The sequence below is a fragment of the Zootoca vivipara genome, chromosome 6 (genome assembly GCF_965207765.1).
Source record: "Zootoca vivipara chromosome 6, rZooViv2.hap1.1, whole genome shotgun sequence".
Taxonomy (NCBI): domain Eukaryota; kingdom Metazoa; phylum Chordata; class Lepidosauria; order Squamata; family Lacertidae; genus Zootoca; species Zootoca vivipara.
Window position 1 is genome coordinate 89,680,760 of NC_142589.1, and position 112,089 is coordinate 89,792,848.

At 46.9% G+C, this 112,089-nt stretch overlaps 2 protein-coding genes and 1 long non-coding RNA gene across 4 annotated transcripts; 2 read left to right on the plus strand and 1 right to left on the minus strand.

Moving 5' to 3' along the window:
* Positions 1-3,257: 3,257 nt before the first annotated feature.
* ATCAY (ATCAY kinesin light chain interacting caytaxin) lies at positions 3,258-45,898 on the minus strand. Of its 2 annotated transcripts, none has more exons than XM_088672984.1 (13): positions 45,653-45,898; positions 36,351-36,485; positions 29,968-30,026; positions 28,257-28,481; positions 25,905-26,090; positions 23,594-23,696; positions 21,316-21,447; positions 19,097-19,183; positions 15,753-15,851; positions 11,848-11,883; positions 11,665-11,700; positions 8,700-8,732; positions 3,258-6,670 (listed from the first exon to the last, which is right to left on the minus strand). In XM_088672984.1, the coding sequence occupies exons 2-13, from the start codon at positions 36,425-36,427 to the stop codon at positions 6,661-6,663; spliced, it is 1,083 nt and encodes a 360-aa protein (XP_088529110.1). In that variant the 5' UTR covers positions 36,428-36,485; positions 45,653-45,898; the 3' UTR covers positions 3,258-6,660. The 2 variants fall into 2 exon arrangements, with proteins under 2 accessions (XP_088529110.1, XP_060131347.1); XM_060275364.2 differs by lacking the exon at positions 45,653-45,898 and adding an exon at positions 40,713-41,263.
* A 37-nt stretch (positions 45,899-45,935) lies between these two features.
* On the plus strand, positions 45,936-65,205 carry LOC118087995 (radial spoke head protein 3 homolog B-like). Its single transcript, XM_035121138.3, has 9 exons — positions 45,936-46,128; positions 47,708-47,795; positions 50,282-50,423; positions 53,295-53,440; positions 53,940-54,143; positions 55,461-55,623; positions 56,313-56,399; positions 57,374-57,766; positions 62,734-65,205. The coding sequence occupies exons 1-8, from the start codon at positions 45,998-46,000 to the stop codon at positions 57,748-57,750; spliced, it is 1,338 nt and encodes a 445-aa protein (XP_034977029.1). The 5' UTR covers positions 45,936-45,997; the 3' UTR covers positions 57,751-57,766; positions 62,734-65,205.
* A 5,127-nt stretch (positions 65,206-70,332) lies between these two features.
* LOC148685528 (uncharacterized) lies at positions 70,333-76,373 on the plus strand. The gene is made up of 2 exons (XR_015950758.1): positions 70,333-73,962; positions 74,001-76,373. It is a non-coding gene; the product is annotated as an uncharacterized LOC148685528 (long non-coding RNA).
* Positions 76,374-112,089: the final 35,716 nt, after the last annotated feature.

Consider the following 112,089-nt stretch of genomic DNA (forward strand, 5'->3'; position numbering starts at 1 on the left):
ATTCCTATGATGTACTTCATCTTCTTCCTGTTTTTTCTTCTTCTTTAGGCTGGAATGCAGAAGTGTAGAAAACAACGGAGAAACAGCACTGGAGATCTCCTGCCCTAAATCTTGCGCTTTGCTCTGCTCAGCTATTTCATTCAGGGAAAAAAGGCGTGTGTGCCTGTTATTTATACAGCACTGCAGCAATGGCCTCTCCCCTTTCCTTTCCTCTCCCCTTCCCCTCCCCAGCCCACGTGGCTGGTGGAAAAGCACAAATATCTATCCAGAGCACAAGGGGTTCACAGTCCAGCCAATGCGCAGAAGTCATGCGCACTTGCCTTGCACCTGTTAGGCACTTTTCACATCTCCCCACTCACTTCTCACTTGCCCCTGTTGCTTTGTTATAAATAGCTTCTGGTGGCTGCCTTTCCTTTGCCTAAACTTAGTAACGGGGACACAGAAATGTCACCTACCGGTACTTCCCCTCCTTTCTACGCTTATCCTTTCAGGGTTCTATGGCAGAATTCCCCCCCTTGTGTTTCCTAGAAGTATAGCAGTGTTTTCCCTCCCTAATTTTGGTTCCTCTTGTTTCATTTTTTTGTCGGTTTTGGTGTTGGTTAAACGTTCAGCTGGGATTGGCGGTTACTTTGATTTGGATATGAATGTGAATGGTTTATTGTTGCTGTTGTTACTGGTTTTCACTGATTTATTGGTTTATATGTTGCTTGTTTACTAGGATACTGTATCTTTTTTTAAAAAAATGTTTGGTGCTTTGTTGTGTTTTATATGTTGCAAGCCGCCTAGAGTGGCTAGGGAAACCCAGCCAGATGGGCAGAATAGAAACTAAAAATTATTATTATTATTCCTCCTAAATACTTGGAACAGGCTTGCTAATTAATTAATTAATTAATTATCTAATCCATGTAGGCCTTTAATCATATGCAAACCAAGGTACCACTGTATATGTGTGCGTGTGTGCGTATGTATACATATACATATATATATATATATATATATATATATATATATATATATATACACACACACACACACACACACACACACACACAGTGGTACCTCATGTTGCGAATGGGATCCGTTTTGGCGGCCCGTTTCCAACATGAAAAGGCCGCATCCTGAAGCGCCGCATCTACGCATGTGCGTGACACAATGTGGAGCTTCTGCGCATGTACAAAGCACAATTTAGCACTTCTCCACATGTGCGCAGGTTACGGATGCGCCAAACCCAGAAGTAAACTGTTTTGGGACTTCCGGGTTCAGCGCATCTGTAACCTAAAAAGGCGCAACATGAAACAGGTGTATCATGAGGTATGACTGTGTGTGTGTTTGTATGTACAGTATGTATATATGCTCAAAACAGATATAGACATTCTTAAAACAGTTGCTCCAAGTGTCAGGAGCAGCTATCAAACGCCTGAGTAAAAAAGGAATATTTTAAAATTTCTCATTAGAGCCAGTAATGAAGGAGCCAGATGCATCTCACAGGGGAGGGCATTCCTCAAATGAAAATCTGCTACTGAAACAGCTGAAGGCCCAAGCATCTGCTGCTTCCGCCGCCGCTCGTTCACTGCAGCCGCCACTGAGGAGCTCACAGCGTCCTCCCACCTATGGAGGGCATACTGTGAGTGCCTCAGCGGCGGCTGCAGTAAGTGAGCGGCGGCGGCAGCAGCAGCGCCCATAGCTGAGGGCTTCAGCTACGGGTGCTGCCACTGCCACCGCTCATTCGTTGCAGCCACTGAGGAGCTCACAGCGTCCCCTCCATAGGCGGGTGGGCGCTGAGCTCTTCTTTTGGCTCGTGCTCCTCCCACCTATGGAGGGCCTTCGAGCCGGGCGGTGATGGCGTCTTCGGAGGCGCCTCCGGGGCCGCCCGGGGAAGAAGCGCTGCTTGCCACTCTGGCCGTGCAGCTGACTGGGGGGGGGCGCCAAGGAGGAGCAGGCAGATCGCGGCCCTCTTTCGTGACCGGGTGGGGGCTGGCCGGGCTCCGTCACATGTGGGCGAGTTGCCGGGTGTGTCTTCCTGCTGCGTCTCAGAGAAGGGGCGGCGCCCAGAGGCGCCTGCCGCTTCTGATTGGCTGCAGGAATCAGCCTCCAGGAAGATGCGGGCATTGGGCGGCGGGCAGGCAGCGCCCCTCAATTCTGGCGCTCTAGGCAGCTGCCTAGTCTGCCTTTATGGATGCACCAGCCCTGAAAGTCACAAAAACAAAAACGCAAAATAAATAGCAAAAACAGACAGACCTCAGCGTAACACTCAAAGTGGAAGTGTGGCACTCAAATCGGAAGTGTAACACTCAAAACGGAGCACGTTCGGCTTCCAAAAAATGTTCGCAAATCGGAACACTTACTTCCGGGTTTGCAGTGTTTGGGTTCCAAGTTGTTTGAGTACCAAGGTGTTTGAGAACCAAGGAACCACTGTATATGCAGCTGTCCCTTATGGGGAATGAACCTGCAACCCTGGCATCATCAGCACCATGCTCTAACCTACTGAGCCACCATGCACTATTACGGTGTCAAGATTATATTGCAGCAGCCAGCTATGATAAAACAGCGGTCTGGAGCGGCCACAACACTTTTTCTTCCCTAGCTTGGAAAGAAATATTGGCACATTTTAAATCAGTGCTTGTGGAAAGCACAGCAATGGACGCCCAGAACCTGTGCATCTCACCAAAGATGTCTTGTCTCTTTCCACCTGCACATTTGGTGTTTCTCATAAAAGCAGCCGCTAATCCTCTTTCAGTTGCACTGACCGTATACTTATAAGTCATAGTTTAGTTACAATGGTATGCGGCAAAGTTTATCCGGCACACTCGCCCGTCACGTTCCTCGGAGTCAGGTGGTTCTCGTATGAGTGAGGAAGTCACTGCCAAGAACAAATGACGTTCCCTCTTGTAGTGCTCACCCACATTTCTGGGCTCACCATCTATGGCAGAAACTAAATGTGATAGGAGGTCAGCTAAAACACTTCAAATAAATTTTTTTTAAAAAACAAACAAACAAGGCATTGTAAAAAGCCTCCCGTTAGAAAAACCAGGTTCATTTTCCTGTTCAACTCTCTACATCCTAATGGTTTAAATTCTGACATGGACTATAGTTGTTTTTTGTAATTACTTTCATTTGTTTTTGCAATGCTGTATTAATCTATTTTTTATCCATGCATTGTGTTGGCTAATTAAGCCTTGTTTTTTCCATGGTTTGTCTCTTTAAGAAAAAAAAACACCAAACAAACAATTTTTATGACTTTAAATACAACAGACATATTTCTTGTTGAAGACTTGGCGTTTTTAATGAAATATCCACAGGTTTTCTTGGTTTCATAGCAAGAAAAATGACCGTCGCCACACGCCGTTAACAGCAAACTGTATTTCCTAGAGTTAAATCACCTAAATACGAAACACATTAGGACAGGGGTGGAGGACTTAATACGTCCTCGCAGTTTTACAAGAATGTTTTCGGATGGCGGAGCTCCACTTTTAAACACAGGGAAATTGTAGGTGTGTGCTGTTTTGTGCCCGGTCTTGATGACGGGAAACTTCACTTCGATAGTGGCATGCTCTGTTACAAGGAATATACAAAAAAACCCCACATGTATTTACATTTGTAAATGTCGAACATTGATTTTTCTCTCTCCTCTGACATATACATCACACCTGTAAGTGTTTGAGGCAAGAGGAAGGAATGAGAGGTTAGGAATTGTACTGAGGTATGCTCTAAAATAGTACATCATTTTCCATTTTATGGTAGAGCAGCAGAAACCTACCTCTCAGGGTTGTTGTGAGGAATAAATTGAGAGGAGGAGGAGAGGGGAGTTACACAAGAACGAGATTTAACCATTACAGACTATGATAGTAGATGTGATTAAGGCCATTTCCCCAAACCTCTCTCGTTTCACATGTCCTCCTCTTTAAGAGTAACCCATGGATAGGGGAACACTTGACCCTCCAGATGATGTTGGGCTGGAAGTCCCAACAGCTTTAGCCAACTTGGGCAATGGTCAAGGATGATGGGATATGTAGTCCCAACACCTGCAGCGCCACAGATTACCTATCCCAGCTTTAAAACCAAGCAGTCCCGTATTCTTCCCTCTGGTGCCCAAGATTGCAAGGCAAACACATCCTTTTAAAACCAAGCATAGAGAAACCGGCAAAGATATCACAAAGAATTGTCACCAGGGGCGTCATACCCATAGAGGCTAGTGGTGCGGGGCGCCAGGGTGCCAAGTTCTGGAGGGCGCCAGGGAAAAAGCAGAGGCTGGGCATGGCACCTCCCGGCATCAGCTCGCCACCATCGACCGCCTTCGCCATGCTACGCTGAAGCAGCACCGTGCCCGGAGCCTCCGTCTGCCGTGGCCACCATGGCATGAAGCGGCCAGCTGAGCCGGGAGGCGCTGCGTCCAGCCTCTGCCTCTTCCACACTGGAGGAGCCACCTTCCAGCTGCTGCCTGCCTCCTCCAGCCCCGCCGGCAGCGCTGTCCTCCCTAAAAAACTCGGGGGGGGGAGGAGTGCCAGAGGGAGCTTTGCACCATGGCACCAGATATGCTTAAGACGGCTTTGATTGTTACCCCATTTGTTTCCGGAGAAGGATGCGCAAATCTGTGGTCCTGGAGGCGTCTCTTTGGAGACTGCCAATACTTTCCACATTTCTCTTTGTAGAATGGTGGAAGAGCATGTAAACACTCCTCAATGCAGCACGCGTGTCAGCTAACAGAACTCATGTTCTCTCCCCCTCCCTCCCCGCAGAAAGCAGCTTAAAATGTACTTTCAAAAAATCCAGTTGAAACTATTTCATATCCAAACTGATAGATGTCTTTGCAGCTCTTTTTGCTTTTATAAATACTCCGTGCACGAGAGAGAAGTTTTTAGACATGATTGTGAACCATACATTTCCCAGATGTTTGATCATCGCAGTTGTGAACACATCTGCTCGTAAGGTGACCCCCATAGGGCACTATGGGGTGTAGATTCTACTTCCATTGTCAGTAGAGAGGTATGATTGAAGTGTTCAGGATGTCACGCATTCTGCTATGCAAAGAAGACATTCCCAAAGCTTCTTCAGATAGGGCTAGATTCCTTTCTTTCGCAAACGAAGCAGACCGGTCTTTTAAAGCAATTGATCCCCATTATGTCGCAAGCTCTTCTGGCTACTTGTTCAGGGTTAGGTGTCATGTATCAAATGAGAAGAAAAAAACGAGCAAGCCAGCTGTTCCACGCTCCTCTGCAGACACACAAAAGCAGAGGAAGCCTTTTGTTGTGCTGGCATTTGGAAGATTCCCGGGGGAACCAAGCTTGTACATGTAATTCTGCCACTGCTGCCCTCTAGTGTGGAACAACCAAAACAGCAACTATCTGAATGTGGACTTCAGGGTTTTCTGTTCTTCTCGGATCGAAATGACTGGGTCACATTTAAGTGCATAGATTAAATCTAAGTGTGTGCATGGGCGCTCATGCGGTACCTTTCCTCCTGATCCCAGGATTTTGTGTGTTTGAACAAATTGCCTTCCTGCCCTGCAAAGTCCAGTGAGGGAAGTGGATCACGTGATTCTAAGCACAGAGACCTGGGTTCAAATTTCTACTCGGCTGTGATCTTTCAACCTAACCTAAATGTCTTGCTGGGTTGGGTTTGTTTGTTTTTCTAGGATAAAGTGGGAGCCACTCCCATGTTCATTAGGACGGAAGATGGGTATATGTATGTGGCGCATTCATTTTCCTGTTCTAAATGTGCTCACTTTCTAATCTGACCATCTGACTCAATTTATCCCTTCTTGTTTGAGATGTAGACTGTGTTTTCATGTGCCTCCATCTTGCCTCAGAGGTTTGGAGGCAGAATTTGGGGGGGAGGAGATTGTCCAGTGTTCTGAAAGTGACTAACACCGTCACCTTTCCACTGACTAGTGTATGAATGGGCATGGTATCTTGAATAGTGTATATGAATGGGCATGGTATCTTGAATAGTGTATATGAATGGGCACGGTACTTGCGATATCTGGTGCCCAAGATTCGGGGACAGAACCATTCAGGAGAGAGAGGATGCGACAAATAAAAGCGATCTGTACATCATTTCCCGCGTGAGACTTCACCATGAGCTCAAGTGGTAAAAGAAATAGTGCCAGGGCTGCATTTGGGAAACAGATGACGCAAAAAGCAGGTAGGTGCTCTGTATCTATACTGGAACAGGCATGCACAAACTTCAGAAGGGGACGAAAGTTTGCTTCCGCAGTTCTTCCTGACCCAATGAATGCACAGAGCAACAGTTTCCTTTCAAACGCGTCCGGCAAGAAATTTAAGAATGGATGTGTGCTTTCCCATCCTGATGTCGCTATGCTGACCTGCAGCAACCAAACGGAGGAGCCTTGCGATGTATAAACCAGAGTTCTACATTTTAGGCTGGATTTTGTAATATCCCAACGTTGTTGCTTTTTAAAGATGGAAGCTGCTCGCATCTCTCGGCAATGGGGTTTGCCATTCGGAGCCTTTGCTGGAAAGTGCTGTTCGTTCAGTGAATCTCTTGCGTGCAATGGAATCCCTTTTGGGCAAAGACGGAAAGGCTGGTTCCTTGGTTGGATGGAACGGAGGATGAGGTGGTCTTAACACCAGGAAGGTCATTTTACAGTGGGTAATGCATCGTTCTGGGTCGTTCTTTAGGTCTGTGTGTTCTTGCCTTGATTCAGGACATGCTAAATGGTGGGAGGAGGGAGGAAGGAGAGAGAAAAAAACAGGCCCAGTGAATACTTAAGAGACTGCTTGTTGCCAATTATTAAGGGCCCCTCCAGACTGGTGTTTTATTGTGGATGCATAGGTAAAGGTAAAGGACCCCTGGACGGTTAAGTCCAGTCAAAGGCGACTATGGGGTTGCGGCGCTCATCTCGCTTTCAGGCTAAGAGAGCCAGCGTTTGTCCGCAGACAGCTTTCCGGGTCATGTGGCCAGCAGGACTAAACTGCTTCTGGCGCAACGGGACACCGTGACGGAAACCAGAGCGCGTGGAAACTCCATTTACCTTCCCGTCACAGTGGTACCTATTTATCTACTTGCACTGGCGTGCTTTTGAAATGCTAGGTTGGCAGGAGCTGGGACAGAGCAACGGGAGCTCACCCCATTGGGAGGATTTGAACTGCCGACCTTCTGATCGGCAAGCCCAAGAGGCTCAGTGGTTAGGTAAACAGCGTTTCCGTGCACTCTGGTTTCTGTCACGGTGTCCCGTTGCATCAGAAGCAGTTTAGTCATGTGGGCCAAATGACCCAGAAAGCTGTCTGTGGACAAATGCTGGCTCCCTCGGCCTGAAAGCGAGATGAGCGCCGCAACCCCATAGTTGCCTTTGACTGGAGTTAACCGTCCAGGGGTCCTTTACCTTTACCTTTTTACCTGTGTGGGGGTATCCTGCAACATATTCCTGAAACAACAGTTGTGCATTACTGGTATGTTGCTTTAGTTTGTTTTGCAACACTGGCTTATGAGGAACGATGCCTAATGAGGAACGGCTTAGGGAGCTGGGTATGTTTAGCCTGGAGAAGAGAAGGTTAAGGGGTGATATGATAGCCATGTTCAAATATATGAAAGGATGTCATATGGAGGAGGGAGAAAGATTGTTTTCTGCTGCTCCAGAGAAGCGGACACGGAGCAATGGATTCAAGCTACAAGAAAGAAGATTCCACCTCAACATTAGGAAGAACTTCCTGACAGTAAGAGCTGTTCGGCAGTGGAATTTGCTGCCAAGGAGTGTGGTGGAGTCTCCTTCTTTGGAGGTCTTTAAGCAGAGGCTTGACAGGCATATGTCAAGAATGCTTTGATGGTGTTTCCTGCTTGGCAGGGGGTTGGACTGGATGACCCTTGTGGTCTCTTCCAACTCTATGATTTTATGATTCTATGCCCCATTGCAACCACTGCACAATTGCTGTTGGCAGGGGTAGTGATGGCGGCTAAACCTCAAGAAACACAAGGCAAAAATAAACCCAGGACATTTGTGGTATAAAAGGTTGCACAATTCAGCAGGAAGTTACGGTATATGACTGGAAATGAAACACTGGGACCACCTCACACCGAAAGCAGGATTGTGTCTGATCGCTCCAACAGCATCATGAGCACAAAGGATGTCTGAAGGGGCCCTGAGATTAACATACAAATTGCACACATAGATTGATAAGCTATTGAAATCACTGGGACTGCACACACCCCAGTCTGATTTGGTGCTTCGGATGGGGCCCAATCTGACCTGTCGAGGACCCACACCTGACCTGGGTCTCATACCAAATGTGGAGCTTTGCACCAGCCCTAATTGAAATGAATTAGTTAACTCTAGTTAAAGATGCGATCAGCAACGAGGAAAGACAGGGGAGAGACGCCTGAATCTCCTTATACCCCCACAACTGCGGATTTAATCAGGAGTCTATGTGGCGCTGAGCCTGAACATGGTCTCGCTTAGCATTTCCTCATACGAACGATGCTCCAACCTTTGGTTCATATTTTCATTTTCTTTTCATGCTTCCCCGGGTATTGATATTCTGCCAGTCTGTAGAGCAGGGATCGGTAAAACCTGGCGCACTCCAGAGATGTTCCAGAATCCCCAGCAACCATCACGGCCAACTATCAGGGATGATGCTCATTGTGGTGAAACAACAATGCCAAAAGGGATTCAGGATCCCCAGGGCTGCTGCAGGTAACTAAATTCTGAATGTAATTTTAAAAATAAAAATAAAACAAACCCACACCTTGTTTCCTGATCCTCTGCTGGCAATGTAGGCCTGTTTGGGAAGACAGACAAAATAGTAAATAAATTTAGAAAAACTGTGTATGCTGTTAAACCTCATAGTTCCAGGGGCAGAGGGTGGGGCTCGCCCCGGGTGTCACCACTGAGGGGGGTGACAAAATGCCGGGTGGCACTCACCGCGGGGCCTGCAGCACGCCTGAGCCACACGTCTCTCCTGCGAGAGAGAACAATGGCTTGGGTGTGTGCTGGCTTTGCGCTGCCCAAACGATCCGCCCGCTGCCCCCCCAGCTGTAGGGGGGCTGAGTGGGAGGGGGCAGGCAGACCCGGAGGCCCCGCAGTGCGGCCAGCCCCTATGGGTGGCTCGCCCTGCCCCTGGGCGTGCTGGCCCATGCACCCGAGCGGCTTCCTCCGCCACTGCATAGTTCTGCATCTGAAGAGGCAGAATCTTACAAGTGGATTAGCAAACCTGTTCTAGGGGACTCTTAATGGGTTGAGTTGATTTAAAATAAGGAATGTCTGCAGTATCTCTAAAAGGATACTTTTTTAAAAAAATTGCACTAGGGATGTACGAAGGCATCAATTTCTCTTCTGCCCAATCTTTGTTGCCTGCAGCTCTGGCTCCATTCTTCTGGCAAAAACTCTATCCAACGTTCATCCTACTCAGAGTAGACCCATTGAAATTAAAGGTTGTTACTAATTAAGATCCATTCATTTCAGTGGTCTGCTCCAGTGCCGGATTTACGTATAAGCTAAACAAGCTATAGCTTAGGGCCCCACTCTCTTGGGCCCCCCCAAAAAAATGTAAATGAAAAAAACGGGATATCCATTTCCAAAATAGAAGATAAAAAACAAATAGAATAAAACCTACATACAGCAACCGTGTTTTGTGTTGTGTAGGCTCCTATGATGTAAGTCATGGCCCCCTCCTGCTAGCCTGCTCCCTAAAATATCACTGGTTTGCTCCTTTCTATATATAGGGTGCCTACATTCTGCATGGACTGGTTGCATGGCAACATGCACAAATGGCTTATGATACCTATGAGGTCCATCAATTACCATATAGCATATATTCAACACAAAAAACAGTGACAATTTGCTGTTGACAAAGGACAGCTGGACACAGAAAGGGCCCCATTACCTTCAGTAGCTTAGGGCCTCATCAAACCTAAATCTGGCCCTGGGTATCCCATTAAAGGGATCCGGCGGTCGTGGATCCCGTCCGATGCCCTGCTGGTGGCTAGGGCCATGGCACGACCCCCGGTGACATCAGGGGAAGCTTCCAGTTGTATTTCGATCAACAGGCTCCTCCCACTGGGTGTTAACCTTATATGACTCCCCGCTGAGCGGGGTGGAGTCATGCTTGCTTGTGTGTCCAATGCCTAAGCCAATACCTCTCACTTGCTCTAACCAATAAAGTTGTGGCCTTATTTTACCCATTAACCCAAATTCATGTGTCACTGTGTCTTTTATTTCTCGCGGGGGGCGGGTCCTCGAATTGCAAATGGGACAAATAAGCAGACTTCAGCAATTTCCTCCTGTTTCTGTTTCCATCAGACTGCTCCAACATCCCTCCTGGCAGCCCCACATCCCCCAGGCAGAATTTTTTGAAGATCCTTAGAGCTGGACCAAATTGGCAAAGGCCATATCTCAGCCATTTCATTCACTTGGAAATCAGCTGTTTTGTTTCGGCAACATTTTGGGGTGGAGTGGAATTCTTTTTGGGAGGCGTGGTTTATTTCCCCCCCAGAAAGCCCTATTCTGAGATCCCTTTAAAAATTTTGATTTTAGGAAAGTTTGCTGCCATAGAAGACAAATGAGAACACCCATTACAGTGAACGGCAACTGAATACATGCAGGTCCTGCTATCCAAACGCTCAGTATATGAAAATTCACTTATCTAAACAACAGAAAATTGGTACCCAAATCTAGCTACACACACCACAGTTTCAGATATCTAAACAGATATTCAGATAACCAGATCTGCAGATAGCACTGCAAACAAATAAACAGCCTTAAACAAGTCTTAATATTTTTGTGTTTTGCTTGTATGTGGCAGCCATTTCGCCAGAAATCATGGAGCGGGGAGATTGGACAAATAGGCATTCCCCCCCCCCCTTCCTTGTTTGCCTTTTGCAAGGTTTCAGAGGAACACTACAGTCAATCGTGGGCAGGATTTGAGATAGGAACAGTGGAAGAAAAATGATAAAGTAATTGCTAGGGTTTCCAGACTCAATAGAGGACAGGACTTCTGTGCCTTTAATTGCCCTGCTCTCTTTTGAGTCTGGAAACCTTAAAGAGAAACCAGCTTGGAAATTAAACAAAGGGTCTGCTGGTTTCTCTTTAAGGTTTCCAGACTCAAAAGAGAGCAGGGCAATTAAAGGCACAGAAGTCCTGTCCTCTATTGAATCTGGCAACCCTAGTAATTGCATTAGACAGATTTCTGTAATAGATAAGAGTCTGATATATAACGTGGTTGGAAAGGGTGTGAACACTGTGGAGGGAAGTCAATACATGAAACAATGTAAGCATTCAATTTGAAGTTAATTTATAAAAATTTGGAAGTTCAATAAAAAGTATATTATTTAAAAAAGATGCCTCCCCCATAAGAATCAATGCAAATCGTCGACTTGCTATGCGAATGCTCACCTAACGGATATTTCGGATAGCGGAAATACTTTCCTCCCTGTTGCGTGCCTGAAATGATGGTTTCTCTGTGTCCCTAGTCCTCACTAGAAATGGGTGAATCTATCAATTTTGGTTTCTCTCAGTTTTTCATGTTTCCAATCTAAAGTTCATCTCGCTACATCTCCACATTACAAATCCTCCTGAAAATTCACCAGCATTTTAGGGGTGGAGGGTGGGAATCCTAAAAAGACATGTCTGTCTGCAATTTTGCCTAATATAGATTTTTGCAAACCATTTCCTCCCGATATAATGCATCCACAGTAGCATGGAAAGAGACTTACCTCTCTCTCACCGTTGTGTCTTGTTTCTCTTCCACCCTGTCAGGGATAAATTGCATTTTGAAATAGCCAGTTTTGCCTAAAGGAGCAATGTAAAATGACAATATACCCTGGGCAACTGTGTGATAGCGGGCCCCCTGCATTCCTCTTTCCTAGCATAAACCAAAAAGGGGAAAACCTACTTACGTTTCTTTTCTTGCTCTGTTCCGCTCTTCTTCAAACCTGAAACAAAGTGTTTAGAACTGTGAAAAAAACCATGGTTCGCAACTGGCTTAAAACCAACCATAGGAACAAATTCCCAATAAGCGACAAATTGCAAATGAACATATTGCCAACGAAACAAACCTGTTGGGGTCGTAGGAAAGCTGCGACCTGAGTTTGTCGCAATCGACGCTTTCCCTGTTCTGCTGCAATTCGGTTTGTGTGAATCACTACGTTATCTGTCTCGCTGTCCACTGTTTAATGTGACTTACATAACTTAAATTACGAAACACAGATATAAAATTTTACAGCATGTAATGGTTTAAGAGAAAATAATATGAAAATGATATATCGTTGGTATCTAACACCAAGTAAACTGGCGAAAATGTATGAATCTAAATCAAACAAGTGTTGGAAATGTATCCTATGTGGTGGTCTTGTAGTAAGGTTAAAGCTTACTGGGAAACGATATATAATGAATGGAAAAACATGTTCAAAATAACCTTTGTAAAAAAAAAACCTTTGTAAAAAAAACAACAACAACAGAAACTTTTCTTCTTGGAATTATAGGGACAGAACTATGTACATAAGTTGCATAGAATTTTTTTTATGTATGCTACTATAGTAGCAAGAATGCTACTCGCCCCAAAGTGGAAAGAAGCAGAAGTCCCACAAAAGGAAGAATGGATACAAAAGCTTATGGAATATGGCGAAATGGCGAAACTTACCAGAAGAATAAGAAATCAAGATAACAAACTTTTTTTAAATAAAAGAATGGAAATGGCTTATTGAATACTTACAGATAAATTGCAAACAGATTATTAACAGGATTATTGTAACAATAGCCTGCAGTTTTATAAGAGTTTATATTTGAAGTAGATAATTAAACGAGCAAATTAAATGAATTTGGATATGCGGAAGATATTAAAAAAAAATTAAGGAACCGCAGAAAGAGGGGGAAGGAAGTCAAACTTTGAAATGTTAAAATGATTGTAAAATTAATGATGGTCAGGACGAAACAAGATGTGTTGACTGGTTTCTGTTCCTAACCACGGATGAGTGTGGAAACTGCTTCTGCTATCTTTTCCATTTTTTGCTGGAATTCTCTGACCTTGCACACTGGAGGTGATGTTTAGGATGCCCTCCGTGGCATCCTAACTCTTTATTCAACACTCTTCCCAACGCTCTTTAAGTCTCCTCCTCCCCCAGTTTCTTCCCCAGCAAACTGAGGCTCTTTTGCCTTGTGTGTCTCTGTGCTCTTTGTGTTCTGGGAGACCAGGGGAGAGGGGAGCTGGTTGCAGCAGGAGAGGGAGACTCCCTGGCTCCATCACGGACCAGACTCATCTCTGCCTCTTGGTCTCCCACCTCTCCAGCCTCCGCTGCTGCCTCTGATTCTGGACTGCCATCTGCCACAGACTCCCCCTGCTCACGAAACCTTGTTGCGTCTTCTCCCCTCCCCCTTTTAATCTTATTTTGACCAAAGTAATAATAATACATAAATAAGAATAAAATTGTGCACCCCACTACCGAGACCATTCCATTGTAGCTATCCAACCTCCCAAAATTTCAACACCTCTTCTGACGGTTTGACCCCTTTCCGTTTTAACAGTACAAATTCTACAAACACCCTCCATATCTCCTCGAAACCATTCCTCCTGCATATTCCCCGTCTTAATGGCACATGTTAATTTATCATTAATAGAAGAAGAAGAAGAGGAGAAGGAGTTTGGATTTGATATCCCGCTTTATCTCTACCCGAAGGAGTCTCAAAGCGGCTAACATTCTCCTTTCCCTTCCTCCCCCACAACAAACACTCTGTGAGGCGAGTGGGGCTGAGAGACTTCAAAGAAGTGTGACTAGCCCAAGGTCACCCAGCAGCTGCATGTGGAGGAGCAGGGAAGCGAACCCGGTTCACCAGATTAGGAGTACACCGCTCTTAACCACTACACCACACTGGCTATATCCCACACCCATACCATCCCTCCACTTTATATTCTGCTTGCTCCTTCTACTTCCTAGCTATCATAATTCGTGCAGCTGTCGATAAATTTGTGAGCAAGTCCTTCCTTGCCTGCGAACCTTCCACCCCCCCTATTGCTTCTTCTCCTTCCAACACCTCTTAGGTGCTCCCATCCACCCAGTCCATGACAGCAGACGACATGGTGAAGGTGCATAGTGTGCTCCTTGGGCCCCAATCCGCCTCACCTTGCCTCATGGGCAGGCCAGCCCTTGCTGGAACAGAGGTGGGCCAGAAATGAATTTCCTGAATGCAGAGCTGGCTCCTACTGTCCGTTTGAATTTCTTAGTACAGGAACTATTGATCTGATGTGTAGAGGTCTTTCCTATTCTACTTAATTCAAGATGGTTCTGGAAGCTTCTGTGTGAAAGAAGCAAGCAGAAGGTTCGTGATGTTTGGGTTATTCCTTCAGAGAAGATGAGTACAGCTGGTTTAAACTGTCAAGGTCACGCTGACTATAAAAAAAAAAGGTCAGAAGGAGCCTGAGTTTCACTTCGTCTTTCTGTCTCTCTTTCCTTCTGTCGTAGTGTTCTGTATACAGCCGTACCTCGGAAGTCGAACAGAATCCGTTCCGGAAGTTTGTTCGACTTCTAAAACATTCGGAAAACAAAACGTCAGACATTCGGCTTCCAAAAATAGTTCGCAAACCGGAACAGTCACTTCTGAGTTTGTGGCGTACGGGAGCCAAAACGTTCGAGAACTAAGCTGTTAAAAAACCAAGGTACGACTCTATAGTGTTAAGGTTTGGTCTTATAAGTTATTGTAAGTTTAAGTCTGCTGCAACTGGATTTCTTATGGACACTGCTTAATCTTGAATGCATTTGATTTGTGACCGTTTTGCCCATTTGCCTTCAGTAGCAGCAAAGCTCTGCTGGATGAAATACAATTGCCTCTGGTCTATTTTTTGTGAATCCTGCAACGTGTTTAAGTTTTTACTCTGCTAACTCTACATTGGAGTTCTGCTTTGGATCAATATTGAGTAGAATAACATGTCACATACCCCAGTCCAGGCCGCTCTAGGCCCCTCCAACCACCTTTCATTGTACAGTGGTACCTCGACTTACGAACGACTAGACAGCCGAATTTTCCGACTTACGAATGGGGGTAATGGCCGCGCGCTTACGAATGTCTCGACATCCGGGGGGGGGGGGAAAACGCGGCGGTTTTAGATAGGGATTTTTCGACTTACAAATTTTTAGATAGGGTTGCTTCGACTTATGCATTTTTCCGTTTCCAATGCATTCCTATGGGAAATCGCGTTTCCAATGGCATTTTTCGACTTATGAATTTTTCATCTTACGAATTTAATCCGTTCCGAAGGCACCTTCGCAACCAACTTACGAAGGTGCCTTCGGAACGGATTAAATTCGTAAGTTGAAACACCACTGTACAGTGGAACCTCGGTTTATGAACACCTCGGTTTACGAATTTTTGATTTATGAACGCCACGGACCCATCTGGAACGGATTAATTCACTTTCCATTACTTTCAATGGGAAAGTTCGCTTCAGTTTATGAACGCTTGAGTTTATGAACAGACTTCCGGAACCAATTACACCCATGCTTCGGGTTAAGTACGCTTCAGGTCGAGTACTCTGCGGACCCGTCTGGAACGGATTAATCCACTTTCCATTACTTTCAATGGGAAAGTTCGCTTCAGTTTAAGCACTCCGTGGACCGTCCGGAACAGATTAATCCACTTTCCATTACTTTCAGTGGGAAAGGTCGCTTTAGTTTATGAACACTTCAGTTTATGAACAGACTTCCGGAACCAATTGTGTTCATAAACCGAGGTACTACTGTATATGAATCAGAATTAAAGGAAAGGCAGTGTAGGAAGACAACCCTGTTTCAAGGTATCGCCCAATACTTACTGTAGGATACAGTCCGGAATCTGGACATGCTCCATGGGGATGGCCTGCGATAGCTCCTCCAAGGTGTGAACGTACTGGATTTTGTTGATGAATTTCACACTAGGAAAGAGTATTTCCAAACGTTAGGCACAACTTCTCCCACGGCCACACACATTTTTCTTTTGCTAAAATCTAGCTTAGGGTGTATTAGGGACCGTGCTGAGGGGGGCTGCACTGAGGAGGAATGGTGGGAGTCACCCTCTCCCCCTGATCCTGAATCTTCCCAGGAGCAGGAGGGCAGCATAGATTTGGAACACTGGTTTGCAGAGGGGCATAGTTCAGAAGCAGAAGCTGGGGAATACTGGATGGGGAACAGCTAGCAGAAGAGACACTGGGAGATGGGGAGTTAACAGATTCACAGACTCTGGACAGTATCCACACCCCTTCCCCAAAGAGAGCTCAGAAAGTGTTAGAACAGAAAGCGCAGCGGGTACAAACTCAGATTACAAGACGTAGGAGTGATGTAGGTTAATAGAGATGAGGGGAATGACCCTTAACTCAGAGCACCACCAGTTTCTAGGAAATGTGTTCTTTGTTCTTGCACTGTGATTATACTGTGTCCAGTTCTGGGCACCACAGTTCAAGAAGGATACTGACAAGCTGGAACGTGTCCAGAGGAGGGCAACCAAAATGGTCAAAGGCCTGGAAACGATGCCTTATGAGGAACGGCTTAGGGACCTGGGTATGTTTAGCCTGGAGAATAGAAGGTTAAGGGGTGATATGATAGCCATGTTCAAATATATAAAAGGATGTCATATAGAGGAAGGTGAAAGGTTGCTGTTTTCTGCTGCTCCAGAGAAGCGGACACGGAGCAATGGATTCAAACTACAAGAAAGAAGATTCCACCTAAACATTAGGAAGAACTTCCTGACAGTAAGAGCTGTTCGGCAGTAGAATTTGCTGCCAAGGAGTGTGGTGGAGTCTTCTTCTTTGGAGGTCTTTAAGCGGAGGCTTAACAGCCATCTGTCAGGAATGCTTTGGTGGTGTTTCCTGCTTGGCAGGGGGTTGGACTGGATGGCCCTTGTGGTCTCTTCCAACTCTATGATTCTATGATTCTATTACAGATTCTAACTGGTAAGACATTCTTTTCGTTTGATCTTTAGTTTACTGCCATGGGGGTGGAAGCCGATTCCCTGAAGCCTAACAGGGTGTTGCAATTAACTCTGGACCCCCTTGAAAGTCAACCACTTTGGGTGTGTGTGTGTTAAACTGCTTTAATGGAGAGTGAAATTCAGAACGGGGGTAATTTGCAGGGAGAAGAAAAAGGGCTGTTCTAGAATATCTGGAATACAAATGTTATATTTCACATTCAACGATACGGAACCATCCCCACCTGGTGGTAGCCAATGAAGCCCTACTCAGAGTAGACCCACTGAAATTAACGCCCCTTAGTATTGTCCATCAATTTCAGTGGGTCTCATTCTAGGGCTAACACTGAATCCAACCTATTATGATGATCATTGGGCTGAATCTAATGTTAATCCTACTCAGAGCACAGCCATTGATGGACATTACCAACTATGGTCCATTAATTTCAATGGGTCTACTCTTGAGTAAAAATAGTTGGCTGCAACCCATTATTATGTTATTCCTCTTAGTATTCTATCCTGATGGCTTCCCCCATTTATCTTCACAAAACAGGTTAGTCTGAGAAATTGTGACTACGCAGAGTTTGAATCCGGGGTTGTCTGGGTCCGTGTCTGATTCACTAAGCTACCATGCTACCTTGGTTTGAAAGGTTGTATATGCCGATCGTGGGTTCGAGCCCCACGTTGGGCAAAATATTCCTGCTTAGCATTGGGTTGGACTAGATGACCCTCACGGTCCCTTCCAACTCTGCAATTCTGCGAAAGAGGTCATCGTACGAAAATTCACTTATCCAAACGTGAGGAATTAGTACCCAAACCTCACTATACACACTGCAGATTCCGATATCCAAACGGCCAGACTCGCATGTAATGCTTTAAATAAGCAGACTTAAACAAGTCTTTTTGTGTTTTGCTGGTCTGCCGAAACCGTTTTGCCATAAACTGTGGGTGGGAGGAACAGGGAGAAACTGGGGAAATGTTTGCCCTATGCAAGGTTTCGGAGGGTCTCCCCGGGTTTTCCATAATTTGGGGGTCAAAATTCCACGGTCGGGAACGCGTTAGAAATTTCTCCATAAGAATCAATGGGAATCATTGACTTGTTATGTGAACGCTCGCCTGACGAACCATTTGCCTTATGTTTGGATTAGCAGGACCTCCGTCCATCACGCTGTGTCTTTTTTGTTTTGTTCAGAAGCACTTGTTGACTCGAGCTTTTCATGCTGGGGCTTCTCTCAGCGGTCTTTGGAGTGTGAGGGGTGGGGTAAATTTAGAGAAAGATATTTTGGACTTTGAATTGCCGGAAGAAATATCAACAACCTCAGATATGCAGATGACACAACCTTGATGGCAGAAAGTGAGGAGGAATTAAAGAACCTTTTAATGAGGGTGAAAGAGGAGAGTGCAAAATATGGTCTGAAGCTCAACATCAAAAAACCCAAGATCATGGCCACTGGTCCCATCACCTCCTGGCAAATAGAAGGGGAAGAAATGGAGGCAGTGAGAGATTTTACTTTCTTGGGCTCCTTGATCACTGCAGATGGTGACAGCAGTCACGAAATTAAAAGACGCCTGCTTCTTGGGAGAAAAGCAATGACAAACCTAGACAGCATCTTAAAAAGCAGAGACATCACCTTGCCGACAAAGGTCCGTATAGTTAAAGCTATGGTTTTCCCAGTAGTGATGTATGGAAGTGAGAGCTGGACCATAAACAAGGCTCATCACCGAAGAATTGATGCTTTTGAATTCTTGTGCTGGAGGAGACTCTTGAGAGTCCCATGGACTGCAAGAAGATCAAACCTATCCATTCTGAAGGAAACCAGCCCTGAGTGCTCACTGGAAGGACAGATCCGGAAGCTGAGGCTCCAATACTTTGGCCACCTCATGAGAAGAGAAGACTCCCTGGAAAAGCCCCTGATGTTGGGAAAGATGGAGGGCACTAGGAGAAGGGGACGATAGAGGACGAGATGGTTGGGCAGTGTTCTCGAAGCTACGAACATGAGTTTGACCAAACTGCGGGAGGCAGTGAAAGACACGAGTGCCTGGCGTGCTATGGTCCATGGGGTCACGAAGAGTCGGACACGACTAAACAACAAATTTTGGACTACAAGTCCCATCATGTTGGCTGGGGCCTGATGGGAGTTGTAGTCCAAAACACCTGGAGAGGTTTCCGACATGTTTAACTGGCTTCGAGGCAGCTATCCTCTCGGCTGCTCATACCTGATGAACGGCCTCGATATAGCCAGGACCGTTCGAATGAACCACGACGGGTGAACGATTATCAGTGCTTTCAGGTTTTTCCGCAACCTGTGATAAAAATAAAGAAGGCAGGGAGGTATAAGAACACATCCGAGCAGCAGTTGCCTTTGGCCGTGCATTAGTTCTGCGCCAGATCCAAACCTTCATACATAAACACAATACAATTTAATTTCTCATCTCCTCTATATGCGATTACTCTTGCAAGTAATATTTGAACCCTTTCGATAAGTTTTAAATCAGGGTTTCCCACACTTGGTCTCCAGCTGGTTTTGGACTACAAATCCCATCACCCCTGACTACTGGTCTAGCTAGCTAGGGATGATGTAGTCCCCAAACAGCTGGAAACCCAAGTTTGGAAAACCTTGTTTTAAAGCAGGGGCCAGCAAACTTTTTCAGCAGGGGGCCGGTCCACTGTCCCTCAGACCTTGTGGGGGGCCGGAATATATTTTGGGGAAAAAATTATGAACGAATTCCAATGCCCCACAAATAACCCAGAGATGCATTTTAAATAAAAGGACACATTCTACTCATGTAAAAACACCAGGCAGGCCCCACAAATAACCCAGAGATGCATTTTTAAATAAAAGGACACAGTCTACAAATGTAAAAACACGCTGATTCCTGGACCGTCTGCGGGCCGGATTTATAAGACGATTGGGCCGCATCCGGCCCCCTGGCCTTAGTTTGGGAACCTCTGTTTTAAAGAATGGTTGTGATTTCCCCTCCCCGTAATTTTACTATTTTATCTTTCTTTCTTTTAACTCTCAGATTTATTTATTAGACTTCAGCAAGGAGGGCATACATTGCAAAACACAGAAAAAACACATTAAAAGCTTGGAGATGAAATGAAAAATAAAATATTAATGAAACTTAAGCAAAAACATAAACCAGCTGGAAGGTGGTGGAGAGGCAGTTTGTTTAAACCAAACTCCATAAATGAATATCTGGCGGTGTTTAAATGAGAAAACCTGAAACCACTTTCCTTATGAGAAATCCTACTGCCTTCAGCAGGAATGGTTTCAAAGTTCTAGGGCAAGAAGTAAAATTGGGCCTATGCACCCTAGGTCACTAATAATACTAAAATAACAACAACAACAACAACAACAACAACAACAACAACATGTTGTTGTTGTTACGGTATTTATACCCCGCCCATCTGGCTGGGTTTCCCCAGCCACTCTGGGCGGCTTCCAACAGAAATATTAAAATACACTAATTTCTTAAAGATTAAAAGCTTCCCTAAACAGGGCTGCCTTCAGGTGTCCTCTAAAACAGTGTTTCCCAACCTTGTGCCTCCAGATGTTTTGAGACTACAATTCCCATCATTCCTGACCATTGGTCTTGCTAGCTAGGGATGATGGGAGTTGTAGTCCAAAAACAGCTGGAGGCACAAGGTTGGGAAACACTGCTCTAAAAGTCTGGTAGTTATTTTTCTTTTTGACATCTGTTGGGAGGGCGTTCCACAGGGCGGGTGCCACTACCGAGGAGGCCCTCTGCTTGGTTTCCTGTAACTTGGCTTCTCGCAGCGAGGGAACCGCCAGAAGGCCCTCGGTACTGGACCTCAGTGTCCGGGCAGAACGATGGGGGTGGAGACGCTCCTTCAGGTATACTGGACCGAGGCCATTTAGGGCTTTAAAAGGTCTGCACCAACACTTTGAATTGTGCTCGGAAACATTATTTCACTATTAAACATTAAAAGCTTCCCTGTTTAGGGAAATCTTTAATGTCTGATGTTTTATTGTATTTTTAATATTTTGTTGGAAGCTGCCCAGAGTGGTTGGGGAAACCCAGCCAGATGGGTGGGATATAAATAAATAAATAAGTAGATAAATGAATTATTATTATTATTATTATTATTATTATTATTATTATTATTATTACCACGCCCATCTGGCTGGGTTTCCACTCAGGACAGTGGAAGACTCCGGTAAAGAGTTTACATCTGCATGAGGGGTTGAGAATCTTGAATCTCCATATATTATTAGACTTCAGTTCTCACAATATATGTTTGTTTGTTTTTGTAAACTGCTTTGAAGGTTTGTTTGGTTGTTGTTGTTTTACAGACAAGTGGTGTACAAATCTTATGAACTAAATTGGCACACACACAAACACACATATGTGAATCCTCATCCCCTGCAAAACGTGGCCCATTGTCATGGACTCAATCCACAAAACCTCACCTTCTGTCTATCATTTGGTAGCATTTTTTCAGCCAGCCGATCCCGGGCATTCTTCGGCGTGGCGTGGCACCGTTCATGTATACAATCATATAATCCTCTGCCACTAGCAACTCCAAGCTGCTTATCACATACCTGTTAGAAAACCAGAAGCAGATAATGAAGAAGAAGAAGAAGGAGGAGGAGGAGGAGGAGGAGGAGGAGGAGGAGGAGGAGGAGGAGGAGGAGGAGGAGGAGGAGGAGGAGGAGGAATTATTTATACCCCGCCCATCTGGGCAGCTTCCAGCAAAATATTGAAATACAATGATTAATTAAACATTAAAAGCTTCCCTAAACAGGGCTGCCTTCAGATGTCTTCAAAAAGTCAGATAGTTATTTATTTCTTTGACATCTAACGGGAGGGCATTCCACAGGGCAGGTGCCACCACTAAGAAGGCCCTCTGCCTGGTTCCCTATAACCTCACTTCTCGCAGGGAGGGAACTGCCAGAAGGTCCTCAGAGCTGGACCTCAGTGTCTGGGCTGAACGATGGGGGTGGAGACGCTTCTTCAGGTATACTGGGCCAAGGCCATTTAGGGCTTTAAAGGTCATCAGCAACACTTTGAATTGTGCTCGGAAACGTCCTGGGAGTCAAGGTAGGTCTTTCAGGACCGGTGTCATGTGGTCCCGGTGGCTGCTCCCAGATGTCAAAGAGGAAAACAGCTACCAGATTTTTAGAAGGCATCTGAAGGCAGCCCTGTTTAGGGAGGCTTTTAATGTTTAATAGATTTTTTTATTTCATTTTTCTGTTGGGAGCTGCTCAGAGTGGCTGGGGAAACCCAGCCAGAGGGGCGGGGTATAAATAATAAATTATTATTATTATTATTATTATTATTATTATTATTATTATTATTATTATTGCAGAAAGGATGAAAACACAGTTGCTCTAAATGGACTTGCTGTTTCTCTCTGAGTGTCTGGGGGCAGCATATGAACAATAAAATTATTAAGATTATTATCATTATCTAACTTAGTGGTTAGGGGAGAGGGGAGAGCAGAGGCAGAAAAATAAATAAAGGATGTTGAAAAGGATGTTTAAAATAACATTTGTAAAACCAAACAAAACCCAGAAGCTTTTCTTTTGGGAATTATAGGGACAGAACTACTGCATAGAAACTTCTTAATGTACTGTATGTGGCAATAATGTTACTCGCCCTAAAATGGAAAGAAGCAGAAGTCCCAGCAAAGGAGGAATGGATACAAAAACTTATGGAATATGCAGAAATGGCGAAACTTAACTAGGGAAAATAAGAAATTGAGATAGCAAACTTTTTATAAAAGAATGGAAACGGCTTACTGAATATTTTCAGATATATTGTAAACAGATGGAAACATTGGCAGGATTATTGTAATAACAACCTGCAGTTTTATAAGGGTATATATTTAAAGTAGATGAATAAATGAGTAAATTAAGTTAATTTGGAGATGCAGAAGTTATTAAAAATTGATGTAAGGAACCGCAGAAAGAGGGGGAAGGAAGTCGAGTTTTGAAATGTTAAAATGATGTTAAAAAGGTAAAGGTAAAGAGACCCCTGTCCAGTCGTGACCGACTCTGGGGTTGCGCGCTCATCTCACATTATTGGCCAAGGGAGCTGGCATACAGCTTCCAGGTCATGTGGCCAGCATGACAAAGCCGCTTCTGGCAAATCAGAGCAGCACATGGAAACGCCGTTTACCTTCCCACTGTAGCGGTTCCTATTTATCTACTTGCATTTTGACGTGCTTTCACACTGCTAGGTTGGCAGGAGCTGGGACCGAGCAACGGGAGCTCACCCCGTCACAGGGATTCGAACCGCCGACCTTCTGATCAGCAAGCCCTAGGCTCAGTGGTTTAACCCACAGAGCCACCTGGGTCCCTTAAAATGATGTTAAAATTAGTGAAATGTATAGATTCGAAAAGGATAAATACAATATAATAATAATAATAATAATAATAATAATAATAATAATAATAATAATAATAATAATAAATGTTGGGGTGCGGATTGGTGAAATCGCCGGCTGTAGCCAGGTGATGACTTTTGCAGAGCTTGGCTGGGGGTGGGGTGGGGGAGTGTTTTGAATGCAATAAGGGCTATTTCCAAAATGCCCCCCAGCACCGCCACCCTTCCTGATTTTAACACATCCATCTTCACCCTGACGTGGCCAAGCAAAGGAGGTGCTAGGGAGATGAATGCGAATGGAGCTCAAAAGTAAGTTTTCCCTCCTCCGTTCCAAGCAGAAGGCAAGTTAAAGTCACTCACAAGAATAGGTTCTCCATGATGTAATGATAATCGGGCAGGCTGCTGTCCGGCAGGTAGCAGGCAGCAAAGACGATGATGGCGTTGAGTCCTTCCCCGTAATAACCTGAGAGAGAAACAGATAGGAAACGAATAATAATAATAATTTATTTGTGTCCCGCCCTCCCAGGCCTAACATAAAAACAACACAATATGCATAAAAACAGACCTCAATTAATTAAAGTGGGTTGGGGGAGGGTTGTTTAGCTATAACACCTAACAGCCACAGACGATAACTTGTCCGTGAATCTCTCTTTCAGAAAGAGTCCATCTAGCCTAGCACCTGTTTCCAGCCATCAGTAGATAGATGCTTCCAGGAAACTTGAAACCTCTAAACTGTTTCTTAGCTCTCGAGTCTGAGACTCACTTGTGGCCAGCAGATTGGCTTCCTGTCAGCTGTCGCCACATATTGTGGCAGGCAGTTCCATAAGTCGACATTATTATTATTATTATTATTATTATTATTATTATTATTATTATGCCACCCATCTGACTGGGTTGGCTCAGTTACTCTGGGCGGCTCCCCCCAAAATACTAAAGACGCAATATAACATCAACCATTAAAAACTGCCCTGAACAGGGCTGCCTTCAGATGTCTTTTAAAAGTCAGGTAGTTGTTTATTGCCTTGACACATGGGCGTAGGCAGGGGGGCAGGAGGGGGCAATTGCCCCCCCATAGAAGCAAAGGCTGAGGGGCGCAGTGTGGCAGCCCCAGGCTCCCGCTCCCAGCGCGAAGCTTCAGAGTTGCGCCGGGAGCGGGAGCCTGGGGCCGCCTCCTCCGAAGACCTAGGAGGCGCAGGCCACGTGGCCCCACCCACATTTCCGCTGTGGCCCCTCCCCTCCCGCCCCTTGCCCCCGCCCCTTGCCCCCCTAATTTTGATCCTGGCTACGCCCCTGCCTTGACATCTGATGGGAGGGCGTTCCACAGGGAGGGTGCCACCACCGAGAAGGCCCTCTGCCTGGTTCCCTGTAACCTCACTTCTCACAATGAGGGAACTGCCATAAGGCCCTCGGAGCTGGACCTCAGTGTCTGGGCTGAACGATGCTCCTTCATGTTATACAGGACCAAAGCCGTTTAGGGCTTTTAAAGGTCAGCACCAACACTTTGAATTGCGCTCAGAAACGTAATTTCAGGCCCTGTGTTATATGGTCCTGGCGGCCACTCTACAAGCGGGAGATAACCAGAGCATGCACCACTCTGGCGAGACAATCCGCGGGTAGGGAGAGTCTCATCCTGTGTACCAGATGCAGCTGGTAGACAGCTGCCCGGAACATAGAATTGACCTGTGCCTCCATGTCCAGCTGTGGATCCAAAATGACCCCCAGGCTGTGCACCTGGTCCTTCAGGGGCACAGTTGCCCCATTCAGGACCAGGGAGTCCCCCACACCTGCCCACCCCTTGTTCTCCGAAAACAGTACTTCCCTTGAAGGGAGAGATTTGCCAATTGTGTTATTGAGCTAAATCTGATCATACAGTTTGCATTGTATAATTCTAATTGTATGGCTTAGCCCCCCATATCCCTAAAATGCTTCTTAAAATGCTTTCCTTTTTGCCTCTGCGTCTGTGCACCAAAGTGGGCCAAAGTGTAAGCATTCAATAGCAAGACAGAATGCCCTGCTAAGCTATCAAGGCCGGATGACTGTCTTGTCTGATGCTAGCAGTCTGACGCAAAGAGCAGGCAAGATAGAGAAATTCAAGCCCCCACTCAAGGCTGAGTGAGGATGCTACCGGGGTAGCATGAGTCAGCATGTGTTTATGCACAGGACCGGACACGGATCTTCCTTATATGTACTTGTGACCCCCTTTTGTGTTTATGAGAAGGACAGGATACGGATTTTCCTAATATGGATTTGTAACCCGTGACCCCCTTGCGTGCGCACATTTACAGAGGAGGGGGAAAGGACCCCAAGAAGTGTATAAGAAGCTTTGCAAATTTGTGTTTCTTTACTCTTGTCATGAAGCTTGATCACCAAGAGTCTCTTAAATTTAAGAATTAAATTTTTTCTCTGGATTCAACCCTCGGTGTCATTGTTGACTGTCTCTGTCCCTGCCTGGGCGCAACTTAAGGACCCTTTATTAGCAAACAAGGCTACACCCTGTCAGGGTTCAACCTCAATCTGTTAACCACCATCCACCCATCAAATCAATATCCGGGCTTAGTTGGCTGCTGGTGCTGCTTGCTTGGATATTGCACAACTTAACCGATGCATTTGCACACCCAGCGACACAAATCCTCCCCCCACAATGCAAGCCCCCCCCCCCAATGCTCCTCACCTCCGTGTGTCACCACTTTCATGTACGGTTTGATCATCTGCAGGTCAATTCGGTGTTCCTGTTCCCCAATGATGACCGTTCTCCACAGGCGGCCGTTTGTGGCGCTGGCCCCTTCCCCGGCTCCATCTCCAAATAAGTCCGCGCTGTCTCCCGGCATGTTTTTGGCTGTGGCCACAGGAGTATCGTCTGAGGGTGGGAATTCACAAAGACCATCCCTAGCAAGACTCGATTGTACAGAAAGTGTTTGGGAGATGAGGGCATCCTGAGCAAGTTTGCAGATGACACCAAATTGGGAGGGGTGGCTAATACCCCAGAGGACAGGATCACACTTCAAAATGACCTTAACAGATTGGACAACTGGGCCAAAGCAAACAAGATGAATTTTAACAAGGAGAAATGTAAAGTACTACACTTGGGCAAAAAAAATGAAAGGCACAAATACAGGATGGGTGACACCTGGCTTGAGAGCAGTACAGGTGAAAAGGATCTAGGAGTCTTGGTAGACCACAAACTTGACATGAGTCAGCAGTGTGATGCAGCAGCTAAAAAAGCCAATGCAATTCTGGGCTGCATCAATAGGAGTATAGCATCTAGATCAAGGGAAGTAATAGTACCACTGTATTCTGCTCTGGTCAGACCTCACCTGGAATACTGTGTCCAGTTCTGGGCACCACAGTTCAAGAAGGATACTGACAAGCTGGAATGTGTCCAGAGGAGGGCAACCAAAATGGTCAAAGGCCTGGAAACGATGCCTTATGAGGAATGGCTTAGGGAGCTGGGTATGTTTAGCCTGGAGAAGAGAAGGTTAAGGGGTGATATGAAAGCCATGTTCAAATATATAAAAGGATGTCATATAGAGGAGGGAGAAAGGTTGTTTTCTGCTGCTCCAGAGAAGCGGATACAGAGCAATTGATTCAAACTACAAGAAAGAAGATTCCACCTGAAGATTAGGAAGAACTTCCTGACAGTCTGAAAGTCTGAAAGCTCTGACAGTCTGACAGTCTGAAAGCTCTGAAAGTCTACAGCAGGGGTAGGCAACCTCAGGCCCATGGGCCGGATGCGGCCCAATCACCTTCTCAATCCGGCCCGCGGACAGTCTGGAAATCAGCGTGTTTTACATGAGTAGAATGCGTCCTTTTATTTAAAATGCATCTCTGGGTTATTTGTGGGGCCTGCCTGGTGTTTTTACATGAGTAGAATGCCTGCTTTTATTTTAAATGCATATCTGGGTTATTTGTGGGGCCTGCCTGGTGTTTTTACATGAGTAGAATGCCTGCTTTTATTTAAAATGCATCTCTGGGTTATTTGTGGGGCCTGCCTGGTGTTTTCACATGAGTAGAATGTGTGCTTTATTTAAAATGCATCTCTGGGTTATTTGTGGGGCCTGCCTGGTGTTTTTACATGAGTAGAATGCCTGCTTTTATTTAAAATGCATCTCTGGGTTATTTGTGGGGCCTGCCTGGTGTTTTCACATGAGTAGAATGTGTGCTTTATTTAAAATGCATCTCTGGGTTATTTGTGGGGCCTGCCTGGTGTTTTCACATGAGTAGAATGTGTGCTTTATTTAAAATGCATCTCTGGGTTATTTGTGGGGCCTGCCTGGTGTTTTCACATGAGTAGAATGTGTGCTTTATTTAAAATGCATCTCTGGGTTATTTGTGGGGCCTGCCTGGTGTTTTTACATGAGTAGAATGTGTGCTATATTTAAAATGCATCTGTGGCTTATTTGTGGGGCATAGGAATTCGTTCATTCCCCCCCCCAAAAAAATATAGCCCGGCCCCCCACATGGTCTGAGGGACAGTGGACCGGCCCACGGCTGAAAAAGGTTGCTGAACCCTGGTCTACAGGGACGATTGCCTTTTCAATAGAGAAATAACCAAATTTCATCCCCATCACTACAGTATTTAGGACTATGTTGTTGTTGTTTAGTCGTTTAGTCGTGTCCGACTCTTCGTGACCCCATGGACCATAGCACGCCAGGCACTCCTGTCTTGCACTGCCTCCCGCAGTTTGGTCAAACTCATATTCGTAGCTTTGAGAACACTGTCCAACCATCTCGTCCTCTGTCGTCCCCTTCTCCTAGTGCCCTCAATCTTTCCCAACATCAGGGTCTTTTCCAAGGATTCTTCTCATGAGGTGGCCAAAGTATTGGAGCCTCAGCTTCACGATCTGTCCATTTAGGACTATAGGGGATATTAATGGGGGGGGTGTGTCTGTAGGTGATATTCCACCTATCTGCATGAGGGGGGCCCAACGTTTTCAGCTCCTTCTTGTCCTCAGCTATCATCTCGAAGCCATATGAAAATGCATAAAATATCATGGAGGGTTTTTTAAAATTCCCCTTTACTTACCCTCCCATTCCAGTTCATTCCCGTTCCCGAGGAACTCAAGGGAATCGGTCTCGTCTGGGGTTTCAATGTCATCGACATTGATGTCTAGGTCGTCCGGAGTGTCCAGGAAATCGTCTGAAAGGAGAGAGCCTTCACTCTGGTCCAAGGAAATGTTGATTTCCGGGGCGACGAGCGTCTTCCGCTTGTGATGTGCCCCGTTACTAAAATTTAACGTGTTCGGAGGAGCTGCAGATTTTTATATTTGGAAAGAGAGGGAACGAGTCAGTTCAAAAGTAACTTGTACTGTACTACTACTACTACTACTAATAAAGGGTAAAGGTAAAGGGGCCCCTGACCATCAGGTCCAGTCGTGTCCGACTCTGGGGTTGCGGCGCTCATCTCGCTCTATAGGCCGAGGGAGCTGGCGTTTGTCCGCAGACAGCTTCCGGGTCATGTGGCCAGCATGACAAAGCTGCTTCTGGCGAACCAGAGCAGCGCACAGAAACACCGTTTACCTTCCCGCCGGAGCGGTCCCTATTTATCTACTTGCACTTTGATGTGCTTTCGAATTGCTAGGTGGGCAGGAGCTGGGACCGAGCAATGGGAGCTCACCCCGTCGCAGGGATTTGAACCGCCGACCTTCTGAACAGCAAGCCCTAGACTCTGTGGTTTAACCCACAGCGCCACCTGGGTCCCTTACACTACCACTACTACTACTACTACTACTCTACTACTACTAATATATTTATACCCCACCCATCTGGCTGGGTTTCCCCAGCCACTCTAGTTGGCTTCCCTCTGCCTGGTTCCCTGTAACCTCACTTCTCACAGGGAGGGAACTGCCAGAAGGCCCTTGGAGCTGGACTTAAGTGTCCGGGCTGAACGATAGGGGTGGTGATGCTCCTTCAGGTATACTGAGCTGAGGCCGTTTAATGCTTTCAAGGTCAGCACCAACACTTTGAATTGTGCTTGGAAATGTACTGGGAGCCAATGTAGGTCTTTCAGAACCGATGTTATGTGGTCTCGGCGGCCGCTCCCAGTCACCAGTCTAGCTGCCTCATTCTGGATTGGTTGCAGTTTCCAGGTCACCTTCAAAGGTAGCCCCACATAGAGCGCATTGCAGTAGCCCAAGCAGGAGATAACTAGAGCATGCACCACTCTGGCGAGACAGTCTGCTGGCAGGTAGGGTCTCAGCCTGCGTACCAGATGGAGCTGGTAGACAGCTGCCCTGGACACAGAATTGACCTGCGCCTCCATGGAGAGCTGTGAGTTCAAAATGACTCTCAGGCTGCGCACCTGGTCCTTCAGGGGCACAGTTACCCCATTCAGGACCAGGGAGTCCTCCACACCTGCCCGCCTCCTGTCCCCCCCCCCGAAACAGTACTTCTGTCTTGTCAGGATTCAACCTCAATCTGTTAGCCGCCACCCATCCTCCAACCGCCTCCAGACACAATCTAGCAGACCATCCGTCTCTCCAAGCGCCTTTGGCATTTGTGTGTTGGCTCGTGGTCCTCTGGCCTCTCTGAATCGCTATCCCATGGTCTTGCGCTCAAAATTCCAGCACTGCAAGGGGTTGGGCTGGATGACCCTTGGGGTCCCTTCCAACTCTGCAGTTCTCTGCCACCCCACCCCCCATTTAAATTTCTGCCCATTTTATCATCTACATCTCATTTGTTCCAACCTGTTGTGTTGGGAGGGAGAGCAGCAGGGCCCCACCTGAACCCATACTTACCGAGGGCATCTTCAGCTGGGCTTCCCAATGACTCCATTCCTGCCTCTTCGGGGAGAGGTCTATAGGTTGGGTGATGGGCGAAGGAGAGAGAGAGAGAAGTTTAAAAAGTATTCCCAGGTCAGTCTTATGCTTTCTTTTCTTTTTCAATTAACAAACGGTTGTGAACACCCGATAACACACATATAGAATCATAGAGTTGGAAGAGACCACAAGGGCCATCCAGTCCAACCCCCTGCCAAGCAGGAAACACCATCAAAGCATTCCTGGCAGATGACTGTCAAGCCTCTGCTTAAAGACCTCCAAAGAAGGAGACTCCACCACACTCCTTGGCAGCAAATTCCACTGCCGAACAGCTCTTACTGTCAGGAAGTTCTTCCTAATGTTTAAGTGGAATCTTCTTTCTTGTAGTTTGAATCCATTGCTCCGTGTCCACTTCTCTGGAGCAGCAGAAAACCTTTCACCCTCCTCTATATGACATCCTTTTATATATTTGAACATGGCTATCATATCACCCCTTAACCTTCTCTTCTCCAGGCTAAACATACCCAGCTCCCTAAGCCGTTCCTCATAAGGCATCGTTTCCAGGCCTTTGACCGTTTTGGTTGCCCTCTTCTGGACACGTTCCAGTTTGTCAGTATCCTTCTTGAACTGTGGTGCCCAGAACTGGACACAGTACTCCAGGTGAGGAGTACTGTGTCCAGTTCTGGGCACCACAGTTCAAGAAGGATATATATTACTTTCAGGTGGTGTCGGGCTCCAACTCCCTTTTCTGAAATTATTATTTTTATCTGCAAATTTTACGATGAAAAAGAAGGGGGGTTGTGGAGAGAATCAAAGACAATAAACATTATATACTGTAATTATTAATAGTAACAACCCCCCCCCCAAATCATTGGTGTACCTTACAGCCATATTTCAAAAAGTAAAAATCTGGACACAAAGTTGTTGAACTTTTTTTTTAATGCAAAATCTCAAAAAAGAGAGAAGAAGTTTGTGAGCTTTTTAAAATGAATTTTGCCAAAATCGACACTTCTGACATGGGCTGCCATACATCCAGATTTTCCCGGACAGTTCAGCGATTTTTGCCCAGACACTGTTTACAACAAGGGCAGAATGCCGGCTATGTCTTGGAAATTCCAGACGTATCTTACAGATACTGGAAAAACACAAAACTGATGAGCTCCTATCATCCCTAACCATTGGTCATGCTGGTTTCAGGGGCTCATGAGAGTTGAGAATCCAACAACATTTGGAGCCTAATGGGTAAAAACAATCAAACCCATACACACACATGGAAGAAAATGAACTTGAACTCGAAATTGTTCAAAAGTGAACTTAATTCACGTTTCGTCCGCTCGGCAATTCGGGGGGGGGGGGGGCTAATTCAGTGAACTTTGTTAACCAAACTACAGTAGTTCACATTCCGAGCACTCGAGATATTTAAAAGATGAAGCCAAAACGATTCCAAATCTCTGGCAGTTGGGAGGGTGGAGAAGTCGCCACCCACACAGCCCTCAAAGAGTTAAAGCCATAAAGGGCAGCACCTATCCTGCCCTTTTTTTTTGCCAGGCCTCAGCATAAGGCTGGCGGAAGCAAAGTAAATGATGCAATTACGTGGATTACAGCATAATCCCACCCTCCTCTTCCTGAAGCAGTGGTTGTGTGTTACGAAATATGCTTGTTTCAAAGGTACATTCATTTTAAAACGAAACAGCAATTTTTCCTTTACCCCATCTCTGCAATAACGCAGAAGGGGAAGAAGCGCAGATGACAACTCATAAGCACACAAGCAGGTTATTTAGAGGGGCAAATTTAGCAGGTTTGACCTCTATGCTTTTAGCATCCAAGCATCATCATCAATAAATGCATCTGTCTGTCTTGGCTGTGCGCAGTATATGTAAGGGGAGATTAAGAGGCAGCAAAGGCTATTAAATGGATGCAGAGAGGATGAAAAGAAAAGCTTCCTCCTTTACCTTACCTCCTAGACAAGTGCAGCTCTTGACTGCGATAACTCCCAGTTTCCAGGCTCAAAAGCTTCGTCGCTTCTTTCGGCCTGCGCTTATGCCAATTCTCCCTCCCCTCCCCTCCCCTCTCTTCTCCTCTGGACTTTCTTGAATCGACCCAGCTGGTCATGTGTCACCATTTCGGGCTGCGCTGATCATATGATGCTTCCCTCTCTGCCTCTGTTATGGTGCCTGCCTCCTCTAATCTTGCCGGGAGCAACTCACTGAGCATGCTCCCTGCATCCCAGCCTGCGTGAGCATCACTTGGGCTTGCTAACAGGGGGGGCGGCATCTCTCAAGCAGCCAAGACAGACACTTAACCCTCTTTTTGGGTTTGGGGGGGGGAGAGAGGGGGATCTTTCCACATCTGTATGCCTCAGCTCATTCTCGCGCTCGAGAGCCGGGACATGTCATTCTGCACATCTCCTTTGCATCCGGTGGGGGTCGGGGGCTGGAAATGTCCTCTCCCCAACCCACCCCGTTGTTAGAGACGTATTAATTTATCCCTGCTTTTGGCAAATGGCTCGGTTTGCCTCGCCCGGATTCCCTCTCGCCATACTGGCCACTTGGGACCTGTGCGGCCAGATGGATTAATATCTGCTAAGCGCATGAGCACATACTTTCGGGAGGTGCTGACGTAATTACACAAGCTCCTTTCTGCTTTGCTTTATTTTGGTTTTCCAAAGGGGAAGCCTCCCTTTCCCCGGCATCACTTTCCCATCTCAAATGCATCCTGCCGATCAGGCCGTTAAAAATGTCTGACCACGTGGCTTATAGAATCATAGGATTTTGGAGGTGGAAGGGACCCCAAGGGGTCATCCAGTCCAGCCCCCTGCAATTGCATAACTTTAAGAAGGACCACATCTCCATGGTAAGTCATCAGCTTTGCAGGCAGGATATTCCCGCCTGAAATAATGGAGAGCTGCTGCCAGTCAGTGCAGATACCCATGCAACTCAGGGGGACTTGCTTTTGAGCTAGAGTGGCTGCCGCATTAGTTTTGCGGCTTCCGGAAACCAGCGCACCCCAAAAGTTTGTTTCCTTAGCTATCTCAGTTAGTGCCAGATGCTGAAGCACAATTCCTGGCTGTCTGCTCTGTGGAAACTGGGCTCAAAAGGAGCTTTGTGAGTTCCCCATTTTGTGCTCCTTTTGAGTTCAAGGTTGAAGTCGTGTGAGTCAATGGCCTATATACGATGTGACTGTGTTGTTATTTGTTTGTTTGCTTAATCATGGATTAAGCAAATCATTTGTTTGTTTGCTTAATCGGTGGTGCTGTGGTGTAAACCCCTGAGCCTCTTGGGTTTGCTGATCAGAAGGATGGCGGTTCGAATCCCCGCGAGTCGCCTTTGAGCTCCCCTTGCTCTGTCCCAGCTCCTGCCAACCTAGCAATTCGAAAGCACACTGGGGTGAGTAGATAAATAGGCACCGCTCGGGGGGGGGGGGGAGGTAAACGGCATTTCCGTGCACTCTGGTTTCCGTCACGGTGCCCCGTTGTGCCAGAAGCGGTTTAGTCATGCTGGCCATATGCAGTGCTCTTTTTTTTTTGTTACTAAAAAAAAAGTTTAGGGGTACTTTCATTTTCCTACTCATATTCCTGCCCCTCAAGGAGGCCAAACGTAGATTCACAAAATGTTTAGTGGTGTGCGTACCCCTGCATCCCCCCCACAAAAAAGCACTGACCACGTGACCTGGAAGACTGTCCGCGGACAAACGCCGGCTCCCTTGTCCTGAAAGCGAGATGAGCACCGCAACCCCATAGTCGCCTTGGACTGGACTTAACCGTCCAGGGGTCCTTTACCCCCTTAAAAAAAACCAACACTTTCGCTTAATCATGGGCATGTTTTGCCCCTAGGGGAAGAATGGCAGGATATGAATCAAGAAGGATACTGACAAGCTGGAACGTGTCCAGAAGAGGGCAACCAAAATGGTCAAAGGCCTGGAAACGATGCCTTATGAGGAATGGCTTAGGGAGCTGGGTATGTTCAGCCTCGAGAAGAGAAAGTTAAGGGGTGATATGATAGTCATGTTCAAATATATAAAAGGATGTCATATAGAGGAGGGAGAAAGGTTGTTTTCTGCTGCTCCAGAGAAGCGAACACGGAGCAATGGATTCAAGCTACAAGAAAGAAGATTCCACCTAAACATTAGGAAGAACTTAGAATCATAGAATCATAGAGTTGGAAGAGACCACAAGGGCCATCCAGTCCAACCCCCTGCCAAGCAGGAAACACCATCAAAGCATTCTTGACATATGCCTGTCAAGCCTCTGCTTAAAGACCTCCAAAGAAGGAGACTCCACCACACTCCTTGGTAGCAAATTCCACTACCGAACAGCTCTTACTGTCAGGAAGTTCTTCCTAATGTTTAGGTGGAGTCTTCTTTCTTCCGGACAGTAAGAGCTGTTCGGCAGTGGAATTTGCTACCAAGGAGTGTGGTGGAGTCTCCTTCTTTGGAGGTCTTTAAGCAGAGGCTTGACAGGCATATGTCAAGAATGCTTTGATGGTGTTTCCTGCTTGGCAGGGGGTTGGACTGGATGGCCCTTGTGGTCTCTTCCAACTCTGTGATTCTATGATTCTATATAGGAGAATCTGATAAGTTAATAAATAGCTGGAGGTTCCCAGGATTGAACCCAAGATATTCTGCATTGCAAAGCCTGTGCCTTCCCACTGAATCGCAGGCCCTTCCCTGCCTTACCAGTGACTAGAAAAGGCATTTCTTAGCCCCTTGTGCAGCTGTGCCTTTCATAGACAGAGCACTAAGCTAATGATGGTGTGTAAAGGAAGACAGGAGATGGCATGTCTTGTTGGTTCCATCTGCTGCAGCGACTTTTGCCTTGGCAGCTGGCACTAGACAGGGAGACTACTGTCTTAGGAAGAACAGGATCACTGTGGCCATCAATAGGATCTCAGTAAGAAGCATGCTCCATGCAAAAGTGATGCCTTCACTCCCCTGAGCCATGTTAGATTACAGCTGCCGATGCCCGTGCGCCCTCGTCATGTGCCCATTTCATTTTAGGACATTACATGAACTTCCTGTAGCTTCCCTGCATTTGTGTGCACATGCATGCTTTGGTGAGGGACATTGGAGAATCCCTCTGGAAACGGGGCTGGAAAATTCCGCGATTTCCATGTCCGCCTGAGATCAGGGATGGAAATCACGCGAAACATCGGCCAACGATGCTACATAAACGAGGGTGCTATTTTCTGTTTCGTTTTCGACATATGTAATAACATAATTTCCGTTAAACAGCAGACAGAGAGATGCATAGTACAGTGGGACCTTGGTTCTCAAACGCCTTGGTTCTCAAACGCCTTGGTTCCCAAACACTGAAAACCCGGAAATAAGTGTTCCGGTCTTCAAATGTTTTTCGGAAGCCGAACGTCCGATGCGGCTGTCGGCTATTGTTTCTGGGGCGCCTGCACCAATCAGAAGGTGTGCCTTGGTTTTCGAACATTTCGGAAGTCAAACGGATTAAGTTTGGTGCTTTTGTTTTTGCGTTTTTGTTTTTGAGGCTTTTTCGGTTCATTTGTTTTTGTGACTGTGTGGAACCCAGTTCAGTTACTGATTGATTGATTGATTGATTGATTGTGTGACTGCGGAAATGGATAAAAGCCCCCCATCCAAACAATGATTATCATCAGTGCCTAATCTGGCCAAGGTAGGGCGATCAGCAAACATTATCAGGTATCCTGACAGACAAGCCACACTCTCAAATTTCTGTTGTAGACCCGCCTCGCTCTGTGACCCTTGTGTGATAATTTTGGATGCTCTTTGGCTAAGGCAGGGGTCAGTAACCTTTTTCAGCTGTGGGCCGGTCCACCATCTCTCAGACCATGTGGTGGGCTGGACTATATTTGGGGGGGGGGGAAATGAAGGAATTCCTATGCCCCACAAATAACCCATATGCATTTCAAATAATGCATATGCATTTCAAATAAAAGGACACATTCTACTCATGTAAAAACACGTTGATTCCCAGACCGTCCACAGGCCGGACTGAGAAGGCGATTGGGCTGCATCCGGCCCCCGGGCCTTGGGTTACCTACCCCTGGGCTAAGGGCTTGGGCAATTGCTAAAGCCTTTAAAAGTTCTTACACGCTTTTGTTCTGGGTTCTGACCTCCTTGCAAAGCGCAGAGGAACTATGTCGCAACAGAAAAACAAAGATCTGCTTTGTTTTCACTGGATCCTGTCCCCATCCATTCTTCTCTCACCGATCACGGACTCAGGGGGACATCCATCGATGGGGGGTTTGCGCTGCAAAAGCCAACCCCAATTTTTTCTTATAACAACGGCTACTTGCATATTTTTGCATAGGGAGGGCTTGAGCTGCTTCAAGCATCTTAAATAAATTAAAAAACAACAAACAGCTGCAGGAACCAACCTGGGGAAGTCTTCATCTTGCCATTCCTCTTTCACATCCACGTTTTCCATACGCAGGGTGGCCTCAGTAGTCCCCATGCTGCTTCGGATAAAGGATTCGGAAGCACGGCAAAGTTAACTTGCTGTTGAGCTCAGTCTGCAAAAGAAGATGCAAATGTTCTATTTTATTTTATTTTATTTTTGGAGCATTTTTGGAGGTGCATTCCTTCACAGGCAAAGTTTGGAATAATAAATTTATTACTTATTAGGTTTGTATACCGTTTTTCCTTTCATATATGTCAAGGCAACACACAACAGGGCCACAAAGAATGCAAGTCAATACATATTTTAAAAAATCTAATATTGGTAAATCAAATCAATAAAGGATGGGGTGGAGAACTTTGCTCAGTATCCTGCATTGCAGCCACACAAAACTCAGAAGTTTCCTGGAGAGATGCTGTCAGTAGGTGCAGACAGTACGGTACTGAACTAGATACACCTACGGTTGGATTCGGTATAAGGCAGGCAAAAGTGTGGGGGAACTCCCTGGTCCTGAATAGGGTAACTGTGCCCCTGAAGGACCAGGTGCGCAGCCTGGCAGTCATTTTGGACTCACAGATGTCCATGGAAGCGCAGGTCAATTCTGTGTCCAGGGCAGCTGTCTATCAGATCCATCTGGTTCGCAGGCTGAGACCCTCCCTGCCTGCAGACTGTCTCGCCAGAGTGGTGCATGCTCTAGTTATCTCTCGCTTGGACTACTGCAATGCGCTCTACGTGGGGCTACCTTTGAAGGTGACCCAGAAACTACAACTAATCCACAATGCAGCAGCTAGACTGGTGACTGGGAGCGGCCGCCGAGACCATGTAACACTGGTCCTGAAAGACCTACATTGGCTCCTAGGACGTTTTGGAGCACAGTTCAAAGTGTTGGTGCTGACCTTTAAAGCGCTATATGGGCCTGTATCCCTGAAGGAGCGTCTCCACCTCCATCATTCAGCCCAGACACAGAGCTCCAGCTCCGAGGGTCTTCTGGCGGTCCCCTCCCCGCGAGAAGTGAGGTTACAGGGAACCAGGCAGAGGGCCTTCTCGGTGGTGGCACCCACCCTGTGTGGAACGCCCTCCCCTCAGATGTCAAGGAAATAAGCAACTATCTGGCTTTTAGAAGACATCTGAAGGCAGCCCTGTTTAGGGATGTTTTTAATGTTTGATTTTTTTTTTACTGTGTTTTTAATGTTCTGTTGGGAGCTGCCCAGAGTGGCTGGGGAAACCCAGCCAGATGGGTGAGGTATAAATAAATTAATAACAACAATAACAACAATAATAATAGCACTCAAGGAGGGTCATGGTGTGGGGCTGAAATACACAGACTCGAGAGATGGTGGGAAACTTGAAGAGAGTCATTGGTGCCGGATAGAGAAGCCTGTAATATCACACTCTGCCCCAAGTTTCCTCATTCCAGTTCAAGAGGAAGGAACTGCTACTATGAGAGATGCTTCGAAGAAGCACCCAGCGCTCCTTCCCGAGAGATTTTTCACCCCCTCCAAATTTCTTCCTGTGTTTTGGGATTCCAAAGTCTCCTCGAACTGGTTTCCAGAGGGGTACTAATGCCTTAGCAAGCCGCCGTTCTCATGCTTCTTGTTCCTGGTTTGTTTGATGTCGCATCAGCTTACAGTTTTAATTCCACATTTTACCCACCTCCTGTGCTGGTCGCACAACCTTTAGGGCAGAGTTTTGTTTTATGTTTCTACCCTGGGACCTACTTGAGAGAGTTGAACATCAATAAAGTCCACCATACTTTCAGAGCTGGAACAGAGCAACGGCAGCTCACCCCCCGTCACGGGGATTCGAACCCCCAACCTTCAAATTGGCAAGCCCAAGAGGCTTGGTTTAGACCACAGTGCCACCCGTGTCCCCTGGCTGCTGTGAGAACAGGATGCTGGACTAGACAAGCCATTGGCCTGATCCATCAGACCCCATTGGCCTGATCCATCATTTTATTTCACAGAAATTATATATCACTTGATTGTGAGGAAACCCTCTAAGCAGTTTGCAACGATGTACCAAAGTAGCTCAGGGCAGTTCCGTGTCCCCAAGGAGCTTACAACGTAAAACTGATTTGGCGGAGGGTTGGAAGGAGTGAAAAAGGCAAGATGAACATGACTTGAATGTGAGCAATGCAGTTACATTGTTAGGCTTTGCTGGGAATCGAAAGCAATGCTGCACAAACCACTGGTCACAGCTGGTAAAGACTCATCTGTCTGCTGCCAGCTAGTGTAGACGGGTGGCACTGTGGTCTAAACCACTGAGCCTCTTGGGCTTGCTGATCAGAAGGTCAGCAGTTCAAATCCCTGAAACGGGTGAGCTCCCGTTGCTCGGTCCCAGCTCCTGCCAACCTAGCAGTTCGAAAGCATGCCAGTGCAAGCAGATAAATAGGTACTGCTGCGGCAGGAACGTAAACGGCATTTCCATGCGCTCTGGCTTCCATCACGGTGTCCCGTTGTGCCAGACTGGGAGCGGCCACCGAGACCACATAACACCAGTCTTGAAAGATCTACATTGGCTCCCAGTACGTTTCCGAGCACAGTTCAAAGTGTTGGTGCTGACCTTTAAAGCCCTAAATGGCCTCGGTCCAGTATACCTGAAGGAGCGTCTCCACCTCCATCGTTCTGCCCGGACACTGAGGTCCAGTACCGAGGGCCTTCTGACGGTTCCCTCGTTGCGAGAAGCCAAGTTGCAGGGAACCAGGCAGAGGGCCTTCTCGGTGGTGGCGCCTGTCCTGTGGAACGCCCTCCCATCAGATGTCAAAGAGAAAAACAGCTACCAGATTTTTAGATGACATCTGAAGGCAACCCTGTTTAGGGAGGCTTTTAATGTTTAATTGTTTTATTTCATTTTTCTGTTGTAAGCCGCCCAGGGTGGCTGGGGAAACCCAGCCAGATGGGTGGGGTATAAATAATAAATTATTATTATTATTATTTAGTAATGTGGCCACATGACCCAGAAAGCTGTCTGCGGACAAACGCCGGCTCCCTCGACCTGAAAGCAAGATGAGTGCCACAAGCCCATAGCTGCCTTTGACTGGACTTAACCATCCAGGGGTCCTTTACTTTTACCTTTTTTTAAGTATAGCAAGAAGACAGGAGTGCTTGGCGTCCTATGGTCCATGGGGTCACGAAGAGTCGGACACGACTAAATGACTAAACAACACAACAACAAGTGTAGCAATACTTAGCTAGATCAGGCATCCCCAAACTGTGGCCCTCCAGATGTTTTGGCCTACAACTCCCATGATCCCTAGCTAACAGGACCAGTGGTCAGGGAAGATGGGAACTGTAGTCCAAAACATCTGGAGGGCCGAAGTTTGGGGATGCCTGAGCTAGATGGACCAAGGGTCTATCAGCTTTTTGTGTTCCTATTTAACAAAGGGCCTTTGTTAAAGATCATGAGGACTAGAATTTTCAGGGGTCCTCCAGACATTATTTTGCACACGGGTGATGATTAGCACTTCTGATGCTATTGGAACAACCTATGCCCAAACCCATTTTCAATACCGTTTGCTCTTGCAAAGGTTTTAGGGCAGCCACACTCCTCCGTTTGCAGCCAGCGAGTGCCCTGCAACTTTCTGCTGAAACCCTGCACCCTTTTCACAGCACATATGCTTGGGTTTATTTATGTGCTGCCTTGGATGCGCTACTACAGCAAGCAGTGGTTTTTGGTAGCATTGGGGAAACATCCCAGAACAAACCAAAACGGAGCCAGCCCACCGCTAACACATTATGATTCTCGTGCCAAAGACTATGTTGCAGACCACAGCAACCTGGAAGGGCTCTGTCTCTAGAGGAAGCTGCTGTGCTTGAGCAGCAGATCACTGGCATTGCTGAGAGATGGCAGAGACTGAAGCAACAAGGCTGAGCTTGAAGGCTGCCTGCCTTCGAATGCCCCAAAATGGGCCAACGTAAACGCTCAGCATGGTTGCGGTGTGCTTAGTTAGCACAATAAGGCCCTGATTCTTCTGAGCCTTCTTTCCCTTTTCTTCCGGGCTAACAGAAAGCTGAGCCGATTTATAACCATTCTTTACCGGAGCTGACAGCTCACTTAACGCTGTAAAAGCAGGTGCCATTTTACCTTTCTTTCTGCTTCTCTCTAGAACGCATCTTCCGCCAACCCTTCCCCACCCCCCTCCCAGCGACATCTCAGGGTCTCCGTTCCGTTCGAAGATATTCGGCTGCGCAATTGCCTACGCCACAGCATCATGTAATCTCACAGCTTTCCTGCCATCAACATTGTGCTGGGTAAAGTGGGGCGGGGGGGGGAGGAGAGAGAGCATTTTGCACAGCCACCGCCATGCCGTTATTCCAATAGAAGCAAATTATTCTCTACTTACTGCATCCGCATTTGATACTCAGACCGTTCTGTCCAAATCCCAGCAGCGCATCCTGCTTTATGCACAAAGCCTCTCCTTCGGGTGCCAAATGCCTTAGCCCCGAAAAGCAGCGCTTCGGTAGACGAGCTGGCTGCATGTGCGGTTACCCGATGAATCCGACCTGGCCTTCACCAGCCTTGCTTCTTCTTTCCCCCCATCTCCGCCACCCTCCCCCTCTCTCTCCCCGGATAAATCGGTGTCTCGCTGGCTATGCGCCTCCGCCTAGCCGTGCATGGCTTTGCTTCCGCGCGCGACGTTGCTCTCCAAGGTATTTTTTTGCTTTAATTTCCAACGCCGCACCCCGGTGGCAATCTGCGGAAAGCTTAAACCCACTTAAAGCCGGCTTAATTGCTGTTGCTTTTGTGTGCCGGGGATGGGGGAGCAACGAGATACGTGGGTGGGGAGGAGGTGTTCAGCACCATCCGTTTTGATTAGAGAGATATTGAGCATCCGGTACAGGAAAACGCTGGAGGAAGGATGGCGCGTGCTGGTTCCTCCCCCCTCGTGTGTGTGTGTGTGTGTTAACCAAGTGGCATCATTTGCTAAAAACAAAGGTTGCTTCACCAACCCTTTCTATCCTCCTTGCAGATATCTCGCAGGGAAATGGAAGCGAATGGAGTCAAGGTGGGGGACAAGAAGCTTCGAGAAAAACCGCTGCCAAATAGGATAAGAAGCTGGACCGTTTTGTGAGTGTTTGGATACGGCCGAGGACTCTGGTTTTCAAGAGGGGAAGGCAGATCTGTTTTTGCATACAGTCAAGTCTTCACGGAGCAAAAGGCTGAAAAGTTGAGGCCACCTGTGACGATGGTAGTGTTTTGTTTTTTTGTAAAATTGAAAACACAGAACCCAACTTACGATCTGTGAATGGCATGTGTGGGGGAGAGGTTTTTCACCTTATCCCATTGTTGTTGTTGTTGTTTAGTCGTGTCCGACTCTTCGTGACCCCATGGACCATAGCACCCCAGGCACTCCTGTCTTCCACTGCCTCCCGCAGTTTGGTCAAACTCATGTTCGTAGCTTCGAGAACACTGTCCAACCATCTCGTCCTCTGTCGTCCCCTTCTCCTAGTGCCCTCCATCTTTCCCAACAGGAAAGGGTCTTTTCCAGGGAGTCTTCTCTTCTCATGAGGTGGCCAAAGTATTGGAGGCTCAGCTTCACGATCTGTCCTTCCAGTGAGCACTCGGGGCTGATTTCCTTCAGAATGGAGAGGTTTGATCTTCTTTGATCTTCAAGAGTCTCCTCCAGCACCATAATTCAAAAGCATCCATTCTTCGGCGATCAGCCTTCTTTATGGTCCAGCTCTCACTTCCATACATCACTACTGGGAAAACCATAGCTTTAACTATACGGACCTTTGTCGGCAAGGTGATGTCTCTGCTTTTTAAGATGCTGTCTAGGTTTGTCATTGCTTTTCTCCCAAGAAGCAGGCGTCTTTTAATTTTGTGACTGCTGTCACCATCTGCAGTGGTCAAGGAGCCCAAGAAAGTAAAATCTCTCACTGCCTCCACTTCACTGCCTCTCACCTTATCCCATAAGAACCTGAATTTGGAATTCCCCCCCCCCCCCGAGGTAATGGATGGGACTTTAGATGTAGGAAGGCAGCAAAGGAAAGCACTTCTTGAGGAATTCCACCACAAGATCTGGTGATGGCCACAGGTTGTTTTTTATAAAAAAAAAAACCTTTATTCTTACAATATTTATATATACCGCTGGATTGCAGAAGAACATCAAAGTACTTGGCAAAAAGAAAAAAGTTGAAGCAATGAAATGATCATTTTTTAAAAAAATCTAAAATCTGCAGAAAGTTGAAACTGCAGTAAAATAGACTGAAGCAAATCAAGCCTGCAAGATTTCTAAACAGGTACGGAAAGGAATAGAGTGAAGTAACCCAACTGGAATCAATAGGCAGGGAGTTCCAAAGTTTCAGCTAAACAACTGAGGGCCTACAAGATGCAGAAGGGACATTAGGTTGTACTTGGGAAAGTGTCAATTCCACCGATCGAAGTGGTCAAGCGGGCACATGTGGGGCAGGGCAATCTTGTAGAATTATAGAACAGTAGAGTTGGAAGGGAACACCAAGATTCATCTAGTCCAACCCCCTGCAACGCAGGAATCTCAGCAGAAGCATCCACGACAGAGGGCCACCCAACCTCTGCTTAAAAACCTCCAAGGAAGGAGAGCCCACCACCTCCCGAGGGAGACCGTTCCACTGTCAAACAGCTCTTACTGTCAGTAAGTTCTTCCTGATGTTGAGTCGGAATCTTCTTTCTTGTTACTGGAAACTGTTGGTTTGAGTCGAACTCTCCAGAGCAGGAGATATCATAGATAAACTGATCCCAAATCAGGGCCATCTTTACCCCGGGGTGCAAGGGGTGCGGAGCACCTGGGTGCTGGTTTCTGGGGGGCGCCTGCCACCCACCGCTGAAGCCGCCTAAGCTCTTAACTATCTATCTGTTATGAAATAATAATTTTGATCAAGCCAGAAAAACAAAATACATATATACCTAGGTAACAGTCATACCTCTTGTTATGAATTCCACCTCAACATTAGGAAGAACTTCCTGACAGTAAGAGCTGTTCGGCAGTGGAATTTGCTACCAAGGAGTGGGGTGGAGTCTCCTTCTTTGGAGGCCCTTAAGCAGAGGCTTGACAGGCATATGTCAAGAATGCTTTGATGGTGTTTCCTGCTTGGCAGGGGGTTGGACTGGATGGCCCTTGTGGTCTCTTTCAACTCTATGATTATATGAATGCTGCTGGTTGTGTACGACACAGGATACGTACGTGCCGAACCCGGAAGCACCGGAATGGGCTGGCGTGATGAATGACATAATGCACAGAAGGCGCTTCATGTTGCGTTCCAGAGCCCCATATGCAACATGAGGTACCACTGTATCACTGAAATATATACCTACTATTTTCACTAAAGGACTTTTGACTTTGTGCGCTCATTTACCAAAGTAAATGGCGCTTGCCATTCACAACGGCAGTGTTTGTCAGACTCAATAAGTATAGGTGTATTGTAAATAAATGAGCAAATAAAAAAGTTTGTTTCTTTTTCCTCCCTTCTTTCGTAAACAAGAGATAAGGCGTAAGCATGGTGTCTGACATAAGCATAATAAAAGTTACCGGTAATTTGGGGACTAAACAAAAAAGGGGGGGGCACTGGGCGGATCTTTGCTAAAGACAGCTCAGTCCCAAGTTGTCAAGGACTTCATATACTGATATCTTGAACTCGGCCCAGTAAAAACACATGTTAATGGATGACAAGCGCAGGTTTTTTTTTTTTTTAAAAAAGCAGATTTCCCAGCAACACAAATTTCTTGTCAGGCACACAACACTATATCAATCTATCAATTTATCAATCTATGGATCTATACCCAGCATCAGTGGTGATTTCTCCATCAGCACCAGTATTTTTTATTTACATAAACTTAACATGAGTCAACAGTGTGATGCAGCAGCAAAAAAGGCTAATGCTATTCTAGGCTGCATCAACAGAAGTCTAGTGTCCAGATCAAGGGAAGTCATGGTCCCACACTGTTCTGCCTTGGTCAGGCAACACCTGGAGTCCTGTGTCCAGTTCTGGGAACTACAATTTAAGAAGGATGTTGACCAACTGGAAGGTGTGCAGAGGAGGGCAGCCCAGATGATCAAGGGTCTGGAAACCAAAACTGATGAGGAATGGTTGAAGGAGCTGGGTATGTTTAGCCTGGAAAAGAGGAGACCGAGAGGAGATACAAGAGCCATCTTCAAATATCTCAAGGGCTGCCACATGGAAAAGGGAACAAGCTTGTTTTTTTCCTGCTCTGGAAGGCAGGACTCGAACACATGGCTTCAAGTTGCAAGAAAGAAGATTCTGACTAAACATCAAGAAGTAGTTTCTGACGGCAAGAGCTGTTCGACAGTTGAACAGACTCCCTCGGAAAGTGGTGGACTCTCCTTCCTTGGAGGTTTTAAAGCAGAGATTCGATAGCCATCTGGTACTTTAGTTGAGATTCCTGCATGGCAGGAGGTTGGACTAGATGACCCTTGGGGGTACCTTCCAACTGTCCAGTTCTATGATCCCTAGTGAGAAATGACTAAACTTGTTACTTTTGATCATTTCCTGAGTCCTGTGTCAGTGTAGAACCCCGTTCTTTTTACAGGAAGCTAATGAATTAAGAGCCGTTTTAATAGGTTTAGGGGAGAAGCGTTAAACACCAGTCATAATATGGAACGTAATAAAAGAAGCGGAAATGTAATCACAGGTGCCGAAAAACAAAAGCTTAGAAGATAATGTTGTTTTCCAGATATAAATGGGAATATTTTCCATCAAACTATTTTCGTCACACATTACAGTGGTACCTCGGTTTAGGACGACAATTCGTTCCGGGGAGCTGGTCGCTCCCCGAGTTCGCCGCTCGCTGAAGACATGCCTCTGCACATGCGTGAAGCGCTGATAGAGCGCTTCTGCGCATCCGTGTACACGGAACCCAGATGTAAATACTTCCGGGTCCGCGGCGGTCGCTCTCCGAGTTTGTTGTAAACGGAGGCGGTCGCAAACCGAGGTTCCACTGTATTAAATTCGTATCTGTATAGCTGTGGCATATGAAGGAAAAAAGAGTGAACGAATAGCTATTCCAATGAAAGGCATAATCTTTATAGATTTTTTTATAAAATCTCAAAGGTCAGAGGTTCTTTTAAATTCTGTTGGAAGCTGCCCAGAGTGGCTGGGGCAACCCAGTCAAACGGGCGGGGTACGGATAATAATAATAGTAATTATCATTATTTATTAAATTTACACACTGCCCTCCACCCAACAAACACAGGGCAGTCTGCAGCATAAAAACCACAAACATGTGTTGTACCCTATTAAGAAACAACAACAAAAGTAACAGAAACACCCCAGAAAATGCAAGCACCTCCATTCTGTTGCCGTCGCCAGTTGGTGTGTAGACAATGCGCCGACAGCCTGTCTCCAACTGTGGCCGTTTAGTTGCCCATTTGTCTTCCTTTGAGCCCCATAGCCCCAGATCCTCTCGTTCCCCCCACCCCTCCCCTTTCGTGAACTCCAAGCTCCTTGATGTTATGTTCCCTTGGAGGGATGCCAGAGGAGGCGGCTCCCGGCTGGGTCAGGTGGCAGCGATCAGTTTACCTTGGCGACGGTTGCCAGGGAACGGAGTCCGTGTCGCCTGGCGACGGTTGCCAAGGAGCTGCTGCTCCCAGCCCAGGCCTCTTGGAGCCAGAGGCTTCTGCGAGGAGCCAGCATGGCCTCCACATCGGTGATCCTCACCCGGGAAGGCACGGCGGGACCCTCTGCCACCTATTCGTATTGCAACCGTCCCAGGGCGTTGCCGGGCAGGCAGAAGTACCGCTCCTCCATCGATGCCAACGAGACGTGAGTACCTTTAGGCTCCCAGGCTGGACCGGGAAGGAAGGGCCCGACCCGAAAGAGTCAAACCGACATTTGTGATAGACGACTGCAGTGCGCTCCCTGTGGGGCATCCCTCGGCCCAGAAGCTGTGGCTGGGGCACAATGCCAGCGCACAATGCTCAGGTGTCTGCCAAATTCAAGGCGCGCCTGTTAGCATTTAAAGCCTTTAACAACCTGGGACCGGCTTACCTACGAGATCACCAGGCGGAAGGCCTTCTCAGTGGTGGCGCCCGCCCTGTGGAACGCCCTCCCATCAGATGTCAAGGAAATAAACAACTACATGACTTTTAAAAGATACCTGAAGGTAGTCCAGTTTAGGGAAGCTGTTAATGTTTGATGTTTTATCATGTTTTTAATATTCTGTTGGGAGCCGCCCAGAGTGGCTGGGGAAACCCAGTCAGATGGGCGGAGTATAAATAAAAAATTACTATTATTATTATTATTGCACATGAACTGAAGAATAGCCAGAGGAAGTAAACAACACAGACACATGTTTGCACGAGGCTGGTGTAGCACCACTGCTTATGTAAATACTTCAGACAACCCAAACACTCCCAGTATATGGGTTTGTTACATTTTTGCTTTTTGTCGGTTTTAAATGCTGCACCTCCACTTTTGTTAGAAAATGGAAGTGTTTTTGTTTGTTTCTGATGCTTTTCAGTTTGGATTTGTCTTGATACAGTATTGTAATGTTGTTGTTTTTCTCTCTCTCTGGATAATTTTTATATACAGTATGCTGTGAAATTTAAGAAAGCGCTGGAAAGAAAGAGATGCAAAAAACAAGCTTGCTGCTGTTGTTATTTTGGTTGTTGTTTTTAAATGTGTACGGCTGCCCTGTTGGTTTGCAAAGGAATCATAGAATGGTAGAGTTGAAAGGGGACCCCCAAAGGTCCTCTAGTCCAACCCCCTGCAATGCAGGGATCTCAGCTAAAGTATCCACGGCAGATGGCCAGCCAGCCTCAGCTTAAAAGCAGAGTGTTTTTAAAAATTAAAAAATTAAAACTGCTACTCCTTCTACAAAATAATTAGAAATCCAATGTGTGATTCTTATCTTCTTGCAGTGTTAGAACCAAACAATTCCCAGTTCATTTTAAAACCACACAAAAAGAGTAATAAGAACATTCTCTGTGTTAGCTCTTGAACGTTGCCTTTCCCATTTTCACTGGGAGTGGGGTACAAAAGCACATTTCATGTCATTTTTAGCTCACATTTTTAAAGAACACATTTGTTTCAGTAAAGATATATCATGGCACCTCTATTATTATTATTATTATTATTATTATTATTATTATTATTATTATTATTGCTATAAAAAGGCCCGGAACTCTGTAAGAATGTTTTATCACAAAATCCCACTGGGCACAAATGCTTCTGACAGGCTTGTAAACTTGCAAATTAAGGAGAGCTTATTTATTCGCACATATCTCTGGCGGCCTGCAGATTTAGCAGCAGAAATGGGGACAGTGACACCCTGTTCACTTACACTTTGTTGCTAATTTATGCTGATTTTGAATCCTGTCCCTCTTCATGTTCTCTCTTTCAGAGAAGAGGAGGCCTATCACTATGCCAACCTCATGTACGAGAGGCGAGTTGTTCGGGGCAATACCTATGCTCTTCACATCCTACCATGGGTGAGTTTTCCTTCTCCCGTAACCTTTGACATATCTATTTATCTACATCTATTTCAATTGCACGTTCCAGGAACAATGTGTAATTAACCAGTGGAACTAGCTGCAACAAGATGCAGGGCTTGGGCATGAACTTTGTCGAGGAGGAGAGGTCTAGTGGTGGATATTGCTGTCGCCTTCAGACTCCGCTTGCAGTTCGAATCCCCACGACGGGGTGAGCTCCCGTTGCTCTGTCCCAGCTCCTGCTAACCTAGCAGTTCAAAAGCACGCCAGTGCAAGTAGATAAATAGGTACCGCTGCGGCAGGAAGGTAAACGGCGTTTCCGTGAACTCTGGTTTCCATTGCACCAGAAGCAGTTTAGTCTTGCTGGCCACATGACCCGGCAAGCTGTCTGTGGACAAACGCCGGCTCCCTCGACCTGAAAGCGAGATGAGCACTGCACCCCATAGTCACCTGTGACTGGACGTAACCATCCGGGGGTCCTTTACCTTTTACCTTGAGGTCTGGAAGGGTACTTCTTATGTAAGGTTAGCTCTATCAGTGGCTATTAACCACAAAATCTCAATGGGCTCCGCTGGGCGTGTTGAATTTTTCAGCTTTCTATTCCCCAAAACCAGGGGAGCTAAAAAGTTATCGCATGACTTGGGAATTCGAAATATGTTTTGGTTAAATGAATATGTTTGATCTTTGCTTGGTAAGTGAAATGTGTGTAAAATTGCATAGAAATGATTGAAAATGATTGCCAGGTACTTGCAGTTATATGTTGTTGTTGTCATTATATCTATGTATCTACACAGCGGCGTCTCTAGCCTTCTGGCTGCCCATGGCGGCAAACCCGGAGGCACCCCGCAAAGCATGCACGCACAGGAGGCAATCTCACTCGCATCGGGGCTTAAGTCATACCTGCCAAGTTGCTGTCAGAGAAATAAGGGACCGGGCCGGAAATAGCAGACCGGAAGTAGCGCTGCCGCCATTTTGGAACTGGGCGGAGCATGCTCAGAAGCGACTTTTGATGCTGCTTTGCCCAGTTCAAAAATGGCCGCCACACCAGAAGGCGCACTGCAGCCATTTGGGAACTGGGCAGAGCAGCATCAAAAGTCGCTTCTGAGCATGCTCCGCCCAGTTCCAAAATGGCCGCTGCGCCAGAATAAACCGGGGAAAAACAAAAAAATCCATTTTTTTCCAGCTAGGAACAGCTGGGAAAACGGGGATTTCCCGGGGAAAACGGGAGACTTGGCAGCTATGGCTTAAGTCCTCGATGGCGGTCGCGTCGCGCGGCAGCGGCCGTCGGAGGTGGTCAGCCCCTGTCCAGCCTGCTGCCCTCTGCCCTGCCTGCCGCCCGGGGTGGCACGCCCCCACCGCCCCCATCTTAATACGCCACTGTATCTACATCTCTTTCAATCACACAGTTTATATCTAATTTAACTGCACAATTTTTTAAAAAAATTAAGAACTCCATATTCCAGGCAAAAGGAACAGTGTATAATTAACCAGTGGAACTAGCTGCTACAAGATGCAGGGCTGGGCATGAGTTTCTGGGCCCAATTCAAAGTGCTGGTTTTGACCTATAAAGCCTCGAATGGCTCAGGACTCCAATACCGAGGAGCTTTTTTTCAGCCGGAACTCACCAAAACTCAGTTCCGGCACCTCTCAGGTGGACAAGGAAAGCGTTTGTGGTGAGTTCTGGCACCTCTTTTTCTAGAAAAATAGCACTGGCAATAATACCTCAAGGACAGCCTCTCTCCATATGAACTGACCTGGACACTGACATCACCTTCTGAGGCCTTTCTCCGTGTGTCTCCTCCGCCAGAGGTCTGAGGGTGGCAATCGGAGAACGGGGCCTTTTCTGCAGTGGCTCCCCATTTGTGGAATGCTCTCCTCAGGGAGGTTTGCCTGGGGCCTTCATTATACAGTGGACCCTCTAGTTACGTACCACTCTGGATATGTAACTTTCGGGTTATGAACGCGGCAAACCTGGAAGTGTATACCTCCAGGTTTCGCCGCACGTGTGTGCGCAGAAGCGTTCTGTTTGCTGTGTGCATGCGCAGAAGTGCTCAATTGCGTCGCACATGTGCGCAGAAGCAGCGCCTCTGCCTACGGACTTTTTGGGTTGCGGATGGACCCCCGGAATGAATTTACAGTAATTCGTATCCGGAGGGTCCACTGTACACCTTTAGGCACCAGGCAAAAATGTTCCTTTTGCTGATGGGCATCCAATGCCCTTTTAAAAGAAGCATTGGGCGTTCTCTGTCTCTCTTTTCTCTCTCTCTAGTTCTCTCTCTCTTTTAATTCCACATCCGATGCCCTTTTAAATGTGTTGCGGGGAGAATTATTGAGTTGTTCCTGTTTTTGTTTCCATGATGCATTTCATGATTTCGTGTTGTCAACCGCCCCGAGTAGCTGTGCGTTATAGGGCAGTATGCAAATCTAATAAATAAGATTAAGGGCACTGCATGAACTGCTTTCTCTCTGTCCGTCCCCTCCGCCAGAGCAGCGAACCCGATCCTCTGGAGCTTCAAAGGCAGCGGGAAGCCCAAAGGAAAGCATTGGCCAGGAGGAGAGCTAGGGATCAGCTTCGGACGAGAACCCCAGAGCCTTTAGAAGGCAGGAGGCATGTCGATGTTCAGACAGGTAATGCGCCAGGTGGAGAGGGAGGGGAATGGGGGGGGGGATATGCTGGTTTCGGTTTCTCATTTCCCAACCTTAAATTCTTCTTTTTTAAAAAAATCTTTTAAAAATTCAGTTTTACACTACATACAGTGGTAACTTGGTTTGCAACCGTTTTGGATTACAACCACGTCAAACCTGGAAGTGTGTGTCCCTTTTTATTGGATTACAATCCATTTCTTTTTAGATTACAACCCCCCCTTTTTTTTGGAGGCCCCATAGGCGAAAGCGCACCTTGGGTTACAACCTGTTTTGGTTTGCAACCGGACCTCCAGAACGGATTATGGTTGTAAACGAAGGTACCACTGTATTTAAATTCAAACGCTAAACATAATCATTAACATTTAGGATTCCATGCATCCCTGGGCTTTCCTCCGCCCTACCATGGTTTCCATTTTCGACCTTTTTCAACTGCATCATATATTTTCTCTATTTTTCTTTAAACAATCCACTTTTATCTTCGTTTATAGTACATTACTAGCGTTACTCAAATCCTGCAAAAGTTTTTAGTTGTTCCCTTAAATACGTTATAAGTTTTCCCCATTCCTTCTTAAAATTATTCTCTCCCTGGTTTCTGATTTCCCCGGTCATTTTCGCCATTTCGCCGTAGTCCATCATCCGCATCAGCCATTCGTCTCTGGTCGGGACTTTATCTTCTTTCCATCTATTGGCCAGTAGTACCCACGCTGCTGTCATCGCCTACGTGTCATTTCTGCTCCTTTGGTATCTCTGCACCTAAAATTCCTAGTAAAAATGCAAATGGGTGGGTGGGGGGCTTGCTCACCTGGCTGGTAGTGTGTTTGAGAGTTTGGAAGTCAGAGCCAGGATCGATTTCTGCTGGAATCTTAAGACTGTGACGATGGGAGAAGCAACACCTTTTGGTGCGTTCATGCTGTGAATCCCTCTGGCTTTGGGTTCTTGGATAGATAGATCGATAGATAGATAGACTCGTAGAATTGTAGACTTGGAAGGTGCCCCCAAGCGGTCATCTAGCCCAACCCCCTGCAATGCATGCGGTTCCCCATCCAATTTGAAACCAGACCAGACCCTGCTTAGCTCTGCAAATGCGGTGGCAATTTTACTGCTGCACTGCTAGGAGACATTGTACTAATGAAAGCAAATAGCCTAAATACAAGACAGTCTCTGCAGCCCCTCATTCCAAGAAAGCTGGGACCCATGGGCATACCCAGGATCAAAGCTAGGGGGGGCACACCAGCCACACCCCCAGCCACACCCCCAGCCACCCGATTGGCTAGCTGGCAATGATGTGGCCAGGATCCCCCCAGGAGGCATGGTCAACATCCACGCCCCCCGGAGGAAAGGGGGGCGTTTGCAAGGCAGCACACGGAGCCACCCGCGCTTGCACTCCTGCCTCGCCCGCTCCTTTAACAGCAGCGGTGACTAAAACCAGCTGCCTCCATTGAAGGAAACCTGGACCTGGACCTGGGCTAACTTCAGCCCACACTCTTTCAAGTCACAGCGAGCACAGCACAGAAAGTGCTGCCCCACAATGCTCCATGGCACTTCATTTGCATGTATTGCAGGCTGAGGCGGAGCACAGCAGGCAGCGTCCCTGCCTGTCCTCTCCAGCTGCCCTGCTTCTAGGGGGGCAGCTGCCCCCCTTGCCCCATGCTGGGTACGCCCATGCTGGGACCCCAGGAATCTCGCCCTGCTTGGAGACTGGGGTGGTGTGCAACCATATCTTCAGGCTCAGAGGTCATGAAACACAAGCTGCAAGAGTGGGAGAGCAGGAGGCAGTGTGGTGTAGTAGTCAGAGGGTCAGACAAGGACCTGGGAGACCAGGAATCCTCTTCCTATGGAGGTTTACCTTCACCATAGAGCAGTGCTCGCAATGAGATCATCCGATTTGAAGTAAAGCACGCAAAAATTAGTTTAAAGATATCTGAAAGTAGTTCCCAGAATTGCCAAGTGGACTGAGGATGAATTAAAGTCACCTGAGAGTAGGACTTTGAACATTTTTTTTGCCCATCTCCTAGTTCATCGTCTTAAACATCTTTCTAAAAATGTATACTTTTCAGATATATACATTTCACTTATTTTACAATCATTTTGACTTTTCAAAACTTTACTTCCTTCCCCCTCTTTCTGCGGTTCTTTAAATTTATTTTTGAAATCTTCTGCATATCCAAAATAACTTAACTTACTCATTTATTTTTATCTTCTTTAAAAATGTTCTCTTATGTAACTGCAGGTTATTACAATAATCCTGCCAGTGTTTTTATCTGTTTACAACAGATCCGTAAATATTCAAGAAACCATTTCCATTCTTTTATTTAAAAAGTTTGTTATCTTGATTTCTTATCCTTCCAGCGAGTTTCGCCATTTCTGCATATTCCGTAAGTTTTTGTATCCGTTCTTCCTTTGCTGGGACTTCTGCTTCTTTCCATTTTGGGGGAAGGAACATTCTTGCCGCTGTAGTCGCATACATAAATAAGTTTCTATACAATTTAGGTAGTTCTTAAACGTCTTTTTTGACCCACCAGACTCCTCGAGCTTCTAAGGACCGCGATCGCTTGGGGGAAATAAATTAAACTGTGTTTCAGTATTTCCTTAGCCTTCTTAATTTAATTTATGCTTCGGCACAGAGGCTTGCGAGATTCCAAATGGGGAATGGCCAGGGATCATTTGAACTGGGGACTGAACGGGAACTGAGCTGAACGGGAAGTGGAATTAGTTCCCCTTTGGAGATGTTGAACAAAAAGCAGTTCCTTTTTCAGAACGAGCTCGAGAGTCCCATTTCCAGCCCGGTTGTCTTCCGTGCAACGGGGTTGGGGGAGCTGCCCCTATATAAGAGCACCCCAAATGCCGTTTCAGAACTGTACCTGGAAGAGCTTGCCGATCGTATCATCGAAGTGGACATGGAATGCCAAACAGACGCCTTCCTGGACAGGCCGGCAACGCCTCTGTTCATCCCCGCGAAGACCGGCAGAGATGTGGCCACCCAGATCTGGGAAGGAGATGTACGTTAGAACCATAGAACCGTAGAGTCGGCAGGGACCCCCAGGAGTCACTTAGTCCAACCCCCTCCGAGGCAAGCCTGGCAAGAGAGTTTCAGGCTGCCAGAACTCTGGTCCAGGCGGGACTTTGGACAGAAGCACTTTCCTCTGCCATGCCAAATTTCCTGGGGGGTTGGATCCATACTGTGTCCAATGCTGCTAGGGAGGTGGGTGGCGCTGTGGTCTAAACCACTGAGCCTCTTGGGCTTGCCAGTTGGAAAGTCGGTGGTTTGAATCCTCGCGATGGGATGAGCTTCCGTTGCTCTGTCCCAGCTCCTGCCAACCTAGCAGTTCGAAAGCACCTCAAAGTGCAAGTAGACCAATAGGTACTGCTGCGGTGTGAAGTTTGTCCTCGATGTGCAAATTTACACTTTAAAGAAAATCATATCTCAAGACATTCCCTTATGCAAAATGTCAGCCCACCCTCTGATTTCTCCTCTTTGTTTCTCCCCCACCCCACCAGCTTTTCGATTTTGATATTGAAGTGAGGCCGATGCTGGAGGTGTTGGTCGGCAAGACCATCGAGCAAGCGTTGCTGGAAGTCATGGAGGAAGAGGAACTCGCCGACCTGCGAGCGCATCAGTACGCATACCATGAGCTGCGCTGTGCGGAACTCGCTGAGGTCCAGCGTCTTGAAGAGCAAGAGCGGCGGCACAGAGAGGAAAAGGTACAGAGACCGACGCTGCTAACTGGGTGGGGAGGGGAAAGAAGCAGTGGTTTTCAACCCGTTTGCTGTGGCACCCTGGGGTACCTTGAATGATGGTCAGGGGTGCCGAGGCAACACTGGCCTCTGCCCCTCTTCCCTTCCCTCCCTCCTCTGATGCCCTCTGGCGTCTCTGCCTCCCAAAGGCTTGCATGGCTGTTTGTTGCAACAACCCTGTGTTGGGCGGCTTCCAACAAAATATTAAAACACAGAAAACTTCCCTGTTCCCTTTAGATAGGTCTAACCAGAAGCTCAGAAAGTCTGGGTTTTTTTAAAAAAGTATTTTAACTTCTGTGTGTTTTAAAGTAGGGGTGTCTGTGATTCCCCCCCTTGATTTTACCGTGTTATCTTTTGCAAGCCACTTTGAGGTTATAGATTTTAAGGAACGAGATAAACAAGTGCTTAGAAAGTGGAGGAAATTTTTAACGCCCGGTTGCGAGTTTTTCTTGATTTTTTTGTAAACTTGCTTTGAAGTTATATTTTGTTTTATGAAATCTTTTACGAAATTAATAAGCAAATTGACAGAGCAGGCTGGGAAGCGGGAAGGCTGTGTCAATGTGCTGCAATGGCTGCCGGAGGACTCCTTTCTTCTTCTTTGGCAATTCCTTGTAGCCGAGTAAGATTGTCTTCCACGAAGAGTTTTAAAAGTGAGTCCGTAAGTGACTGTGGAGGCCAATTCTAGATCCACACGTCCCTCCACAGTGGGGACATTGGTTTCCAGGTGGGAGTTGATCACGATGTGAATTTGCCAAGCGTGCCTTCCTCTTAGCACGTTTCTCCCTTGCGTCCTGAGTTTGAGCGTTTTCAAAATCCCATGACACCTATGGTAAAGGCTGCTCTCCAATGGGAGCGCTCGCAGGCCAGTGTTTCCCAGTTGCCCGTGTTCATACTACAGTGGTGCCTTGGACGTCGAATGGAATCCATTCCGGAAGTCCATTCGACTTCCAAAATGTTTGGAAACCGAGGCGTGGCTTCCGATGGGCTGCAGGAAGCTCCTGCAGCCGATCGGAAGCTGTGGAAGCCGTGCCAGACGTTCGGGTTCCAAAGAATGTTTGCAAACCGGAACACTCACTTCCAGGAGCCAAAACGTTCAACTCACTAGGCGTTTGGGATCCAAGGCACGACTGTATGTACATTTTTTTTTAGATTTGCCTTGAGAGAGTCTTTAAACTTCTTTTGTTGACCACCAGCTACTGGATCCGATTCAAAGTCTGCTGAAATGGCTTGGGAAATATTAAAAAAAAAAAAACCCCACACTGGTTGTTTTCCTCTCTCTGGCAGGAGCGTCGTAAAAAGCAGCAGCTGGAATTCCTTCAGAGGGAGAAAGAAACCTCGGAGAAGATCGCGGCTCGGGCGTTTGCTCAACGCTACCTGTCGGACCTCATTCCTTCCGTCTTCGGCAGCCTCCGGGACAGTGGATATTTCTATGACCCAGTGGAGAGAGGTGTGTGGCTTGCTGTGTGTTGGGGTGGGGTGGGGTGGGGCCCCATCCTGCTTTCAGGCTCCCCAGAAAAGGCACCTGTCTTGCCAAATGCAAGGCGGTTCTTTTAAATGAGATTCAGAGGCAATACAAACGCAAGTGAGTGAGAAGATTTTATTCTAAACAGCAAGCAATATAAACATTAGCAGCTAGACTGGGGACTGGGAGCGGCCGCTGAGACCACATAACACCAGTCTTGAAAGACCTACATTGGCTCCCAGGACGTTTCCGGGCACAATTCAAAGTGTTGGTGCTGTTCTTTCAAGCCCAGTAGATCTGAAGGAGCGTCTCCACCCCCATCATCCAGCCCGGACACTGAGGTCCAGCTCCAAGGGCCTTCTGGCGGTTCCCTGCCTGTGAGAAGCAAAGTTACCGGGAACCGGGCAAAGGGCCTTCTCGAGTGGTGGCACCCGCCCTGTGGAACTCCCTCCCACCAGATATGTCAAGGAAATTAACATCTACCTGACTTTTAGAAGACACCTGAAGGCAGCCCTGTTGAGGGAAGTTCTCTCACCATTGTCGCATCACAGAGTGGGTGAGCTCTTTCTGCTTCCAGGCTCAGCTGCTCCACCAAACAACAACCTGCCTATGTGCAAAGTCCCAGTATTTCGCCATGGGTAATAATTTTTAAAACCTCTCATTGTGTTTCACAGACATCGAGACAGGCTTCTTCCCGGGGATGCTGTCAGAGGTAGAAGAGATAATGGAAAACCGGGTTCTGGGCAGAACAATAGCTGACAGTAAGTTAAATTATCTGGGGAGTGTGGGGGGGGGGTTTCATGTGCAAATAAGATTTGATGACTGTTGTTTTCTTACAAAATGCCAATGCAAAATTATATATTTTTCTAAATAAAAGCAAAGCTCCTTGGTTCATTCTCTGGCAACTGCAGCCTTGAGAGCCACCGCCAGAAGGCAGCTCCCACACTTGCAAGTTGCGGGGTCCCTCGCAAATTATCTCCTAATACGTTTCTTTTTCTTTTTACCAACCAACCATTTTAAATGAACCCATTTTATTACACAAAACGTACAGTATTCATTTCGATCTGTTGTTGCGGGGCTCTTAAAAGGTGTAGCGTCCTTAGGCCAGTGTTTACGCTGCCCGTTTGGTTAATCAGGCTGTGATTGCTGATCTGCGCCAGATTCCCGCACCGAAATCAACTACCATAACTGACTTTGGCCTATTAATTCCTGAGCGTTTAGGAGGGTATTTTGTTGTTGTTGTTGTTTAATTGTTGAGTCGTGTCCGACTCTTCGTGACCCCATGGACCATAGCACGCCAGGCACTCCTGTCTTCCACTGCCTCCCGCAGTTTGGTCAAACTCATGTTGTTAGCTTTGAGAACACTGTCCAACCATCTCGTCCTCTGTTGTCCCCTTCTCCTAGTGCCCTCAATCTTTCCCAACATCAGGGTCTTTTCCAGGGAGTCTTCTCTTCTCATGAGCTGGCCAAAGTATTGGAGCCTCAGCTTCAGGATCTGTCCTTCCAGTGAGCACTCGGGGCCGATTTCCTTCAGAATGGATAGGTTTGATCTTCTTGCAGTCCATGGGACTCTCAAGAGTCTCCTCCAGCACCACAATTCAAAAGCATCCATTCTTTGGCAATCAGCCTTCTTTATGGTCCAGCTCTCACTTCCATACATCACGACTGGGAAAACCATAGCTTTAACCATAAGGACCCATTTACAATTTCTAACGCGACACAACTTTCCTTGCAGACTTAATCCGAGACACGGTGGAAATGAGGCTAGACTGTTACGAGAAAAAAGTGTTGCCGGTACGGCCAGAGGTTGTCTTACCTCCCGCCCCAGAATATGTGATGATTCCTTCCAAGGAATTATTGTTCGGCTCGACCCCGGTTCCACAGGAAGTCATGGAACAGCTGGAAGCCCTTGGCCAACTGGAACCCTTGGATCAGCTAGATGTTTCCAGCCAATTGGAAGCCTTGGAAAAGCTGGAAGCTCCTGACCAACCCGAAGCCTCGGAACAGCCACCAATTTCTGACCAGCCGGAAGTCCCAGCCCCAGATCAGCCAGAATCCGCTCCAGATCAGGAAAAAACAGCAGAGGAGCCGGAATCCAAGGAGCCACAGTGATGACTAAATGAATCAGGTAGGGCATGTGTGAATTAGGTCTTCAGTCCTCAAAAGTATTATTATTATTATTATTATTATTATTATTATTATTATTATTATTATTATACCCCGCCTTTCCCCAGACTGAATTTCAAGGCAGTTTGCAGATATTATTCCTGCAAAAGCTGAGTGTCACCCCCGCTCGCTGCAAAAGTGGGGGATTATAGAGGGTCCCCAGAAAATTCACGGAGGCAGCAATGTTTCCAAATCCCAGTTGCAGGAAACCACAGGAGGGGAGAGTCGCTCTTACGCTCAGATCCTGCTCGCTGGTTCCCACAGGCATCTGGTCAGCCGATGTGAGAAGAGGATGCTGGATTAGATGAGGCCATTAGCCCTGATCCAGCAATACCCTTTCCAGAGCCGTCTTTCTCATAGGGTTTAGTGGCGCGTCGCACTAGGGCGCCAGCCTCTCAGGGGTGCCCCAGCGAGTGGGGGAGCCGCGCCGGAACCTCCCCTTTCCCTTGCACAGCCGCCAGCTGCGCCCCACCAACCATAAGGCTGGCGGGCATGCAGCTTCCCTCCCAAGACTCTGCAGGGATTGCTCTCCTCCCGAGGATGCTTGGGGGGGGCGCAACTTCACTCCCAAGCCTCGGCGGAGATCGCTCTCTTGTCTCGCAGCGGCATGGGGAGAGTTGCAACTCCCCCTGGCTGGCTGGCTGGCTGGCAGTGCGCAGCTATGGCCACTGCAACACTATCCGTGGTAATTTGGGGGCGCTGGGCGGATATTTGCACCTCGGCACCGCATCTGCTTAAGATGGCCCTGACCCCTTTCTTTACGTTCTTAGGTTTGCCTCTTCCCTTCCAACCACTTTTCCTTTTGTAAGACTGTCTCCGTAAAAACCACTTGGGGAGTCTTTTTTCTCTTTCTTTTTGCCGACGGGCAGAGTAAAAAAAATAATAATAATTCAAATAAAATAAAATAAAATGTGGTTCAAGGGATACCATTATTGTTAGCGGGGGGGGGGGACAAGGGATACCATTATTGTTAGCGGGGGGGGGGACCCTCTCTCTCTCTCTGCTGATACTGTGTTTCTCTTAAAATACGACATACCCCGAAAATAAGGCATAGTGATAGGCAGTTTAACCTTGTAGGTTAAACTGTGCCATACTTAATAATACGGTAATAAAAAAAGACATCCCCTGAAAATAGGCCACCGTGTTTTGTTTTTGTTTTTTGAGGAAAAATAAATATAAGACGGTGTCTTATTTTTGGAGAAACACTGTATATTTATTAATAAAAAAATTCTTCAGTAGCACCTTAAAGACCAACTAAGTTTTTATTTTGGTATGAGCTTTCGTGTGCATGCACACTTCTTCAGATACACTGGAACAGAATTTTTATTTATAGTCAGGGCTGAATTTAGGTTTGATGAGGCCCTAAGCTACTAAAGGTAATAGGGCCCTTTATATGTCCAGCTGTCCTTTGTCCTTTGTCAACAAATGGTCTCCGTTTTTTTGTGTTGAATATATGCTACAGTGGTGTCTCGCTAGACGAATTTAATTCGTTCCACAGGTCTTTTCTTATAATGAAAAATTCGTCTAGCGAATCCCATAGGAATGCATTAATTGAATTTCAATGCATTCCTATGGGAAACCGCGATTCACTAGACGAATTTTTCATAAACGGATTCGTCTAGCGAGGCAACCTCCGCTTGAAAAATCCTTTCGTTAAGCGGAAATTTCATTAAGCAGGGCATTTGTTAAGCGAGGCACCACTGTATATGGGAATTTATGGACCTAATAGACTAGCAGGTGGGGCCCATGACTTACATCCTAGGAGGCTACACGACACAAAACACTGTTGCTGTGTGTAGGTTTTATTGTATTTGTGTTTTTTATCTTATATTTTGGAAATGTACATCCAGGTATTTTCCCCTTTAAAATTTTGGGGGGCCTCCAAAAGAGTGGGGCCCTAAGCTACAGCTTGTTTAGCTTATACGTAAATCCGGCATTGTTTATTGTGCATTCTCCCCGCAAGATGGCAGCATTGCCACAGGGATGTTAACGAAACAAAAAGCATCCCCTCCTGTCTAGCCTGTGGGCAGAGATGCGAAGTGAGTTGCAGTGATTTCAGTTCTGCCCCCTCTGGAATTGGTTTCATTATAGACCATGGGTAGGCAAACTAAGGCCAGGGGGCCAGATCCGGCCCAGTTGCTTCTAAATCTGGCCCGCGGACAGTCCAGGAATCAGCGTGTTTTTACATGAGTAGAATGTGTCCATTTATTTAAAATGCATCTCTGGGTTATTTGTGGGGCCTGCCTGGTGTTTTTACATGAGTAGAATGTGTGCTTTTATTTAAAATGCATCTCTGGGTTATTTGTGGGGCATGGGAATTCGTTCATTCCCCACCCCCCCAAAAAAATAGTCCGACCCCCCACAAGGTCTGAGGGATGGTGAACCGGCCAACGGCTGAAAAAGGTTGCTGAGCCCTGGTTTCGACACAGCATCCTGGCTTAGTAGAGGAGCCAGGAACTCACTGGCAGCAACTGTGAGGTGGGTTTTGTTAGCAGGCACCCCCAAACTTCGGCCCTCCAGATGTTTTGGACTACAATTCCCATCTTCCCCGACCATTGGTCCTGTTAGCTAGGGATCATGGGAGTTGTAGGCCAAAACATCTGGATGGGGATGCCTGTTTTATTAGGTACTTCTGGGACAACTCCTACGTGCCTTTGGTTTCCCCCCCCCCCCGAAAATATTTGAGGGGTCCACTCCCCCCAAAATTAATAGGTACTGCCATTCAGTTGGTGTGTTTGTGTGTGTGTCACATCTTATGATAGATTATCCAGGGTGGGGCCTGCCTGCCCCCCCCATATTTAATTCAAGTTGGCACGCCGGATTAGGTATGTGAGTGAATACAGTATATATATATATACAGTATATATACAGTATGTGTATATATACAGTATGTGTATATATATGTATATGTATATATATATGTATATATATATGTGTATATATGTGTGTGTGTGTGTGTGTGTGTGTGTGTGTGTGTATATAGAGAAAAATGCAAAACATAATATCTCCCCCCCCCCTTTAAAAACCAAATCAGGACTTTTGTCTAGATACAATAAAAACACAAAAGGGGGCGGGGAGGCCAGGCAAATTTCAGTGGGGAGAGCATTCCAGCATGCCACCCTCCGGACCTCTCAAGAAGGGGACACACAAGGGGGGGGGCCCTCAGAAGATGATCTCGGGGTCCGGGTAGGTTCATATGGAAAGAGGCGATCCTTGAGGTATTGCGGTCCTGAGCCATTTAAGGCTTTATAGGTCAGAACCAGCACTTTGAATTGGGCCCAGAAATTAATTGGTAGCCAGTGCAGTCGGACCGGGATCGGTGTAATATGCTCAAACCGTCTTGCCACCCAGTGAGCAACCTGGCTGCTGAATTCTGCACCAGCTGAAGTTTCCGAACCATCTTCAGAGGCAGCCCTGCGTATAACACATTGCAGTAATCTAAAGTCAAAACAAAATAAAAATTCCTTCCAGTAGCACCTTAGAGACCAACTAAGTTTGTCATAGGTATGAGCTTCCGTGTGCATGCACACTTCTTCAGATACACTGAAACAGAAGTCAGAGGGTAGGGAAGGGTATTACTCAGAAGGGTGGTGGGAATGGGTGACTGGCTGATAGGAGTGGTAAACCTGTTGATGACTGTTAACAACTGCAATTGGTCTTGCAGGAAAAAGCAAGGGCTGAGGTCCTAAGGAAAGTTTGATCATGTATAATGAGATAAGAATCCAGTGTCCTTATTCAGACCAGGTCTCTCCGTGGTTTTAAGCTTGGTAATGAGTTGCAATTCAGCAACTTCTCTTTCCAGTCTGTTTCTGAAATTAAAACCATGGAGAGACCTGGTCTGAATAAGGACACTGGATTCTTATCTCATTATACATGATAAAGCTATTTTTAGCAATCTCTCCCCTTGCTTTTTGCTATAAGACCAATTGCAGTCGTTAACAGTCGTCCGCAGGTTTACCCCACCTATCAGCCAATCACCCATTTCCACCACCCTTCTGAGTAATACCCCCTCCCTACCCTCTCACTATATATAAGGGTCTGGTGACTTCTGTTTCAGTGTATCCGAAGAAGTGTGCATGCACACGAAAGCTCATACCTATGACAAACTTTGTTGGTCTCTAAGGTGCTACTGGGAAGATTTTTTTATTTTGTTTTGACTGTGTCAGACCATCACGGCTACCTACCTATAACTAGTAATCTAGAGTATAGGTCTCAGGTTTAGGGGTAGCTATGCATTTCAACTGTGCCTTGGACATATTGTGTGGATGTCACCCAACACCAGCCTGAACCACCGTGGATTTATTGTTCGGGTTTTGCTAAATTAGTAGCGTGAGAAACCATCAGATTGCTTCTTCACACAATCAACTCTAGGACAAGCAATTAACACTGGGCAGAAAGCCAAGGTCTACTTCTGCCTTAGCAACTGCGCTCTCATTGGTTGATATCAGCACTGAGACCTGTTATCAGAGAAATGTAGCACAGTACGTGGTGTGGTGAGTGTGGTCAGTGTAGGAGGAGAGGTGCTGTATCAGTTGAGAGAGAGACAGAGAGGAAAGGATTTATTTTACTTTGTTTTTGAGTTCTAAAGCTGTACATAGAAACTCTGGATTTTCTTTTATTTTAATAAATCCTGTATATAGTTTTACTCTGCGTCCAGGCGTCTAGTCATTTAAGTTACCGCCAGAAGCTTCCGGAAAAACCTGCGCAAACTCTGCTGTGTTCAGGCTGAAGTTACACCTGACACTTAAAAACACTAAGATTTATCAATTATTATTCTCCTTCTTCCATGACCCTCTGCCATCTTGCCCCTATTTTCTTGCTCCCAATAAAGGTCTTCATCTTAGGCCGGTGTGCTGCTTTCGCTTTACTTCAAGTGACAGAACTCGTGCCTGCTGTAAGAATTACAATTTTTTGCCGTTCTCTTTCCAGGGATCCCTTGCCTAGAGGAGGTCGCACCAACGCATTTGCGCCAGCCGACAAAATGCTGAATTTAATTGGTCCTGGTGCAAGCAATAAATTGAAAGCTGCGGTTTTTCAAAAATACGTGCGAGGTCTATGCTCTTATTAGCCCCCCCCCCCCAAAAAAAACTCGGCGCTACAAAACATCCCACTACTTTTCAACGAATTCCTCTTCTTTTTAAATTTGTGCATGTTTCCATTAATTGTTTGCAAGTTAAATGTCCCTAAATAAATCCCAGACGGCATCTGGTAGAAGTTTGTTGTTATTTAAGTTCTGTTGAAGTCAGCGAGATACAATTTAGCCAGAGCTAAACTTGTTGAGTGGGTTCGATTTCAATGGGACTAGAAGTGGTGACAAAGTTCTGCCAGATCTGTGTGTTGACGTTTAGAAAGTTTTTAGCAATCTTTGCATTGTTTAACCATAGTTATTTGCATTATAACCATAGTATCTGTGTTATTTGAACATAAAATGTGCTTTGTTATTTTCTGGAGAATGTTTGTGTGTATGTGCATGCATATATATATACATATATATCATGCATATATATACATATATATTTAGAAAGCTTAGGATAATTTCATTTTTACCTAGTTGCCTTATAAGTCTGATTTATTCATGACTTCAGCAAAAAGGAGGTTTTTCTTTTAATGTTATTTTCCTAGTACAAAAGAAATCATCGTGGAGATAAATAGATTGGTTGTTGTTGTTGTTGTTCTTGTTGTTGTCCCCCCCCCCTAATCTCCCACCTCTGAACCTGTTCAATTATTTCGTTTCAAATGTTTCTCTTCGGAAAGCACTGTTTGTGTTTTATCCCATAAAGCATTGCCGTTCAGTCGTATTCTTAAATAACTTTAATGCCTTTCCATGTTTGTGTTTTACCTATGATTGTATCTATCATTTTTAGATTAATTTGGTTTTTATGCAATGGTATTATATGTAGGATTTTTTGGGTGTGTGTGTGAATTGACCAAGAGCTCATCCAGACCTGTACTTGTGCCGTGTCTAGAAAGCCCAGTTTTCTGCTTGTCCCACCTGCCCTGCATCAATAAATCAGAGCAAACATCAGCCCAACCCTACCCAAGTGATGTGTGCTCTGATTCAGCAGTAAAGTTTGGGTTTCCCCGGGGGAAAGTGTCAAATATCAAATGTGGATGAGCCCAAAGACAGCAAAATCTCCCATCCTTTAATTTTTCTTCTCCTCGTACAAAACGAATCATTGAAGAGGCAGAGAATGGCTGATATTTGCGTCCCCTTCCTCCGTTCTAAGGATGCCCACCACTTGTCTCCAGCAGAGCTCTACTCAGAACAAACCTGCCGAAATGAAACGGATCCGACCCATTTTATTTCGCGGGGGTTTGACTCTGAATATGACCAGTGCTGGATACAACCCCGTGCATTTAGTTGAAAAAAAATTCTGCTCCCTTTTAACGCGATTTCTTAGGAGACATCCTGTTTAAGAAATGGGGGCATTTATCCTTTCTCCTTCTCCCTGTATATCCCCCCCCCAATTTAGCACTGCCCTTTGGAGCACCAATAAATATGGGGATGGGGGTGGAAAACAGGCTTGTGTGATTGCAGCTCTGAGCTCCCTGTATAACCTACATATGGCGGCTCCTGAATGGCAGGGCATCAGATGTAATGCTAAAAGTCGCTGACAGCTGCTACCACCTCCTCTAAGGGAAGGATGCCCATAGCCAGTGGGCTCTGGCAGGTGGTGTGGGACTCTTCTTTCCCCTAACCCCCCTCCCTGCCCCTTTGCCGCTATCACCTCTCCTTCCTCTTTCCGGGGTACAAAGGGTCCAGCGGTCAAGGTTTCTTGGTTTACCAGTTGCTGTGACCCAAACTCCCTCTTCAAGGGAGAGGCAGTGGCAACGGAACAGGGATCTATCCGGACCCATCAACCCAGTCCCAAATGCTTGCCATACTTTTAAATAACAGAGAAAGCTCTCTGGTGTCACGAAGTTCGATGCGACGAATGTTTAACGGTCTGCTTATTGTTGAGGCGGGCGATCTGGCTGTTCAGAAAAAACACACAGATGTCTCCGGTCTATGCTCAGACTGCTTGCTTTTCCAAAGCAAGGAAGGAGACGCAATCTCGCCTCCTCTCTGAGTGGCTGGATTTCCAAAGGCAGGGAGCTGTTTTCTCTTCCCTTACACCAGGCCTCGGGAACCTGTGGCCCTCCGGGGAGAGGCTGCGGGACTCCAATTCCCATCAGCCCCAGCCAACGTGGCCCATTGAGAATGTAATCCAGAGATATCTGTTGGGCCACAGATTCCCTGCGCACGACTATTATTGTGTGCTTTTTCCAAACGCATAGATCAGCTCTGGAAACGTACGCAATGTCAAATCTGTTTTCCTCTTACCTGCTGCACCCCACCCCACCCCAACCCCCAAAAAACATTTTGTGTGAACTGAAAATAAAGAGGATACCACAAAGTGATTCCGTTGTCAAGTACTTCTTCGCAGCCCGCTGGGAAGTATTGTAGGGGGGCGGGGAAAATTGGGCTTGGTTTTAACAGCCCAATGGATTCAGGGTCTCCTAAGTCTGTTATCAGTCAGAGGAAAATGATGGGAAGCAAGAATCAGCAGAAGAAAAGCAAGAAAGATATTATTATTTTCCTGTTGGAACAGAGTCCTCTCCCCCCTGTACGTACGTCTTTTGGTTCCACGCTCTTCTTCCCGCTTGGCTGAAATCCTGGGATGTTCCGGAATGGAATCAGAAGTTGGGACGGCTTCTGCAATTCTGGGATGTCCTGGTGAAAACAAGACAGTTGGAGCTTCCGTCAACATGGTCCCTGCAGGCGTAGCTCAGTTAAACCAGGCTGTAGCCAACAGAGCAGTCTGCTCTGTGGCACTGTGGTCTAAACCCCTGAGCCTCTTGGACTTGCCGATCAGAAGGTCGGCGGTTCGAATCCCCCCAACGAAATGAGCTCTCACTGCTCTGTCCCAGCTCCTGCCAACCTCGCAGTTCGAAAGCACACCAGTGCAAGTAGATAAATAGGTACCGCTGTGGCGGGAAGGTAAACGGCGTTTCCATGCACTCTGGCTTCCGTCACGGTGTCCCGTTGCGCCAGAAGTGGTTCAGTCCTGTGGCCACATGACCCAGAAAGCTGTCTGTGGACAAACGCCAGCTCCCCCGGCCTGAAAAGCGAGATGAGCACCACGACCCCATAGTTGATTGGACTTAACTGTCCAGGGGTCCTTTACCTTCTTTACCTTAGAGCAAGGGGGAAAAGGCAGGATTGATCATTAAGAGAGCATCTGCTATTGCACTCAGGCGTTTCAAGGGTCAGCTCCCTGGCATCCACTGCTAGGGCTGGAGGTGCCCCCTTGCCTGAAACCCAGGAGAGACGCTGCCAGTCAGTACCGGCAGTACCAAGCTAAAGAGACCAAGGGCAGCTTCCTATTGCGAGTTGCTGACAACTGCTGGAGGCGAGAGGGCTGCATTGCAGGGGGTTGGAGTGACTTGGAATCCCTTCCAATCCTACAATTTCTATGATTCAAGTCCACTCAAGGTGGGGCCTCATCAAGGGAAATGCAAATGGGGAAGGAGAGGCGAGGAGCTGTGGGCATTTTCACACCACTCTTCAAATCCAACTTGGACTTTCCGTGGTTGCTTTTGAGTACTGTGGTACCTTGGTTCTCAAACTTAATCCATTCCGGAAGTCCGTTCCAAAACCGAGGTGCGCTTTCCCATAGAAAGTCATGCAAAACGGATTAATCCATGCCGGCTGTAAGGGGGAGAAAGTACAGAGAACCTCCCCCTTGCATCAGAAGTAGCTCCTCCCCAAGCAGTGATGGAAGCGAGGGCTCTGAGGAGGCCAGTCAGGAAGTGGAGAGAGAGAGAGCCAGGGCTCCAGCAGCATGGGAGAGCCCCGGCTACACAGGATGGAGGAAAGAGAGGGAGAGAATGGGGAAAAGGAAAGCATGGACCATAGACCCTTTCCTCCGGTTCCGGAATTATGCAGGAGAAAGAAAGGGAGGAGATTAACTGTCCCGAGACTCCTATGTTGGAGAAGATCACGTGGGGGGGGGGCAGTGCCGGATTCTGCATTGGAATGAGCAGACATGTTTTACACACCTGTCTCACTGTAAATAGACTGCACTAATAAAAACTTTTTAAAGACAAGCATGTGGAGCGTCGTTACTCTAGAGTAGTCGCAAGAACCTCTGACACCGGCCTTTAAAAACAACCCCTAAAACAGCAATTTAACATGAGTTTTACTATCTAAAGAGACCATTGATCCATAAAATGAAAGCAACAATCAATGTACCGTGCTATCAAATAAATAAGACAGTATTGTAGATGATAAAAATTAAAATTAATTTTTTTCCCTTACCTGCACTGATGCTAGTCATTCTTTGGATGGGGGGCTTTTATCCATTTCCGCAGTCACACAATCAGTCAGTAGCAGAACTGTGTTCCACACAGTCACAAAAACAAATGGACCGAAAAATCCTCAAAAACCAAAACGCAAAATAAATAGCAAAAACCAAAGCGCCAAACTTAATCCATTCCGGAAGTCTGTTTGACTTCTGAAGTGTTCGAAAACCAAGCCGCAGCTTCTGATTGGTGCAGGCGCCCCGGAAACAATAGCCGACAGCTGCATCGGATGTTCAGCTACCGAAAAACATTTGAAAACTGGAACACTCGCTTCTGGGTTTTTGGCGTTTGAGAACCAAGGTACCACTATAGAAGCAAAACTATTAAGGAAACCAAGCAATGGTAACGCAAGGACAGCTCCAGGCTTCCTTTTCTTGCACATCCATTATGATTTGAGCTCACGGTGCCCTTAGGCTTCCGGAACGTACAAAAGAAAATACTTTCCCGCCCAGCTGAATGGTGGAATTCACTCCCGAAAGAGCTAGTAACAGCCACCAACTTGGGTGGCTCTCAAAGAGAATTGCATAAATTCATGAAGGCGGAAAAGTCGTGATGGCTGCATGTTACATAAATCTGCAGGATCAGAAACCACCATGCTTCTCCATGCCAGCCACTTGCAAGAAACAGTGGATGCGGGCATCCGGGCAGGATCTAACTGGATGCAGGATGCAGAGCTAGAGAAGCCTTTGGTCTGATCCGGCAGCCGGACTCTCTTTATATCCGCAGATCACTGACCCTCCAAGTGTCCCTATTTTCCAGGAACAGCCCCCATTTCACAGAAGCCGTCCCAGTTTCTGATTTGATCCTGGGATGTCCCGCTTTTCCTTAGGATGCCCCTATTTTCTTTGGAGAAATGTTGGAGGGTATGGAGCTATTCGACCCCCGAGCCAAGGAGATAAGTAACTATACAACCTTTAGAAGACATCTGAAGGTAGGGAAGTGGTTTTTTTTTCAAGTGTAATGTTTTATTATGTTTTTATACGTGCTAGAAGCTGCTGCGGCAGCTCAGAGTTCAGAGAAAGACAAACAGCCACCACCCTTTCAACATGGCAAACTTGCAACTCAATACCTTCCTCACATGTTCTAAGGCAGGCATCCCCAAACTTCGGCCCTCCAGATGTTTTGGACTACAATTCCCATCATCCCTGACCACTGGTCCTCTTAGCTAGGGATCATGGGAGTTGTAGGCCAAAACATCTGGAGGGCCGCAGTTTGGGAATGCCTGCTCTAAGGTTACAACACTCACATGTTAGCTACAGAGAACAACAATTAGTTAGTTAATCATTAACTCAGCAAGAGCTGAGTTAAAGAACTTTAACACAGCCCCATGGGAATTCCCCATGTTAAACCTTTTCACCAATAGACCTTTGGGCATTCTCATTTTAAACCTTCATTAATACACTTTCTTCTTCTTCTTCTTCTTCTTCTTCTTCTTCTTCTTCTTCTTCTTCTTCTTCTTCTTCTTCTTCTTCTTCTTCTTCTTCTTCTCTTACCTTCCAAGTCCCGGACTGCAGAATCTGGGACCGGCAGCTGTGTGACACCGGAAGTTGCGTCGATGTAACTTCCGGTGTAGCTTTGCCCTTCTATGGGCACCAAAAATGGCCGCCGCTGGCTTCAAAAGTCGCTTGTACGCACGTCAGGCAGTGCGTCAGCGCAACTTCCGGTGTCCTTCCGCCCATCTATGGGCACCAAAAATGGCCGCCGCCGACACCGGAAGTCGCGTCTATGCACTTCCGGACATACGTAGGTGCGACTTTTGAAGCCGCCGGCGGCCATTTTTGGTGCCCATAGAAGGGCAAATCGGAAAAAATGGCCGCCGGCAGGAGAAAATAACGGAGAAAAACGGGAGATGAAGTGATACGGGGGACCACGGGGAAAGGTAAGTAAAAACGGGGGGTTTCCCGGGGAAAACGGGGTACTTGGCAGCTATGCTTCTTCTTCTTCTTCTTCTTCTTCTTCTTCTTCTTCTTCTTCTTCTTCTTCTTCTTCTTCTTCTTCTTCTTCTTCTTCTTCTTCTTCTTTTCTGCGTTTAAATCAATTTAAATCTTCCATGGGCCACTCATCCCAGCAGTCAGTGCCGGCCCACCCAAGGGGCGAGGTGAGGTGGCTGGATTTGGAGTGGCTGGGACAACCCAGTCAGATGGCCAGGGTAATAGTAGTAGTAGTAGTAGTAGTAGTAGTAGTAGTAGTAGTAGTAATGGAATAAGATGTCAAAGAGAAAAACAGCTACCAGATTTTTAGAAGACACCTGAAGGCAGCCCTGTTTAGGGAGGCTTTTAATGTTTAATAGATTATTTTATTTCATTTTTCTGTTGGAAGCCGCCCAGAGTGGCTGGGGAAACCCAGCCAGATGGGGAGGGTATAAATTATTATTATTATTATTATTATTATTATTATTATTATTATTATTATTATTATTGTAAAAGTACCCCTGACTGTTAGTTCCAGTCGCGAACGACTCTGGGGTTGTGGCGCTTATTTCGCTCTATAGGCCAAGGGAGCCGGCTTTTGTCCACAGACAGCTTCCAGGTCATGTGGCCAGCAGGACTAAGCCGCTTCTGGCGAACCAGAGCAGCGCACGGAAATGCTGTTTGCCTTCCCGCCAGAGCAATACCTATTTATCTACTTATTGAACTGCTAGGTTGGCAGGAGAATAGTGGAATAGGAAAGGGGTCAGCAACCTTTTTCAACCATGGGCCGGTCCACTGTCTCTCAGACCATGTGGTGGGCCGGACTATATCGGGGTGTGTGTGAACAAATTCCTATGCCCCACAAATAACCCAGAGATGCATTTTAAATAAATGGACACATTCTACTCATGTAAAAACACGCTGATTCCCGAACCGTCTGCGGGCCGGATTGAGAAGGCGATTGGCCGCATCCGGCCCACGGGCCTTAGGTTGCCTACCCCTGGTATAAAGGTAAAGGTAAAGGGACCCCTGACCATTAGGTCCAGTCGTGACCGACTCTGGGGTTGCGGCGCTCATCTTGCATTATTGGCCAAGGGAGCCGGCGTACAGCTTCCAGGTCATGTGGCCAGCATGACAAAGCCACTTCTGGCGAACCAGAGCAGCACACGGAAACGCCGTTTACCTTCCCACTGTAGCGGTACCTATTTATCGACTTGCACTTTGACGTGCTTTTGAACTGCTAGGTTGGCAGGAGCTGGGACCGAGCTATAGGGTGGCAATGACCAGGGCCAGAATAATCCTGGTCAGGCCACGCAGGAGAGCAAGAAGAACTCCATTTTGTATATTCAATTCTAAATCTCTCTGCCTCTGATAGAAAGCAAACGGGCACAGCATGTTTGCACATCTAATGCAAAGATCTAACCACACACAGCACTTCTAAGAAATTCTAGCATAAACCACAAGAGCAAGAGGATGCAGCCCACCGCAAATTCTAAGTAGAGCACAACCACAATTGTGCCTGTAAAATTCCACATAGACACGTGTATGAAGGTACCAGGTACATAACGCCACCTAGTAGAGTTGGGCGGGTGACTTTGCATCTTGGGGTGCTCTCTCTTGATTGGTTGATGAAGTACTGCAGAAAGGCTGATCTTCACTTCACTCTGTCAAAAAGGTATAAAAGCACTCTGTGTATGCCCATGGGTCGGGCAGAATGAGAAACTCATTCTCACTGCCACCATTTATTGCAATAAATGTTTTAATAAATCTGTTTTATAATATGTACAACTGCCTGAGATTTCGTCTGGTCAATTTGGGAAGCCAATCATCCATATTACATTTCTGGTGTCCTAACATTTCTGGTGCCGTGACTCGGATGAGGGCATTTCCCTGAACCAGAGGCAGTCCCCTTTTGCCCCACTGGACAGGGCGCAGATTCCTAACGGCGCCTCTGGTCTGGTGCACACCGGCAGACTTTTTCCGGAGGATCAGAGGTGGCCCTTGAGTTTCCGTGCCCTGGACGAAGAGGCAAAAGGACCGAGGTTGGAAGGGAAGAACAGGAAAAGCCGGCTGGGGTAAGTAGAAAGGGAAAAGGTACCTTGAAGGGAATTGGCCCCCTTTAATGAGGGGAAGGGAGATCCTGATCACATCTCCAGCGTGTTGGTAGTACTCAGTTAATCAGAGGTCAACTGGGAAAACCAGGCGCTTTGGGTAAGAGGCAAAGGGAGGAGGAAAATGTGTATGTTAGTAGCCAGTAGGGAGGAGGTCCCCTGACAAATAGATACTTAGGAAACAAGGAAAAACTGGGAGGTAGAGTGTGGTAAAGTGTCCAATGCATGGTATGTGTGGCAAAGTTTGCAGTGCATGCTCTGGTTGAATGAGGGGATACTTTACAGGGCCATAAATGGGAGGAGTATGGTCAAGAGGAGGGAAAATGTGATTTCCCTAGAATTCATGATAGATAAATTCAGAATGTCATAAAAGAAATTTAATTTACAAGTCCTGCCAACAACAAGTTCAGAGATAAAGGGTGGCGCAAACCAGTATTCCCCCCCCCCAAGAGAGAAGAAAGGCATTTTGAGAAAGAAGATGAAGAGAAAGGCAGTGGTTAAACAGCAACAAATAATGGCTCAAGGACCAGTGAGGAACCAGAAGGGGTTCAAAGGTCACTGGTGAAGGTCAGTTGCTAGGACGGAGATGTCTCGGTCAATGTAAAAGAGGAAGGAAGAGTGTTCGGAGAAAGATGGGACAAGGGGGTCCCAGCAGAAGAGAGTTCGTCGGTTTGGCAGGCATGGCAAGGAGCCATGGTCAAGGTGACTTAAGAGTTACCTGCATCTGGACTTTGTTATAAACATAGGCACCCAGTACTCTGTTTTTAAATATCCTTGAAACAGCACCAAAAAGCCAAAAGAAGCATCAGACTGATTTTATGCCTAAAAGGGCTGTACAAACAGACAGCGGAGGATTGGTTCAGAAAAATCATCTCTGCAACCTTTAGAATGCTATTCACCATACTAGAAATGAGGCTACCCCCCCCCCCACAGGAAACTGACAAAATGCCAGTAACGGTGCTCAGAAAATGTTTTCATATGCTTCAGCTGGCTTCAAAAGAAAAGAAAAGAAAAAAATCATGTACTTAAGTAGTTCACAACGCAAGAGACAATAGATTTTATTTGAACAATTAACATCTTTTCCCCAAGTCCTGTTGGAACTGTGCAGACTTTAGTTTTTGGGGAAACTTACAAGAATGGGGGAAAAAGAGACATTTGAGTCCTTCTAAAAGCAAACTACGTTTAAAGGGTTTTACCCTCCTACCTGCAAACCCATTTCATATGTTTTTGTGACAACAACGTTGGAAAATTTGTAGAACTGCATATTTTAATGAAATGAATGTCTGTCAACTAAAGAATTCAGGATAAGGTAGAAGGAAGTTATACTGAATGGAGATTTGTGTGTAAAGACATTGTCTGTTTGAATCTAACACTACCATTGGAAGACAGGCTGCGAAAAATCTCAAGCAGTCTCTCAAACCTCCGGCAGAGATGTGTGGCGTAACCCCCCTTATTTGGTTACACAAGCGATTCTGCATGATTTGTATTTGCACAACTTGCTTTCTCCTGCAACCTAGAGACTGTGGCTGTGCCTGGCTGGTGTTGCCATTTCGGACATTCTATTGTGTGACATTGTGTGACCAAGACCGTTGCTGTGAAAGTAGGGAGAAAAAGATGTTATGCTTTGGAGGTCCACGTTTCAGCTTACAAAAACACTACTGCTCTAAATGCTTTGACTTTAAAAAATTTTATGTCTCATGGAAACAGCCCGTTGCTACAAAGCAGCTGTAAGTTTTTTCTTCTTCTAGAAACCACAAGACTTTGCATAATTTGAAAAACAGGCTTCAGTATCCTAGCAGAACTCAGCCGTCAGCAGCTGGATGGGAGGCAAATACGGATTTAAAGGACCCCTCCTTAACCCTGCACATGCATGAAGTTCTGTGGAAGGAAAGAGAAACCACGGGGAGATCCTGAAAGATGGACCAGACGTGGAATCCTGTTGCAAGCCTTGTGAAATTCGGCAAAGACTGCTGTAAGGCACTGCTGCTATATCCCAGAGATGACTTCTCAACTAACTGCTGCTACATCCCAGAGATGACTTCTGTGTGCCAGACACACCTCAATGTCCAATACGTGGGACGCACTACCTCGGAGAGTTTGGTGGTGGACTTACCAGCAAGAAGTTCTAAAACAGCAGCGGCAGCTACAAGGACAAGGACAATCTCTCTCTCTCCCCCCCCCTCCTTTGTTTTTTATCTACAGGAAATCACTCGAGCGAACAGCGTGTAGCCTCGCGGAGCCTGACACGATGGTTCCAGCCTGACGCTAGCGAGTCCCTGAGTGAATCCTTGAAGGAAGGGAGACGAGACCCTCTTCATTCCTAGGTGGTGAGGTATCCATTCCAACTGGTGAAAGTGCCTGAGGTGACCCCCTGGATCCACACCCTGCTGTGCCTAATCAGAAGTGGGCACCCAGCGCACGGTGCACCAGTTTCCCCTTGCAGCGTCTGACCGGCAAAAGATGCCCAGCGCATGGGAAACCGAAGTAGCCCCTGCTGTGACACTCCGGACGCTGTCACTCGACGCACGGGTTGAGGAATGTCCATCTTATGCAGCACCAAACATCAAGGAGACAAGGAGACGCAGTAAATCTTAGACCCTTATATATGTATGTATGTATGTATATTTGTATGGGAGGCATCAATTGAGTGGGACCCACAGTAGAAGTCTACCTGCCCCCAAAGCAGTATCCTTAATTTGGAAGGAAGGGCAGTGTACCTGCCTCACTTGAGCGAACAGACCCAAAACAGTTTCAGAAATTGAACCATGGGGTGGGTTCCAGCAACTCCCTAGGTCATACAGACATGGGGTGGGTTCCAGCAACTCCCTAGGTCATACAGATATGGGGAGGGTTCCAGCAACTCCCTAGGTGATACAGGGCTATAGCTGGGTTGGGGATGTAACTGGAAGAAGTTGGCCAGGTGCACCCCTCAGTTCTGGTTTTGGAAATGATGGGAGAAGCTTCTGGTAGCCCACTGATGTCTAATGCAAGCCTCTCCTGACTCTGGCAAACTGGAACAATAGCCATTCTTTCTGTAGCCAAATGCTCAGCTAGGAGAAACCTCCAATTGTTATATATATATATATATATATATATATTCCTGGCCTTTAGAACTGTGTAGGAACTCTTGAAACCCACTGATTTGCATTGAAGCCCAGTACTGAGCTGAGAGAGAACTGTGTATTTTCCTGCTGACATAAAGTTTTGGAAACAGTGGCTAAAGCCCCTTGGCTTTTAGATTTCCAGCAACTATAGTATCCTAGTATCTCTGAAGACTAGTGTGGCCATTATAGATTCATGGCCCACCTGAGAGAAAGAACCCTTTGTTGCCAAAAGTCTGTATTGCGATTTTTTTGTTGTGCCTCAAATGGAAATGCAATGTAGTAGAAAGTGGCACTTGTGCTTCGACAAAAATGATGTTTGTATAATGCAAATATGTGTTCCCAGTTAGGTCTAACACGAAGGCTAAAAACTTCAACAGAAAATGCTTAGGAGTTATGGAAATAGATTAATCAAAAGCTGAACCAGGCTTAAATTCAGCAAGCATTTTTACTCTGCTTTATAGCATCAAGCTGAAGCAGGGAAAAAAAACTTTCATGGTTATTTTACACTGACAGTTCTGCAGACTGAATGCCTTAATCTACAGGCTCTCAGAGTTTGTGTATAGCCCTATGAATTAGCTGATGGTGTCTATCCTAACAATGAATTATCCTTTCCCCCTTAGGAAAGTTTCCAACCCCATGTGTATGTGTGGTAGCATTTTTAAGAAACTGCTTAGTAATGCACGTTATTCACAAGTTTTAGAAACACTAGCTTGTATACCTTAAGTTAAGAAGTTTCAAAATGAAGGTCTGAATGTGCCAGGTAACAAAATTTAGGTCTGTTTGTAAAATATTTTGCTATTTGATTTAAGAAAAGCAATGTACTATGTCTTTAATGACTGCTAGTTCCTAGCACCTTTTTAGTTCTGGTGACACTAAGAAACATTTAACAGCCTTGGTCAGGTATTTTAACTGTTCAGTAGAAAAGGCAGCCCCGAAGTTATCTATCTGCCTTGCACTATTTCCCTGGAAGTCAAAAACCTAACATTTGAGCAAGCTTCCAGTTAGCCTTCTTCTGCCCTACATACTTCTTTGAAGCCCAGCAATCTTCTGAGGGCTCTGAACTAACATCGGTATACAACCAGAGTAAACATGTTGAGAGTGATGTTAAAAACATTAAGAAGCAGGCTGATTTGTACCACAAGGTTAGCCTAGACGGTGAAGGTCTGCCCAGTGTATGGAGTTAGATTAGTTCTTGGCTCCCAGGTTGGTCATAGTTAAAAGAGATTCTGCTCATAATATTAATTTTCTTTCTTATTGTCTTAGCCCTATGCAGAACCTTGGTCTGTATAAACCTTCTGGTAACCCTTCTGAGACAAGCTGAATAACAAGCCTGGGAAAAGTCAGCAGAAGCTTCCTCACTTACTTTGCTCTCTGTTGCCCATCCTTTGGCCTAACATTGGAGCATGGGAAGCTGCTGGCTCCTCTGTAGAATCATAGAGTTGGAAGAGACCACAAGGGCCATTCAGTTCAACCCCCTGCCAAGCAGGAAACACCAGGAAACACTGTAGTGCGATGGGTCAATCAAATGGAGATGCAGAAACACACCTGTTCTTCATCTCCATATTGAAGAGGAGGGAATATAGGGTGGCAATGACCAGGGCCAGAATAATCCTGGTCAGGCCACGCAGGAGAGCAAGAAGAACTCCATTTTGTATATTCAATTCTAAATCTCTCTGCCTCTGATAGAAAGCAAATGGGCACAGCATGTTTGCACATCTAATGCAAAGATCTAACCACACACAGCACTTCTAAGAAATTCTAGCATAAACCACAAGAGCAAGAGGATGCAGCCCACCGCAAATTCTAAGTAGAGCACAACCACAATTGTGCCTGTAAAATTCCACATAGACACGTGTATGAAGGTACCAGGTACATAACGCCACCTAGTAGAGTTGGGCGGGTGACTTTGCATCTTGGGGTGCTCTCTCTTGATTGGTTGATGAAGTACTGCAGAAAGGCTGATCTTCACTTCACTCTGTCAAAAAGGTATAAAAGCACTCTGTGTATGCCCATGGGTCGGGCAGAATGAGAAACTCATTCTCACTGCCACCATTTATTGCAATAAATGTTTTAATAAATCTGTTTTATAATATGTACAACTGCCTGAGATTTCGTCTGGTCAATTTGGGAAGCCAATCATCCATATTACATTTCTGGTGTCCTAACAGAGCAACGGGAGCTCACCCCGTCGCAAGGATTCGAACCGCCGACCTTCTGATCAGCAAGCTCTAGGCTCTGTGTTTTAACCCTATTTCCCACGAAGGGAAGATTAACTCATATAAGGTGCTGTCATGCAGGTCTAAACCAACAGCCCCAGCTGGGCCTCGTGCCTGTTTTTGCCCATTTCCTTCCACCACCACCCTTCCCCTGCTTTCCTTCCTTCCCGAAATATTTCGTTCAGGCTGCAACCAAGCCCCACGGAGCACCGTGGCTGTTCCTTGTACTTGTGCCAATAGCCATAAATTGCATCACCCAGGTGAGGAAATCAAGGAGGGCGGACTTCACAGCCACCTGCCTTCTTGCAGCATGAGAATTGGCTTCCAGGAAGATTTTGCAGACAATGGGATTACTCTGGCAAGTTGGGGGGGGGGCGGTAAGGAAGGGAAGATGGGACCGCATGTATTTATCGCTATGGCAACACGCAAGTCAGAGGTATCTGTTGACCACAAAGCCCCCCAAGCATCGTTCAGAAGTAACCGGATCTCTTGACGGGTTGGTGGATGGGAAAATTCTTCTTAAGGAAGAAAAGTTGAGTGGAAAGGGGGTGGGTGGGAGGAATGGAATCGGATTCGACCCCCTCATCCTCCCCATTTCCCCTTTTAATTTTAGGATCGCTGCCCCCCTCCGTGATGATTGAGTTCAAACTGGCTTTCTGTAACAGGAAATGGCTCTGTTAAAAATGAAGACGAAGTGTTCACAGGATCGGGAGCCGCTTCTTGTCCACCGAGTGAGAACATGAGACTGGACTTGGAGGGTCTGATCCAGCAGACTCTTCTTTTGCAAATTTAAATGCAGTCTTCTTGCATGGGGTTTTCAGGTGGATTAATGCGACAACGCGACGGGTCAACAGACTTATGGGTCAAGGGGCAGAAAACACGACTGACTGGTCAATCCCATGAGCCAGAAAAAATGTAGGTTTGTGGCTGCTGCAACCGGCCAGAAACACAGTGACTGTCCTGAATCAAATCCATTCAGGTTTTCGTCAGCAAAATCTCAACGAGAACCCTGCAATGTTAAGAATGTGGCGCCCGAGTTTGCGTGCTTTCCTCTTCCCTCTCCAATCCTTTTTCCTTTTGTGCTGCACCTTCCCCCCCCCTTTTTTGGGGTAAGCCTGAAAGGTAGGGACTGTGTTGTTTTCTCGATAGGCAAGCTGTTCTGCAGATGCTCTCTGGTTGAAGATAAAGCACGCTGAACAAACCAAAAAATGAAGGAATGCATGAATGAACACTTGGCTGGTGTTCTTTGGACGGCCATCTGCCATGCATGCTTCAGTTGAGATTCCTGCATTGCAGGGGGTTGGACTAGATAAACCTCGGGATCCCTTCCAACTCTACGATTCCGCGATTCTATTTTCAGCAGTATGGCCGACCCTGAAAGCCGTTTAGGCCAGTTTAGAGCCAGGAATCGCTAGAGAAGGGCTGGACACCGGCTGCCATCGCAACCCCTCTCCCCTGACTTCGATGATGACAAAACCAAATAAATAAAGGTACCCTTCCCCACAAATCATGTCACAACCGCTGTGCAGAGGTGCTAGAAGGTCACCTCGGTGCTTCAGATATCAACGCTCATGCTGTGGATTTGTACACGACCTCTCCCGTTAGCCGGGATTTATTTTTTGTTCTTTTGCAAAAGGGGTGTTAATCGGTCTCGGGCTCCTGGCAACCCCTGCCCCCCCCCAAGCACTGTAAATCTACAACCTTGCCATAAGGAACGGACAGAGCTAAATTGCTTCTTACTTCAGACCTGGAAACAGAATACTCAGGGAGGGGGTGTTGTTTGAAAAATTGTGAACGGAACTTGTAACGTATCCCCGAGGGGCAGGCTGCCTTGAGTCCTGAGTGATGAGACCCTACTTCCACCCCCCCCCATCATTTCCCGATGACCACAAGGGATCTATAAATAATGCAAAGCAGATGACAAGCGGGCCCCCCCAACAACAAAAAATCTGGAACTCGTTACCGACTCAGAATGTGCAGCTCTGCAGACTTTTTCTCAGAGTTGTCCCATTGAGCAAAGGGCTGAGAAAAGCACCCCTCGGATCCTTCCTCTCCTCTCTAATCCGTCAAGATCAGAATCTGGGGGTCGCCGCAAATCTGTTAACTGCGTTTTAGGCAGGTTAATTTATGATTCAGACTGCAGATGTTTGCAGATGAGCAAAAGGAAGAGGCTGGAAGCAGGAGGGGGGGGGAAACATGGGTTCGCGTCCAGGCAATGGAAGCTTTTTTTAACCTCCCAGATTGGGTGGGAAGCCCCACATTCCTTTGGGGGCAACTTCCCAAGGGTTGCATGGTGGTGGGGAAGGCCCCTGGCAGAGCGACAGGTGCGACTCTGAAAAGCGGGCACAGTTAGCCCTGAGAAAGCTGGAGAGTTCTGCACACACAACATCCAGGCATGGAAGACGTAAGTAACATTGCAAGAAGCAGATTCCAGGCAGATGACGGCACTCAAAGTGAGGGTGGAGCAATACTGTTGAGGGGTGTGGCTTGAGGAGAGGAGGCGTGGCTTGGCCAGAGTCCTCTTAAAAGAATTTTTTGGTTTTTTTAAACTCAGAACCTGACATTATTCATTTCACTTTCAGCATAATAATTTCTTAGGTTTTGACTTCCCATCCTTGTGTCTGTGAGCCAGAGAACTTGCAAATGAATGAGAGAGAGCGCTCTTGTGAATGTGCAAAAGGTAAAGGACCCCTGGATGGTTAAAGTCCGGTCAAAGGAGGGGTTGCGGCACTCATCTCGCTTTCAGGCCGAGCGAGGGAGCCGGCGTTTGTCCGCAGACAGCTTTCTGGGCCATGTGTCAAGCAGGACTAAACCGCTTCTGGCACATGATGAAAACCAGAGTGCACAGAAACGTCGTTCAACTTCCCACTGCAGCAGTACCTATTCATCTACTTGCGCTGGCGTGCTTTCGAACTGGTAGGTTGGCAGGAGCTGAGACAGAGCAACAGGAGATCACTGGGGGTGCCAGCTTCAATAAAATATTGTGGGGCAGGGGTGTTAGGTAAGCCCTGCCCTGCATAATTGATCACAGGCATGCCATTTGAATGGCAGTGCCCATCAACTTTTTATAATAATAATTAATAATAATAATTTATTATTTATACCCCGCCATCTGGCTGGGTTCCCCCGGCCACTCTGGGCGGCTTCCAACAGAAAAACGAAATAAAATAATCTATTAAACATTAAAAGCCTCCCTAAACAGGGCTGCCTTCAGATGTCTTCTAAAAATCTGGTAGCTGTTTTCTCTTTGACATCTGATGGGAGGGCGTTCCACAGGGCGGGCGCCACCACCGAGAAGGCCCTCTGCCTGGTTCCCTGCAATTTGGCTTTTTGCAATGAGGGAACCTCCAGAAGGCCCTTGGTACTGGACCTCAGTGTCCGGGCATAACGATGGGGGTGGAGACGCTCCTTCAGGTATACTGGACCGAGACCGTTTAAGGCTTTCAAGGTCAGCACCAACACTTTGAATTGTGCTTGGAAACATACTGGGAGCCAATGTAGGTCTTTCAAGACCGGTGTTATGTGGTCTTGGCGGCCGCTCCCAGTCACCACTCTAGCTGCTGCATTCTGGATTAGTTGTAGTTTCTGGGTCACCTTCAAATGTAGCCCCACGTAGAGCGCATTGCAGTAGTCCAAGCGGGACATAACTAGAGCATGCACCACTCTGGCGAGACAGTCTGCAGGCAGGTAGGGTCTCATCCTGCGTACCAGATGGAGCTGATAAACAGCTGCCCTGGACACAGAATTGACCTGCGCCTCCATGGACAGCTGTGAGCCCAGAATGACTCCCAGGCTGCGCTCCTGGTCCTTCAGGGGCACAGTTACCCCATTCAGGACCAGGGAGTCCTCCACACCTGCCCGCCTCCTGTCCCCCACAAACAGTACTTCTGTCTTGTCAGGATTCTACCTCAATCCGTTAGCCGCCATCCATCCTCCAACCGCCTCCAGGCTCTCACACAGGACCTTCACTGGTTCTGATTTGAAAGAGAGGTAGAGCAGCCCCCTCAAATATTTTATGGGGGGACCCGAAGGGACCTCCACCCCCAGGAGGTGGCTCCTATGCCCATCACCCTCTAGGCTGTGGCGTAACTGTGAGAGTGTTGGACCTGGGGGATACCTGGGTTTGAATCTCCTCTCGGCCATGAAGCTCGCTGGGTGAGCTGGGGCCAGTCACAGCCTCTTAGGCTAACTTTCCTCGGAGGGTTGTTGCGAGGATGAAACGCGGAGGAGGAGAACAACGTTCACCACCTTGGGATCCTTGGAAGAGAAAGGTGGTCTCTAAATGTCACCAGTGAATATATACAGCTAGTCAGCTTCTCAGCCCTGCATGCAAGGGCGTCGATTTGTGGCCCCCCCATTGCAGGGAGGTGGAGCAGGGCCACAGGATTTGGGGGGAGTCCAGCCCCCTCCTTGAAAATCTTGGGGGTGCTGAAGACCCCTAAGCCCCACCCCAGCGTACTTACCTGCCTGCATCACATATACAATCCAGGGGGCTGGGGGGTGGCAGAAACTGCATTTCCGGTCGTTGCTTGTCTGTGTCTACGTTTTGAAGTCTGCCCTACCGCAGGTTCCCACCTCGGAAAGCAGTTCCGAGGCCTGCATGAAATCCTCAGCAGTACTTTGGGGACCCGAGGTCTGGAAAACCAGGAGCCTGCGATTCCTTTCGTCTCATTAGAGGACGTGTAAACACGAGGGCCAATTTGCCGCGGCTTTAAACAAAAAAGAAGAAACAGCAACAACCCAAAAGAAAAGGGGAAAAAAAGGCCCAGTCGCTTCTTCCCCTTCCAAGAGCTCTGCTATTTATGGAGCAAATTTTCCATGCCCTAGTGCCAATCAAAATGCATTTTTCAGACTTCCACGGCCTCTTTTTTATGGTTCGTCATGGAAGAGGGAGCCAAAGGGCAAGGGAGAAGGAGCCCTTATCCTCCTCTTGCTGGTTTTGAAGTCGGATGCAAACTGGTGGGTGGGCACTCGGATTGTACAGCTGCTCTTTGAGACGAGCCGGTTCTCCGGCTGCGTCTGGGGAGGACGGCGGAGGTCCGCTGCCCACCCCCCGCTCAGCTGGCACTAAATCCACTTGACAATATTACTAACAACAGCAACAAGGAGGCCCTCTGCAGGGTGGTTAGCTGCTGTGGGGCTGTCCATCCCCCCCCCTTTCCCGCCATGCAAGATCCGCCTTGAAAGATGCAGTCAAGAAGATGTATCACCCTTTTCTCAGTTTATGGCGCATTCCTCATCGCTCTCCAATTTCCCGGGGAAGGTGGCATGAGCACCTGGCCTTGGGGGGAGATTCGGAAAAGGCCGAGAGACTAGCAACAAACCAGCTGCGTCAAAAACAGGCAGGTCAAGTATTTTCTCAGAGATTCCCCATTTCCGTGGGTATTCCTGCACAGCCTGTTTTCCCCGTATTATATGTTTTTTTTCTGTTTGCAGTTACAAAACTAAATACAGAATTTTTCTAAAACATGGAACTCGGGAAGGTATAGCACAGGCATCCCCAAACTTCAGCCCTCCAGATGTTTTGGACTACAATTCCCATCTTCCCCGACCACTGGTCCTATTAGCTAGGGATCATGGGAGTTGTAGGCCAAAACATCTGGAGGGCCGCAGTTTGGGGATGTCTGGTATAGCACAAATGCGGCAGCGAGACTGGTGACTGGGAGCGGCCGCCGAGACCGTATAACACCGGTCTTGAAAGACCTACATTGGCTCCCAGTACATTTCCAAGTGCAATTCAAAGTGTTGGTGCTGACCTTGAAAGCCTTAAACAGCCTCTGCCCAGTATACCTGAAGGAGCGTCTCCACCCTCATCGTTCAGCCCGGACACTGAGGTCCAGCTCCGAGGGCCTTCTGGCGGTTCCCTCACTGCGAGAAGCAAAGCTACAGGGAACCAGGCAGAGGGCCTTCTCGGTAGTGGCGCCTGCCCTGTGGAACGCCCTCCCATCAGATGTCAAGGAAATAAACAACTATCCGACTTTTAGAAGACATCTGAAGGCAGCCTTTTAAGGGAGGTTTTTAATGTTTGATTTTTTATTATATGCTTTAGTAATACAAAATAATAGGATAGACAGCTTGGACCTTGATCCCACCAGGTGGGAATGCGGAAGAGGGCCTTCTCAGTGGTAGCTCCTCCCAGTAGGGTTGCCACCCATCTCTAGATGGACAAAAGTGTCTCAGTATGGGGAGGGAAGATTGCCTGGGGCAGAGTCCCAATTGTCAGGGGACAAAGGTCCAGAAGGCCACACTTGGCTCCCTTGTCTGAGCTTCCTCGCCGCTAAAACAGAGGAACTGTCAAGGATTGCAAAGGAGAAAATTCCGCTTCGCTATCCTGAGAATATGGCTTCCTTTTTTTGGAGTTATTTGATACAGATTATTAAAAAAAGCTCTTCCTTGAACTGTTCCCAAACGAGCCACTAATGGAGTGATTACAAAATCTATCAAAGCAATCTTCAGATTTACCACCATATGTGTGTGTCTGTGTTCTGTGTATTTGTGTGTCTCTGAAAACATGGCTGGGAAAGAGAGAAACTCGGGCTTCCAGCTTCCAGCTGAGGTTGGAGCAAGTCTATAAAACTTTGCAACGGAAAACCCGCATCTCTCTTTAAGCATGTTGCTGAAATTTATAGTATGTTTGCTGGCTCGGCCACGAAGGTTTTGAGGCCAGATGTATTATTCCCTGCAGTTCTGGGTCGTTGCAATAGTCAAATGACGAACAAAGGAGGAGGATAAGCACATCAAAGGGGTGTTTTTGTGAACAAGGACAAGACACCCCAGGCTTTTTCTGAGTCTGTCAATCAAGACCCACTGACTGCACTGCAATTTGCAAGGTTGAAATGGTTCTCCCCTTGCTCCCACCCCGATCAAATGGGTTGGATATTAAGTCTCAACTGGTTGGGAACAGGGGCGTCTTACCCATAGAGGCTAGTGGCGCAGGGCACCATGGCGCCAAGTTCTGGAGAGCGCCAGAGAAGAGTCGGAGGCTGGACCTAGAGAGCCAGTGTGGTGTAGTGGTTAAGAGCGGTAGACTCGTAATCTGGGGAACCGGGTTCGCGTCTCCGCTCCTCCACATGCTGCTGCTGGGTGACCTTGGGCTAGTCACACTTCTCTGAAGTCTCTCAGCCCCACCCACCTCACAGAGTGTTTGTTGGGGAGGAAGGGAAAGGAGAATGTTAGCCGCTTTGAGACTCCTTAGGGTAGTGATTGGCCCAGGGTACTATGGTTTTTTCAGTAGTGATGTATGGTAGTGAGAGCTGGACCATAAAGAAGGCTGATCGCTGTAGAATTGATGCTTTTGAATTATGCTGCTGGAGGAGACTCTTGAGAGTCCCATGGACTGCAAGAAGATCAAACCTATCCATTCTGAAGGAAATCAGCCCTGAGTGCTCACTGGAAGGACAGATCGTGAAGCTGAGGCTCCAAGACTTTGGCCACCTCATGAGAAGAGAAGAATCCTTGGAAAAGACCCTGATGTTGGGAAGGGGAGAAGGGGACGACAGAGGATGATATGGTTGGACAGTGTTCTCGAAGCTATGAACATGAGTTTGACCAAACTGCGGGAGGCAGTGCAAGACAGGAGTGCCTGGCGTGCTCTGGTCCATGGGGTCAAGAAGAGTTGGACACGACTAAACAACAACAACAACATTTAAAAGTTGAATTTCTCCTTCATCCCTAATAGCAACCCAAATGAAAAGCCCCAACCCTGTAGCCCCAAGCAGCCTGGCAGAGGAACCCAGCATCATATTTTTTTTCCATGGAGGAAAGTATCCTGAAGGACAGCCATCTGTCAAGAATGCTTTGGTGGTGTTTCCTGCTTGGCTGGGGGTTGGACTGGATGGCCCTTGTGGTCTCTTCCAACTCTATGATTCTATATCAAATCCAAACTACTCCTCTTCTTCTTCTTCTTCTTCTTCTTCTTCTTCTTCTTCTTCTTCTTCTTCTTCTTCTTCTTCTTCACATCAGCTCGTTGCCCTTGCCTGCCTCCGCCATGCCACGCCACGCCCTGAGCCTCCTCCCTGCCAGAGGAGCCACCCTCCAGCCGCTGCCCACCTCCTCCAGCCCCGCCAGCAGTGCCCTCTTCGTCCGCCTCCGCCCTGCCGTGCCCGGGGCCTCCTCCCTGCCGGAGGAGCCGCCCCCCCCCAGCCGCTGCCCGCCAGGAGGGAAACGTGGTGGGGTGGGTGCCGGAGGGATCTTTGAACCAGGGTGTCAGATGCACTTAAGAATGCCCTGGTTGGGAATAAGGGTTTTGTAGCCCCAAGAATTGTTTGCCTGGGTGGAAGCTAAACTCTGAGGTGTCTGTGTCTAGAAACCTCTGGCTTTTCGATGGCCAGAAAGAGAAGAGGAGGCTGGAACTTCATGCCCTGCCCGCAAACAACCTAGCTTTTTATTTCAATATGCCCTTGATTTAAAACCATGAAGACTATAATCTTGTTTTGCTTTGGGGGGGGGGTGGCGGAGATGCTTAACTAAATGGTAAATCAGCTTTATCTGCAAAACTTACCTGGTTTGGCCTTCAGGTAAGGAACATGCCCATTTCAGTTTCTCTCCATTTCTCTCCCCCGCCCCCAACCTTAGGTTTAGTTCTCCACATTCCACATCACTTTGAGATTACTAATTTCTAAGTCCACATGAAAATTTATCCACATTTCAGTGTGAAATTCTCCAGTTATATACAGTTCTGCATGCAATTTTCCATAACATGCTCATTTATTTATTTATTTTGCAAATCAGTTTTCACTAATATAATGCACCTTCCCATGTTATTTTCACTTTCACAATTTGACTATTAAATGCATTTTCATGCAGAATTCTTGGCTGGAGAACCGCATTGCAACATTCAGAGAAGTGTGAATTTTGAAGGACGGCTGAGATTTGGTGCATTGTTTCAAAAACAGGAAATGAGCCAAGGTCTCTCTTAAATACAAACTGAAATGAATCAAATGTAGCCATAGCTGCCAAGTCTTCCATATTCCCCGGGAAACCACCGTTTTCCAGCTGTTCCCAGCCGAAAAAATGGATTTTTTTGTTTTCCCCCGGTTTATTCTGGCGCGGCAGCCATTTTGGAACTGGGCAGAGCATGCTCAGAAGCGACTTTTGATGCTGCTCTGCCCAGTTCCAAAATGGCTGCAGCGTGACTTCTGGTGTGGTGGCCATTTTGGAACTGGTCAGAGCAGCATCAAAAGTCACTTCTGAGCATGCTCCGCCCAGTTCCAAAATGGCGGCAGTGCTACTTCCGGTATGCTACTTCCGGTCCGATCCCTTATTTTTCAGGCAAGAACTTAGCAGGTATGAATGTAGCTTAGATTTAATTCCTATGACTGTCAACCGCTCTCCGGGGATTTAGATGGGCCCTTTCTCAGCCCTACGTAAACTGCACCTGGAGTGTTCTGCATGTCAATCAAAAACTCTTTTGCTAAGCTACAATCCTTCTCCCGAACAGACAACACTCTCCCTGTTGCTAAAGTGATATAGTCCTTTCTGATACCTTCTCCTTCCAAATGCATTTACCGAATCTTAACTTCTACATATCCTGGGAAACGAGCGAAATATATTGCAGATATTAATATGGCACAGCATGAAGCAATTGGATGCAGAAAACGGAATCCTTTTGGAATAAAAAAAAATGTCCAGACCCATAATTATGATTCAAAGCTTTACTAGCCAAAACAGGTACAAAAACATCAATGATACATCCAAATAATTCCATAATATCCAAGCAGAGGTACTTCCTCTTAAATATATGTAACGTAATTACGATCAGAGTAAAATTCAAATCTCTGTCTTTCCCATAACTTGCATTAGCCTGCATCCAGCTTCAGGCTATGAAGTTCCTGGAGAGATTATCACATCTGTTGTAGTTTCTGTAATGTTCAGAGAAAGACTTACAGGCAACTCCCTTCAAGATGGTGATCTGCAATTGAATACCTTAAACCCATGGACTGCAAGAAGATCAAAACTATCCATTCTTAAGGAATTCAGCCCTGAGTGCTCACTGGAAGGACAGATCCTAAAGCTGAGGCTCCAATACTTTGGCCACCTCATGAGAAGAGAAGACTCCCTGGAAAAGACCCTGATGTTGGGAAAGATGGAGGGCACAAGGAGAAGGGGACAACAGAGGACGAGACGGTTGGACAGTGTTCTCGAAGCTACGAACATGAGTTTGACCAAACTGTGGGAAGCAGTGGAAGACAGGAGTGCCTGGCCTGCTCTAGTCCATGGGGTCACAAAGAGTCAGACACAACTCACCGATTAAACAACAAGAACAACAACAACAACAACAACAACCTTAATCGCATGATCTAAGGTTAAACACTCATGTGAAGGCCAGCAGAGAACATCAAAAGTTCCTTATCAACCCAGGTACAGATTAGAGAGAGCTTCAGCATGCTTTGATGGAAATTTCCAATGTTAAACCCTTTCGGCAACATACATACAGGCATTCTTCATTTCGGTGTGCAATTATACTTTGCAAAAGAAACCCTGCTAGCAAGCTGGGTTCAACTGGGGTGCCTAAGTGTGGTCCCAATACTTGGCTCGAAATTCCTTCTCTAACCAGTAAACAGCCCTTGCCCTGCAGTTTGGGAAGGGAAAGGGATCCAATAAAGGTTTTGCTAAGCGATTATCACACTGGGTGTTGTGTTTTATTAACATGGAAATTTGGCCCAGAAAGTCCCGGAGGCCAGAGCCAGCCTCTGCGTACGTGTAGTAGCTGGTTTTTGTTCTGTTTTGACCACTATAGGCTGAAGACGAATCCCCAAAGTCAGGACTGGAGGCAACCCAAGAAGCAGGCGGGCGAGGACTCCAAACCTTGTAAAAGCTTTTAATGCTCCTCCTCCAAACCCAAACTCTCCACGCTGTCCAAGCGACAAGGCGGCTCCTCTGGAGCAAGAAACCAGTGATGGAGAGTTTGTACCCACTCACATCTTTCAAGACTTCAGTCCCAGTCACCCCTGACCTGGCTGGGTCTAACAGGAGCTTGAACTCCAGCAAAACTGGGGAGCGCCAGTAGCATGTGTCATTTTAGGGGGCCAAAACTTACTTTTTGCAGATTTCTTCAGTGAGGGGTCTTAAAAATTTTGTTTTTGGATGTGAGGAATTCATATCTGCTATTATGTTTGTGACTGGGCAAGATTCAGCTTGATCGCTTGACGAAGAAGGACATCAGTTGCTTTCGGAAAACCAAATCATTACCATTTTACCTTCTGAACATCTCAGGTAATGCATAATGATGATGATGATGATGATGACACCAAATTGGGAGGGGTGGTTAATACCCCAGAGGACAGGATCACACTTCAAAATGACCTTAACAGATTAGAGAGCTGGACCAAAGCAAACAAGATGAATTTTAACAGGGAGAAATGTAAAGTATTACACTTGGGCAAAAAAAATGAAAGGCACAAATACAGGATGGGAGACACCTGGCTTGAGAGCAGTATATGTGAAAAGGATCTAGGAGTCTTGGTAGACCACAAACTTGACATGAGTCAGCAGTGTGATGCAGCAGCTAAAAAAGCCAATGCAATTCTGGGCTGCATCAATAGGAGTATAGCATCTAGATGTAGGGAAGTAATAGTACCTCTGTACCTCTGTATTCTGCTCTCATCAGACCTCACTTGGAGCACTGTGTCCAGTTCTGGGCACCACAGTTCAAGAAGGATACTGACAAGCTGGAACGTGTCCAGAAGAGGGCAACCAAAATGGTCAAAGGCCTGGAAACGATGCCTTATGAGGAACGGCTTAGGGAGCTGGGTATGTTTAGCCTGGAGAAGAGAAGGTTAAGGGGTGATATGATAGCCATGTTCAAATATATAAAAGGATGTCATATAGAGGAGGGAGAAAGGTTGTTTTCTGCTGCTCCAGAGAAGTGGACACGGAGCAATGGATTCAAACTTCAAGAAAGAAGATTCCACCTAAACATTAGGAAGAACTTCCTGACAGTAAGAGCTGTTCGACAGTGGAACTTGCTGCCAAGGAGTGTGGTGGAGTCTCCTTCTTTGGAGGTCTTTAAGCAGAGGCTTGACAGGCATCTGTCAGAAATGCTTTGATGGTGTTTCCTGCTCGGCAGGGGGTTGGACTGGATGGCCCTTGTGGTCTCTTCCAGCTCTATGATTCTATGATGATGATGATAACAGTAATAAATCTCTCTGCAAGCACTCTGCAATAATTTTTAATGATTTCTACATGGTTTTGCACACATTTTGCTTAACAAGCAAAACTAAATTGTGTGAATCTAACCCAGTGTTTTTCAACCTTTTTTTGGGCAAAGGCACACTTGTTCCATGAAAAAAATCACGAGGCACACCACCATTAAAAAAGTTAAAAAATTTAACTCTGTGCCTATATTGCAGTTATCTAAATACATCAAAGTTGACCCCCTCTTTATTTTTATTTCTTAAAACTCCTCCACTGTTTGCAATCTCTTTCCAAGGCAAGCAAGGCTCCCTTCTGCCCTCTCTCAGTCTGTTTGGAATGTTTCTTTTAAGCGCCTCTTAAAAGTATCTTTCTGAATGCTTTTCAAGTATCTCTTTTTTTAAATCTCTTTGCACTTCTACAGATACATAGCCTCTTTAATTCTGAAGAGTTGCAGTAGGGTAGAGTTGCACCAACCTTTTATGCAGGTCCCGGTTCTTTCTTATTTCGGAGGTTTTGCTGCTTGTGCGCTTCAGCAGCCAGGCTTTCTCAGTGCGGGAGGGAGAGAGCTGCAGCCGGCATCTGTGATCCCCTTCTGGACCTCGCAGTCCGTTGCGGGAACCCCTCCAACGCCCTGCAGCCCCTCTTTAGGCAGGGAGTCCCCCCTGTTCCTCACACGGGGGTTTGAAGCCTCAAAACCGCCCGTTTTCACCCCGCAAAGAGTAGCGCTCCCCGGAGCTTCGTCAGGGAGCGTCTGGAGCGGTCCGCGGCAACCCGGAAGTCCCCCGGCCGGCTTCCTTTACGGCGGGTCAGCGCCCCCTAATGGCGGCCGCCTTCTCGTCACGGCACGTGACTAGGCACGTGACAAGGCAGCAAATCGCCCTTCTCGCCACGGCACGTCGCGGCACACCAGCCAGCGTCTCGCGGCACACTAGTGTGCCGCGGAACAGCGGTTGAGAAACGCTGATCAAACCAATATAACTTTTGATTTCCCAAGTCATTTTGTCCCTGTTGTTTAAGGTGCCTGCCTGCCTGTCATGCACAAAACAACCCCTCTGCAGCGCCACAAATTCAACCAATGGTGTAACGTTGGAAAGTGTCAATCACTTCTCCTACCTAGGCAGTTATCTTTCCACAAGGTCCGACATGGATGCTGAAATCCAGCATTACCTGAGCTCTGTGAGTGCAGCATTCTCCCGACTGAAGTGCAGAGTGTTTGAGGACCGGGACATTCGCAGGGAAACAAAAATGTTCATTTGCAAAACTACAGTGGTACCTCAGGTTGAGTACACAATCTGTTCCGGGGTGCTGTTCGCACCCCGAAAAGTACTCAACCCGAGCAGTGCATTAGCACAAGCACGAAGCACCAATAGAGTGCTTCTGCGCACGTGGCAGCGCACAGAATGCTTCTGCGCATGCGTGCACAGCGAAACCCGGAAGTAAACACTTCTGGGTCCGCCGAGTACTTAACTCGAAACTACGCAACCCGCAGTGAACACAACCCGAGGTTTGACTGAATTGTACTACCAAACCTTACTATATGCTTGTGAAACATGGACCACTTACACACGCCATCTCCAACTCCTTGAAAGATTCCATCAATTGTGTCTCTGAAATTTTTTACACATCACTTGGGAAGACAGGTGAACTAATGCCAGTGTACAGGAAGAAGCAAAGATCACCAGTGTTGAAGCAATGATTCCTCAACATTCGTTGGACTGGTCATGTTGTTCGGATGCCTGATTATCGTCTTCCAAAGCAACTACTCTATTCCGAACTTAAAAATGGAAAGCGTGATGCTGGTGGTCAACAAAAGAGGTTCAAAGACTCTCTCAAGGCAAATCTTTTAAAATGTAGTATAAACACTGACAACTGGGAAAGACTGGCCTGTGAGCGCTTCAGTTGGAGAACAGCCTTTACCAAAGGTGCCATGGGCTTTGAAGACGCTTGAACTCAGGACGAAAAGGAGAAACATGCTAAGAGGAAGAGCGTTTGGCAAACCCTCACCGTGATCGACTCCTGCCCGGAAACCTATGTCCCACTGCGGAAGGATGTGGGGATCCAAAATTGCCCTCCACAGTCACTTACGGACTCACTGTTAAGACCGTGTTCATGGAAGACAATCTTACTCGGCTACAAATGAAAAAGAAGAAGAAGAAGAAGAAGAAGAAGAAGAAGAAGAAGAAGAAGAAGAAGAAGAAGAAGAAGAAGAAGAAGAAGAAGAAGATCAGTTGTGCCAGGAAAGTGTTCTCACTGACACACCTGTAATCAAAACACTGGCCATTCCAGTATCTTTGCCAAAGTCCTCCATGGATTTTCACCTAACTAGAGCTCAGTTGGGTTTTTGATGAGTCTCCAGCAAGAGATCCTGGATTTTATCTTCTCCCACCAAGGAATACGTACAAAAATGCATATACTAACATGCATTGTGCATATAAATGTGTACTGTATATCCGTGAAAATAACATGCAACACACCAATTTATCGGAGGGAATCAATGCAAAAGGGGGGGAAGGCAAAATTGCATACAAAAATGTGTTTATTAGGAGAAAGTCACATTAAAATGCTGGTGGATTTTCAAGAGGATTTTTTTTAAAAAATTACAAATATGCAGAACTGAACATTCAAGACAGGGAAAAAAGAGAAATGGAGACCAAGGTGGAATGAATCTACACGCATATAAGAAGCGTTCTGAAAATGCTTTTTTTTTTTTAAGTGTTTTTAAAAATACAGGACATCAAATTTTCCATAAGGCTCACCATCGCCATCTAGTGTCCCATTTGTATATTGCATTTAAAACACACTTAAAACGTTTTAGTTGCTCTGGTTTAGTTACTCTGGTTTCTCTTCAGATCATATAAATCTTTCGCCTTTTAAAATGTTTTAGTTGCAGCTGCAAATAAAGATCCAATAATAAGATGCATAGACAGCGTCTTAAAAAGCAGAGACATCACCTCGCCGACAAAGGTCCGTATAGTTAAAGCTATGGTTTTCCCAGTAGTGATGTATGGAAGTGAGAGCTGGACCATAAAGAAGGCTGATCGCCGAAGAATTGATGCTTTTGAATTATGGTGCTGGAGGAGACTCTTGAGAGTCCCATGGACTGCAAGAAGATCAAACCTATCCATTCTGAAGGAAATCAGCCCTGAGTGCTCACTGGAAGGACAGATCCTGAAGCTGAGGCTCCAATACTTTGGCCACCTCATGAGAAGAGAAGACTCTCTGGAAAAGACCCTGATGTTGGGAAAGATGGAGGGCACTAGGAGAAGGGGACGACAGAGGACGAGATGGTTGGACAGTGTTCTCGAAGCTACGAACATGAGTTTGACCAAACTGCGGGAGGCAGTGCAAGACAGGAGTGCCTGGCGTGCTATGGTCCATGGGGTCACGAAGAGTCGGACATGACTAAACGACTAAACAACAATAACAAGGTTGAAACCAGCACTTTGAATTGGGCCCAGAAACTCATTGGTAGCCAGTGCAGTCGGACCAGGATCGGTTTAATATGCCATTCAGGAATCCTGCCCGCAGCCGTTCCCTGGGTGGGCTCGAACGACCAATCTTTTGGTCAACAGCCGGATGCACTGACCCACTGCGCCACCCCGCTCCCAAGACTTTGGGAATGCGCAGGATTTAGCCTTGTTGCTTGTTGGAGCTGAGCCAGGGGCAGCTCAAGGCAACGACCCCACAAAGCGTGCAAATGAGCATTCCTCGCTGGCAGCTGAGAAAGCTATCACAAGGGGGATGAGATTTCCCTTCTGCTTGCAGTCTCCCTGTTGGCCTTGGCTGCAGGCAGGGGCATTGGGGTCAATGGGAAAAGAAGGGTGAGCCGGAGCTGGATTTGAGAGACGGGAGCTCTCTTCACCTTCAGTGTGGCACTGTTCAAAGCGCTGACAGTTTCCCCAGTGGAATGGTCTTCTTCTTCTTCTTTGACGATCCCTCGTAGCCGAGTAAGATTGTGTTACATTTTTAACAATTTGCCTCGAGAGAGCCTTTGAACCTCTTTTGTTGACCATCAGCATTACGCTTTCCATTTTTAAGTTCGGAATAGAATAGTTGAAACCTTGGCCTGATCATGATGAGCCACCTGTTTAAGGCATAGCTGCCAAGTCTCCCGTTTTCTCCGGGAAACCCCCATTTTTCCGGCTGTCCACAGCCGGAAAAAACGGATTTTTTGTTTTTCCCCGGTTTATTCCGGCGCAGCGGCCATTTTGGAACTGGGCGGAGCATGCTCAGAAGCGACTTTTGATGCTGCTCTGCCCAGTTCCAAAATGGCTGCAGTGTGACTTCTGGTGCGGCAGCCATTTTGGAACTGGGCACAGCAGCATCAAAAGTCACTTCTGAGCATGCTCCGCCCAGTTCCAAAATGGCCGCCGCGCTACTTCTGGTATGCTAATTTCGGTCCTGTCCCTTATTTTTCAGAGAGGAACTTGGCAGGTATGGTTTAAGGACAGCAGGCCTGATGGAGCAGGCCAAAAAGAAAGAGAGGAAAGCCTATCGCTTCGATACCCTGTTTGCGAGCTTCCCAGAGGCTGTCCTCTCTTGGGAACAGGAAACTGGGCTAATGTGTTTTAGGCATGACCATACAAAGCAGCACTTATCTGCTTCCTCGTCTCTGTTTGTTACAGTTTGTCTGCACTTGCTTCCAATTTGTCAAAAGGAAACCCGTAAATGCACATCAAGAGGGTTGGGGGGAAATACCCTTTTCCTCCCCATGGCTGACTTCACACGCCCTTGTTTTTGGCAAGCCTCCTGATTGCTCCACATTTGGGGCAGGCGAAAGCAAGTTCCTCACCCTGGAAACATACCAGCATCACAGCAAGGCAAACCCTACAAAAAACAGGCCCACAACACATTTTGAAGCCAGGCTTGCCATTTATTCAGGGTTACGCCTGACCCTCTTTTCCAGGGGTCAGCAAACTTTTTCAGCAGGGGGCTGGGACTAGATTTTGAAAAAAATATATATGAATGAATTCCTATGCCTCACAAAGAACCCAGAGATGCATTTTAAATAAAAGCACACATTATACTCATGTAAAAACATGCTGATTCCTGGACCGTCTGCGGGCCGGATTTAGAAGGCGATTGGGCCGGATCCGGCCCCCAGGCCTTAGTTTGCCTACCCATGAACTAAACCATTCAGTACAGTGGTACCTCGCAAGACAAATTTAATTTGTTCCGCGAGTCAATTCGTTTTGCAGAAAATTCGTCTTGCGAATCACGGTTTCCCATCGGAATGCATTGAAATTTCTTTTTTTGCCCATAGGAATGCATTAATTAAATTTCAATGCATTCCTATGGGAACCCGCGATTCGCAAGATGAATTTTTCACAAAATGAATTTGTCCTGTGAGTCACCATCAGATCGCAAGACGCATTCGTCTCACGAAAAAATTGTCTTGCAGGGCATTCGTCTTGCGAGGTACCACTGTATTCCATCATTGCATCTGTAATGGTGTTGTTGCGGCTACTCTCGAGTAAGGACGCCCAAGTCCCTACTTGTCTTTAAAGGTTTTACAGTGGTGCCTCGCTTAACGAATGCCCTGCTTAATGAAATTTCCGCTTAACGAAAGGCTTTTTCGAGCGGAGGTTGCCTCGCTAGACGAATTCGTTTTATGAAAAATTCGTCTAGCGAGTCATGGTTTCCCATAGGAATGCATTGAAATTCAATTAATGCGTTCCTATGGGCAAAAAAAAAAATATCCAAAAAAAATCAATGCATTCCTATGGGATTCGCTAGACGAATTTTTCATTATAAGAAAAGACCCGTGGAACGAATTAAATTCGTCTAGCGAGGCACCACTGTATTGTGCATACTATTTACAGTGCAAAGATAGCAGAAAATATGACCTCCTAGTCACTTGCAGAATCCGGGAGTGGGCGTTTCCTGTTGCGTGACCAGCATAAGAGTTTGGGCACCCCAAAACGCCTTCTCCCGACCTTACGTTTAGTGGCGCGCCTTAATTCGGACGCCGGAAGGGGCTGCCTGTTCCCCTCCACCTCTTGGTCAAGGCAAAGGCTCTCCAACATCACTGAGCCTTGCCACCTCCAACCCCCTAACTTCCTCATTCCCCCCACCTGACCCACTGCTGCTGCTCTCACTGGGCGGAGAGCTGGTCAACAGGATGGGGGGAGGCTCCCTGTATGAAAGTCCCCTGACCACTTCCATCAAAACTTATTTACACTGTTGAATTTATCTTAATGCTGCCAACATTTTCAAGTGTACACAATTTCTCCCCATATATTCAATAAACATTTTCCAATCTTCTCTAAACATATGTTCTTCTTGTTCTCTTATTCTATATGTCAGGTCCGGAAGCTGCGCATATTCCATCAGTTTAAGTTGCCGTTCCTCTTTAGTTGGGACCTCGCTCTTTTTTCCATTTTGAGGCTAACAAACACGGGCCGCAGTAGCAGCATACATAAATAACCTTTTTTGACACCTGGGACTTTCCGTCTGAATTACCCCCAACAAAAAGGATTCTGGTGTTGTTGTTGTTTTTGGAAAAGTACTTTTAAACATTTTTTTCCCAATTCATTATGAATGATTTCCCAATACTCTTTTACCCTTTCCTCTGCATTTTCTATCTTTGTAATTTCATTGCTTCCTATTTTGATGGTTTGGGGTCATTGCTGTGAGCCATTTTGGGCACAGCTGGAAAAGAGACATATAATAATAATAATAATAATAATAATAATAATAATAATAATAATAATATATTATTTATACCCCGCCCATCTGGCTGGGTTTCCCCAGCCACTCTGGGTGGCTTCCAACAGAAAAATAAAACACAACAATCTATTAAACATTAAAAGCCTCCCTGAACAGGGCTGCCTTCAGATGTCTTCTAAAAGTCTGGTAGTTGTTTTCCTCTTTGACATCTGTTGAGAGGGCGTTCCACAGGGCAGGCGCCACCACCGAGAAGGCCCTCTGCCTAGTTCCCTGCAACTTGGCTTCTCTCAATGAGGGAACCGCCAGAAGGCCCTCGGTGCCGGACCTCAGTGTCCGGGCAGAATGATGGAGGTGGAGACGCTCCTTCAGGTATACTGGACCGAGGCCATTTAGGGCTTTAAAGGTCAGCACCAACACTTTGAATTGTGCTCGGAAACGTACTGGGAGCCAATGTAGATCTTTCAAGACTTTTCACTCACTCACTCACTCAATCAATCAGGAGAACCGTGCAAAAATCGCAAGGCACAGGCAGGGCTGGATTTTGGTTTGATGAGGCCCTCAGCTCCTGGAGGTAATGGGGCCCTTTATAATGTCCAGCTGTCCTTTGTCAACAACAAATTGTCACTGTTTTTTGTGTTGAATATATGCTATATGGTAATTTATGGACCTCATAGGTATCGAAAGCTAATTGCACATAACAAAATATGTATTTTATCAAAATAATTGTTGAACTGAAATACAATTAAGGAGAAGTATATTGATAGTGAAATACAATTCAGAAAAAGTATATTAATAGCGAAATAATTATTAAGCTCTAACTTAAAATGATTTTTTTTCTTAACAAACTTAATAATGCAAACACATTGGCATTTGGCAATAGCAAAAGTTCCTTTAGAAACACAGTTTACAAAGACTCATAATCTAGTCTCTAGGAATTTACTATAACATGAAATAATAATCTGAAGTATTATCTGAAGAAGGTATCTGAAGAAGTGTGCATGCACACGAAAGCTCATACCAAAATAAAAACTTAGTTGGTCTTTAAGGTGCTACTGAAGGAATTTTTTCATTTTACTTCGACCCAGACCAACACGGCTACCTACCTGTAACCATGAAATAATAATAGGTGTAAATATATGATGCAAACTAAAAAAAAATGTCAAGGGCCCCTGACCATCAGGTCCAGTCGTGTCCGACTCTGGGGTTGTGGCGCTCATCTCGCTCTATAGGCCGAGGGAGCCGGCGTTTGTCCGCAGACAACTTCCAGGTCATGTGGCCAGCAGGACTAAACCGCTTCTGGCAAAACCAGAGCAGTGCACGGAATCGCCGTTTACCTTCCCGCCGGAGCGGTACCTATTTATCTACTTGCATTTTGACGTGCTTTCGAACTGCTAGGTTGGCAGGAGCTGGGACCGAGCAATGGGAGCTCACCCCGTTGCAGGGATTCGAACCGCCGACCTTCTGATCAGCAAGCCCTAGACTCTGTGGTTTAACCCACAGCGCCACCTGGGTCCCATAAAATACTGCAAACTGCTAGTAATTATAAATAGCAGAATGCAGGCACCCTATATATAGAAAGGAGCAAATCAGTAATATTTTAGGGAGCAGGCTAGCAGGCGGGGCCCATGACTTATATCATAGAAGCCTATACAACACAAAACACTGTTGCTGTATGTAGGCTTTATTTTATTTGTTTTTTATCTTATACTAGAGGGCCAATGTTTTCTAGCTGTAGTACCAGTGTAGCCGCTGCTAGAGGGCGCTGTGTTGCGACCTCTTTTGCCTTCTATTTCCCAGCTTCCCCGGCCCTCTGATTTCAGGGTTCCAAACCAGTGGGTTTTACCTGGTTTTCGTGGCACAGGTGTGACATGTGGCCAATCTATGTGCATGGAAACACTCGCCTATACCCATGTGACGTTGTGGGCGAATTTGACCGCGATCGGGCAAGCGGTTTTAACAAACTTGGACCCTCTACATTTTTATACATATAGATTTTGGAAATGTACATCCAGTGTTTCCCCCCCCCCTTTAAATTTTTTTGCCCCCCCCCAAGAGAGTGGGGCCCTAAGCTAGAGCTTGTTAAGCTTATACTTAAATCCGGCATTGGTAGAACCGTGCAAAAATCGCAAGGCACAGGCAAGCTGACCAAGGGCCTCTGAGTCTTTGCAGCGAGCTCCCTGATGGAGAGGACGCCTTTGCTCATCCTGGATGCAGGATCACGACCCTGCTTCAGGGATAAGAGGATTAGGCGCCTCCAAACCCAGGACGGAGAATTTCGGAAGGCTCCCCCTCCCCGCAAGGTGGCTTGCAGTGAGTTTATTTTTCTTTCCCTCCAGGCCTGGCAAGTGCCGATGCCTAGAAGCGGTCAATGGCACAGCGGGGTAAAGACAGGTCACCCATGGCAGTGCCGTCCCTTCACACTCAGGGAAAGAGGAGCGAGCGGAACAGTCTTGCCCCGAGGATATTGGCAGAGCGGAGGCAGCCCTGCCTTGAACACCTTTTCCAGAACACAACATCGCAGCCTGCCAAAATCTAATGTGTGTCTTGGAGTGGCTTCTTAGTTGCACAAGTCTCCGCAATCTCCCGTATCGAAAGTTTCCTTCCTCTGTTGGCTCGGGGCTTGCAAAGAGTCCGCTCTAAGCCTAAGCAAGTCGGAGAGAAACCGAACCAAATGCCCACCATAGCTGCCAAGTCTCCCGTATTCCCCGGGAAATCCCCGTTTTTCCAGCTGTTCCTAGCTGAAAAAACGTGTTGTTGTTTTTTGTTTTTCCCCGGTTTATTCTGGCGCGGCGGCCATTTTGAAACTGGACGGAACATGCTCAGAAGTGACTTTTGATGCTGCTCCGCCCAGTTCCAAAATGGCGGCAGCGCTACTTCCGGTCTGCTACTTCTGGCCCGCTCCCTTATTTCTCGGACAGCAACTTGGCAGGTATGATGCCCACCAGCCCATCGAGGTCAGAGTTGTCGGCACCAACTGGCAGCAGCTTTCCAGCATGTCAGGCAGAGGCCAATGGCAAACCTTCCTGGTGATGTCAAGTTGCTTGTCTTCTGCTGTGTTATGTACAAACACCCTGTTGATCACAGCTAAGCTCAACAGATTGAGGTTGAATCCTGACAAGACAAGTACTCTTGTGGTGTCCAGTTCTGGGCACCACAGTTCAAGGATACTGACAAGCTGGAACGTGTCCAGAAGAGGGCAACCAAAATGGTCAAAGGCCTGGAAACAATGCCTTATGAGGAACGGCTTAGGGAGCTGGGTATGTTTAGCCTGGAGAAGAGAAGGTTAAGGGGTGATATGATAGCCATGTTCAAATATATAAAAGGATGTCATATAGAAGAGGGTGAAAGGTTGTTTTCTGCTGCTCCAGAGAAGCGGACACGGAGCAATGGATTCAAACTACAAGAAGATTCCACCTAAACATTAGGAAGAACTTCCTGACAGTAAGGGCTGTTCGGCAGTGGAACTTGCTGCCAAGGAGTGTGGTGGAGTCTCCTTCTTTGGAGGTCTTTAAGCAGAGGCTTGACAGGCATATGTCAAGAATGCTTTGATGGTGTTTCCTGCTCGGCAGGGGGTTGGACTGGATGGCCCTTGTGGTCTCTTCCAACTCTATGATTCTATGATTCTTTTGGGAGGACAGGGGTGTGGGTGTGGAGGACTCCCTGGTCCTGAATGGGGTAACTGTGCCCCTGAAGGTCCAAGTGCGCAGCCTGGGAGTCATTTTGGGCTCACAGCTGTCCATGGAGGCACAGGTCAGTTCTGTGTCCAAGGCAGCTGTCTACCAGCTCCATCTGGTACGCAGGATGAGACCCTCCCTGCTCGCAGACTGTCTCGTCAGAGTGATCCATGCTCTGGTTATCTTCCACTTCAGCTAGCTGAATCTGATGCTTTCTGGAGCCCAGCAATGGCACCTGAAGGCCACAGGCTCCCCACTAGGGATCCCCAGTGCCGAGATATTTTGCCCCGGCCCTGCCAGAACCACAGCAACCTTCATGGTAGGAGAGCTCTCACGGGAACATGGTAGGTCTGGTTATACAGTTCAGCTGTAGCAGCGATGACCTCATGGGAGACTGCCGGGTGATAATTAAAACAATTCCCTCCGTCACTTTATAAAAGTGGCCCAGGGCACCCACGCCCCATCCCCTTTGCTGTGCCGCCTTAATGACCCAGTCATACTCAAGTTTCTCCCAAAGCTGTCACCAAGGTTTTGCGAATCACCCCAAGCCAGCTTGGAAGGAAAATCTGTTCACAAATTTTATTCCGGCTCCCACATCCCTCTCTACCGCCTTTTAGGGGATTCATCGAGCGTTGTTTTAGTGGGTGTTGAAGAATGGACACATGTGCACACCGCTCTCACGCATGGCAAAAACTCCGAGCAGTTGCCGAGTTTGTCTGGCTCCTCTACAAATCGTGTCTCTCTTTTGCCTTTTTAAAAATAAAACTGACAATACTTTGGAAGAGGTTCGTTTACTCAGGAACGGAAATGAATTGTGTGTGTACCTTTCCCCCAGTGGAAAAGCAGCGCCTGTTTGTATGTGCGCGCAAAAAAAGAATGGCAAAAAAGCAGCATACACAAGAGGTGTATTTACTCAGAAGTAATCCCCACTAGCTTTAAAAAGCCTTCTTCCCAAATGTTCGCAACAGGATTGCAGAGAGGGATGTAAACTTTCATGCCGCCCTGGGGTTTTTGCAATCAGTGCTGTTTCCGTTCAGCTGCAATTCGGCTTCTGCAAACACTTACATTGTCCATCTTTGCTATGGCCAAAATGAATGTAATTGATTGTGTAATTAACTTCAATGTCGCTCACATGGTTAGACTGTGCTGCTGCTGGTTAGAGCAAGGTTGCAGGTTCGATCCCTGTATGGGACGGCTGCATATTGCATTTAACATATTGCATATTGCATGCAACATTCAAAATAATCCAGATTTACTCTGCAAACCACCTTGAGTCTCTGTTAGGGAAAAAGGTGGGATACAAATAATAATCCTATATAATAAAGTGCAAGTGTCTCTGCGTCCAGATTCCCTGTGTCCCTGTGTCCGCGCTACTGCGCATGTGCCCCACGGACACAGGGATTGGATGCAGAGACTTGACACACACACACACACACACGCTCTCCCCACCCCCACCCCTCTGCCTACCGTTTCCCTCGCAGTCCTCAGAAGAATCACGGTCTTCTCCTTGGCGCCCGCTGGCCAGCTGGGCTCAGCGGAGCGCCCCGACGAAGCGGCGGCCAGCCGCCCCCCAACGCGCTGGCGCCGCCAAAAGAGGCCGAATCACGGCCTTCTTCTGGGCGCCCGCTGGCCAGCTGGGCTCAGCGGAGCGCCCCGACGAAACGGCAGCCATGGGAGGGGCCAATCGGCCCCCCATGCACCGCCGCCGCTGAAAAAGGCTGAATGCTCTAGCGCCCGTTTATTAAACGGGCTGAATGACACTAGTAATAATAATAATAATAATCCTGCGCTGTAGGGAACTGGACTAGACGATCCTCAGGGTTCCTTCCAACTCTAAAAAATTCTATGATTCTATGATTCAGTGGAAGGAAAACCTCAAAAACAAGGTGGAAAATACAGTGGTACCTCGGGTTGCGGACCAAATCTGTTCCGGGGTGCCATTCAACCCTGAAAAGTCCACAACCCGAGCGGCGCATTTGCGCATGCACGAAGAGCGCAGAACGCTTATGCACATGCGCGCACGACAAAACCCAGAAGTAAACACTTCCAGGTTTCGTAACCTGGAAAAATGCAACCCGCAGTGGACACAACATGAGGTATGACTGTAGTAGTAGTAGTTATGTACATAATGTTTGTGGACTTTTAAAAATAAGAGCAAATACTGCTCATATTCATTTGCATGACCTCCATTCCTAATGAAAATGTGAATTCGGGCTGTCCCTGGTTAGGGCATATGCCATTGTATGAAAATTCACGTAGGATTGCAAGACTGCTCAAGTGACAATGTTTCCTGGATGTGCTTGAGAGATGTTCTCCTTCTCTCATAAGCACAACCAGATCCGCTGTGGATTCCAGCACTATATTAAAACTTAATTATTCTTTTTTTGGGGGGGGGGAGCTGTTCTTGCCGGCTCATTAGCACACATGCACGCAAAGCCTCTTGCAGAAGGCAGCGTGCGAGAGCAGACCATTGCGAAGGGAGCAGATTTATTCTGTGGGGCTCAGTAAATGACCCTGTGTACCTTTTCTCAAAAGTATCTCTCGCTGTTTTTGCCAGGTCTTACTCCCAGGGGAACGTGTAGAGCAGAAGCAGGGTTTGACTCTAGGTGGATTCCTAGGTGGAGCCTCTTCTCTGCGGTCTCAAACCCTCCACCTCTGCTTGCTGATCAGAAAGTTGGCGGTTCAAATCCCATTTGTGGGTGAGCTCCCATTGCTTTGTCCCAGCTCCTGCCAACCTAGCAGTTCGAAAGCACGCCAGCACAAGTAGATAAATAGGTACCGCTCCGACGGAAAGGTAAACGGTGTTTCCGTGCGGTCTGGTTTCCGTCACGATGTCCCGTTGCGCCAGAAGCGGTTTAGTCCTGCTGGCCACATGACCAGGAAAGCCGTCTGTGGACAAACGCCGGCTCCCTCGGCCTGAAAGCAAGATGAGCGCCGCAACCCCATAGTCAGGGCTGTCTTCAGCATACGTGCCGCCGGAGTGTGAAGATCTGCCCAGCACCCCCAAATTAACTTTTTGGGGGGAGGGGGGAATCCAAAGTTGTTGACCTTTTTTTTAGGGGCGAAATCACTCACCTGTAACAACAACACAGCGAAGAAAACTGCTTTTGTTTCCTGACTTGTTGATGACTTGTTGAGTTTCCTGACTTGTTGACTTGTTGATATTTGATGCTACGGAGTAACAGAGCGACGGAGGGGGGGCGAGGACTTTTGCTCCATTGCTTTTCACTGCCGCCAATTGATAGGGTATGCAGTAGGTATGCACATACAGTAGGTATGCACTTACCTTCCAAGTCCCGGACTGCAGAATCCGGGACCAGCAGCCGTGTGACACCGGAAGTTGCGCCGATGTAACTTCCGGTGTCATTTTGCCCTTCTATGGGCACCCAAAATGGCCGTCGACGGCTTCGAAAGTCGCTTCTACGCATGACCGGAAGTCCGTCAACACAACTTCCGGTGTCGCTCTGCCCATCTATGGGCACCAAAAATGGCTGACGACGACACCGGAAGTCGCGTCTATGCACTTCCGGACATACGTAGATGCGACTTTTCAAGCCGGCAAGAGGCCATTTTTGGTGCCCATAGGAGGGCAAATCAGAAAAAAAAAAATGGCCGCCGGCAGGAGAAAATAACGGAGAAAAACGGGAGACGAAGTGATACGGGGGACCACCGGGGAAAGGTAAGTAAAAACAGGAGTTTCCCGGGGAAAACGGGGTACTTGGCAGCTCGGGGTATGCATTTGCCGCCGCCCCCTGAATTCGGCACCCGGGTGCCCTGCACCCTTTGCACCCCTGGGTAAAGACGGCCCTGCCCATAGTCACCTTTGACTGGACTGAACCGCCCAGAGGTCCTTTACCTTTTTACCTTTGTATAACTGTATGAGAGAGAATGTGGGGCTTCCACTCTCAGCACACCAGTTTTGACTCAGGCCCCTGACACTTTACCTCAGTTGGAATGTGGCCCTCAGAGGAAAACGTCCCCCTTCCCTGGTGTTAAAAGGGCCACTGGTTCTGGCAGGAGGAAGGCACCTCAAACCAATTTGCACGAGTCAAATTCCCCCCAACCCATAGCTGACTCTGTGAGTTTGTCCGACCCCACAAGTCTGTGGCCTTATAAAATATTACTAGAAATGGAGGGTCAAGAAGATCAATTAAAAGGGGTGTGGGGAAAGCAGATGGATAGTCACAGCTGGGGGAAATTATGGGAGAAACGTACGTTGAAAATGTTGCCTGTAAGAATAAAAGAACAGTATTATAATTTAGTTTGAAGATTGTATTTAACACCAGTCAGATTAAATCAAATAAACAAGGAATATTCGGCGGTATGTTGGAGGGGATGCCAGGAAACAGGGAATTATGTTCACGTGTGGTGGGGGTGTAAATACGTACAATTTTTCTGGCAAAGGGTGTTTAAGGGGATAACAGAAATCACCAGGTTAAAGCTGACCGAAAGTTCAGAGGTAGCCTTATTATTGATTTACGATGGGGTGGATAGTTCACAGGCTAGGACGGACGTGCTCACAAATTGAAATAAAAAAAAATCCTTCCAGTAGCACCTTAGAGACCAACTAAGTTTGTCATAGGTACGAGCTTTCGTGTCATACCTATGACAAACTTAGTTGGTATATCTTGTCATACCTGTGACAAACTTAGTTGGTCTCTAAGGTGCTACTGGAAGGATTTTTTTAATTTTGTTTTGACTACGTCAGACCAACACGGCTACCTACCTGTAACTTGCTCACAAATTGATTGACAGCGTCATGAATTATGATAGCTAGGAAGGGGAATGCGCAAGCAGAATATAAAATGGAAGAATGTGGGTGTGTGATTTGGCTATTAACGATAAATAAATTAACATGTGCCATTAAGGTAAGACGGAGAATATGCGGAAGAAATGATTCTGAGGAGATATGGAAGTCGTTTGTTGAATTTGTACCGTTAAAACGGAAAGGGGTCGTCAAACCATCGCAAGAGGTGTTGAAATTTTGGGAGGCTGGAAAGTTACAATGGAATGGTCTCGGTGGGGGGGGGGGTTGCACATTTTTATTCTTATTTATTTATTATTATTACTTTGTCAAAACCACAACAGAACAAAACCCAAAAACAACAACAAAACAAGTCTGTAGCCACAACAGGAGTGGATTCCGTGCTCTTAATTGTGGGCCATTAGCTAATCTCCCAGACCCAGGTGGCGCTGTGGGTTAAACCACTGAGCCTAGGGCTTGCTGATCAGAAGGTCAGCGGTTCTAATCCCTGTGACGGGGTGAGCTCCCGTTGCTTGGTCCCAGCTCCTGCCAACCTAGCAGTTCGAAAGCACGTCAAAATGCAAGTAGATAAATAGATACAGCGGGAAGGTAAACGACGTTTCCGTGTGCTGCTCTGGTTCGCCAGAAGTGGCTTTGTCATGCTGGCCACATGACCTGGAAGCTATACACTGGCTCCCTCGGCCAATAATGCGAGATGAGCACGCAACCCCAGAGTTCGTCACGACTGGACCTAATGTAGGGCAGCTGCAACCTGGTGGAACGCTCTTTCCCAGGAGACCAGGGCCCTGCAGGATTTGTCATCTTTCCGCAGGGCCTGCAAGACAGAGCTGTTCCGCCTGGCCTTTGGGTTAGACTCAGCCTGACCCCTGTGTTTTTCTCCCTCATGGCTTGGATTTATGGCCTACTTGAAATGAGGCTGCACTTTAAATTTTAATACTGTATTTTAATCTGTATTTTAACTAATTGTTTTTATGTTTTATTGTGGTTCTGTTGGTGTCAGCCACTTATGGCCTACTTGAAATGAGGCTGCACTTTAAATTTTAATACTGTATTTTAATCTGTATTTTAATTGTTTTTATGTTTTATTGTGGTTCTGTTGGTGTCAGCCGCCCTGAGCCCGGTTTTTGACTGGGGAGGGCGGGGTATAAATATAAATTTATTATTATTATTATTATTAATGGTCAGGGGTCCCTTTACCTTTTAGCTAATCTCCTGCCCATCAGCTCCATGGAGGCAACCCGAGTTCTAGTCTTACGAAAGTCGGAGAAAATCGCTCTCTCCTGTTTATCCACCCCAAGCAGCATTTTATAAACCTGTTCCCAAAGTCATATTTCTCCTAACCTCCCTGGGCTCTTCCATGTAGGGCAGCTGCAACAAACCATCGATCATATTGCCTGCCCCACCTCCTGTGCAATTTTCCACCTCCTTCACCCCTTCTTCTCCCCAAAGTGTTTTCCACGAGCCAGACTCTCCAGACATCGCCTTCCAAGATGGCCATTGCCAATCTCTAGCTTCCCTCCCCCGCCCACCCAAAGCCCCTCTTGTTGTTATTGCTGTGGCCGGCCTGGCGGCACTTTCCTGTTTTAAGAAAATAAGATTTATGAGACTCCGAAGATGCTTAATAAAATATTTACAGAGTGTGGCTTTGGATGTGGGAGAGAGGGCCTGGCTCCCCTTCTGCTCCTGCCGCTGTCAGAAATCTGGGTGGCACAAGGCGCGGTAATATAAACGGAACATTTTTCCATTCCCCTAAACTCTATAAATCTTCAGGGCTGTCTAAAGGCACTTTGTTTTCTGGAGCGGGGGAGGGAGGGAGGGAGGGAGGGAGGAAGGAAGGAAGGAAGGAAGGAAGGAAGGAAGGAAGGAAGGAAGGAAGGAAGGAAGGAAGGAAGGAAAAACACCTTCACATCTTTTCCAGGGGGTCCACTTCCCTGGCCCTCTGACATTCACAATTAATATTGGAAGCCAAGCGTCTAGTCCTTAAGGTTTGAAAATCTTTGCGGTTTTGTAGCTTACTGAGTGACTTGAGCTGTTGCCAGTTCTGAATGCTGCCTGCAGTTCATGCAGTTTGCCTGAATGAAGTTCCCCGAATTAGTTAAAAAAAAAACCCCTCTGAACTACACCTGGAAGTAATTCCCAGGACTGACCAATCGAGTTTGTTTGGGGGCAGAAGTTCGAACCATTTCTACTTAATCCAGATCAAGGGAAGTCATAGTCCCGCTCTATTCTGCCTTGGTCAGGCCACACCTGGAGTCCAGTTCTGAGCCCCACAATTTAGGAAGGATGTTGACAAGCTGGAAGGTGTGCAGAGGAGGGCGACTGAGATGATCAAGGGTCTGGAAACCAAACCTGATGAGGAACGGTTGAAGGAGCTGGGGGTGTTTAGCCTGGAAAAAGATACTTAGAAGAGGTGTGAGAACCATCTGAAGGGTGGTCACCTGGGGGATGGAGCAAGCTTGATTCCTCTTACTCTGGAGGGTAGGACTCGAACCCATGGCTTTCTGACAGTAAGAGCTGTTCGACTGTGAAACAGTCTACCTCAGGAGGCTGTGGACTCGCCATCCTTTTTTATGCAGAGGCTGGATGGCCATCTGTCATGGATGCTTTAGCTGGGATTCCTGCATTGCAGGAGGTTGGACTAGATGACCGCTTGGGTCCCTTCCCACCTCTACAATTGTGTGATTCTATGATCCCACCCTCTTTTGGTCTCTTTGGATCTTAAAGATCATAATTGTTTGGGGGGGTTAATTAAGCTATTTGCATTCTGCTATCCCTGTGTGTGTGTGTGTGTGCAGATGTTTTCTTAGTCTTCTTTAAGCTTTTCTCATCCTTCAGCACATAACTTGGAAAATTCTGAACGCTGAAACAGCCGAGGATGTTTTGTACGAACTTGAACCAAACTAGGAGCTGAACGCAGGGCTGGATTTTGGTTTGATGAGGCCCTCAGCTCCTGGAGGTAATGGGGCCCTTTATAATGTCCAGCTGTCCTTTGTCAACAACAAGTTGTCGCTGTTTTTTGTGTTGAATATATGCTATATGGTCATTTATGGACCTAATAGGTATCCAAAGCCATTGGCACATGCAGAATGTAGGCACCCTGTATTTAGAAAGGAGCAAACCAGTGATGTTTTAGGGAGCAGGCTAGCAGGCGGGGCCCATGACTTACATCACAGGAGCCTTCACAACACAAAACACTGTTGCTGTATGTGGGTTTTATTTTATTCATTTTTTAATCTTATTTTTGGAAATGTACATCCAGTTTTTTCCTTTATTTTTTGGGGGACCCCAAGAGAGTGGGGCCGTAAGCCATAGCTTGTTTAGCTTGCACGTAAATCCGGCACTGGCCAAACATGAGCTGGAATTAGTTCCTTTGCAGGCATGTTGAACTGGAACCAGTTCTTCTTAAAAGGGTTCCCCCCCCCAAGCTCTCCATTTGTGCACCTAACCAATGGGAGGGGTGGAGTCTTACCTTAGCAGCAGGCGAATTAACCCAGAGAAGGCTGATGGGCTCTCCTTCCTCCAGCATCTCACCCTCTTTAGTTGTTGAGCTCCAATTCTGGCTCACGTTTCGTAAGCAGGAAAGGGGAAAGCGATGTGATGGAGGGAAAGGATGAGTTGATTTCGGGAAAGGGTCCTTGAGCTTGCTGGGTGTAGTCGACATCACTCTGAGTGGCGCAGCAATGAAACTGCAGCCACATTGGCAGAGCTAAGCAGGGTCCGGTATGGTTTCGAATTGGATGGGGTACCACATGTTGAGATTCCTGCATTGCAGGGCGTTGGACTAGTTGACTATGATTCTATGCCCTTTGGGGTCCTTTCCAAATCTACAATTGTCTGCCCCTGGAGTCTGGTGTTTCCATTGTCCTGCTTGGAAGCAGCAGGGAGAGAAAAAAAATTTTTTCCCTTCACTAGGTTGGCATGCAAAAGGAAGCTTTGGAGATCATGGGGCTCCCTCCATTAGATCTGCTCTGGCAGGGCAGGCCAGCTCCATCGGGTGTCCTCGCCCCACAATTGTCACCTGGGGGTGGGCCATTCCCTGAGTGGGAAACATGGGATGCAGCAGAGCTCACACTCCACCAGCTTTGCTGGACGTCCAGCTCCTGCCCCTGAATCTCTGGGTCGTGGGCTCGAGCCCCAGCTTGGGCACAAACAACAACAATACTGTATTGCATGGGGTTGGACTAGAAGACTCAAACGGTCCTTTCCAACTCTACCATTCTATGGTTCTATAACTGTGCCACCTGGTCAACTGTTGAGAAATTGAGTTTGATGCTCCTCATCCCTCCCTGTCCCTTTTTCCTTGTGTGTTGTGTGATGATCATACCTGCCAAGTTGCTGTCAGAGAAATAAGGGACCGGGCTGGAAATAGCAGACCGGAAGTAGTGCTGCCGCCATTTTGGAACTGGGCGAAGCATGCTCAGAAGTGACTTTTGATGCTGCTCTGCCCAGTTCCAAAATGGCTGCCACATCAGAAGTCGCACTGCAGCCATTTTGGAACTGGGCAGAGCAGCATCAAAAGTCGCTTCTGAGCATGCTCCGCCCAGTTCCAAAATGGCCACCGCGCCAGAATAAACCGGGGAAAAACAAAAACATCCGTTTTTTCAGCTAGGAACAGCTGGAAAAACGGGGATTTCCCGGGGAAAACGGGAGACTTGGCAGCTATGGTGATGATGATGGTGATTTGAATTTTTCCCCAGACTGTAAGCCTGTGGGTAGACTGTCTTGCTTTGTATGTAAGTGACTCTGGGAGCCTTTTGGAGAGCAGGGGTACAAATGCTCTAAATAAATAGATAGATAAATGTGTGTCAAAGGAAGGGTGGGGATGAGAAGTCCTCTTCTGCATGATGCATTTACTCTCTCGCTCCAGGAACACTTAATATTTGGATGGGGCAAACAGTTGCTGCATCGTCATTGAGGACAGGACTTTAGGACAGTTATTAGCTGGCTGATCAGAGCCACACACCCCAAAAACACTGGGGCTCACTCTCCACGTTTTAAAGTAAGTGAAGCCGAGCACATTACCGGCTAAATTAAATCCTTAGTCTTTACTGAATAATCCCTGCGGATGACTTTCCTCACACCTTGTTTAAATGGCGTTTCCTCTGCAATCTCACCGGTTGCGTTTCTTTTCCTAAATTGCATAAGAAATTTCAAAGCGGGAGGAATAAATGCAGTACTTGGCAGAAAACGAATTGCAGTGGGAGGGAAACAGCGCTGATTGCGATGAAGCCAGATCGGGAGGGAAATCGCCACATTCCTTCATCCCTAGCTGCAACTCATACATCTTTAACTATGTGCTGAAAGGAGCATGACTGGGTTCTGGTCAACTATGCCCTACTCAAAGTAGACCCACTGAAATTAATGAACCTCAGTTCTTATCTATGAACTTCAATGACTCTACCCTTATAGAATGCCACCCATTGTATCTCCACCCTGATGCAGAATCAACACACCACACCAATTGCTTTTGTTCAGTTATTCATCTCTTTTTTAATCATTCCCCCCCCATGCCAACATCGCGTTCAGTTTTTAAGGCGTTTGCTTCTTCCTCCAAGAACTCGTATGCTTTCCGCCGAGAAATAAATGGTAAAAGAAAAATGTACCTGAAAGGCAAGCAAAGGTTGGCATCGTTTTGCACAATAAATTAGGAGAGGGAGGGGAATAAGATGCCCTCAGCGCCAATAGGTAGGATATATTTTAGGGTACCTAAATAAATATCATAAGTTACTTTGAATAAATAGAGCTCAGCATAATATACAATGGAATTGCATCAAATTCTCAAGATAAATCAATGGGCGGTGTTGACACCAGGTTTGGGAGACCCTCAAAGCTCCCTAGGAACCCAGGCTGTTGGCTTACTGTTGGTCCATCTAGCTCAATATTGTCTACACTGGCCGGCAGCAGCTCTCCAGAGTTTCGCTTTTCCCAACACTAAGTGGAGACCACGTGCTCTACCACTGAACCCTGGTCCTTCCCCCAGCACATCTTTAGATCGCAGGGAAATAATACATTGTGACAGCAGCCCTTTCTTTCTTAATGAGCACAAGTAGTCATCGATGGCTTTTGATGGCTGGTGGCGGCTAGCTATGACACAGTTGAAGGTCTGGGACTGAAAGGAAATGTTTTGGGAGTTGGAATGTCACTGGCAGGCTTGCCAAGCTGAACAAAATATATTAAAAAAGGGAATATAGGGTGCAGCAATAATATTGTCTAAAAAAAATACCACGCAAAATGGAATGGGAAGATGATAGAACAAACAAAAATAAATTATTATGGATTGAAATTTTATGTGAAATTTGTGGGAATTTAATAAAACTTGAATGGCAATGCCCATCAACTGAGGGGCTCAAATATTTTATGGCAGACAGGAAGAAATAATAATAATAATAATAATAATAATAATAATAATAATAATAATAATGTATACCCCACCCATCTGGTTGGGTTTCCCCAGCCACTCTGGGTGGCTCCCAACAGAATATTAAAAACCACAATAAAACATCAAACCTTAAAAGTTTCCTTCTAAAAGATGTCTTAAAAGATGTCTTCTAAAAGTCAGATAGTTGTTTATTTCCTTAACATCTGACGGGAGGGCATTCCACAGGGCAGGTGCCACCACCGAGAAGGCCCTCTGCCTGGTTCCCTGTAGCTTTGCTTCTCTCAGTGAGGGAACCGCCAGAAGGCCCTCGGTGCTGGACCTCAGTGTCCGGGCAGAACGATGGGGGTGGAGACGCTCCTTCAGCTATACTGGACCAAGGCTGTTTAGGGCTTTAAAGGTCAGCACCAACACTTTGACTTGTGCTCGGAAACGTACTGGGAGCCAATGTAGGTCTTTCAGGACCGATGTTATATGGCCCCGGCAGCTGCTCCCAGTCACCAGTCTAGCTGCTGCATTCTGGATTAGTTGCGGTTTCCGGGTCACCTTCGAAGGTAGCCCCACGTAGAACACATTGCAGTAGTCCAAGCGGGAGATAACTAGTGGCGTAATCCCCAAGATAAGGGGATCCAGAGGGGAGAAGAATCTTTGATAGTGCTTTGATACCATCTCCAGAACCAGGTGGGGAAGGGATGGATGGGGAAAGAAGCTGTTGGGGAAGTGGAGAGGCAAAACATTCATCCCCCCCCCGAATATTTTCTCCAAATATTGGCCCTTCTCAGGAACATTTTTCTGGAGAGTCAGCCCATTCATGGACGCAATCCTGGCCTGTGGTTTGGACCTCTTGTTGCCCAACAATGGAAGTGCTCTGTGTGTTGATGTCATCTGGACGCCTCTGGGGCAGCCGAGCCAAGGAAAAGACAGGAACCTGGAAAGGGGCCTTTATGACACGGCTACTCTCTCCTAAACATCCGTGCCGGGGCTCTTATTGAATGAAGGCCTTTCCTGGACGATGATTAGCAAAACAAAACAGGATAGAACGGAAAGAAAGACGGCAAGAATAAAGGGGAGCGTTTTCACATGCAGATGTTTTTTTCTACCTGCCTCACATCTCACTCCCGCCAACACTTTGGAAATTTTACACGGTGGGAAACGGTCCGTTTTCACGTTGAAGCAAGGTCCTGGGAAAGGAAGATATTGCGAGAAAGGAGCATCTTTAAGAAAAACTGCTGTCGACCGGGAAATGTCCTCCTGGCAGGCTGAATGGAGAGACGGATGCAGAGGAACTCAGGGAGAGGGAGAGAGAAAGAAAGAGAGGCCCCTGGGCTAAGCTGGTGCAGAAAGAATGGAGGAGGAGGAGAAGTTGCCTGGAAAACAGCTACAGGGAGGGTCGAAGCACACAGGGAGAGCAATTGCAAAAACTCCCAGATTCACGGACAGAATCTGAGCTAGATGAACTGGTTATTTGGTTTGGTAGCTCTGTTTTTTAGGGGAAAGACTGCAGCCCGGTGAGTTTGCATGCAGAAGGTCCCAGGATCAATCACCAGCACCTGCAGGAAGGGCGGGGAGCAACCCCTTTCTGAAATCCTGCATAGCTGCTGCCTGTACCAACACTGTGCAGGTTTGCATCAGAATGCGCCGGTGCTCAGGGATAATGTTCCACCTTGCATTTGATGGCTGTTCAGCAGCGAACACTGTGCATAGGGTTGCCGGACTCAATAGAGGACAGGACTTCTGTGCCTTTAATTGCCCTGCTCTCTTTTGAGTCTGGAAACCTTAAAGAGAAACCAGCAGACCCTTTGATTCATTTCCAAGCAAAGGGCCTGCTGGTTTCTCTTTAAGGATTCCAGATCAAAAGAGAGCAGGGCAATTAAAGGCACAGAAGTCCTGTCCTCTATTGATTGAGTCTGGCAACCCTAATCGTGCAAAGCTTTTCAATGCACGCAGCATGTTCTCATGCAGGGCCGTCTTATGCATATC

Excerpts from the sequence above, each read along its gene's own strand:
- ATCAY (XM_088672984.1), bottom strand. The coding sequence starts at position 36,427 with ATGGGGACTACTGAGGCCACCCTGCGTATGGAAAACGTGGATGTGAAA. Across the intron at positions 26,091-28,256 it reads GAATGAACTGGAATGGGAGG|ACGATACTCCTGTGGCCACA; the intron begins GTAAGTAAAGGG and ends TCCCACCCTCAG. Across the intron at positions 21,448-23,593 it reads ATCATGGAGAACCTATTCTT|GTATGTGATAAGCAGCTTGG; the intron begins GTGAGTGACTTT and ends GTTTTCTAACAG.
- LOC118087995 (XM_035121138.3), top strand. The coding sequence starts at position 45,998 with ATGGCCTCCACATCGGTGATCCTCACCCGGGAAGGCACGGCGGGACCC. Across the intron at positions 54,144-55,460 it reads GGCGGCACAGAGAGGAAAAG|GAGCGTCGTAAAAAGCAGCA; the intron begins GTACAGAGACCG and ends TCTCTCTGGCAG. Across the intron at positions 56,400-57,373 it reads GGGCAGAACAATAGCTGACA|ACTTAATCCGAGACACGGTG; the intron begins GTAAGTTAAATT and ends CTTTCCTTGCAG.